Source organism: Gossypium arboreum, chromosome 11, assembly GCF_025698485.1.
Source record: "Gossypium arboreum isolate Shixiya-1 chromosome 11, ASM2569848v2, whole genome shotgun sequence".
In the NCBI taxonomy this organism is placed as follows: domain Eukaryota; kingdom Viridiplantae; phylum Streptophyta; class Magnoliopsida; order Malvales; family Malvaceae; genus Gossypium; species Gossypium arboreum.
The window spans coordinates 106,273,255-106,417,433 of record NC_069080.1 but is presented as its reverse complement, the minus strand read 5'-3'; the positions used below and the strand labels follow the sequence as shown (position 1 = coordinate 106,417,433).

The 144,179-nt window shown below is 32.6% G+C and overlaps 4 protein-coding genes and 3 long non-coding RNA genes across 13 annotated transcripts; 2 read left to right on the top strand and 5 right to left on the bottom strand.

Moving 5' to 3' along the window:
* Nucleotides 1-58,606: 58,606 nt before the first annotated feature.
* LOC108470450 (uncharacterized) lies at nt 58,607-63,480 on the top strand. Of its 2 annotated transcripts, XR_008273793.1 has the most exons (6): nt 58,607-59,062; nt 59,189-59,298; nt 60,225-60,373; nt 61,115-61,182; nt 62,762-62,829; nt 63,108-63,480. It is a non-coding gene; the product is annotated as an uncharacterized LOC108470450 (long non-coding RNA). The 2 variants fall into 2 exon arrangements; XR_008273794.1 differs by lacking the exon at nt 62,762-62,829 and having other exon boundaries at nt 58,608-59,062.
* Nucleotides 63,481-74,615: 11,135 nt separating this feature from the next.
* On the bottom strand, nt 74,616-77,520 carry LOC108472599 (uncharacterized). 3 transcript variants are annotated; one of them, XR_001869566.2, is made up of 8 exons: nt 77,096-77,520; nt 76,946-77,014; nt 76,683-76,856; nt 76,383-76,486; nt 76,254-76,298; nt 75,254-75,301; nt 75,062-75,156; nt 74,616-74,931 (listed from the first exon to the last, which is right to left on the bottom strand). It is a non-coding gene; the product is annotated as an uncharacterized LOC108472599 (long non-coding RNA). The 3 variants fall into 3 exon arrangements; XR_001869567.2 differs by having other exon boundaries at nt 76,683-76,820; XR_008274567.1 differs by lacking the exon at nt 76,683-76,856.
* An 11,228-nt stretch (nt 77,521-88,748) lies between these two features.
* Nucleotides 88,749-96,898, bottom strand: LOC108471364 (disease resistance protein RPS2-like). The gene is given in 6 exon segments (XM_053021160.1): nt 88,749-89,364; nt 90,495-90,992; nt 91,116-91,878; nt 92,730-93,221; nt 93,678-96,512; nt 96,672-96,898. Coding segments are annotated over 3 exon segments (3,522 nt in total). The 5' UTR covers nt 96,444-96,512; nt 96,672-96,898; the 3' UTR covers nt 88,749-89,364; nt 90,495-90,992; nt 91,116-91,614.
* On the bottom strand, nt 89,251-90,809 carry LOC128283928 (uncharacterized). The gene is made up of 2 exons (XM_053021340.1): nt 90,495-90,809; nt 89,251-89,364 (listed from the first exon to the last, which is right to left on the bottom strand). The coding sequence occupies exons 1-2, from the start codon at nt 90,807-90,809 to the stop codon at nt 89,251-89,253; spliced, it is 429 nt and encodes a 142-aa protein (XP_052877300.1).
* A 13,428-nt stretch (nt 96,899-110,326) lies between the features above and the next one.
* LOC128283772 (uncharacterized) lies at nt 110,327-111,868 on the top strand. The gene is made up of 3 exons (XR_008274184.1): nt 110,327-110,407; nt 110,891-110,974; nt 111,674-111,868. It is a non-coding gene; the product is annotated as an uncharacterized LOC128283772 (long non-coding RNA).
* Nucleotides 111,869-122,576: 10,708 nt separating this feature from the next.
* On the bottom strand, nt 122,577-128,770 carry LOC108471365 (uncharacterized). Of its 4 annotated transcripts, XR_008274183.1 has the most exons (6): nt 126,947-127,499; nt 126,278-126,790; nt 125,929-125,984; nt 125,659-125,851; nt 123,835-123,925; nt 122,577-122,837 (listed from the first exon to the last, which is right to left on the bottom strand). XR_008274183.1 is itself a non-coding variant. In XM_053021161.1 (5 exons), the coding sequence occupies exons 1-4, from the start codon at nt 127,040-127,042 to the stop codon at nt 125,771-125,773; spliced, it is 735 nt and encodes a 244-aa protein (XP_052877121.1). In that variant the 5' UTR covers nt 127,043-127,499; the 3' UTR covers nt 122,577-122,837; nt 125,659-125,770. The 4 variants fall into 4 exon arrangements, 3 of the variants coding, with proteins under 3 accessions (XP_052877121.1, XP_052877122.1, XP_017628485.1); XM_053021161.1 differs by lacking the exon at nt 123,835-123,925 and having other exon boundaries at nt 125,929-125,973; XM_053021162.1 differs by lacking the exons at nt 122,577-122,837; nt 123,835-123,925 and having other exon boundaries at nt 125,425-125,851; nt 125,929-125,973.
* Nucleotides 128,771-129,207: 437 nt separating this feature from the next.
* LOC108471366 (disease resistance protein At4g27190-like) lies at nt 129,208-135,027 on the bottom strand. Its single transcript, XM_017772997.2, has 2 exons — nt 134,836-135,027; nt 129,208-132,038 (listed from the first exon to the last, which is right to left on the bottom strand). Exon 2 carries the CDS (start codon nt 131,965-131,967, stop codon nt 129,622-129,624), a length of 2,346 nt encoding a protein of 781 aa, XP_017628486.1. The 5' UTR covers nt 131,968-132,038; nt 134,836-135,027; the 3' UTR covers nt 129,208-129,621.
* Between the last annotated feature and the right edge of the window lie 9,152 nt (nt 135,028-144,179).

Genomic DNA, 144,179 nt, shown 5'->3' with positions numbered 1-144,179 from the left:
TTCATGGTCCTCAATCTGCTCCTTGCAAACTCAAGACTGTCATGTTAATATCTTCGATCTGCTCTCCGTCAAACACAGAGCTCCGTCAAACACAGAGATGCCAAATCTACTTCTTTGATTTGTCTTCTGACAATACAGAGATGCCAAATCATCTTAGATCTGCTTCAGTGTAAACACATGAAAGCCAAATCTGCTATGTCTTCGATTTGCTCCTTATGAACACAAGGATGCCAAATCATCTTGGATCTGATTCAATAAAATCATCTAAAGGTTAGATCTGCTATTTATCTACTTTCCGTCGAAATGGAGATGCCAGATCTGTTATCTTGGATCTGCTTTGGTGTGAGAACATCCGAAAGTCAAATCTGCTATGTCTTCGATTTGTTCCTTGTAAACATAAGAATGCCAAATCATCTTGGATCTGCTTCAGTATAAACATATGAAGGTTAGATCTGCTATGTATCTGCTCTCCGTCGAAATGGAGATGCCAGATCTGTTATCTTGGATCTGCTTTGATGTGAAAACATCTAAAAGTCAGATCTGCTATGTCTTCGATTTGCTCCTTGTAAACACAAGAATGCCAAATCATCTTGGATCTGCTTCAGTATAAACATCTGAAGGTTAGATCTGCTATGTGTCTGCTCTCCGTCGAATATGGAGACGCCAGATCTGTAATTTTAGCCTGTTACCCTACTACTTAGGGGATTAAGGCAGGTCTTCGATCTGCTCCGCTACTGTTTAAGGAGATAAGATCTGCGAACCTGTTACCCTACTGCTTAGGGGATTAAGGCGCTGAATTTTGTAATTTTCAATCAATCTTGCTACATTGTCCACTGGGGAATCCACCTGTAGAATTGATTTCTTGGAATTTATGCTTATGCCAAATAATTAAGATGCCATGATCGAAATGAGTCAAATGCTCCTAATTAGACATATTATGATGCAAAATGTTTATGAAAATAACTTCTATTTCGGACGTCATCACTCATTCATTTATCGAGCTTTCCACCTCGTTCTTCTCGACATATCAATCATACTCTGCTCGTATGCCTCGAATATTCTCCATCAATTTGGTCTACCATACCATTCCCCAAATGTTACGACCCACTGAAGATGTTTATGAAATGATCCTTTCTTAAGATCAATATTGCTTCAAACGTCCAACCACCTTTTGGACTGAAGAAGAAAATCTCTCGAGTATCTCTAACCCATACATATGAGAATTCCTTAAACAATTGTCTTGTTTCAATTTCTTGTATTATCTAGAAATTTCCAGAGTAATATGCAAAACTTCGTTTGTGAAGATATTTTAGTTCATCTATCATTATTTCAATGCTTTATGAATAATGGGAGACAAATAAATTGATCCTGAGGATAATTAGATTTGGACAAATTATTGGAAGGAATGCAAAAATATTAACCTGAGAACATATCTTTGTGAAGAAAAAGAATCCAAAGATAGTAAATAGGACAGAAATCAGATGCCCCAGATATCACCGCTTGAGCATCTATACACTAGCTTCATGAAGACTTTCTTGAGTTCAACATGTGTTTAAAAGATCCAAAGTAATTTGTTGATGCCTCGATATGTAACATACTTCACTTCTCGTCGAATCCGGTATAGCAAGGTCACTGCATGACTTTCCAAATTTGAGCTGCCCTTTCGGGTTTTCAACTCAAAACCCCTTTGGTCTCAAGGCGCCCTTTGCGGGTTTTCACCTTGGCCTCTCCATTTTTCTTTTTTCTTTTTTCTCTTTTTTCTTTTTTTTCTTTTCTTTTTCTTTTTTTTTTGAAATAGAAGTCCCAAAGTGCCCTTTGCGGGTTTTCACCTTGGCTTCCCTTGTAACACCCCTTACCCGTACCCGAAGCCGGGATAAGGTACGAGGTATTACCGGACAAACATACAAATATTAAACTAAAATACGGGCCATAAAATTCCATTCATATTTAAAAACATTCATTTACTTACACATAGTCCTGAGTCTACGAAGCCGAAAACATACTTTAGAAAGGGTTCGGGACTAAACCGAGAGCTTACGAAAATCTTGAAAATTTCATGCTTTAAGACTCCACACGCCCGTGTCCCAAAGTCATGTTCCATACACGGCTGAGACACATGGTCGTGTCTCTGCCTGTGTGGAATATACCTAGGCTATTTTCCAAGCTTTGGTCAACCTTAATCTCTTACACACTTATACAAAATCAAAAGCATATAACATGGTATTCATTTAATGATTAAATATTCTCAATTAAACCACAAACATAGCATTTGTATATCATCATACATGTGTCTCTCATACTCATTTTACCTTGTTTATTATAGTACCACTTATACATTTATACCAAGATAATCATCTTACCAAATATCTTCAGCTTAACCATCAAGCATTCATATTTAAAACTAGATCATATCTTTATAAAATACCACGATTCAGATGTGCAAATAACATGTTTGCCTAAAACATTTTAATTCAACTCCATACCTTACAAGCATTACATTGAGACTAGTCATATATATATATATATATATATACATGTCATGATACATATCATTCTCTTTTCTTTTCTTATAAACACATATCATTTATTTCATTATATCAATATTTCATATACCATAGTTTCCATGTATTCCACATATATTTATTTTCCTCCTCCTCCTCTCCATTCCACATCCTTAATGTATATAGCGTTCTTGTAAGTACGATTTCACAATTTACTAATAAATGCTCACATCAAACTGTCCACACAAGTCATAGTCACTTACTTATTTATAATTCGAGCTACAAAGTTCCAAATTAAGATCCATAAATTTTTCCTGAAACTAGACTCACATATCTTTGCACCATAAAATTTTCATAATTTTTTGTTTATCCAATTAGTACAGTTTATTCATTAAAATTTCCCCTGTTTCACATTCTGACAGTTCTGACCTCTCTTCACTAAAAATTAATTATCTCACAATACAGAAATAGAATAATGTTCTTGTTGATTTATATTGAAAATAGACTCATTAGGGATTTTAAAAATATAAATTTAAGCCTCTAAATATTTTTATCCAAATTTTTGTGATTTTCCAAAGTCAGAACAGGGGATCACATAATCATTCTGAACCAGTCTCACAAAAACATAAATATATCAAAATACAGAACTCCTTTTCTTGCTATGTTTCTTTTATGTGAAAATAGACTCATTAACCTTTAATTTAATATCTCATTCAGTCTCTGATTCAATTTCTACTATTTTTTGTGATTTTTCAAAATCACATCACTGCTACTGTCCAAAACAGTTTTATTGCTAATTCACTCTTTCACACTTTCTTTGTATTAACCTCATTTTAACATACATATCACAAATCATTTTCACCACATTTCATACATCACAAGTATAGGCCCATGATCACGAGGTCACCATAAAATCATCCTCATGTATAACTTACTTGTTTATAACCTTACCACATCCTGGTCACTTAATGAACACATCATTCACATAACCAAGTTCATGCACTTATTCATCACAAAACTCACAAAGCAATACATAGAGAGTCTCCCGTTGAACACTTCGGATCAATCCTCGATACTTGGTGGTTTCAGCACATAGCTCCACCCATCATAGAGTTCGGCTCTCTTGTACACATGGTGAACACTCAGTACCACCCATGTGACCTAGCCAATTTATCTCGTAGCTCTTTTGTCTACATGGTGTCCTTCACCTGGAGCCACGCATGCGACCTAGCTACATATATCCCGTAGCTCTCTTGTCTACATGGTGTACACATAGTATCACCCATGTGACCTAGCTACATCATAATGTCTTGAAGCTCTCTTGTACACATGATGTTCACTCAAAGACCATACATGTGACCTAGCTACATACTATCTCAGATCATCCAATCTTTCCAAGGTTCAACCGGATTTTCTCTCTTTCCAACAATGTCACCAAACAAGTAATTATCCACAAACATATTTCCAATATTATTATAAAATATCATAATACAAGTAATATTGATGTATTACTTACATATAAACTTACATCTCATTTAATATCAAGGCAATAACATTAAATTACACATTGCCTTATTAAAAATCATATGAACTTACAATTTCCCATAATATCTATAATCATAGAAATCACATTTATGTATGATAATTCAATGCACTTGATGTACCATAGACATATTTTTAAATCAATTCATAAACTTGGCACAATAATCATTTAATTTAACATAATTCAATTAATTCACTAAATTTAACTTTCAAATATAAATTACGAAGATTATTGTTGTATTATTATCATACCAACTTACATACTTTCAACACCTCGAAAATTATAATAAATATATCAATTTTACATTGAAACATGCATAAATTAATGCTTATTATACATATGAGCTTACCTCGATACTAAAACGATCATTTTACCAACTTTCCCAATTTTTGATTTTTCTCTCATTCTAGGTTCAAATCTCATTTTTCGGGATCTAAAACATCATATTTTACTTATTTAATTAATATACTATTCAAAACAGTCCTTAACTCAAACTTTGGAAAAATTACAATTTTGCCCCTAAACTTTTGCATATTTACACTTTTGCCCCTTGGCTCGGGAATTAAACTTCATCCCTTATTCTTATGTTTTATGACATGGTGATCAATTTTCCCTTCTATGGCAACATCAAATTCTCACTCTAACATATACTTATGACTATTAGGTATTTTTACCGATTAAGCCCTTTTACTCGTTTTCACTCAAAACCGAGTAGCACAAGTTGTCTAACATAATTTAAAACCTCATATTCTATCATAAAACAGAAAAATAAACACATTTCACCTATGGGTATTTTTCCAAATATGAACCCTAGCTTAAATTATTGCTAGAATAAGCTTAATCAAATTAATGGATTCCAAAACGTAAAGAACTTGAAAAACGGGGTTAGAACGGACTTACTATTGAGCTTGGAAAGCTTGAAAACCCTAGCGATGGTTTCCCCCATGCTAATTTCGGCCTCCATGAAAAAGATGAGTAACTTTTGGCTTTATTTTCCCTTTTTATTTCTTTTAATTACCAAATGACCAAAACGCCCTTCCTTACTAAACTTTCAAAAATTCCATCCATGTCCAATTTTTTTCCATCACTTAGAAATTGGTCAAATTGCTATTTAAGACCTCCTAATTAATATTTCAAAGCAATTTCATACTAGAAACTTCTAGAATGCAAGTTTTGCAACTTATTCGATTTAGTCCCTAACTTCAAATTGAGCACTTTATGCATAAAATTTCTTCACAAAATTTTCACACAATCATGCAATCATATCATAGACCTCAAAATAATCATAAAATAATTATTTTTATCTCAGATTTTGTGGTCCCAAAACCTCTGTTCCAACTAGACCCAATTTTGGGCTATTACATCCCTTCTCCTTCAGACAAAGTACTCCTTGACGGAGTCCGAATTCACTGGATCAGATAAATTCTTCCTATCCATTTCTTATCAAAATCAGTGCACCTCTAGAGAAAGCTCTCTTCGCAACATATGACCCTTCCCAATTTGGCATCCTTTTGCATGGGAAGGATCTTTTTCAGCACAAGGTTTCCTTTATGAAATTCTTTTGGACGAATGACAAAGTCTGTGTCATCCATTCTTGGTACATTTGCTTAGGATGAATACTTTCAAGTTAATTTTACTAGAGGTATTCAATTCTTGACTCCATCAAATCTTGGAGGAAAAATCTTGATTCATAAACCCATGAGAAAGGGATTGCCCCAGTAGCAGTCCTGCCTGTTGTTTGTCAAACCCTACAAAAAGATGGTTCAATGATTCTCAGCAGACAAGAATGAAGTTGCTGACTTTATCCTTCAACCTGGAAAGCTGAGGTACAGAGATTACTACCGAAGCATACATCCCACCATGACTCGATGATGTTTCTGAAGCACCCCTAATCTTCATAAATTGCCCCCAACTGTAAAGCTGCCAAATGAGCGTAGCAAATAGGAGCCACAAAAAATATGGCTGTGGTGCTCCTTTGATACATGTAGGATAGAGAATGAACAAACTCTTATAGATCATCAGCCGAAAACCCAGCCAAGTCTAAGAGAATATGATAGTGGGTCTGCCTCGTGATTACAATCATTCTAGTATGGGTACCAAGGTAAAAATCATTGTTCTTTGGATGGCATACTTTGTTGTCAATGACAGTACCATGTAGCACATTGTCAGGAGATCCCTGCTGAAAAAACCTTGGTATGATGGTTTTTTTTACAATAATAACCACAATCTTTAGGGTTCCACTTCTCGTCAAGGAACTTGCAAGCCTCAATAACTTGATCAAAACTTGATTGAATTGAGACTCGATAACCCCATCCCTGAAAATAATGATTTGATCAGGTTTCCTCTTCCCTGAACTTGTATAGAAGTCTAAGAGAGCTTCCTTCATGATACCGTCATCCACTTTGTCAAAAACTGGTTTTGAAGAAAGAATCTATCATTTTAAGCTTCAGAGACTGTGTACGGCCTGATGCCCCATAGCTGGAAATCAATGGCCACCGCTTGGAGCTAACCATCGCAGCTATTGACGACATATCAGACTGCTCAGGAAAGCCAAACAATGCACCCATTCTAAGGATGATAGTTGGAACCTTTGAAACAACTGGAATTGAAGGTGTTTGCCCCAGCGTAAGCATAGAGAGTAGGCGGTAGTTTTATGCCAATTTTACCGTTTGGTCATCTTCGTAATTTGTTTTTCTTCTTTTTCTTTTCTTTTGGCAACCTTTGTTGTACTGTGGTATGGCGCATTATCTTTGAAAAGACTGCAAACTTTTGGCATTGTGCAGTTATATATAATATTTCTTTTTTTTGAAATGGATGACTTTTGACTTTGTAATATTGGTATATGAAGCTATCTCCCCCTCTTAATGGAGTAATTGACGTCCACAAAGATGAGTCATTGTCAGCTTGAAACTTTTGATGAGCTCGGGCCCATAACATACATGCCCCATAAGTCTTGACTCCTTTAAATTTGGCATTCATTGTACAACTGATGCGATCCCTTTCCATGGTAGACCAACAGTGCCCCAAAACCTCATGTTTATCCTGGCAATTACAAATCCTCCTGCATGCGTCTTTGGACCACATTTTTGAATTCCCATAATAGTCTCAACAAGGTCTTGTTTTGTATCCTCAGCTAATTCCAATTTCACAATCTTTCCTTCCTCTAAGGCTATATTTCTTACCACCACTTCATGGGGTAAAAACCATTTTCAACAAATTCAGAAACAAGTCACAATTTCTGTCACCTTGAAAGTACTGAGATTCCTCTAAACACATATCAAACTCAAAAGGAACTCTGAATCTGTAGTATCATTGCTCGTGTCATTGATATCTAGGGATCTATGATAGGCACACAAAAGAATATACAAGGAATAAATGAATTCAAGAATGACTATTTACATGAAATGAAAATTTATAAAGAATGTCAAAGGTCAAAAGAATCAGAATGAAAGAATATTTACTCGGATAAATAATAAAAGTATGTTTTATTGAAAATAAAAATGTCTGAACATGAGCCCACTTCTCAAAAGAAATCTCATTACTCCTAGGCTTTAGAGCAACAAGAGTGTTCTGAATATTACTCGGTAAAATTCCTAAAGGTTACAGGAAGTTCTTCTGCAGTCTAATTGTTTAAAGAACTTCTCTGTTCGTAAGGGCGAACGCCCTCAAGGTTTCTTTGTTCAGTCCCTTCCTCATGTATGAAATTGATGGGATGATTTTCATTTCCAAACACCCCCTTCTTCGTGTAAGCTATCCCTCCTGATACAAAAGTCTAGGATATGTAAGGGAGCATCTTCTTTTCGCTCAGCCGTGACCCTCTTCTCTCTTTCTCTCTTTCTTTCTCTTTTTAATCTTAATTAGGGTCTTTTTATGGATTTAAATGCATGTGATGTGATGCAATGCAAATGCATGAATGCAAAAGAAAAGGAGACGTTGATCTTGAATTCAATTCCATTAGAATAACTTTTCTAGAAAACAGATTTCTTTACATGAAAATAGATTACATATGTAGTCTTGCCCTTCATAGTCCAAGTAAACGCTGATCTCTTCTTCATGGTCGAATCCTGTAAATTCTCTAAAAGATGCCTTTTCTAGCTCCTTGCTACTTAATCTGAGCCTCGATCTCTTGCTCGCTTATCTCCATGATACTCATCAAAAAGTGTCGGCTCTTAGATAATCTTCGTTGGCAATTAAATCAAGTCATGTATTCCTTCGTGGACTTCTGGCTTTCTCTCGTCATGCTCTTGGATAACCTTTGTTGGCTTGAATCTCTGGCAATTACATCATGTATTCCTCCATGGACTATCAGCTTTCTCTCGTCATGTTTATTTGGACTATATTCAGACGACCGCACTATAATCCATTTTATCAAGAAATTCGTTTCCTTATGAGAAACTATTTTATTTAGGAATCGAATTTCGAATCAACACCTTCTTTTCTTCGATGTAATGTAATGCAAATGTATGAATGCAAAAAGGTATCGATCTCGATTCAGTTTTATTTTAGAAAATGTTATTTAAGGAACAAAAGTCCTTTCATAAAACGGATTACAAATACGCTTTCGCTCGTAAGCCCAGAGTCTTAACCCTATCTAATAACAAAGCTAACTCTTGACCTCTATCTGAACCGCCCCACTTTATATCACTTTAGGACGAGTAACGGTGCATAGCCAACGACTCCCCAAATCCCAAAAAGAGGTACCCAATCAAAACTACCGCAGCGATAAAGGACTTCATTAGAAGTCATCCAATGTGCTTTCCACAAAACTTCCTCCTCTCAAAGATTTTGAAGAATATCCATCCACCTTTCTTCTGTAATATCATCTCTCCTCAGTGTAGTTGCTGCTTCCTTTAAGAGGGAATAACCCTCAAAGAACACTCGGCAAGGAACCTTCTCAAGCTTCCAAAAGTGACTATGGAACCATACTAACTACAACTGTGCGCATCCAATGAATCTACTTCACCGGCTCTCTGGCATGTACTTCAAGGATCTAAACGTCTCAGCTAGGATTGCTAGCACCGGTGAGTTCTGTTTACCAATACGATCAAACAAATCTGCGACTGCCTCATCTATGTGCCCTATCACCTTCGGGAAAATCACGAAGCCGTAAATACTTAAGGCCAAAACATTGACCTTCTTCTTCACATCTGGGTTTGTCAATATCAGATCCCTCAAAATGGCCCACGGAATGCACTTACTATCGCCTTTTTGCTGCACTCGAGCTACAACCCATTTCTCACTCATCCCTGTGATCATCACTAATTTCCTCACGAAAATTGGGAGACTAGCAGGCCTAACATAAGCTTTGTTACCTTGAATTCTCGGACAACGAAGCAAGGTTGTATACTCCTCCAAAGTAGGCACTACATCTACCTCTCCAAATGTAAAGCAACTATAAGCAGGGTTCCAGAACTGTGCCATAGCTCGAAACAGATGCTTATCTACCTTAATGTCTAGCAAATAAAAAAGATCTCCATAAGTCTGAAAGAAAAGTTGTCTAGCCTCGTCATCCCATTGGGCCTAAATGTCCTTCATCTCCTGAAAATATTCTATGTTGAACTGATACGAGTGAAGTCCCAAAACTCTGACGTATACCCTTCGGTGACACTATCTCCTTTCTCTAACTGGGTTTTCTCTGACCAGGTACAAACAGAAGCATTGACTTCCACTTTATTAAGGTATTCGTTCCTCATTACAAAACTTTCTAATCTAGAAATCGAGCCGTGAATTGACACCTTTAAATGCCAAATGACATGCAATGACAGCAAAATAAAAAAAAAGTCAGTATCATATATAAAGAAAATGATAATCAAGAACTTACAAGGGTAGCTTACTAAAGGCTATCACTATCTTCACTAGGGTAAGCTCTTTAAAGTTCACTATCTGAGTTTGATTCTAAAGCAAGGGTACCTAAACCAGCAGATTCCTCGATCCTCACCCATTATAGGCTCATATGGACCAAGTTCGGTTTAGGAGGATACATTTCCCTATGACCATGCGGAGATGAAAATCTCACGAAGACATAGGTACAGATATATCCCGGAAGTAATCCACTAACTCATGCGGAGGTGAAAACCTCACGAAAGCTTAGCTTCTCACTCCCACTTAGGGGTGCGACCACAACGGTCATGCAAATGCAATGTGTGCGAAAAAAATAACAAACATATGCAGCAAACATAAAAAAAAATCATAGTTTCCAAATCGAGTTTTCAAATTTAGATAAAGGACAGAAATCAATCAATTTTACGGCTTGACTCTCTTATTGTTCCCTAGTGGAGTCGTCAAGCTGTCGAAACCATTTTTAAATTGACTTTTGTAAAATGGGAATTGACTTTAAGAAAAATGAAAACGGGAGTCGCCACCAACCTTTTTTAGGTGTGATTGGATCACCTTATAAAACATTTTGGTCTACAAAATTTAAGAAAATAGGTTCGGGAGCCAGTTACGTACGAGGAAGGATTAGCACCCTCGCAACGCCTAAAATTGGTACAAAATTAAATAGATTTCTGTCTTAATGTCAAAAATTTGAAAGGATTTAAAAATAAGATCCCTTTTTTAAAACCGGAATTATTTAAGTTGAAAAATCGAAATTCCTTAGCTCCGAAAGAATACAAACATCACATCCAACATGATAGGACACGATATTCTTAAACTCTGAATCAAATCATCTCGTGATTTACAAAATCTATTTAGAAGGATACTTTAGGCATTTAAACGAACGGAAATCGCAACCCAAACATGTTAGGGCACTATTTCTAATTCCTAAATACGAAAAACATTGCCTCATTTTAGAAAAACTTTTGGATAAAATATGACAATTAAATGAAATATATTTTTAAAATAATAATTTGAGTAAAATTTAAAAATAATTTATTAAGAGTAATACTAAAAAAACTATTAAAAATGAAATAGTTTGATATGATACTAAAATTATTAAAAAATAAAATATATAAAAAAAATCAGGAAACATGGATTAAATCAAAATAAAAAGGGTGAAAAACGAAGATGAACAAAGAATAGGATAAAACAAACCGTAGGAAATAAGAACATAAGAGGAGAGAAATTTGAGTGAATGCTCAAATTTGAGGATATCATAATAGAAAATATATATTTGAAAATAAACTATATAAAAGGTTAAATATTATAATATATAAAATACATAATCAAATGTATAAAGGATAGGAATAAATATTCATATTTGAGAAATGAAGAAATTAAAATAAAAAAAAGGTTGAAAAACTAAGATAGACGAAGAATAAAATAAGAACAAACCACAGAGACTAAGAACGTAAGGGGGAGAGAAATTTGAGTGAATGCTCTCAAGAATTCTTATTGCTTCCCAAAACTCCAGTGATTTACAATGAAGGGAGAGGCCCCTATTTATAGTTGAGCCTCCCCAAATCCAACAGCATGATCAATTACATCAACGGTTAAGATTAAAGGATATCTACAAATTAAATCTCCAAGATTACAAGATCATATCTTCAAGATTGCATATCATATCTAAGATTGCATATCATATCTAAGATTGCATATCCTTCAAGATTATATTTCCATATGAGTCAAGCTTATAGATGGACCTTAAATCTTTTCAAGTAATGGGCCATTCCGATTGGGCCAAATTATATGTTTGTAATTTTGTAATGGACTTGGACTTTGTTTTATTTTTATTTTTTGGGGTTTATTATTTTAAATATTGAAATAAATTTGGGCAAAATGGGCGATTACAATATGATATGTAATAAAATATATATAAATAAAATATAATGAAACATGAGTAATACAATAAATATTATAAGGATAATGTATACATACTATTATTTAATAATAATTTTAAAATATTTAAAATTTTAGACATTTAATGAATAATAAAATAATACCTAATTTATAATAAAAGAAAGGTAATGTTAGAAAATATGATAAAATTTATAAAATATAATAAATTTGTAAACCAAAATACATATATAATGATATAAAATATATAATAAATGAAATATAAAATAATAAGAATTATATATTAAGTAAATTTACATACAAAATATAATAAAATAATTAATATATATAATATAAAATATATAATAAAATATAAATGGAACAAATAACATATAATAAAAATAACATATACTAAAATTTATAAATAATATAAATAATATAAATAAAATAATATAAAGAATATATAATATTTAAAATATATTGAATTTATATAACAAAACTTAAATTTAATTTAATTTTAAAATCTTAGGTTAATTATAAATAAATTTAAAATTTTCGGCCAAACTAAAAGACTCACTAAACCAGAGGGACTCATTGGGCAATTTAGCCCTAATCTCAAAACGACACTGTTTCCATGAACTCGGTTTTAAAGCCACTGTGAGGACCAAATTGAATCAAAATTAAAATATTAGGGTTAAATTAAAAATAAAATTAAATTAAATTAAAAATATAAAAAAAAGGAAGGACCAATTGGGAAATTATCCCAATTTACAAAAACATGCGGATCCTCCCCGAGTAATCAGGTCAACACGCGGATCCTCTACCTAATACGGTGCCGTTTTAGTGCTTATTGAATTAAGCAAAACGACACCATTTTTTTAAGGTTATATAAGCCCCGGTTTCAGTTTTAAAATCATTTTTGCCCGGTTTTGAAAAAAAAGGAAATAAATCCTCTGAAAGAGGATCTGGGTCGGCTTGGTGCTCGTCGAGCCTCGTTCTCAGCGCCTACTGCGCCACGCCGCCATATCAACACCACCATGTACAATGCCGAATTGAAAAGTCTCGATGCCACGACGTGATTTCAACGGTAAAACTCTATCCTGACTTATTTTAATAATACTTGCATGTTATTTTAGAGAAAAAACATAAAAGTAAAGATATATCACCTCTATCTCTTTGATAAAACGCTGATCTTTTATTGTATATGTGTATTTTTTATCGAAAAATCGTCATTTACATTGTTTTGATTCAGGCTTTTATAGCCACTGTACATAGTATTTTACACGTTTTAAAGTTATTTCCTGCCATATTTGTTTCGTCTCTATCGCTTCTTTCCATTTTTTGCAGGTGATCGAGGAGATTTAGCAACAATAAACATCGGCATTGACTCAGGCGTAGACCACGGCATGATTCAAAGCCTGGAATCATGGCCTGGAATCACGGTACTGATGGTGGGTAGCTGGAGCGACGCGAGACGAACCGACGCATTGATTGCGGCGTTTAGCTTTTGGAACCTTCCGTTTGCGGCGCCTAGGGTTTCTGAAACCCTAGGCCTTTCTGTATTCATTTAACAATTTGGGCCTCTTGGGCCTTGTATGTTTTGGGTCTGGGTGCAACGGGTATTTGGGTTATAGTTCACGGGTAGAATTTTTGGGTTTGATTTTGGGTTTTAATTTTTGGGCAGTGGTTAGTGGGTTTGTATTTTGGGTTCTGTAAAAGGACTGTAATAAATAAAAATTTTTTTTTTTTTTTTGGTTTTAAGGCCCGGGCAGAAATGGGCTACTACAGTGAGTTCCTGAATCTTACTCAGGAAGATCATTCAGTGGCCGAGTATGAGGCTAAATTTCTAAGGCTGAGCCATTATGCTCAAGGCATGGTGGCGACAGAGTATGAGCGCTATGTCTGTTTTGAGGACAACCTTAAGGATAACTTGAGGATCCTGATAGCTCCGCAAAGGGAGCGTGAGTTTGATGTGTTGGTCGAGAATGCCAAGATTGTTGAGGAGGTTAAGAACGCTGAGTGCCAGAACCGTGACAAAGGGAAGGCTAAGAGGGATGCAGAGCCTTTGAATTCTAGGATGAGGCCTAGGAAAAAGGGCCAGATCTGATGGGCCCATGAGAGTTGGGCCTATTGTTGCACCTGCTGGGGTGGCGATTTGTCAGCTCTGTAATAGACACCATCCGGACGAGTATTGGAGGTCTACTGGAGCCTGTCTTAGATGTGAGTCTACTGAGCATAGTGTTAAGAACTGTCCATTAAGGACTAATCAGATGCAAGCTCCGACTAATGAGACTACACAGCCGCCGAGGGTAGGTCAGCAGCCACATAGGGGCCGAGGTCAGGCTAAAGGTGGTAACGACATGGGCTAAGGGCGGAAAGGACCGAGTAGAGGTGCTGGATCGACTGAGGTGAGGTAGCCCGCGTTGGTTTATACTGCATGTCGTCGTAAGGACCGAGATGCTCTAGACGTCATCATGGGTACGTTCCTAATTTTTAATGTACCTTACTTAGCATTGATAGAAATATGCTCTAAACATTCTTATGTAACTAGTACGATGTCTGAGACCTTGGGGTTATCGTGTGAGAGCACTTCTAGTGATGTAACAGTAGCGAGTCCATTGGGGCAGTCTGTTGGAGTTAATAAACTATTTAGAGACGTACTATTAGAGGTCCAAGGGACTGTATTTTTGGCTGATCTGATGGAGCTTCCATTTGGGAAGTTCGACCTGATTTTGGGTATGGACTAGTTAGTCAAACACCGAGTGAGTCTGGATTGCGCTGCAAAGAGGATTGTTCTGAGAACCGAGGAGGATATTGAGGTGGTCGTGATTGGGGAACGACGAGATTATTTGACTAATGTGGTATCTGCATTAGTGATGGAGAAGTTAGAAAGGAAGGGGTGTGAGGCATACTTGGCTTATGTCAGTGTTGCTGATTCTGGGGACTCTTCGGTTAACCGAATTAACCGAAAATTATATGTTTTTATTTTTGGTTAAAATAAGTATGAAATTAACCGAATTAATCGAATTAACTGAATTACAAATAGATGGTGGTGGAAACACTATTGTCACAGCATCTATCCTTGAAGTAAGGAATCTAGTTATTCTAAGGGTATGATACTTGGATTTCATCATAAATCTCTTAGTTTTAAAAAACCATGGACAAAGATAGAAGAATTTCACTATGAGAAAATTAGAAAATTACAACTTCTCTCAATTTAACAAGGAGAAAACAATGAAAAACTCTCTCTTAATAAAAATAAGAAACAACTATTTAAAAAACTCTCTAAAACTCTCTAGTAGTAGAATGGCTTGAGAGAAAATGATTCGGGATGGTTTGGAATTGAAATGGTTAAGCCTATTTATAGTTAAGGTTTAAGGACCAACTTGCAGATGGCTTAAAAATTAGGGACTAAAAATGAAATTTTCTTATTCACATTTCCAACTTACTTTCATTGCAACTTCCCACCTTTTTTTTTATTTGCTGTTTTACTTTTACTTTTACTTCCGGTGGGCCTATTTATATATTATAATTTTATTTATTAATTTTTCAGTTCAACCAAAAATATTTGGTTAACCGACCGGTTTCGAACCAATTTAGCCATTAACCAAAAACTCAAAAAATTTATTAATCGACCCCCGATCGAATTAATTCGATTAATAGACCAATTAACTGAATTCGGTCGGTTAATCAAATTTGTTCGATTTTACCCGAATTATGCACACCCCTACACATCCCTGCATTTGATTTTTTTAGTAACGTTTTCTTCATTTCACATTTTACTCGGTAAATTTATGATGGTACTTTAATTCTCTTGCTATTTTTTTCATTGAATTTCTTTTTATCACAAATAATTTGAAATGAAATTTTAGAAGACAGTTTCTTCATGAATATCTTCAAAGCCCAAACAAATTGAAATATGCTTTGGATTGGTGAGCTCAATTTGAGATATTATTATTTTTACTCAAACTTAATATTTTTGGTAGTCAACATAATTATGTTTTACTCTTGCCTAATATTTTGGTAGTCAATATTTTTTGTACTCAAACTAAATATTTAGTACTCAAATAGGTTTCAAAATGGTTTTTTGCATAGCGAAAAATTAAAATTTTGAAAATCGACTCAGTTTGTGATATTTATAGTAATAAACTTTAACTAAATTCATATTAGTGTTTTCGGCTTAGCAGATATTCATTGTTTTTGGCTTTCAACCAAACAATCTTCTTTGTTATTCTCTTACCATGAATTATAAACTTATTTAGTCATGAAGTCATTCCACTATAGTATCGTGACTGAGCTCTCCCTAACAACATACCATTTTGAAAGTAACTAACTACTCAGTGCTCAACCAATGATCTTGTCATGTAACATCCAGGAATTTGGGGTTAGAAGTTTTGAGGTATGAAGTAAGGGTTAGTAAGTAGGTTGAGCAATTGGGTTTGTTGTCGCGTTTTAATATCAGAATGAGCCTGCTAGTTTGATGGTTGGATGTGTTAGTTTGCCTCTGGATTCTAGGTTTGAATCCTCATGTGTGTTTTGAAGAATTATTTTTTTAATTTAGATTTGTTTTTAAGTTTTAAAATACTTATTTAATTTTTTTAATATTATTCTGTTTTTTCGAAATAGGCCAAAAACTTTCTCATGTTCTCCCACTCCCACATTCCTTTGTCTCAACATTCTCTTTTGCTTTATTTTAAGTTTTCTTTCTTTTATATTCTTTGATTTGTTTTTTTATTTCTTTGGGGTTTCAAAATTGTTGCCGCTAGTTACTTCTTCTCAAGTCGTTTCTTGATCCTTTGAGTGTTGTATTGGGTAAATGACATCCTTTGGGTTCGTTGACTAATTTATTTTGTTATTGCTTTCGAATTATTTAGTCAATTTCTTATAGATTAGCATGTTTATGGAATTGAGGTATCAATTTGGTGGGTGGTGACATTTTGATCGTTTTGGGTGGTTTAGATCACGAAATTAGGTGTGTTTCTGGAATTGATTAATCGAAGTATTGTGTTGCTAATGAACTATATGAAATACTACGTGTTTTGGTATATCCATGATTTGACAAAGGTTGAGGTCTATTTCGTTCCCAAAAATACGGTTTTCAGCCTGTTTTGGTGTGGTTTCGTGACCACACGGGCATGTGCCGCACATGAGGTGTTCACACAGCCGTGTGACTTTGGGAATTAGGGTTTTTGGATGATTTTGGTGCCTCACAACTGTGTGGCTATGATTTAAGGATTTTTTTTTTATTTTCACATAGGCGTGAGCCTGGGACACATAGCCGTGTCTGCTCTGCACCTTATTTTGGAAATTATGGATACTGAGTTACACGGGCTATTCACACGGCCATGTAACTCAGTCACACGGGCGTGTAAACCTTTACACGCCGTGTAGACCTGTTTCGCAGATTTTTGTTCTGTGTTGTATTTTGACCTGTCTTAGTTCCTATGTAGTCCAATGTTTGTTGGGGCCTCTGTAAATGTGTTGGGACTCTGTTTTCTGCTTAGATTCGAGTGTGTGTTTGCAATTACATGATTTAAACTAATTGGTTATTCATGTGTTTAGATGATGTGATAAATGAGTTGAGGTATTTATGCCGTCGTTACATATTAACCGTTAAACAAGTAAAACCGATTCTGAAATTGACAGACTGAATATGAGCTTCTATATCTTTGAGACTATTACTGTTTGGTGTGCATTCATACATTTGCATAAAATTGGGATTTTGGTTGCGAAGAGAAGGAAAACTGATTTGGGCAGTTTTAACTATAATGCTTTTGTATAGCGGTATACCATACTATACTGACTGTATACCAACTCAGTTGTATACTTTCACTCGAGTGGCTTAGTTCCACTATAAGTGGTGTGTAGGGTGGATGAACCTTTAATGGTTCTATGTGGTGTGCAAGGTGGACGGGCCTTCTGTAGCCTTTATGTGGTGTACAGGGTGGATGAAAAGGTGTTTGGTTGATCAAGTGAGTTTTTAACCTGTTACATATATCTTATATTCGGTATGTGTTTATCTGTCTGATGGTTGGGATAGTTGCGAATTAACGTGAATAGTCTAACGTGTGAAATATACCATTATGATATGTGTGTATGATTACTGGAAATTACTTGTAAGATTGAGTACTAATACTTTTTATTGTTCGTTCACTGTTTATGTGCAAATATCAATATTCGTCTGAATACTCTGTCTATTACTTTTGTTTTTAATTTCGGACTCACTCTGAGCTCGTGTAGCTCATCCTTTATTTTCCTCTCTTTCAGGTAAATTTTATGTTAAAAGCTGGACTCGGTAGCCAGAGGTCTTAGAAAGTTTGGTTTGATTCGGTTTAGTTAAAACTTTCATAAGTTTATACGGTTGGTTTTAAGATTATTTGTAAAGAGATTATATAAACTGTGGTATGGGTTAAGGTTTGAACTTTTCGTTAAACTACGTGATTTTGATTTTGAACAACATATTTTTCGCACAATTTCTAATTCAAAAATTTTGAATTACATTTGGCAAAATAGATGTATTTTGAAACTATACAAGAATTACTATTTTAAAGCGTAAATTGTTAAATGACTTAGTACGTTTTTAGCAAACTGTGTTCGAAGTGAGTTCTAAATAATTCTTTATGTAAATTGCTTTTAGATCACTTTGGTGGTCAGTGTAAACTCTGGGATCCGGCCTAAACTTTTAGGCTGGGTATCGGGTTGTTACATGTCATAAGTGTGTTACCCTCATAGGATACCCTTGATCTCTTTGGGAGAATATCCGTTCTCCCAATGTGGTCATATTTTATCTCATGGTAACCGGTTACATCTTTCTTCATGAAAAGTCAATCACTATCAAGTAGTGATCAAGTCATCCATCATAAAGACAAACGACTCGTGGTCACGTTTACTTTTCGTTAACCATTTTGTAACACCCCAAACCCGGCCTAAACGTTATGACCGAATCTGATGCGCCACATCAAAGTATTCAAAACATTCCGTATTACTTAGTTTGGAAAAAAACTTAGTTGGTGTTGTAAAAGACACTTTTAAAAGTAGGTTAAAGTGAACGGAAGTCTGTGCACCGGTAGGAAACCAGAAGGAGAGGAGGTGAGTCCGTTGACCGCTAAGTACCAAGCTCCTTCGGATCCAATCCTAGACATGCACACCGCCATTGCCACACTCTAACATCTCGTATGATTTGGAGAAACCATTTGGTTATGTCTCATTTTAAGAAAATGATTAAGGTTGAAAAACGCTTCTTTGGAAATATTTATTTTCTTGAAAAAACATTTACTTTATGGAAACTTTGCGCGTCATCGTGATCTTTTAAAACAAGTAGTTTTTATAAAACGAACCCTAGTGCTAACCAGTTTAATAATCCCCAAAATAAAATTAATAAAAAGAGCGGCCTTATTACAACTTCAAGCACAATAAAAATAATCCAAATTAAATGCTAAACTTATTTAAAATCGGCAATCAAGCTTCATGGCCACTCTGAATCCCTTGACTCCAAGTCCACCAACTAGGCTCACCGCAAGGATGGAAGAGGAAGGGGTGAGTTTGGGAAAACTCGGTGTATACGAAACCCATCCAAAGCCCAAATCAGCTCGAGCCCATTGGGCCTAAGCCCTATACTGAGATAAAGACACAGAGAACAAAGCCCTTTTCGAATACAAGAGCAAGGCCTTAGCCCTTTTAACATAACAAGATGGCCCATAGGCCCGTTCAAGAACATATGTAACAATATCAAGAATGAATGCAAGCCCAACTGGGAGACTACTCAACCCACCAACCGCTATATCGCCCGTACATCACCCTACACTCCATGTAGGAATATCTCAACCCACCCAAATTTCTACACTCCACAGATTAAAGAACGCCGCTCAATTATCAATCATTGAGGCAAAGCCTCCAAGACGTGGATGAACCACATTCAGACTTCCTCCATCAATACCCCAATCCCATGCAATGATATTAATAAATGCATATCATGTAAAATACAAGATTAATCAATCATGCGGTTTAACCAATTTAAACCCTAGGGGTATTTGGTAATTATGCTCTTTAGGGTAATTTCGTATTTACGCAACTACACACGTTATTCCAGTAATTCTTAACAATCATATGCAATTTGATTCTCCCATCTAACCGACAGCTACTTTGTCCACCTCTTGCCCATATTGGGCCGTAAGCCCATTGGGCCCAGTTTTTGGCCCATCGAGGCCTTATTTCCGAAGTACGTTGAAACGTCACACAAACTCACTTACCACTTTGCGGTGCTAGATCTAACAATTACTCTATGTCTTGAGAGCATTCAGATACTCACAAGCCTATGAAATGCCGGATTTTGGCATTTCGCTTTTTGCCGAATTAAACTAAGAAAAGGTGTTCTAGACACACCGATTCATGACGACCGCCAATCGAGATCTCTTCGATATCCTACAATTGATTAGCATAGTGCTTATTTACAAACTATAATCACTAAATTCCAAAACTTACTCACCCATGATCGAACCATGTCCCTAAAAGCCTTTGAAACCTTACCTTTTTATCAAAATCGATAGCTAGCTCGAATCCGATTGCTCCAATGATTCACGCTTTCAATCCAACACTTAAGAAGACTCTAATCACCGAGAGAAAACATTAGTTACAAACCCTTAAAGCCTTATGCTCAAATCGATGACCTCCCTAATTTTTAGGGATTTCGCTTTTCCTAACATCGCAAAACAAGAACAGATCCGAGATGATAAGTACTTACCCTTACTCCTACTTGATTTCCATGCAATCTAGTGCGATTTATCCTTAGAACAATGGTAAAACCCGAATCCGTGAGTTTGAAGAAGTTTCGCTATAAGCCCTAAACCGTGGTACTTTCGCTTTTGGGTGGTGAAGAAGATGATAATGTGGAACTATAACCTTGAAGTAGAATTGCTGTCGGTATCTAGGATTAAGAAAAGATAATCGAGATTAATAAAACAAAGAACATAGAAAAACCGGCTTTGAAGAAATCGGCACAAGCAAAGGATCACGGATTTCGGCTTTTATGGATTCGCAAAAGTATTGATGAATAGCAAGTATGATGAATAGTTTTGAAGTAGAAAATAGAAGAAGAAGAATAGGGAGGTGGTAGTTTCAGCTAGAGAGGAAAAGAGAGGAAAACAACCCTAAGGTGTTAAAAGAAGAAAACGGCACCACTCAATACCCTAAGTGCCAAATACCAACCTAATACCCCCGCCGATTTTCCCTCTTCAATTCCCATAATTCGCCAACTCCTAGCCTCATCCAAATCCCTTAAATCTCTCCCTTATCCCTCCTTAATCCAAGCATTTAAACTGATCCAACTCTCTTCTAGCGTAATCCACGAACTCCAACACTTACCCTCCCGCACTTAAAAATAAATGCATCTATTTGTCAACACAGGAATCGATCCCATGCCTTCCCCACGCTCCACACGCCACTTTTCTAGGAGCCTAGTGGCGTCACCCTTGCCACTTTACCAAGGCTCTTTTGTGATGCAATTTACCCACAACTCTACTTAAGGGCCACTTAGCCGTAACCCCTAACTCCTAAGTCTAAAATTCCAAAATTCAACTGGTTTTGGCCAACTCATGGGCCTTCCATAAGCCCATTTACTTACTCAAAATATTAATTTCACGTCCAAATACAATAATTTAAAGTCTTTATAAAATATTGAAAACCACGAATAAATCCGAAAAATCAGGATGTTACACATTTAATGTGAATAAGAGATTTACCCATGTTTTGGGCTATGAATTCCACTATTGTAAATGATGCTACATACTACAGAAGTCATGCACCCAACACACTGGCTTTCGATTCTTTATCTATTTGAACTTAGGCTTTTACTTACATCAAAGTGTATGAGTCGTGCATACATAGTTCGTCATCCACTCAAGATTTAAGTATGTCACACTGTAAACGTCACAAGTGAATAAATCCGTAAATGGATTCAGGATATATTCTGGTTGGGTCCTGTCTGATGTACTGTTTATTGGAAAAAATCCGATTTGAAAATGGTTTTCTTGCACAACGAAAAATAAAAATTTTGAAAACCAACTCGGTTTGTGATATTTATAGCAATAAACCTTAACTGAATTCATATCTATGTTTTTGGATAAGCGAATCCTTGATGTTTTCCAACTTTCAACCAAACGGTCTTCTCTATTATTTCGTACCACGAACTATTTTGAGTGTGGGCTCAAATCAATTAAACAAAAACACAAAACTAGAAAAAGTTTTCTTTTTGGGATGAAAACGAAAATTCTTTTTTCTTTAATAGAAACCGGTAAAATTGTTATTATGAAAAATATATTTAAAAGTTGAGAATAAATTCTCTCTATATTTTGGCAGAATAAGTTGTAACATCTGATTGAATAAGTTGTGGAGAAAGTGATTACATAGCATTAGTGTTAACTTTTGGGGATTGAGATTCACATATTATTTCTTCTAATGAGTCACAATTCCATATGCTCAATTTCTCAAGCTATTGAAGTCTTGTCAACATACTCAACGGAAAAACATTCAACAACTTAGGACAATCTTCCAAGGAAAATGAAGTTGGTTTAGAATACAAATGTTCATCAAGTAGGTTAGGCCATAGCCTTTCCATGTTTTCTATGCCACCACTACTACTTAAACACTTCTTTACCAATTTTTCCACCAATCATGTTCAGGAAATGCTTATTTTCCAATCTCAAACACCTCTTGTGCCCTTTTAAAACAAATACCCAATTTCTTTAGCACAGGAGATATCTCCTAAATTTACATGCACAATTCATTTGAATGTGTCAATAAGTAAAGTTAAGTTGATAGGAAATTTTTGCAATTTCTTACTACAACTATGTATGTCATGTTTTACAGTTTCTTTTTCACTTATCTCATAAATCTCATCATGTTTTCAAAAACATTTAATTTTTAACCTTAAAATGTTAGAATGCCCCTTTAAAATATTACAATATTTATGATGTAAAAGCTAAATGTAAAAGGACCAAACATTAAAATATAAATACTCAACGATGATAAATTTTAAAATTAACTATTTCATTTTTAATCATTAATCGCTTTTTATCAAATTAAAATATTAATTAATTAAACTTATTTCTATATTACCATTGATATCCATCATTATTAAATTATTTTTTCTTAATTAATATTATTATTCAATTAAATATCGAGTACTAACTTTTATGCACATGTTTCATTATTTATCAACTTTAATTCAAGTAAATTTTTTAATAAACAATTATCAACATGCATATATATAAATTTGATTAAATTAAGTATTCATGTTATCCTAACAAAAAGAAAAACAATATTTATTAGGTTCCTATTGATATTAGATAGATGGATAAAATAAATTTAACTCGAGAGAAGATTTTCTAATATATATTCTTTAACTTTCAATATTCAACTGATCATAAAAACAAAAATAAAATGTTATGATTAGAAAAGATACTAATTGAGATCAATCAAATAAAAAAAATTTATGTTATTTTGTATAGAATGCATTTGGAACTATAAGTTTCTCTTATATTCTAAATTTATTTTATAAGATAAGAGATATTTATATATACACAAAAGTAAAAAAAGAAAAAAGAAAGAAAAAGAAAACATTAACATTAAACATACCTTTGCACTGAAGAGATATTGTGGCTGAGGTACATTAGGATCAAGTGAAGTGTTTTCAATACTTGTGGTATCAAAATGGAATGTGCTCAAAACAGGACATTTGATTATTTCTAATTGTCTTAGAAAAGGGAAATTCTATTGGGTTAACTCCACGGCAAAATCTTTTGAGATTAGAAAGATTGATGAGTTTCAACGAGTCAAGCTGAGGGAACACCCTTATGCTGTTTGTAATAACACAAATTTACCCGGGCCCGTGAATTAGAGTAAAAATAATAAAATGTCTGTTTACAATAAACAGGCTTAAAAGCCTGATAACCCAAACAAAAGAGCCCGGTTACATTTGCAGCCCAACTGGTTTGAACCAGAATACCCAAATACTTAGAACCCAATTAACCTAAACTACCCACTAGCCCGGTTACACCTAAGCCCAAATACCCGAGCCAGACCCAAACTAGCGAGGCCCAGTGCCTAAACTAAATCTAGAAACCCTAGGGTTTCCAGAAGCTTCGCGCCGCAACAGAGAAGCCTCTTCGTCTTACCCCGTGACTCCGGCCTTGTATCACTCCGCAATCAACGGGCGAATCAACGTTAGCGAATTCATTGACGGATTTTCTCGTCGTCACAGACAAAAAATGGAAAGAACGACAGCAGAAAAAGAGAAGCAAAATATGGAAAGAAATCAGAAATTTCTTTCCCAAACTGTAATGACTTACAAAGGGCTATAAAAGCCTTTCTTTTTAATCTATAAGGAAAAAAATAAGGGAAATAAAAAAGGGCACAGAAGAATATTATCGATTTCTTTACTTTGTTAGAAAACAAAGGTGATCTTTTTTCTTTTCTTAGATATCAACGTTTCATACATACAAAATACTGTAAAAAAATAAATAAAAGAGATTACCTTTTTTCTGTGAAAAAGGCGAAACGATTCGTATTCTGACCACCGTACTCGGCGAAGTCAGCGGTGGCGCGTGAGCGCGTGGGAACCCAATGACGGAAGCTCAACAGAGCTCCGAGGGTTTGCTCTCGGCCCCCTTTCAGAGAATCCTTCTGTTTTTTTTAAATATGTTTAAAAATGTTTTTTTTTGGCTGAAACTAGGCTTTTATAGCCTCATATAAATGACGTCGTTTTGCTTAAAAAAATAAGCTTTAAAACGGTGTCGTTCCAAGGCTAGGATCCGCGCATTGACTTGAGACCTGGGGAGGATCCGCGTGTTTTTGGAAAATGGGCTAATTTCCCAATAGGTCCTTTCGCATTTTTAATCTTTATAATTTCATTTTATTTTTATTTTTAATTTGGCCCTAATCTTTTATATTTGTTTCAATTTAATCCTAACGGCCTTTAAAATCCATTCTGAAGAACGATGTCATTTTAGGATTGGGCTCGAATTACACAATGAGTCCTTCGGCTTTTAGCGAGTGTTTCAATTAGGCCCAAATTTTTTATTATTTTGCATTTAACCCCAGATTCTTTAATTAAATTCAATTTTAACCCTTTTATATATTTAATTTATTTTAAATACCTTATATATTATCTATTTTTATAAATACTAGTTATATAAAATAGTACATATTATTTTTATTTATATATTATCCATTATATTATTTATATCATTATTATACATTTTATTTATAAATTTTATTATATATTATATTTTACCATATATTATTCCTTACATTACTTTTATTTTATTATAAAATATACATTATTCTATTACTCCTTAACTACATATGTTTTTTTATTAAATAAATATGTGTAATATTACTATTTAGTACATTATTTTTTTAATATATATTAAGTTATTATATCCTATAACATGATATATATTAATTATTTTTAAAAAGGGTTCTCCTTTATCATTCTTATATTATTCTAGATGTTTTTAAATATCTTTATTTTTATTTTAGTTGATGTGTTTATAATTTGCTTACTTATTTTTTCTTTTATTTTGATATTGTTTTAGTAGGTTAAATTTTCATAGATTATTTGTTATTTTATGACATTGTTTTTACATATTCGCATGAAATTAATTATTTATGTAAATTTAAGTTACATTTGCATAAAATATTATCATATATGTATATTGCAATTTATAATTGTTGTATTCATTATGCACTACATTGTATTTTGCATGTAACAATAATGCATGAACATTTATGTTATTTATGATAATATATGCATAAAATGATAATGTATATTGTGTAATTTATGCCATTATTTATTATTTTCTATACTATATTTGCATAAAATGATAAAGCATGTATTATGTAGCTAGGTTTATTTAATATTAATTTCTTGTAAAATGTAAAATACATCATTATTTTCAAAACAAAAAATATCTCATTTGATTCAAAAGGAATTTTTAAAAGAGGCAATGTTTTTGGTATTCAGGAACTCGAGAAGCAGTGCCCTAGCATGCTGGGTTGCGATTTCCCATTTGTCTGAATGTCTAAAAATATCCTTTTAAACGAGTTTCATAAATCACAAGATGATTTCAGTTATGAAGTTTAAAGATATCGTGTCCAGTCATGCTGGATGTGATGTTTGTACTCTTTTGAAACGAACGAATCTTGATTCTTTTTAACTCAAAACATTACGGTTTTAAAGGAAATCTCATTTCTAAATTCTTTCAAACTTCTGACATTAAGACAAAATTTTCAATTTGGTACCAATTTTGGGCATTACGAGGGTCCTAATCCTTCCTTGTACGTAACCGACTCCCGAACCTGTTTTCTCGTAATTTCGTAGACCAAAATGTTTTATAAAGTGATCCAATCACACTTTAAAAGGTTGGTGGCGACTCTGTTTTTAAAATACCTTCCCCAATTTAAAAAGAGGTTTCGACAGCTTGGCGACTCCACTGGGGACTTAAGAGAGTCGAGCCAAGAAATTGATTATTTTCTGTCTTAATGTCGGAAGTTTGGAAAATTTAAAATTTGATCATTTTTACATGTGTTTGCTGCATATGTTTGTTATCTTATTGTCGTACATTGTATTTGCATGACCTTTGTGGTCACACCCTTAAGTGGGAGTGAGAAGCTACGCTTTCGTGAGGTTTTCACCTTCGTATGAGCTAGTGGATTGCTTCTAGGATACTGTACCTATGTCTTCGTGAGATTTTCATCTCCGTATGGCCATAGGGAAATGTGTCCCCCTGAACTGAACTTGGTCTATATGAGCCTATAATGGGTAAAGACCGGGGAATCTGCTGGTTCAGGTACCCTTGCTTTAGAGCTTAGACACATATAGTGAACTTTAAGTGTTTACCCTAGGGAAATAGAGATAGCCTTTAGTAAGCTACCCTTGTAAGTATTTGTTTATCATTTTTTTTTATGACACTGACCTATTTTTATTTTGCTGTCATTGCATGTCATTCAGCATTTAAAGGTGTCGATTCACGGTTCGATTTCTAGATTAGAAAGTTTTGTAATCAAGGACGAATACCTTAATAAAGTGGAGGACAACGCCTCTGTCTGTACCTGGTCAGAGAAAACCCAGTTAGAGAAAAGAGATAGTGTCACTGAGGGGCATACATCAGAGTTATGGGACTTCACATATATTAATTCGACGCAGAATGAGTTTCAGGAGTTGAGAGACATTTGGGTCCAATGGGATGACGAGGCTAAGCAGCTTTGCTATCAGAATTATGGAAACCTTCCCTATTTGCTAGACTTCAAAGTAGATAAGCACTTGTTTCGAGGTATGGTACAGTTCTGGAACCCTGTTTATAGTTGCTTTACATTTGGTGATGTTGATCTTGTACCTACTTTAGAGGAGTATACAACTTTACTGTGTTGCCCGAGGATTCAGGGTCACAAGGCTTATGTTAGGCCTGCTAGCCTTCCAACTTTTACGAAGAAGTTGGTAATGATTACTGGGATAAGTGTGTAGTGGGCTGTAGCTCGTGTGCAGCAAAAGAGTGATAGTAAGTGTGTTCCATGGGCCATTTTGAGGGATTTGATATTGACACATCTAGATGTAAAGAAAAGGGTTAATGTCCTGGCTTTAAGTATTTATGGTTTAGTGATCTTCCCAAAGGCTTTGGGACACATAGATGAGGCAGCTGCAGATTTATTCGATCGACTTGGTAAACAGAACACACCTGTGCCTGCAACCCTAGCTGAGATGTTTAGATCCTTGAGCGCATGTCGAAGAGCTGGTGAAGGAAGGTTCATTGGATGTGCACAGTTGTTGTTGGTTTGGTTTCACAGTCATTTTTGGAAGGTTGATAAGGTTTCTTGCCGAGTGTTCTTCAAGGACTACTCTCCACTAAAGGAAGCAGTAGACATGCCTAGAAGAGGTGGATAGACATTCTTCAGAATCTTCGAGAGAAGGATATCATGTGGAAGGCTCCTTGGTTGGTTCCTAGCGAAGTCCTTTACCGCTGTGGCAGTTTTAATTGGGTCCCTCTGCCAGGAATTTGGGGAGTTGTTGGATATGCACCATTGCTTTTTCCAATGCAATATCGAGCGAGGCAATTCATACCGGCTACACAGGGTTTAGCTCAAAGTGATTTCTCTTATAAAGGAGATCACTATAAGAAGAGGGTGCAAGAGATTTCTGAGGCTTGGAAGAAGCCAATCTGTATGAAGATCTTGACCGAAGGCTCGACATCAACCCTTGAGTATAAAGGGTGGTTTAGTAGGAGAGTCAACGATAATGTCCCTAGGCCAATTTTAAGGGTGGCTCGATCATTAGAGGAGAACTTACGAGTGATTCCATCAGAGTTGGAGGTCATGAAGCAAGAGTTTGAGAGAAATAATTCGGAGCTTGAAAAGAGGATTGAGAAGCTCGAAGAGGAAAAAATGTGCTTGAGTCTCGATGTTGATGTTCAAAAGATGAAAGTCGAGAAGGTGAAAAAGGAAAAGAGAAAGATTGAGGAAGATCAAGATGATTTAAAGACGCACTACAAGAAGGCCCAGGTAACGTTGAAAAGGGTCAGATTAGGGAGATCTTCAGAGCAGTGGCAACAAGAGATTCAAGAGGAAAGAGCCAAAGCCGAGTATTGGGAGAAGAAGTTCCAAGAGAGGCAGTCGCGTAATCAAACCCCAGAGAAGGAAGATCAAGAATTAAAAACCAAGGTGGCTGAACTTGGACGGTCTCTTCTTCTTCAATAAATTCGTAGCTCTGCGGTCGAGATAAAAGAATTAGAGAACAAGCTTGAAAGTTTGGAGTCAGCCTTGCATAATAGTAGGCTCCGAATCAAGCAGCTCAAGGCACGAGAGGGACATTGGAAAGGAGAATTCCATCAATCTCAAGGACGAGTTAGAGATAGAGATCATGTCATGGAAGAGGCCTTAGTTCAGATTCGAGAGGTTGCTAAACACTTGCAGGATTTGGCAATACAAGCTAGAACGCTGGGCATAATGTATGAGTCATCGTCAGACAGAGGACGACAGTTAGCATTGTTATTGGATAGGGTTAAGACTCTAGGCCTACGGGTTAAAGCGTATTTGTAATCCTTTTTATGAAAAGATTTTTGTTCCTTAAATAACATTTTCTAAAATGAAACTGAATCAGAATAGACATCTTTTTGCATTCATGCATTTGCATCTCATCACATCATATGCATTCGAGTTTATAGAAAGACCCTAATTAGTTAAAATTATTAGGGAAAAAGAGAGTAAGAGAAAAAAATCTAGAAGCAGCACATCCTTACGGTACACGCGCTAAGTCAAAGAATATGGACCAAAGATTTGAACAGCTACAGAAGGACATGCAGGACCAATTGCAAGAGCAATTGGCAAAAATGCAAAACGACATGAGGGAGCAAATGTTGAAGGCTCAAAGGAACATGATGGCTAAGATGGTTCAACTACTGAGGGCCACAGATAAAGGAAAAGCCCCTATGACTATCATTGAAAAGGATAATGAGGTTCATCCTCCTGGTTTCACTCCACCTCACGTACAAACCCAACCTGAGGCATATCCCCGAGGGCCGTCTGTCACAATAAGGCCGCAACAGGGTCAAGTCGATGCTGGAATACCCATGAACTTTCAAGCTGGTTTGGGATTCAATCCTGGAGACAATCCTGCCAATCCGGTTATCCCCTATCTAGATGTAGCTGAGAGGAAAGAAATGAGACTTGAATCATCAAGGCAATTAGAGGAACGTTACAGGTGGCTAGAGGAGAAATTTAGGGCACTAGAAAATGCTGATAATCGTCAGGGAATGGATGCTAAGGATTTAAGTTTAGTCCCAGATTTGGTGCTTCCCCATAAGTTCAAAATACCAGAATTCGAGAAGTACAATAGGACTACTTGCCCGGAAGCACATATTACCATGCTCTGCAGACGGATGACTGGTTATATAAACAATGATCAATTATTGATCCATTGTTTTTAGGATAGTTTGGTTGGGGTAGCAGCCAAGTGGTATAATCAACTGAGCCGGGCCAAAATAAGTTCATGGAGGGATCTTGCACAAGCCTTCATGCAAAGAAGACAATCATGTGGTGACATGACTGGATAGGATCACGCTGCAAAACATGGAGAAAAAGCCTAATGAAAATTTTAGGCAATATGCACAGAGATGGAGAGAGGTGGCAATGCAAGTCCAACCACCGCTATTGGAGAAGGAGACTACCATGTTGTTCATCAACACTCTAAAGGCTCTATTCATCACTTACATGATTAGGAGCACCACTAAAAGCTTTACGGATATAGTCATGGCAGGAGAGATGATTGAGAATGCCATAAGGGGTGGCAAAATCGAGGGGGAGCGACCAAAAGATCGGCCCCAAAGAGAAACGATAGTGAAGTGAATAACATAAGCACCTTCAACACGAGGGCAATCACAGTTGGTCAACTTAAAACAGCTGCGGTTGAGCAACAGAGTTCTCAAAGGCAGGAGTCGGGTACAAGGCAGAATTTTGAAAGGATGCAGTTCACATCCATCCCCATGACATATCGTGAGCTTTATCAAAGCTTATACGATGCACATGCTATTTCTCCTTTTCACTTGAAACCACTGCAGCCCCCATATCCTAAATGGTATGACGCAAACGCCAGATGCGAATACCATGCTAGAATACCAGGGCATTCGGTCGAAAATTGTACCAGTTTTAAGAAGGCCGTAGAGAGGCTTATTAAGATGGGGGTAGTGAAGTTCGACAATACCCTAGATACTGAAAACCCATTACCAAATCATAGCGATCAAGGAGTAAATGCCATTGGTGAAACCAGTGAAAGGAGAATGAAGGAAGATATGGCTGAGGTGAGAACGCCGATGAAAGTGATTTGGGAAGAAATGGTGAAAAGAGAGATGATAATCTCTAAAAAGAGGAATAAAGGAGCAAAGGACTACTTTGAGTTCCATGCTGAAGAGGGGCACAAGATCCAGGAATGTGACGAGTTTAAGGCCTTGATACAAAGCCTTATGGACGACAAAGAGCTAGGATTTTATGAAGCTGGGCCAAATAAGGGACATATATGCACATTAGAAGGTGCACCGAAGAATCAAAACCGGCCAAGGATCATTATTTCCTTACCAGGAAATAATGAAGTTGAAACACCAATGGTACCGAAAGTCATCATTCATAAACCTGTTTCCTTTCCTTATAAGGATAACAAGAGCGTACCCTGGAATTATAACTGCCATGTGTCAAGGCCGGAGAATGAGAGCATAGCCAGTGTGTCTAAGGATGTACAAGTCGAGGGTTCTCATACACGGAGTGAGAAGTGGTATGATACGGTCAGCGTCAGAGAGGAGCGCACAAAAATAAAGAATGCTAGTGCAGAGAAAGAGAAAGAGGCTGAAGTGCCTGTTAAGGAGCCAGTAAAGGAGGAGGAGGCTAAGGAATTTCTAAAGTTCCTTAAGCATAGCGAGTATAGTGTGGTCGAGCAGTTGTGTAGGCAGCCGACTCGCATATCAGTATTGGCTCTACTTGTGGGTTCTAAGATGCATCGGGATGCATTGATGAAGGTTCTCAATGAAACATATGTCACCCATGACATATCCGTTAACAAGCTGGACCGGTTGGTGAATAACATAAGTGCGGATAATTTCATCTATTTTAATGATGATAAAATCCCACCAAGGGGCAGGGGGACAACTAAGGCCTTGCACATCACCACTCGATACAAGGGGTATACACTCCCAAGCGTGCTCGTCGATAATGGATTGGCCTTGAATGTTCTACCATTGTCTATATTGAACAGATTACCCATTGACGATTCTCACATGAAGACATGTCAAAATATGGTAAGAGCCTTCGACGATACAGAAAGGAAGGTGATGGGAAGGATTGACATCCCCTTGGAAATTGGGCCGAGTATATACAAAGTAGACTTCTTGGTGATGGATATCAAGCCCTCTTACAATTGCTTATTAAGGAGGCCATGGATCCACTCAGCGGGAGCGGTGCCCTCATCGTTACATCAAAAATTAAAGTTAGTGATGGATGGATGGTTAGTAACCATCAATGCGGAGGAGGACATTATAGCCGTAGTCACTAGCAAGGCCCCTTATGTTGAGACGAACAAAGAGTCTATGAGTGTTCCTTTCGCTCTTTAGAATTTGTAAAAGCAACCTTCATCTTAGAAGGGAGTGAGCTACCGGTGCCAGAGATAGCAAGAGCTATGAGGATGGCTCTACAAATGATGGCGGGAAAGGAAGCCTTACCAAGAAGAGGGTTAGGGAAATACCTGCAAAGAGAGATTCAGATCCCAGAACTGAAAGAGAAGAAAGATCGCTTTGGTTTGGGTTTCAAGCAAGACTATAAACAAAGGAAGAAGGAAGTTGAAAAGCGCCAAGAGGGAAGAAGGGCGCGCCTTAATAGAAGAGAAGTGGAGTGGGAGCCGATGACATTCCCTCAAATTATCCCAAACTTTCATATCGAGAGGGTTACTTATAGAAGAAAGTCATCAGATTAATGCTATACACGACGAAGGATCGGAGCAAAGAAACCTTGAGGGCATTCGCCCTTACGAACCGGGAAGCTTTCTGAACAACTGGACTACGGAGGAACTTCCTGTAGTCTTTAGGAATTTTTCAGAGTAATTTTTGAAACATTCTTGTTACTCTAGGGCCTAGGAATAATAGGATTACATTTGTGAAATGGGCTTACGATCATCTATTATTTTTAATAAAACATAACTTTTATACGAGTATTGTTTCATTTTTATCAACCAATATTCCGTTAAATTTTGGCAATTCTTATTATTTCATTCATAGCACATAAATAATCATTCTTAAATTCATTCATTCTTTGTATATTCTTTATATTTCACAGGTCCCTAGATATCAATGACATGAGCACTGATATTACAAATCCTGATTTTTCTTGCGAGTAAGACGTGTGTTTAGAGGAATCTCAGGATTTTAGAGATGTCTAGGATTGTGATGTGTCTTTGGATATGTTGAGGATGGTAAAATAGGAAGAGAAACAAATCATGCCCCATGAGAAAGAGGCAATAGAGAATGTAGCCCTAGAAAAAGGGAAAGAGGTGAAAATTGGCACGCATATTACCGAGAACACAAGGCAAGGACTAATTGAGTTGCTATATGAGTTCAAGCATATCTTCGCATGGTCCTATCAAGATATGCCAGGGTTAAATACCGATATTGTGGTGCATCGTCTTCCAATAAGACAGGATTGTAAGCCAGTCCAACAGAAGTTGTGAAGAATGAGGCCAGATATCGTATTGAAAATAAAGGATAAAGTCAAGAAGCAGTTCGATGCAGGGTTCTTACAAGAGGTAAAGTACTCTGAATGGGCAGCTAACATTGTACCAGTCCCTAAGAAGGATGGGAAGGTACAAATGTGTGTTGATTACAGAGATTTGAACAAAGCTAGCCCAAAAGATAATTTCCCTCTACCATACATAGACACTTTGGTAGACAACACAGCGGGATATTTGTTGTTCTCCTTTATAGATGGTTTCTCAGGGTACAATTAGATAAAGATGCATCTTGGGGACATGGATAAAACCACCTTTATAACATTGTGGGGCACATTTTGTCACAAGGTAATGCCCTTCGGGCTAAAGAATGCAGGGGCAACATACCAAAGGCCTATGGTAAATTTATTCCACGACATGATGCACAAAGAAATTGAGGTGTATGTCGATGACATGATTACTAAATCCCGAACAGAGAAGGAACATATTAAAGTTTTGAGGAAGTTGTTCCTGAGATTAAGGAAATTTCAGTTAAAGCTTAATCCAAAAAAGTGCATCTTCGGAGCTAGGTCGGGGAAGTTATTAGGTTTTGTGGTCAGCGAAAAGGGAATAGAAGTTGACTCAGACAAAGTTAGAGCCATACGAGAATTGCCTCCACCACGTACTCAGAAGGAAGTTCGAGGTTTTCTTGGAAGGTTGAATTATATTGCTCGGTTTATTTCACAATTAACTGAGAAACGTGACCCTATATTTTGCCTCCTTAGAAAACACAACCAAGGTACTTGGGATGAAGAATGCCAGAATGCCTTTGATAAAGTCAAGCAATACTTGTTAAATGCTCCAGTACTATCTCCACCTAGTCCAGATAAACCATTAATTCTGTACTTGTCAGTGTTTAGTAATTCCATGGGATATGTGCTGGGTCAACATGACGAGTTAGGAAGAAAGAAGAAAGCGATATATTACCTCAGTAAGAAATTTACTGAGTGTGAAATGAGATATTCGCCAATTGAAAAATTGTGTTGTGCTTTGATTTGGATAACTCGAAGGTTGAGGCAATATATGTTATATCATACGACTTGGCTAATTGCAAAACTTGATCCATTAAAGTACATGATGGAGTCAACAGCCCTAAATGGAAGGATGGTAAGGTGGCAGATACTGCTTTCAGAATTTGATATAGTCTATGTGAGTCAAAAGGCTATAAAAAGGAAGCGCGATAGCAGAATTTCTAGCTAGCAGAGCTCTAAAAGATTACGAGCCGTTAAGCTTTGATTTCCCTAATGAGGAATTGATGTATGTGGCAGTTATTGAAGAATATCCTTGGAAGTTGAACTTCGATGGCGCGTCAAACGCGATAGGAAAAGGGATTGGGGCAGTCTTGGTATCCCCAAATGGCGATTATTATCCATTCACGTGCAAGTTGGATTTTAATTGCACAAACAATATGGCTGAGTATGAAGCATGCATCATGGGACTCCGAGCGGCTATAGAGCGAGGAATAAGAATCTTGGAAGTATATAGAGACTCTGCGTTGGTAATTTACCAACTTAAAAGTGAATGGGAGACAAGGGATCCTAAATTGATCAATTATCGAAAGGTAGTTTTGGGGTTACTTGAGGAGTTCGATGATATCACTTTCAATTATATCCCACGAGACGAAAACCAGATGGCAGATGCTCTAGCAACCTTGGCTTCAATGATTAGAGCGAATAAAGAGGAGGAGATGAGACCCATTCAGATGAGTATCTTTGAGGCTCCAGCTTGTTGTTTTAACATTGAGGAAGAAGAAAAGGATGATAATCCTTGGTATCAAGATATATTGCGATATGTGAGAGATCGTAAATACCCAGAACAGGCAACTGAAAATCATAAGCAAACTTTAAGGAGATTAGCTTGCGATTACGTTTTGGATGGGGATATCTTGTACAAAAGAAGAAAGGACCAAGTACTGTTGAGATGTGTTGACGTCGTGGAGGCTAAGTTAATCTTGGAAGAAGTTCACGAGGGTGTTTGTGGGATGCACGCTAATAGTTTCACAATGGCTAGACAAATTATGAGGTTTGGATATTATCGGTCTATGATAGAAGGGGATTGTATCAACTACGCCAAGAAATGCCATAAATGTCAGATTTATGGAGACAAGATTCATGTACCACCTTCACCTCTACATGTTATGACTTCTCTATGGTCTTTTTCCATGTGGGGCATGAATGTCATTGGGCCAATATCACCAAAAGCTTCAAATGGGCATCGCTTTATTTTTGTGGTCATTGATTACTTCACAAAGTGGGTAGAAGCTGCTTCTTGTGAAAATGTTACTAAGTCGGCTGTAAGTCGATTCTTGAAGAAAGAGATCATTTGTCGGTATGGATGCCTGAAAGGATCATATCAGACAATGCATTGAACTTGAACAACAGAACAATATCAGAAGTTTGCAGTCAGTTCAAGATTAAGCATCATAACTCTTCTCTGTATCGTCCAAAGATGAATGGGGCAGTAGAAGCTGCTAACAAAAATATCAAGAAGATAGTGGGGAAAATGACTGAAACCTACAGAGATTGGCATGAGAAGTTACCATTTGCACTCCTAGCCTATAGAACGTCTGTCAGAACCTCTACTGGGCAACTCCTTTGTCGCTGGTTTATGGGATGGAGGCAGTATTACCCATTGAAGTTGAAATACCTTCTTTTCGAATTTTGTCAAAGATAAAGCTGGATGAAGCAGAATGGATTCAATCGCAGTATGACCAGTTGAACTTGATTGAGGAAAAGAGGCTAAGGGTCATTCGTCATGGTCAGATGTATCAAAAGCGAATGATGCGAGCTTACGACAAGAAAGCACGACCAAGAGAATTCCACGAGGAGGATCTTGTGCTGAAAAAGATCCTTCCCATTTAAAAGGACTTTAGAGGAAAATAGATGCCGAATTGGGAAGGGTCGTATGTCGTGAAAAGGGCCTTCTTTGGAGGTGCATTGATATTAACAGAAATGGATGGGAAGAGTTTACCCAATCCAGTGAATTCAGACTCAGTCAAAAAATACTTTGTCTAAAGGAGAGGAGAATCCAGAGTGAAAACCCGCAAAGGACGCCTTGAGTTTTTTTCGAAAAAAATGGAGAGGCCAAGGTGAAAACCCGCAAAGGGCGCCTTGTGACCAAAGGGGTTATTGAGCTGAAAACTCGAAAGGGCAGCTCAAATTTTGAAGAACACACGGTAATCTTGCTATATTTGATTCAACAAAGAGCGAAGCTCGTTGCATTTCGGGGCATCAACAAATTACTTTGGATCTTTTAAACACATGTTGAACTCAAGAAAGTCTTCATGGAGCTGGTGTATAGATGCTCAAGCAGCGATATCTAGGGCATCTAACTTTTGTCCTGTTTGCTATCTTTCGATTCTCTTTCTTCTCAAAGATAGGCTGTCAGATTAATTTCTTTTGTATTTTTGAAAAATCCATTCAAATCTAATTATTCTCAAGATTAAATCCATCTTCCATTATCCTTAAAGTATGTTGCATTAAAATAATGATAGATGAACTAAATAATTTTCACAAATGAGGTTTTACTCATTACTCTAGAAATTTCTAGATAATATAAGAAACTAAAACAGAACAATTGTTCGAGGAATTCACGTAAGTAAGGTTTGTAAGAACTCGAGGAAATTCTTTCTTTAGTCCAAAATGATGATTGGACAAATCAAACGATTCGATCCTAAGAGAGGATCATCTTATAGATGTTTTTGGTGGGTCATAACATTTGAAGAACGGTACAAACCCACAGGCTGAGTACGAATGATAATTCGAGAGAAATAGGGATAAACTTCGATGAAGGAATGAGTGGTGACGTCTGGAACAGGGGTCATTTTCATAAACATTTTGCATTATAACAGGTTTAATTAGGAGCATTTGACTCACTTCGATCATAGAATCCTAATCATTAGGCATGAACTCATACGCATTATACAGGTTATGTCCTTCAAGGGACAATGAAGATTGATACGCCTTAACCCTTTAAACAGTAGGGTAACAGGATAAAGCATAGCAGATCTAACCTTCAGATGTTTTTGCATCGAAGCAGATCCAAGATGTTTTGTATCCTTGAGTTTACAAGGAGCAGATCGAAGACATAGCAGATTTGGCTTTCACGTGTTTACGCTGAAGCAGATCTAAGATGATTTGGCATCTCTGTATTGTCAGAGAACAAATCAAAGAAATAGATTTGGCATCTCCATATTCGACAGAGAGCAGATCGAAGACATAGCAGATCTAACCTTCAGATGTTTTTTGCATCGAAGCAGATCCAAGATGATTTGGCATCCTTGCGTTTACAAGGAGCAGATCGAAGACATAAGCAGGTTTGGCTTTCACGTGTTTACGCTGAAGCAGATCTAAGATGATTTGGCATCTCTGTATTGTCAGAGAACAAATCGAAGAGACAGATTTGGCATCTCCATATTCGACGGAGAGCAGATCGAAGACATAGCAAATCTAACCTTCGGATGTTTTTTGCATCGAAACAGATCCAAGTTGATTTGGCATCCTTGCGTTTAGAAGGAGCAGATCGAAGACATAAGCAGATTTGGCTTTCACGTGTTTACTCTGAAGCGAATCTAAGATGATTTGGCATCTTTGTATTGTCAGAGAGCAGATCGAAGTTAGCAGATTTGGTGTCTCTCCATTGTCAGAGAACAGATCGAAGATAGCAGATTTGGCATCTCTGTATTGTCAGAAAGCAGATCGAAGACAGTAGATTTGGCATCTCTGTATTGTCAAAGAGCAGGTCAAAGATAGTAGATTTGGCGTCTCCATATTGTCAAAGAGCAGGTCAAAGATAGTAGATTTGGCATCTCCATATTGTCAGAGAGCAGATCAAAGATAACAGATTTGGCATTCTTAAGTTTGCAAGAAGTAGATTGAAGATAGCCAATTTGACATTCTTGAAGCTATCAGAATACCTTTGAGGAAGATGAGGATCAAGATTTTGAGGCTTGGCCAGGCCGGGCAAATTTGGTCCTTCTATAATCTTTTCTTTATTCCTGTTACACAGTAATAAGCAAAGAGGGGTAGCTGTAATAACACAAATTTACCCGGGCCAGTGAATTAGAGTAAAAATAATAAAATGTCTGTTTACAATAAACAAGCTTAAAAGCCTGATAACCCAAACAAAAGAGCCTGGTTACATTTGCAGCCCAACTGGTTTAAACCAAAATACCCAAATACTTAGAACCCAATTAACCTAAACCACCCACTAGCCCGGTTACACCCAAGCCCAAATACCCGAGCCAGACCCAAACTAGCGAGGCCCAGTGCCTAAACTAAATCTAGAAACCCTAGGGTTTCCAGAAGCTTCGCGCCGCAACAGACACGCCTCTTCGTCTTACCCCGTGACTCCAGCCTCGTATCACGCCGCAATCAACGGGCGAATCAACGTTAGCGAATTCACTGACAGATTTTCTCGTCGTCACCTGTAAAAAATGGAAAGAACGACAGCAGAAAAAAAGAAGCAAAATATGGAAAGAAATCAGAGATTTCTTTCCCAAACTGTAATGACTTACAAAGGGCTATAAAAGCCTTTCTTTTTAATCTGTAAGGACAAAAATAAGGGAAATAAAAAAGAGCACAGAAGAATATTACCGATTTCTTGACTTTGTCAGAAAACAAAGGTGATCTTTTTTCTTTTCTTAGATATCAACGCTTCATACATGCAAAATACTGTAAAAAAAATAAAAGAGATTACCTTTTTGCTGTGAAAAAGGCGAAACGATTCGTATTTTGACCGCCGTACTCGGAGAAGTCAATGGTGGCGCGTAAGCGCGTGGGAACCCAATGACGGAGGCTCAACAGAGCTCCGAGGGTTTGCTCTCGGCCCCCTTTCAGAGAATCCTTCTGTTTTTTTTTTAAATCTGTTTTAAAATGTTTTTTTTTGCTGAAACTAGGCTTTTATAGCCTCATATAAACGACGTCGTTTTGCTTAAAAAATAAGATTTAAAACGGCGTCGTTCCAAGGCTAGGATCCGCACATTGACCCGAGACCCAGGGAGGATCCGCGTGTTTTTAGAAAATGGGCTAATTTCCCAATAGGTCCTTTCGCATTTTTAATCTTTATAATTTCATTTTATTTTTATTTTAATTTGGCCCTAATCTTTTATATTTGTTTCAATTTAATCCTAACTGCCTTTAAAATCCATTCTGAAGAACGACGTCGTTTTGGGATTGGGATCGAATTACCCAATGAGTCCTTCGGCTTTTAGCGAGTGTTTCAATTAGGCCCAGATTTTTTATTATTTTACATTTAACCCTTGATTCTTTAATTAAATTCAATTTTAATCTTTTTATATATTTAATTTATTTTAAATACCTTATATATTATCTATTTTTATAAATACTAGTTATATAAAATAGTACATATTATTTTTATTTATATATTATCCATTATATTATTTATATCATTATTATACATTTTATTTATAAATTTTATTATATATTATATTTTACCATATATTATTCCTTACATTACTTTTATTTTATTATAAAATATACATTATTCTATTACTCCTTAACTACATATGTTTTTTATTAAATAAATATGTGTAATATTACTATTTAGTACATTATTTTTTTAATATATATTAAGTTATTATATCCTATAACATGATTTATATATTAATTATTTTTAAAAGGGTTCTCCTTTATCATTCTTATATTATTCTAGATGTTTTTAAATATCTTTATTTTTATTTTAGTTGATGTGTTTATAATTTGCTTACATCTTTATTTTTATTTTAGTTGATGTGTTTATAATTTGCTTACTTATTTTTTTCTTTTATTTTGATATTGTTTTAGTAGGTTAAATTTTCATAGATTATTTGTTATTTTATGACATTGTTTTTACATATTCGCATGAAATTAATTATTTATGTAAATTTAATTTACATTTGCATAAAATATTATCATATATGTGTATTGCAATTTATATCTGTTGTATTCATTATGCACTACATTGTATTTTGCATGTAACAATAATGCATGAACATTTATGTTATTTATGATAATATATGCATAAAATGATAATGTATATTGTGTAATTTATGCCATTATTTATTATTTTCTATACTATATTTGTATAAAATGATAAAGCATGTATTATGTAGCTCGGTTTATTTAATATTAATTTCTTGTAAAATGTAAAATACATCATTATTTTCAAAACAAAAAATATCTCATTTGATTCAAAAGGAATTTTTAAAAGAGGTAATGTTTTTGGTATTTAGGAACTCAGGAAGCAGTGCCCTAACATGCTGGTTTGCGATTTCCCGTTTGTCTGAATGTCTAAAAATATCCTTTTAAACGAGTTTCATAAATCACAAGATGATTTCAGTTACGAAAGTTTAAAGATATCGTGTCCAATCATGCTGGATGTGATGTTTGTACTCTTTTGAAACGAACGAATCTTGATTCTTTTTAACTCAAAACATTACGGTTTTAAAGGAAATCTCATTTCTAAATTCTTTCAAACTTCTGACATTAAGATAAAATTATTCAATTTGGTACCAATTTTGAGCGTTACAAGGGTGCTAATCCTTCCTTGTACGTAACCGACTCCCGAACCTTTTTTCTTGTAATTTTGTAGACCAAAACATTTTATAAAGTGATCCAATCACACTTTAAAAGGTTGGTGGCGACTCCCGTTTTTAAAATACCTTCCCCAATTTAAAAAGAGGTTTCGACACTGTTGCCAATCCTTTCTTCTCCACCTAGTATTCCTTTTATTATGTCTTCCATTTCATCACAATAAAAAACAATAAGTGTTTTCAAATGTACAAAGCTTTTAACTATAGATGACATAAATACACACTTCAGCTTATGGTAATCGAACACATCCAAATGTGTTAAAACTTAAAACATCAAGAGACACCGTAAGAAGTCGATCATCATGCCATATTTTTTCAATTTTATTGACTGAATGCAAATACAACTCCTTCAATGCCGGAAACAAAACCTACAAATAAAATCATATTTGGCATCATCATTAACAATACTTTATTAATTATCATTAAGAATATGTAAGAATGATTTTCATACCAACAACTCTACCTTAATTTTCATTAAGGTAAGAAATACAACCCCATCAACTCTTTTTTTTATATGGAAAAATTCCATCTACTTGAATTTTTTTTAATATCACTTTTACTACTATTTATAAGTTCCTCTAAACCCTTAAATTGAGAAATAATACATATTTACAACTTTAAAATTCATATATAATTTATTTATCCAAAATAACACTATTAAATTTTCCAGTAATTTTAATAAAAATTTAATTTTTTAATAAAAATATGATATTGGATAATTCAGAATATATATTGGATGCACATTATATTTTCAAGAGAAGATCCAAATTTAAACTTTTTTTGAAAGACAAAACTGCCATAAACTTTAAAAATTTATAAAGCAATTATTGTTGTTGTTTTACTCCCACTTACCAATTAATTACTAATTTAAAAGGAAACAAATGAAAAAAAGAAAAAGATTAGCTTAAATACTTTTTATCAAAAAGCCACGTAGCAAAGGAATTCCACATGCTATTGAATGTGGGAAGACATTCCAAGGTTAAGGAGCGTAGTTGAGTAAATTCCAAAATATCATCCTCTCCAATCTCTTCTTTTTCCACTAGTATTAACTCTCTCATGTTCTCGCAAGTCTACCGATATTTTTTCAAATTGGCGAAGCCCTTTGGCCATGGAGAAGAAGAACAAATTTTTCAACATATCGCAATTGTGGACTGTTACAGATCCGAGTCGGCCAAATGATTCAGCTTTGAGTTGACCATCACATATTGCCTCTAAATTCATCAAATTCGCTAGAGACGACGACTCCAAGGAAGAAACCAACATCTTAGGGTTAATAACAAATTTGATGTCTGAGACCTTAAATACCTCAAGATGCTTTAGATGTGGAATGTTGTTTCAATAGGGTCGGAAGCGTGTAAATTATTGTACTAAAAAATCACACAAAGTTCAATTCCCAGGGAAGAGAGGTGGATCACAAGGATCTCTTAAATACCAAGTCTTTCCTTAGTCGAATATCCCTTTATAGTAATTTAATAGCACAATTAAATACTACTATTATACCCTCAAATATTGAAAGAAAAATAGGACAAGAAAGAACACAAGAGTTTTAACGAGGTTCGTAAATTATACCTACGCCCTCGGGCACTAACACCGGATGATAACTTTACTATCTCCAAAATATTACAAACAAATAGAATTCCTTAAGAATTCTCAAATGGGAGAAGAGAGAAAACTAAGAGAGAAAGATTGGTTGGGATGGTTGAAATGAAAATGAAAAGGCCTATTTATAGTTGAAGTTCGGGGACTAACTTGCAAATGGCCTAAAAATTAGGGACCAAAATTGCAATTATCCCATTCAACTTTCAACATTCGGTGCAACTTGCTTCACCTTTTTAACAAGTTGCTTCCTACCTTTGTTGACTTTTCAACAATCTCCACCTTGAAGATTTGATTAGGATAATCGCATCTTCACACACTTCCTTCAACTCCCCAAATTCGATAAAGTTATCTTTTGTAGTGCCTCCAAATGCGCTCTCGAGCGCCATACACCTGAAGGTGCTCAAATTCTCAAGATATTAATCAAGTTCAAACAATGATTAAACTTGATTGTTGTTACCACTTTGGTCATCATATCTGCAGGATTATCTGCTGTCGGAATCTTCTGAAGTAGAATTTTTCCTTTTTCAAAGACTTCCCGCACAAAGTGATATCTTACGTCGATATGCTTGGTTCTTGAATGATAGACTTGATTTTTCGCTAAATGAATAGCGCTCTGACTGTCACAATATAGACTAATGTGACTTTGAACAACTCCCAAGTCTTTCAACAATCCATTAAGCCAAATAGCCTCCTTAACAGCTTCTGTAACTGCCATATATTCTGCCTCTGTAGTAGACACAGCTACTGTAGACTGCAAGGTAGACTTCCAACTCACTGGGGCTTTAGCAAGAGTAAACAGATACCCCGTAGTTGAACGACGTTTATCTAAATCACCAGCAAAGTCGGAATCAACATATCCAACTACAAACTGACCAAGTGTTTCATCCTGCTCAAAAACTAAACCAACATCTACGGTTTTTCAAGATACCAGAATCCATTTCACACTTGCCAATGTCCCTTTCCAGATCATGCATATACCGCCACAACTCCAACAGACTTGTGAAATGTCGGGCCAGCGTACACACCATCGCATACATCAAACTCCCAACTGCATTAGCATATGGGACTTTTGCCATATATTCTCTTTCTTCTTCGCCGGAGATAATTGAGCACTAAGTTTCAAATGAGAAGCAAGTGGGTACTTACATGTTTTGTGTTTTCATTTACACCAAAACATTGTAATACCTTTTCAGATATTGCTTCGATTCAAACAAAGCTTGCTCTCTCTGTCTATCTCTACTTATCTCCATGCCGAGAATCTTCTTGACCTCACCTAGATCTTTCATCTCGAACTCTTGATTCAACTGAGCCTTCACTTATCTATCTCTTTTGGCTCTTGAGCGATTAACATATCATCAACATACAAGAGTAGATAAATGAAAGATCCATCATGTAGCTTTTGCAAATACACACAATTGTCATATTTGCTTCTTGTGTACTTCGCTTTTCATAAAGCTATCAAATCGCTTGTACCATCGCCTCGGGATTGCTTCAATCCATATAGCGATTTGTTCACTTACAAACCCAATTTCTACCACCAGCATCTTTGTATCCTTCGGTGAGTCATATAGATCTCTCTTCTAACTCACCATGCAAGAAAGCCGTTTTAACATCAAGTTGAGCTAGCTCCAAATTCAACTGTGCTACCAAGGCCAACAAAATTCTAATGGAGGAATGCTTCACAACAGGGAAAAAACATCATTGTAGTCAATTCCTCCTTCGAGCGTAGCCTTTAGCTACCAACCTTGCCTTGTAGCGAACATCTTTCTTGCTAGGAGATCCATCTTTCTTTGCGAATACCCACTTGCATCCGATTGTCCTTTTACCTTTCGGTAATTGCGCCAACTCCCAAGTATTGTTCTTCGGAGAGATTGCATTTCTTCATCCATGGCGCTTTTCCATTTATCACTTTCTAAGTTTTGCATTGCTTCTTGATAAGTGATAGGAATATCATCATCAACAACGGAAGGGCGAGGCCACCATATCAAGAATCGAGCGGGTTTACGAATTTCTCTCCTTGGCCTTGCAATCTGAATCGGTTCGTGTACTTAATGGTTCTTGGGTCGAACCTCTTCAACCTCTAATTCCTCCATTGTGGCTGGAGAATTAGACTTATTAACGGGCAAATCCCCATCCGCTCAAACTCCACTGTTTTGGAGTACACTCCACTGCTTGTGGAGTATCGCTTGTCTGAATATCTTCATCGCTACCTTTTTCAATGTGGCGATTCATCAAAGGTAACATCTCTGCTACAGATCATTTTCTTTGTGCTTAAGCACCAAAGACGAAATCCCTTCACTCTGAAGTGATTCCCATAAAGAGAGCTTTCTTTGCCCTCGGATCTAACTTTGACTCCTTCACATGGTAATATGCGGTGGATCCAAACACATGTAAGGAATCATAATCAGAGCGGTTTTCCGCACCATACCTCCATAGGAGTTTTTCTTTCTAATGCAGATGATGGCAAACGATTAACAAGATGGCGGCAGATGTCACACCTCATTTCAAAATTGCTTGCCCAACCCAAAGATTGGACAACATACATCGAACTTTCTCCAAGAATGTTCGATTCATACGCTCGCCACTCCATTCTCATTGGTGTATCCCTAAGCGTGAAGTGTCGAACAATACCATACTCTTGGCACACATCAAGAACGGATCACTTCTATATTCCCTCCATTGTCCGTCCTAAGCCGCTTGATTTTCTTGCCGGTCTGGTTTTCGATCATAGTTTTCCATTTAAGAAAAACTCCAAGCACTTCATCTTTAGTTTTCATGGTATACACCCAAACTCTTCCGAAAAGTCATCAACAAAAGTAACAAAGTAGTGTTTTCCTCCCAACGAAAGTGTTTTGGAAGGCCCCACACATCTGAGTGAACATATTCCAAAATACCTTTTGTATTATGGATAGCAAATCTTAATTTCACTCTCTTTTGCTTTCCCGAACACAATGCTCGCAAAATTTTAATTTACAAGCCTTTGCACCTTTCAACAATCCTTGCTTTGCGAATTTGCAAGGATTTTTCATTGCATGTCCCAACTTCATATGCCACAACCGCATTGAGTCCAATTCTTTGTTCTGGGAAGTCGCAATGATCGCTCCAATAACTGTACTACCTTGGTAGTAATACAAGTTATTTTTCCCGATGCCCTTCAATATCACAAGTGCGCCAGATGTCACTTTCAAAACCCCATCTCTCATAGTAACAATGAACCATTGGATTCCAAGGCTCCCAATGAGATGAGATTTTCTTCAAACCGGGCACGCATCAACATCGTTAGAACTCGGTTGATCCATCTTGATTCTTTAATTGGATTGAACCTATCCCAACAGCTTTTCTGTGCATTGTCATTGCCCATATAAACAACTCCTCCATTTAGTTCTACTAAATCGAGAACCACTCCGGTTAGGGGACATATGATAGGTACAACCCGAATCCAATATCCACTCATCCGAATGGAACGACGATGATGATGCAACCAATGATAATTTGAGTCACCGGTATCATGCTTTGCAACACAAGCATCTACAGACTTTTCCCTTATTCTTGACTTTGGACAATTTTTCTTCTAGTGGCCTTTCTCATGACAAAAGGCACATTCATCTTTCTCGAGTCCGGATTTTGACTTTGATCTCCCTTCGAGTTTTCTTCCGAGTGTATGAACGACCTCGGACTACTAAAGCTTCAGATCTCGATTGAGTTTTTCTGTTTGTCCTTCTTTCTCTGCTCATAATCAGTATAAGGCCGCATGCACTTCGCTCGAGATATATCACTCTCGCCATGAAGTAGAGTAGTTTCTAGGAACTCAAACTCCTCGAAGTGACCCCAACAAGATCAAAGCCAAATCTTCATCTTTGAATGTCTCATCCATATTCAAGAAATCGCTGACTAACTGATTAAATTTGGTGATGTGATCATTCATTGTGGTACTTGGGACGTAAGTGAAGCGAAAGCAGTCTTTTCTTCAAGTGGAGCTTATTTTGACTGCTTTTCTTCAAAATTTTTCTTCAAGTGCCACCCACAACTTATTTGCGAAGTCTCCTTTGAAAAAGCATACCTCTGCTCTCGAGAAAGGCATGATCGAATTGTGCCACATGCCAACCGATTGATCGCCTTCCAATCTTTCTCCGTACATCATCTGGTTTCTCTTCATCAATGGCAATGTCTAGACCTGCTGAAAAAGGGCATCTAGAACCTCACTTTGCCATATACCAAAATGGCCCGTGCCATCAAAGATCTCCACGGCCAATCTTGCATTTGCAATTGTCGGTCTTGTCTACATGGACGATGTTGAAGCTCCTACACCGACCGCTTTCTCCATAATCTTTCAATATACCTAAGGAAATCTTTTCGATGTGGAAGATCGGTTTAAAGCGCAACCACAGAGCATACTACGATTAACCTTCGCTCGATACCACTTGTTGTTTCAATAGGGTCGGAAGCGTGTAAATTATTGTACTAAAAATCACACAAAGTTCAATTCCTGTGGAAGAGAGGTGGATCACAAGGATCTCTTAAATACCAAGTCTTTCCTTAGTCGAATATCCCTTTATAGTAATTTAATAGCACAATTAAATACTACTATTATACCCTCAAATATTGAAAGAAAAATAGGACAAGAAAGAACACAAGAGTTTTAACGAGGTTCGATAAATTATACCTACGCCCTCGGGCACTAACACCGGATGATAACTTTACTATCTCCAAAATATTACAAACAAATAGAATTCCTTAAGAATTCTCAAATGGGAGAAGAGAGAAAACTAAGAGAGAAAGATTGGTTGGGATGGTTGAAATGAAAATGAAAAGGCCTATTTATAGTTGAAGTTCAGGGACTAACTTGCAAATGGCCTAAAAAATTAGGGACCAAAATTGCAATTATCCCATTCAACTTTTCAACATTCGGTGCAACTTGCTTCACCTTTTTAACAAGTTGCTTCCTACCTTTGTTGACTTTTCAACATGGAAAACCTTCAGTAATCGGGTCATAAAGCATTTCCATGGTATGTTCTACTTCTACTAGATATAAACTTTGGGTTTTACTCAATAACGTTTTAATTTCATGGGCCAAATGAGGACTTGTGAGCTTCAGCAATCTTGATGTTTCCATCCATCTCTCAGACCAATGCTACTTAACATCTCCAATGGAAATCTTGTATCTTTCCATGTTTCCAGAAAACAACTTCTGTTTGGGTATAGCTCGCACATCAGGAACGTAACATGTACTTCCAAAGTGGTCAGACGAGACAAATTCTGCAACTCAACAAGACTAACATTGCTCCTTGGATTATTCTCATTTCCCTCAACCTCCCAATCCCATCTATTAAAGCTATCATATAAGTAGAGTTCTTCTAATCTGGATAAACTTGACAATACGTTTGGTGATATTGCTTCAAGACTGGAACAACCACTCAAGTCTAGCAATTTTAGCCTCCTCAACTCTCCTATTTCCTTTGGGAGCACTCTAATAGTAAAATTACGGAGGTCATGGATTTCTAAATTTTGTAACTCGCTATCGAAACCTCAATTTTAAAAGCGAGATTTTTGAAAACGGGAGTCGGCACCAACCTTTTTAGGTGTGATTGGATCACCTTATAAAACATTTTGGTCTACGAAAACATGAGAAGATAGGTTCGGGAGTCGATTACGTGCGAGGAAGGATTAGCACCCTCACAACGCCCAAAATTGGTACCAAATTAGTTTTTTGTCTTGATGTCAAAAGTTTGAAGGAGTTTGGAAATAAGATCCCTTTTTAAAACTATAATAATTTGCTGAAAATCGAGGTTCTTTCACTCCAAAAGAGTACAAACATCACATCCAGCATGATTGGACACAATATTCTTAAACTTTCGTAATTGAAATCATCTTGTGATTTACGAAATCTATTTAGAAGGATACTTTAAACATTTAGACAAACTGGAAATCGCAACCCAGCATGTTAGGGCACTACTTCCCGAATTCCTAAATACCAAAAACATTGCCTCTCTTTTTAAAATTCTTTTGGATTAAATGAGATATAATTTTTAAAAGCAATGATGTATTTAACATATTACAAAAGATCAATATTAAGTAAACTAAGCTACCTGATACATACTTTAACATTTCATGCAAATATAGTATGGAAAATGATAAATAATGACGTAAATCACACAATATACATTAACATTTCATGCATATATAATCGTAAATAACGTAAATATACATACATTATCATTCCATGCAAGATGCAACATAGAGAATAATGAATAGAACAATACAAATTACATAATATATACAATAATATTTCATGCGTATATAACTTAAAAATAACAACATAAATTTCACATAAATATATAAAATAGTAAATAACAAGTAATTCATAAGATACAATTAACATATTAAAATAGTACTAAATAAATGCAAACCGATACAAAAATAAATAAATTAGGAATATATAACAAAAGTCGAAGAAAAGAAAAGATAATATTAAATACAAATAAAAAATTTAAAACAATAAATAAAGAATAAAGGATAATTCTTTAAAAATTATACTATATAATGTAATAGTTTAATATATATTTATAAAAATAATAATATGTTAAATAGGAACAAAATTTTGCAATAAATTTTAGAATGTTAAATACTAAATATTTAAAATGATATATATATTATTTAATAATAGTTAAAAAATTTTAAAAAATTGTACGTAATAATAAATAAATAATATAATATAATATATAATAAAAAATAATATAATGAATAAAATATATATTAAAATAATATAATATATAATAAAGCATATAAATAAATGTCTAATAAAATATGAATAATACATAGATAAAAATATATAAATAATGTTTGTAGTAAAATAAATAATATATAAAATATTTAAAATAAATAAATTATATAAAATTTTAAAAGGACTAAAATGAAATAAAAATAAAATTCTAGGGTTAATTTTAAAATAATAAAAAGAATTTTAGACCTAATTGAAACACGTGCTAAAGCCGAGGGACTCACTGGGCAATTTGTCTCTAATCCCAAAACGACGTCGTTCCCAAAATAGGCCTTATTATAGCAGCTAGGACTAAATTAAAACAAGAATAAAAGGTCAGGGCCAAATTATAATAAAATAAAATAAAATTATAAATATTGAAAATGCGGAAGGACCAATTGGGCAATTTGCCCATTTACCAAAAACACGCGGATCCTCCCCGAGTCACGGGTCAACGCACGGGTCCTTTATTTAAACGGTGCCGTTTTAATGCTTATTGAACTAAGCAAAAACGACACCGTTTTTATAATGCTATATAAGTCAGATTTCGGTCCAAAATTCATTTCTTAAAGCTAGTTTAAAAAAAAAAACTTAAAATTCTCTGCAGGAGAGGAAGTGAAGAACCCTCCAAGCTCCGGCCTCCGGCCTTCATCGCCCACGCGCCATACACGCCACCGCACACGGCGGTTGGAAGGTGAAAAGCCTCCAATTTTCAGGCGAAACACAGGTAACCTCTTTTCTCTTCTAAATACCAACAGTTTTTCGTAAAAAAAACAAATCATATGCACTGAACAAATGAAAATAAACTATGATGAACGCGATGTATGTTTAAATCACCTTTCTCAAAAAAACCACTTCTATTTCTTTTTTGTATCTATATATGCGTGTATCTATTTTTGTATGTATTAAAAAAAATTCCCCCCTCCTGTTTACAGTAAAGATATTCGGCTTTTATGGCCTCTGTTTACAAGTTTGGTGCATTCCCCTGTTCGATTCCTTGCCATATTTGTTGTGTGTTTCTTTCTCTTTTTGCAGATGACGACAAGAGAATAGGCAACAATTGTACGTTGATGATGCGAATCTGCCGGTGGTGGGATTGGCACACCGATTGCAGCGTGAATTTAGGATCCTTTGTCTGACGCTTGTGGTGCCTAGGGTTTCTGAAACCCTAGGCCTTCTGTCTTCTGTTAATGATTTGGGCCCCCTTGGGCCGTGTTTAGGTGTTAGGTTGGGTGTAACCGGGTATTTGGGTTTTAAACTAATTGGGCTATGTACATGGGCTACTGTAAAAGGACTTTTATTATTTTGTTTTGTTTTCTTTGTTTATTATTTTTCGGGCCGGGCAAATTTAGGTTATTACACTCTCCTAACATCACAACCTACCAAACTAAATGTACAAAGAGTTTCCAAGCAACCAATGGAGGAAGGTAAAATTTTATAATTTGAGTCCTTTCATCCCCACAAAAATATTTTTTGGAATTTTTAAAGACGAATACACTCTACCCAAGAAAAAGGAAAGTTTTGAAAATTTTGACTCACCTAGTAGCTCCCTAACCTTCGTATTTTGTAACCTAACAAGACTGCAGGTTCTCATTCTATCTTTATTTGACCACTCTTCAAATACATCCTCTTTTCCCGAAGCAAGCCAACCACGGTCCCTAGAAGCAATTGCAATGGCTACTTCGCAAACAACATCATGCATGTCAAATCGTTCAAGGCTAGAACCAGCAAGTAACAGAGAAGAGTCTTTGAGCTCATTAACCAATGACAATACTCTCCTCCGTACTTTTTCAATTGTGTCAAGCTCACAGAATAAACCCAAGCCTCTGCAGTATTTCAGCAAGCCTGCAGTGGCAGTATTATGACCCATTATACTGCAGAGCAAGAAAGTTTCTTTAAGTTCCTCCATTTCCAAGTAGTTTTAGCTTATCTTTATGGCTGAATACACATCACCTGATAGCTCCCTTTCCAAAGCGTCCTCCCATTCATACAAATTCTCCTTATGTTTCAAAGCCTTTGCAACTGTTGCAATAACGATCGACAATCTTGCACATTTTTGGGTGACTTTTTCTATTGTAGGTTGCAAGTCAGATCTTTCAGCTATAGGACCAGCTAGGTTCTTAAACAGCTTCCATGCTTCATCTTCTTCCAGTAGTTCGATTGGAAGGACTTTCTGAGAACGCATCGACTTTAATATTGTTAGAATTAAGTGACCCGGATTCTTATTTAAATAAAATACGATGGAAAATAAAATAAAAGTAAAATCCATATAGAACTAGACTTCTTTTATTTTATTTTAGAATAAGGTTTTTTAAACCTTATTAAACTCCATCTATTTTATATTTATTAGGATAAGGTGTTTCAATCCTACTAGAATATGGCTTTATAAGCCTATAAATAGATATAGTCTATTCCTCTTGTATAGATTCAAATTTTCGACATAGTGAATTTTCTTCTCCTCTGCCTGTGGTTTTTTCCCGAAAGGGTTTCCACGTAAAATTTGTGTTTTCTTTTTTTTTTCACAAATTGGTATCCGAGATTTCCGATTTTTCATCTCAATCACAGTAATGGCGTCTTTGAAGTATGAAATTTCGCTGTTGGATCGCAACACCAGATTTGCACTGTGGCAGATTAAGATGCAAGCAGTTCTTGCGCAGATGGATCTGGAGGATGCCTTGCTAGGGATAGATAAGATGCCTTTGACATTAATAGATGAAGAGAAGAAGCGTAAGGATCGAAAGGTGTTAGCACAATTACATCTGCATTTGTCCAACGAAATTTTACAGGATGTGATGAAAGAGAAGACTGTCGTTGCATTATGGAAGAGGCTAGAACAAATATATATGTCGAAAACTCTAACAAGCAAGTTGCATATGAAGCAACGTCTTTATGCTCAGCGTTTGGAGGAAGGTGCGTCTGTACACGAACACTTAACAATGTTTAAAGAAATTCTCTCAAACTTGGAGGCCATGGAGGTTCAGTATGATAAGGAAGATCTAGGGTTGATTCTACTTTGTTCGTTGCCCCCGTCTTATTCAACCTTTAAAGACACGATTTTATATAGCCACAAGTCTCTTACAGTTGATGATGTTTATGATTATTTAACCTCGTATGATAAGATGAAACATCTTGTGGTTAAACCCGACTCTCAGTGAGAGGGTCTCTTTGTTCGTGGGAGACAAGATCGGAATGCTGATGATGATCGTAGTAGGACACAGGAATGGAATCCTCGTGGTAAATCTAAGGGTAGATCGAAGTCTTCAAATAGAGGTAAAACTTGTAACTTCGCAAGAAGAAAGGGCACATTAAATCTGAAAGTGCTATAAGCTACAAAAGAAGATTAAAAGGAGGTGCGAATCAAAGGGAAAACAACCGAAAATTCGGTGAAGGCGATGTTGTAGAAGACTACAGCAATGGTGAACTTCTAGTCGCTTCTGTCAATGATTCTAAAGTAAGTGAGGTGTGGATACTTGATTCAGGTTGCACCTTCCACATGAGTCCCAATCAGGATTGGTTTATAACTTACAAGACAATGTCTGAAGGTGTTGTTTTGATGGGAAATAATGCTTCGTGTAAAATCGCAGGTGTTGGAACAATTAAAGTTAAGATGTTTGATGGAGTTTTCAGAACACTTAGTGACGTACAGCATGTTCCAGAATTGAAAAGAAATTTAATTTCGTTGAGTACTCTTGATTCAAAAGGGTACAGATACACAGCTAAAAGTGGGGTTTTAAAGATTTCTAAAGGGTCCCTTTTTGTGATGAAAGGGTAGAGAAAAATTGCCAAGTTATATGTTTTGCAGGGTTCTACTGTTACTGGTGATGCAGCTGTCACTTCCTCTTCCTTGTCAAATGATGATATTACTAAACTTTGGCATATGCGCCTAGGGCATATGAGTGAGAATGGCATGGCAGAATTGAGCAAAAGAGGACTTCTTGATGGTCAAGGAATTTGCAAACTGAATTTCTGTGAGCACTGTGTTTTTGGGAAGCAAAAGAGAGTTTGATTCACTAGAGGAATCCATAACAAGAAGGAAACGTTGGAGTATATTCATTCTGATCTGTGGGGGCCATCTAGAGTGCCTTCGAGAGGTGGAGCTAATTATATGCTAACCTTTATTGATGCTTTTTCCAGAAAAGTTTGGGCGTTCTTCCTGAAGCAGAAAAGCGATGTGTTTTTCGTATTTAAGTCTTGGAAAATTATGGTTGAAAAACAGACGAGAAAACAGATAAAATACCTTCGTGCATGCACAATGGCTTAAAGTTCATTCGATGAGTTTTATAGATTGTGCAAGTCGGAAGGATCATGAGACACTTGACGATTCGTCATACTCCACAACAAAAGCGGCGTTGCGTAAGCGAATGAACGAACGATCATGGAGAAGGTTCAATGTATGTTGTCAAATGCCAACTTACCAAGTCATTTTGGGCGTAGCGACCTCTCTCGCATGTTTTTGATCAACCGATCTCCATCCGTTGCCATTGAGAAAAGACTCTACAAGAGGTATGGTCCGTAATCCGCTAATTATTTTGATTTAAAGATTTTGGGTGTCCCGCTTATGCTCATGTTGATAATGGAAAATTGGAACCGAGATCCATTAAATATGTTTTTCTTGGTTATAAAGTTGGTGTAAAAGGGTATCGGTTATGGTGTCCTAAAAATAGAAAAGTTGTGATTAGCAAAGATGTTGTTTTTGATGAAACTGCTATGCTACCTAACTTATCTCTTAAAGACTCTTCCAATAAAGAAAACCAAAAGCAGGTGGAGCATCAGATTAATACAGAGTCAACTCCTCAAGCCATAACAAAAATTGAGAATAGAGTTGCTTCTTTACCGCAATACTCTATCGCCAAAAACAGAACTAGAAGAGAAATTAAACCTCTAAACAAGTATGCCGAAGCCGATTTAGTTGCTTATGCTTTAAATGTGGCTGAAGATATAGATGCGAATCAAGAGCCATCTAATTATTCTGAGGCGGTTAGCTGTAAAGACTCAGAAAAGTGGATGTTTGCTATGCAAGAAGAAATGGAATCACTCCACAAAAATAGAACATGGGACCTTGTGAAACTTCCTAAAGGTAAAAAGGTTGTTCGTTGTAAATGAGTGTTTAAAAAGAAAGAAGGGACTCCAAGAGTTAAAGAACCCAGATATAAAGCAAGGCTTGTTGCAAAGGGTTATAGTCAAATTCCAGGAGTGGACTTCACAGATGTGTTCTCTCCAGTTGTTAAGCATAGTTCGATTCGAGCTTTGCTTGGTATTGTGGCCATGCATGATTTGGAGCTTGAGCAGTTAGATGTAAAAACTGCATTTCTGTATGGAGAACTTGAGGAGGATATTTACATACAACAACCAGAGGATTTTATAGTCTTAGAAAAAGAGGACTATGTTTGCTTGCTGAGAAAGTCCCTTTACGGTTTGAAATAGTCACCAAGACAGTGGTACAAGAGGTTTGATTCCTTTATGACTTCTCATGATTTCAAAAGAAGTAGTTTAGACAGTTGTGTTTACTTTAAGAAAAATAGTGATGGTTCTTTTGTGTATCTACTTCTTTATGTTGATGACATATTGATAGCAGCAAAAGATAAAGGAGAGATAAGAAAGGTCAAAGCCCAACTAAGTGAAGAATTTGAGATAAAAGATTTAGGACCAGCAAAGAAGATACTTGGTATGGAGATTCTCAGAGATAGAAAAACAAGTAAATTGTACCTAAGTCAGAAGGGGTACATTGAGAAAGTTCTTTGTATGTTCAATATGCAGAGTGCTAAGCCTGTTAGTACTCTTTTAGCAGCCCATTTCAGACTTTCATCGGCTTTATCTCCACAATCAGATGATGAGATTGAGTACATGTCACATGTTCCATACTCTAGTGCAGTGGGATCTCTCATGTATGCTATGGTTTGCTCATGTCTAGATTTATCATATGCAGTCAATGTAGTTAGCAGATACATGGCAAATCCCGGTAAAGAACATTGGAAAGCAGTTCAGTGGATTTTAAGATACTTACGAGGCACTACTGATGTTTGGTTACAGTTTGGAAGAACTAAAGATGGAGTCATAGGGTATGTTGATACTGATTTTGCTGGAGACCTTGATAGAAAAAGATTCTCACAAAGTTACGTCTTTACAATCGGAGGTTGTGCAATTAGTTGGAAAGCCACTTTGCAAACTACGATCACTTTGTCTACCAAGGTGAGTACATGGTGATTCTTGAGGCTTGTAAAGAAGCTATTTGGTTGAAGGGACTATTTAGTGAACTCAATGAAGACCTTCAAATCAATCAAGATTTTGTGACAATCAGTGCCATCTTCCTTACAAAAGATCAAATGTTTCATGAGAGAACAAAACATATTGATGTTCGGTATCATTTTGTTCGTGATATTAATGCTTGTGATGATATTGTTGTGAGCAAAATTAGTATTCATCAAAATCCTGCAGATATGATGACTAAGTCACTTCCTATAACCAAGTTTAAACATTGCTTAGACTTGGTTGGTGTTCATTGTTGAAGTTAAACCCTTAAGGGGTTTTATGGAAGAGGTGGAGAACTTGTTCGCGATGAAGAACTTGTTCATTGAGAATTTGTGTCAAGGTGGAGATTGTTAGAATTAAGTGACCCGAATTCTTATTTAAATAAAATAAGATAGAAAATAAAATAAAAGTAAAATCCATATAGAACTAGACTTCTTTTATTTTATTTTAGAATAAGGTTTTTTAAACCTTATTAAACTCCATCTATTTTATATTTATTAGGATAAGGTGTTTCAATCCTACTAGAATATGGCTTTACAAGCCTATAAATAGAAATAGTCTATTCCTCTTGTATTGATTCAAATTTTCGACATAGTGAATTTTCTTCTCCTCTGCCCGTGGTTTTTTCCCGAAAGGGTTTCCACGTAAAATTTGTGTGTTCTTTTTTTTTTTTTTTTTTACAAATACTTCTTGCATCCTAGAAGTCATCAAGATCTTGCATCCCATATGGTCGTCTATGGAAGGAATTCCAAGTGCCACCAAATCCAGGGTCACCTAGATATCATCCAAGATGATAAGAACATTGATGATTTTCTTTAGTCGATCATGTAGCCGGGCAGCACGTACATCAACGCTCCTCTCCTCAATTTTCAGGCCTAACTTCTCAGCAATCTTGTTTTGAATGTCACCATGTTTTGTGTCTGTTTTACAGCTACGAAGACCACTTCATCAAACAACTTTTTCTCCTTAACATGTTTGGCAGCCTCGCTGATGAGTGTGGTTTTGCCCACACCTCCCATCCCGTACACTCCTATTACGTTGACATTATCATCTTCCAATGCCGCCATGGCCCCATTGAAAGCATCGCTTCTTGATCCAAAGGCCTCGTACTCTTTCACAGGTCTAATGCTTATTCCTTCAAGAGCAGGACGGTAGGAAACTCTATCAAATCGATCATTTTCATTCAAGAGCTATGTTATGGCCTCCGCCTCCTCATCAGCTTTCTTGCCGAGCTGGTAACTATTCTTGGTATCAAGAAGAAAGCCAGCGAAATAATTCTCCATTGCTTTCTTTTCATCCTCCTGCGATTGTGTTGTAGCCTAGTCAGAGATCTTCTCATTCACCACTGTCAACCACCTTTCAACATCATTAAAAATCTTCTTTCCATTCCTTTTAGCCTCATCAACAGATTGCTGCACCCTTTGTCTTGCACACTTCAGGTCTTCAACTTTACCCCAAAGATTTTCACACTTGCTGCCATGCTTGAACACGCAACTAAGTTGTGATGCAGTGGTGGCAACCATGTACTTAGCAGCTTTGCTAGCAAGAGCCTCCATTTTTTTCTTTGAGAAATATTTGATATTATACAGAACAAACTACACAACAACTGGGAAGGTAATCCTTAGAGCACTCACTGGCAAAAAAACAATTATATATTCAATAACTAAATAAACATTATTATTATAGATATCTAGCTACTTCTTACTCTTAGATATTAAAGTGGAAAAGAAATAACAGAGTAAGTATCATAATCAAATATGGAAATACTAGAAGCAGTGAAAGCATAATACCACCTCCTACTAAAGCAAAAGGATTGATGAGCTTTAGACACTACAGGAAAATAGGGCTTTTGCGGCGTTTTTAGTGGCGTTTTATCAAAAAACGCCGCAAAAATTGTAAAACACAGAGCAATAGCGGCGTTTTAACAAAAACGCCGTTAAAAACTGAGCAATAGAGGCGTTTTTTGTTAAAACGCCGCTAAAAATAGAGAAATAGCGGCGTTTTTCTAAAAACGCCGCTAAAAAATTAGAGCATTAGCGGCGCTTCTGGTAAAACGCCGCTAAAAACCAAAGCATTAGCGGCGCTTCTGGTGAAACGCCGCTAAAAACCAGAGCATTAGCGGCGCTTTTGGTAAAACACCGCTAAAAACCAGAACATTAGCGGCGCTTTTGGCAAAATGCCGCTAAAAACTAGAGCATTAGTGGCGCTTTTTGTAAAACGACGCTAACAACCAGAGCATTATTTATATTAAATAAAATATAATTTATGTTTAATTGAATATTTATTTTTTGGGTATATGACTAATTATTTTTTAATTTATATATTAAATAATTTCTTATATAATCGTAAAATAGATAATATTAATTTTAAAATATTGAATTAATTATCATTATAGTTTAGGGTTTATGATTTAAGGTATATGGCTTAAGGTTTAAGGTTTAAGAGTTACTATTTTAAGGTTTATGGATTATGCGTTTAGGGATTATGGTTTATGGTTTATGGTTCAAGGGTTGGGGTTTATGGTTCAAAGGGTTAGGGGTTTAGGCCTAAATCCCCCAAATCATTCATCTTCTATTTATTAAAAAATAATAAATTTTATACTGATATAAGTGATTAATCTCGAAGTTTTTAATATAAACTGTATTGTGATGTAAGTTTAACTTTAAGGTTTCGGTGTTAGCTTCTATAGTTATGACAAAGTTTAGGGTTTAAGGATTTATGTCATACAGTTTAGGGTTTAAAGTTTACTTGAGATTTGTTAAATGATAAAATTTTATACAATCAATTAATATTTTTATATTTAAAATATTAATCTAAATCATTTGATATATTTAAATATTTAAATATTAGATTTAAAAAACATTGATAAAAAAATTAACATATTGATATGGATAGGTAACTATCTATTTTGGATAAGACCAAATTATAACAAATAAAAATGAAATACCAAAATTAAAATTGTTCCACGTCGAACATCCGCAAAACAGTTAATTATATTTTAGTTAGGAAGAAATATCTCTAATGAGACAGAGATTAGATCAAAAAGAATAATATAAAATCATGATTAATGTCTCAGTCTTTAATAAAATTTGATATGTAAGAGATTGATTGCTTATATTAGATAATTCTAACTTAATAATTAATTACAGTCATTTAATAAAATTTTAGTCTTTTTTATAAAAATCCAATTTATAAAAATAGTAATAATAAATATTTTATAAAATCATTTGACTAATAATTTTACTGTACAAAATAAGGGATTTTAAGCAAAATAATAAAACACTGTAAAAATAAACAATAGTGGCTTTTTTTATAAAAACACCACAAAAATTATTTTACTTTAAACAAAACTACGCCATTTTACTTTACTAAAAACCTATTTTGTTTCACCTAAACCATAACTCCGAAATTCCTTATTAATTTTATCCCCAAATTTTACCCATTAGAACCTCTAAAATTTCCCCCTAAAATCTGTATCCCAAAAATATATCTAATTTTTTCCCCAAATCAAATCCCCAAATCAAAATCCTTCCACCATTTTTTTGTCGCCATACTGTTCCGTAATCGCCATACTGATCCGTAATCCTCAGCATCTCTCTCACTGCATTTCTTGCTTCTCTAAATCTCCTTCTCTAAATCTCCATCCCTTTTATTTTCGCCGAAATCTAATACGTCTAAGTTCAAATCTGTTTTAGAAACTTCTATTTTTTGTATCTGTTTTAAAAATGCATTTCTTGCATTTCTATTAACGAGACACTTAGGCTTGGTAATGTCGCCAGATTTCTCCACAGAAAAGCTCTCAAAGATGTTAGATATAAAGGTGAGTTTCAAACATGCTAATACTTTAATTTCATTAATTGCTTAATCAAGCAGCTTTTAATTAAAAAATGAAGCTTGAAAACCTTTTCTTTTTCTTTTTTATTTTTTTCTGGGGGTGGTGGAAAAGGTTATGATATTCCATGTGGGTGGAAAGTCGTGCTTCCAGTGATTGCAGCAGTGCACTTGGATCCCTGTCTTTTTGACCACCCTCAACTCTTCAATCCATGGCGATGGCAGGTCAGTCAGTCACCCTATGCTCGCTTTTTTTTTTCTTTTTGTAATTTTTAGGTTTTCTCCTTCTTCTTTTAAAAAAAAAAAGAATTTTAACCCTTTTTTCTAAACGAAAATAACATTAATTAAATTTGGTCAATTTTTATCACTATATTTTGTAACGAACTTGGATTATGTTGTCTTCGAAGAAGACAGAAGTGAAGTCTATGTTACAAAAATATGAAAGATGCGTCTAAGGTTTAAACTCCTCTTACTTGACTTTAAATAGATCAAATGTGATGAAATATGGAGTGAGTTGGTAAGCATTCCGGATTTTATTGATTTATTGTAGTATTTAATTTTATCGTTATTATTATATTTATATTAATAATAATAGGTAGCGAAATCCGTGATTTAATGTTATTACTATTAACAATAAATATGTAATTAGCTCAAACAAAAATTCCTTTGAAGATATTTGTGGTATGGCAGCAGAGGATAGGTGGTGTACTCACAATTAATTATCTAATAAATAAATTCTTTTGGACATTAATACCTATGGTTTCTGTTGTGTTCTTTTAGGTGTTCTTCCTGTGATTTATTGTATCTGTTTTAGATGCATTTCTTCCCATTTTCCTTGATAGCTTGGTTACTGCTTGGGGTGCTATCCTAATATCAGTGACCTTGATTCTTCTATTTGGTGAGGTTAGACCACCTTACATGGTTTGAATTGAAAGTGCCCTTGAATTTGGCGCAAGTAACAATCCTTGTTGAAACGCTAAACATGATATTCTGTGATATGTTTAACTTTTGTGTGTGATACTCATTTGCCACTTAGTTTTCCAACCATTCTGGCTTAAGAGTTGCTCTTGGAAAATGGAAGTACATGTAACTGCGGTAAAAAGGAAGCAAGCTCTATGCATGCTCTAATTGCTATTTAATTGTATGTGCAGATAATACCACAATCTGTTTGTTCTAGATATGGTTTGGCAATTGGTGCGACAGTGGCTCCATTTGTTCAAGTTCTTACAGTTGAACCAGAGGGACGCCTGAGTTTCCTGGGAGAACTGTCACATTGGAGCCTGCTCCTGGGGAAATCTGTGTAAGTTACTTTTTATTTCCCAATTATCCATCATTGTGCTTGTTTAGTGTACAATGAATTGTCAACTATTATATGTATAAATGGTCACTCAATTATGAGAATAATAAATTATGGTCTTTACTAATGGAAAACATTTTTTAAATTTTTTTAAGCTTGTTAATAATGCATTTATTCAGGGAAATTCATTTCCATTTGATGAGAGTGGTGTGAGATGTTTGCCTCTAGAATTTCATTTGCCAAATACACTTGTTAATGCACTGCAAAGTTGTTTAGTAATGCAGTGTTAACTAAAATGCATCATCAAAGTAGTTGTTTATTAAGAGAAACTCATTTCTATTTGATAAGAGTGCTGTATGATATGTGGGATGCTCATCTCTAGAATTTCATTTATCAAACACACCTTTGAATGCACTGCAAGTTTGTTTACTCAAAATTATAATTACTAATTTGAAACTTTTTCTGTAGAGAAAATGAACATATTACACCTGGCAATCTATTTAATCACAACTTTAAACTTTTAATCCATTAATATAAAAACTGTACTAATTATAGTTAAAATACCAGTAAGGCATTTGTCATGTAATTTCATTATTTGGTTTCGAGGGATAAAAGATATTCTGGATTCCTATTTTACCTTTTCGGCCTTTGTGCTAAATTTGTACCACCAGCTTTAATGGTCTCTCCCTTTCTTTATCATTTCTATTCTTGCTACTTAATTATCAAAAATGGGTGCACCAACAGACTCAGCCCTCGATCTCGATGAACAGATCTCGCAGCTGATGCAATGTAAGCCACTTTCAGAGCAGCAGGTACTTAATTAGTTTCTATCGCCGTGTGAATTTTTGCTGGTTATTTATTTCAAAAAGGCTGAGAGGCGCTTTTGTGTAACAGATGAAATTTAAGCAGGTTGTTCAACTCTTTTGGTGCTTTCTGAAGTTAAAATAATTGAAATTGTTCTCTATGTAACTTATAATTTAGTATTTTTTCATAGTAGATAAACCAGTATTAGACTATTGTGTTGGTTGTCCGCAATATTAAGCATTCTGACCATCAATATATTTAGATATTTTAAGGTTTAAAGTTGAACTCAGGGAAGAAATAAAGATAAAAACAACTAACATAGTGGATCAGGAAAATGCTTTGCCATGAGTTGCTTTCTGCTTGACTTGTTTACTTACCTAAATAATAGATTGTTTGAGGATAGGCCATGGATTTGGTGATATTTTTTATTTAAACTATGTAGGTTTTAGATGCAACGCCTGTACATGCAAAGGCACATGATTAGTAACATGATCAATGACTTTATATAATGTATTTTAAGTTGTTCGAATGTGTTAAAGAGTTGATTTAATATAATGCTTAATGGTTGTTTATTGTTGTTCAAAGCATGATGAAATAAACATGTTAGGCGTGGTTTAATACATGCCTTGCTGACCTCTAAGGTTGTTCAAAACAAGACAAAGTTTAGTTGTCTTTAAGATGTTCGAATGTGGTTGTTCAAATGGTTCTTCAAATTTTCCAAATGTGTCTTTAAGATGCTCGAAAATGTCATATTAATGTTGTCCATATATGATTTTGAATGCTGGAAATTTGCAGCATTTAATTTCCTGCTTGAAGTTGATTTTGCATTTATATGCTGTTCACATGCTAAATTAACCATTAGTGAGCTTAAAATTGATCTATTCGAATGTGTTAAATTCATTGTTCAATGTGATGTTATTTATGCTAATGTATTGAGTATATTAAGTTGTGCAATTTGATGTTATATGTGGCGTTAATATTGACTTGTTAATTGCATATTTTATTATTAATTTGATGTTATATGTGTCATTCATTAACTTTTTTTTCTTTTTTCTCAGGTTTGAGTTTTTGTTGGATGCATGGTCTAGAATTAGTTGAATTCATGCATAGTGACGACTTGTTTAAGCTAATTGCCTATCTTAAAGTGTACATTGGCATTTATGTCCTTTAATGTCGAACTTCTACATTTATGTCTTTCATTTTGAATTTTTAGATGATAGTAGTGTCAATCAATTCTTTGTCCCTTGTTATGCTTTTAGTTCCTTTGTTTTGCATTTTCTTTTTTTCTTTTTTTGCCAAAGCCACTTGTCCCAGGTGTCATGTTTTTTTATACATTTCCTTGGCTATGGGGTTTAGCTTGGTAGTTATGCAGCTATTTATTGAAAGTTGAAACTCATGCCTGTTTTATGAATGCTTACATGCATGGCAAGCTGTTGTTGGCCTTTCTTTCTATTATGTTTGTTGCTTTGTATTAGCATTCTCTATGCTACTTGCCCTGCAAAGTTCCAAGTTTCCATTTTTATTAAAGATGGCAATCAGGTATTTGGAAATGTTAATTATCTGATCTTTGACAATTTTGCCCTGCAGAATTAAGCTAATTTTATGGTTCTAGCTATCTTTAATTAATGCATGACTATGCAATGCTTCCTTTACAGGTCAGTTTCATGTTTCTTTATCATGGATGGATGTATTTATTGGAAAATGGGACAAAGTAACATAATACAAAGAAATTTTACATTTGATTTTTTATGCCTTTTAGATCACCTCTAATTTTAAGATTGATTGCAAATGCCTTTTTTCATTTTTTACAACTTTTTTTGACCAACAATTTATTTGTTACATATATGTTTTATTTTATTTTAATCATTAATTGTATGTCACTACTGCTTAATTGTTATAATTTTTTACATAAATTTTTTTTTTTTTACTCGAGGCTAAGAAGTTAGCATCACAATATCAAAAGGAAGCGGACAAATGCAATTTGGGTATGGAGACGTGCAAAGAAGTAAGGGAGAAAGCTGAAGAAGCACTGTCAGCTCAAATGAAATTAACAGCAATGTGGGAAATAAGAGCTCGTCAGAAAGGGTGGAGAGAAAAGGTCGCCAAATCTAATGCATTTCCTTATTTCATTTAAGTAACTTCATTATAATGTCTTATTTTATTGATAGTTTTATATTTAATCTAGTTTTTATTATTTATTTTAGTTTTGATTCTAAATTTTTATTTTTATTTTAATATTTAAGATAACTTGAGTTCTAACTTTTGGATTTTAATTGTGTTATTAATTTATTATTTTAAATTTTAAATTTAAATTCATTAATTTTTGTATTTAGTTTTAAAGTTAAAATTTTAATAGAAATTTTTATATTTATATCATTCAATATTTTGATAATGAATTTTAAATTTTTATATTTTTCATGACTTTTATAATATTTTATATTTTTTTTTGAATTTCATGACATTTAGCGGCGTTTGTGGGGAAAGCGCCGCTAAAGGTTATGACCTTTAGCGGTGTTTTTTTCAAATAAACGCCGTAAACTCTAGCGGCGACGAAAACATAGGCGTTTTAAGCGGCGCTTGGAAAAACATCGTAAATAGTTTTAGTGGCACTTAAAAGCGCCGTTAAAAGCCTAAAAAATGCTGCTAAAAGTCAATTTTTCTGTAGTGAGAGTTTTAGTTTCTTCTAATTTACCCAACTTTTGAAAACCAAAAACAAAAGAAAGTGAGATTGCAAATGAAAGGAGCAGAGAATCAAAAGGAGACTGGAAAACCCTTGAAGCACAAAGCGACGACTTAGGATAAAAAATGTATAAATCAAGGTTTAAAAGATATTTATGTTCTTTTTCATAAGAAGAAATCATTTATTTAAATGTTGGTTTAAATAATTCATGTAGAAAAAAAACCTTTGGTCTTCGAACATTAGTAGTTAGGAACGGGACAAATTAGAAAATGACACGTATTTTCTAATAAACTTATTAGAAAGATAAAAGATTGAGGAGTAAAATAATAATAATTTTTACATTTTGGATTCATCAACAACCTTGCAATTTAAAGTATACTTTTGGATTAATCAATCCAATGACAAAAAATATATATGTGGTCCTTGACACATGTATAGTTCCCGTTTTTTTTCTTCTTTTGACATTTTATACTGTATTGGTCAAATATCACTTTTGGTCTCTTTACTTGACACGTGTTCAACCATTTTTTTCATTTTACAGAAAATTAGTCAAATATCACTTTTGGTCCCTCCACTAGGCCTTAAATTAAGATTTAATCTTTATACTTAAATTTCTACAGTAATTTGGTCCTATTTTTTATAATGTATAATCCAAATAGTTAATATTATTGATTACTATGATAAAAATTTTACGTGAATTTTTAAATATAATACTATTCTAACAAAAAATTATTTTGGCATGATAAGTTGAAATAATCCTCTCTTTTTAAATCCATGTCAACTACCAAAATTATTAACAATGCTAATTATTTGGACTAACTAATAACATTATGAATATCTTATTAAGTGGATGTCTATCATGATCAAGATAAAATTTTGATATACTTTAAATTCTAATAGTTATTACAATTAGATCTCTACTTCTTTTATACTTATTATGCCTATAAATAGATACTCTGATGAAGCATTGTAATCATCCCTTTGATCAATAAAGTACATTCTTTATTGCTTTCATATTTTCTTTGTTCTTTATTCTCTCCGTCTCTCTTTATTTTATAACACATTATCAGAACGATGATTCTCTATTTTTTCAAAATATTTCGAAGTCGTCCCACAAATCAATCTTCAGGATGTTGAAAGATTCAATCTCAGAATGGATGCTCGTGATAATAGTCAAGGTGATGATGATGATGTTAAAGATCTTCAGGTATATTTTACTATATTTTATTTATTATATCATATTTATTATAATTGGAGAATAATCATGACAACATGAATGGATAGATTCTGATTTAAAATCCACGTATGTTTACGATGGTGATTATGAAATAAAAAATCAATAGTGGCGTTTAGAAGTCTACCCTACCAGATTTGTTGCATTCCTTGAAGTGAATGTAAACATAAAGAAAATAAAAGATATACTTATAGACCACTAAAAGTAGGAACATAGTAATAAATAAGAGAACAATAAGAGTTCTCAAGATAACTCTTCAAAGAGTAAAGATAACTTATGTTATCAATGTGATATGAAAGATTATTGGCCACATATGTGGCGTATGCCCAAATATGTTGTTTCTGTTAATATTCTTTGAGGAAGGATATGAGAATGTAGTAATGAATTCTATCATTATAAATAGAAAATATTTATCTTATTTGGTACTGAAATAAACAAATATTATTCTAATATTTGATAGTACAAAATTAGTTGGAAGCTCCAGAAGAACTAGTATATTAATATTTAAAAAGCACCAAATTTGTTATTCCCTGAAGCGAATATTGCATATAATTATTTGGAAATTATATTTATTGACTTAGTGGCATTATAGACTTCACATTGATTTGGACATTTCTAGTAGTAAATGTCACAATAGTACTTATATGTGGATACAAATTAAAAGAAATGATAATAAAATTTCAATTTGTTACAATTTAGTACAATTGAAACACATGTTAAAGTAAACTAGAAGTTTACTAATACAAATGTGTTTACTACCTGGTGTGAATAGTTAGACTATCCTGGATCGTATATGATGCGAAAATTAATTGAGAATTCATATGGACATCTATTAAAGAACCAGAAGATTCTTTAATTTAAAGAATTCTCATTTGTTGCTTGTTTTCAATAAAAATTGGTTCTTAGAAACTCACTAGCTAAAGTTGATATTTAATGTCTTGCATTTCTGAAATGAATATGGGCTCATTCATCTACCATGTGGATGGTTTTGATATTATATGCTTTTAGTAGATACATCTACAAAATAATCACATGCGTTATCAACTTACAACTTGTCATTTGCGAGATTGCTTGTTTAAATGATTAATTTCAGATTATGCAATTAAAACAATTCATCTTGCTAATATTGTTGAGTTTACATCCCAAGTTTTCAATGATTATTGTATGTCAATTGAGATAAAAGTTGAACATCCTATAGCTCATGTTCACATACACAATGATTTAGCTGAATTATTTATCAAATGCCTCCAACTAATAGCTAAATCATTACTTATGAGAACAAACTTTCTATTTTAGCATGAGATTATGTTGATTTACATGTTGTATGCATCAAACCAATAAATTATAAATACTCCCCATTACAATTGATTTTTGGTCAAGAGCCAAATATTTCCTATCTTACAATTTTTGGATGTGCCGCATATGTTCCAACTGCTCCACCACAACGCACAAAGATGGGTCATAATAAGATATTGAGAATGTATATTTATATGAGTCTCCCTATAATATTTTTGAGCTATTAATTTGATATTTAGTTATGATATGAGTTATCAATTTTCTCAACATTAGGGGGAGAGAATAAAAAGTTGGATTAATAAAGTACTTGAAATGAATTATCAATGTCTAAGATCCTGTACAAAGCAATGTAAACCAGAAGTTCAACAGATAATGCATTTTACAAATAAACTGCCAAATTCATTAAATCTCACATACTAGTTGAAAATGCTCCAATACGAATTGATGTCCTAATAGCGCAAATTGTTAATGCAAAAGAAAGTAATCCTTGCATGAAGTGTGAAAGACCGGTCAGTTCCAAAGATAAAAATCCTCATAAAAGTAAAGGAGCAAACATTCAAAATGATCATATAGTGGAGGCGGGGGTTCCTGAAGAGACCTATGACATAACTAATTGTAAAACTCAAGAAGAGATTCAGGTACCTAAAAGTGAAAATGGAAATGATGAAAATAATGAGTGTCGAAACTATTTGTTGAAAACGGGAATCGACTTTGGTTTTGAAAATGAAAACGAACATGGGAGTCGCCACTAATCTTTTTTTATTTAGGTATGATCGGATCACCTAGAAATTTAGTTATTTTAATAAAATACTTCGATTTACTAAAACAACGATTTTGGCCTACGAAATTTGAGAAAACGGGTTTGGGAGTTGGTTACGTACGAGGAAGGATTAGCACCCTCGTAACGCCCAAAATTGGTACCTAATTGATTAATTAATGTCTTAATGTCAAAATTTAAAAACTCTAAAAGAATTAAAAATACGATCTTCTCTTTTTAATATTGATTTTTTTTTACGAAGAATTTGCTTGCGTAAATCGAAACAGATGTTAAAGACCTCCTTATCCCTAAGTAATAAAATGCCACATCCAGTAAGTTAGGACACAACATTTTAAAACCTCAAGAATAAGCTTGTCTTTTGATTTTTAAAAGTTATGCGTTTTAATTAAAAAAGGTATTCGATTATTTGGGTCAAACGAGAAAAATCGAGACCCAGTACGTTAGGGCACGATCCCTCGAATTTTCAAACACGAAATATTGCCTTATTTTGAAATTTTTATTTTTACGTATTTGGGTAAGAATCGATGTAATCTCTAAAATGGTAAACGAATAAAATTTTATGCTAATAAGTGGCAATAATGTAAGTATACTAATAAGCAATCCATAATACATATCACTTTAATTCCAATATTAACAATCAAAGGAAAATAGAATAATTAATAAATAATAACAATGATAACGGCAATAACACTAATGATAAAACATGCACATGAAATGACAATACCGATTTTTGAAATATAATAAAGATAAAGAAATAACTAAAATAAGGACAAAAATAAATACAAGAAAAATAGTTTATAAAAATATTGAAAGTAAAGAATCAAGTCAAAAGATAAATGAAATTAAAAGTATAATTTGTAATGAAACATAGGTAAATAACTAAATATAGATAGTAATAATAATAATAATAACAATAGGTAGAATAAATAATTCAGTTTCCTTTAAAATATATGTATATATACATATATAAGAAGATAATAAATGGATAAAGGAATAAACAACAATAAAGCAATAATGATAGATGATGAAGTGGCAACAATAACAAAATTATAAATAAAATAATTAAATGAAAACAAAACAAAAATTTAAAGAGGAACGAAAGGACAATAAAAAATGGACACAAGGATTATAATAAAATACGAATGTAATATATATATATATATATATATATATATATATATATATATAAACAGGTAAACGAACGAGCAAATAAATAAGATAAAAGAATAATGAACATATAAACAAGTAAATTAATTAATTAATTAATTAAAATAAAAGGGTTAAATCGAAACTTAAGCGAAACTAAAAAGATAGACTGAAATTAAAATGAAATTTAAAATCTTAAATAATAATAAATGAGACCATAAAAGGGATTAAATTGAAGGTTAAACAAAATTAGAATATAAATCATAATAAATTAAATAAAAAAATGAAATAGGGACTAAAATTAAATGCGTGCGATAAAATGAGGACTGCATGGGAAAACATCCCTAGTCTTTAAGGCGCACCGTTTCCTAAAGGACCGAAATAAAAAGAAAGCAAAATTATGGGCCGAATTAAAAAGAAAGAAAGCAAAAAGGATACAATTGAAACAAGTAAAAAGCGGAAGGGCTAAGCACATAAATACCCCATTTTTACCCAAAACGCGCGGATCCTAGTGGATCATGGGTCGAGTCAGTTTGATCCATGCCAAAACGATGTTGTTTTAGGGCTTCAGAAGACTGCCCTAAACGACGTCGTATTAGGGTGTATATAAATACAAAAATTAAGCCCAAAAATCTCATTTTAGCCACTTCCTTTTTAAAAAAAATTCAAAACTCTCTCTCAACTCTTTTCTCTTTTCCCTTCAGCCCCACGTCCGGCCAAACTACGTCACAGGACCACCGTGGCAGCCGTCGGCCGCCGGCGATAGCGCCGTCGTCCATGGTGGCCGGAGAGCCCAAAATTTCTCCCTTTTTCCTTCTGTTGTATTTTAAAAAAAATATTCATTTTAGAAATTAAAAAAATAAATGAAAGGGGGGGCTCAACGCCTTTCGAACCCTTGCCCGAACCCTCATGGGTCTAAGGTGTTCAAACGCCGATGATGTTCGTCGAAGAAGAAGCCGATCGATTAAGGTGAGCCCTTTTTATTCTTATTTATTACAAGTATTATTGAGATAAGACGAAAATGAAAAGAAAAAGGAATCACCTTTCGATTTTTGAATACGATCTGTTTCAAAATCTTTATTTTTTTTTTATATTTTTCCCTCTTACAATATGATTTCTTTTCGGCTTTACAGCCGATTACAATATTAGGAAAATATTATTTTTTCTTTGCCTCTGCTACTGTTTGCGTTTTGTTTTGGTTCTCTTCTCCTTTTTGTCCTCTTTTTTGCTTGTTTGCAGGTGTGGCAAAGGAGTTGGTGAGCTATTATGGTGCAAGAAGGCCACCTCGAGCAGTGGACGTGCTGACAAGTCAAGTGGGAGGAGCGGCGGCTGAAGAAGATTAGGGAGGCTAGGGTTTGTTGTTTTGTTTATGTGTTTGGGCTAACTTGGGCTTTAGGGTTTTTTATTGTTTGGGTCATTTGGGTTTGGGTTTCAATGTGGAAATTGGGCCTACTGTTTGTTTTGTAAAATAGACTCTTAATGTATTTTTTTTGTTTTTGGTTTTATATTTGGGTCTTGGACCTAGGCCAAAATTGAGCCTCAACAATGAGATCTCGATAAGTTATGTCAATACGAGAAAAAGATGGAACTGAAAAAAAAAAGTAGTTGTCGACAACAATTTTGCTTATAATATTGTTATTAAAATAATGAAAGAACATGAGGATCTTGAGCCTAAATCTACTAATGAATGTAAACATAGAAAAGATTGGTCAAAATGGAAAGATCCAATTCAAGAATAACTGAGTTCACTTTTTAAACGTGAAGTTTTTGGACCTGTAGTCCAAACACCTAAAGGTGTAAAAGCCGGTAGGATATAAATGGGTATTTATGTGAAAACAAAATGAAATTGATGAAGTCGTAAGATATAAAGCCCGCATTGTAGCACAAGGATTTTGCCCGACATTGATTATGAAGAGGCATATTTTCCTGTGGTGGATGCAATCACATTTAGATATCTTATTAGTCTGGCAGTACATGAAAAACTTGACATGCATCTAATGGATGTTATTACATCCTATTAATATGGTACACTTTATAGTGAAATTTATATGAAAATCCCTGAAGAATTTAAAATCCCCAAAAGATATAGAGTTTCTTGAGAAAATTACTCAATCAGATTAAAGAAAAGTTTATACGAAATAAAACAATCTGACGTATGTGGTACAATCTTCTTAATGAATACTTGTTAAAAGAAGGTTACAAAAATGATCCAATTTATCCATGTGTCTTTATAAAAAGGTTTGGATCAGATTTTGTGATAATTGTTGTTTATGTTAATGGTCTAAATATTATTGGAACTCCTGAAGAGCTTCAAAATACAATAAATTGTTTAAATAAAGAATTTGAGCTAAAAAATCTTGGAAAAACAAAGTTTTATGGATTACAAATCGAGCATTTAAAAGATGAAATTCACGTTCATTAATCAACTTATATGGAAAAGATATTAAAGAAATTTTATATGGATAAAGCTCACCCATTAAGTACTCCAATGGTTTTACAATTGTTAGATGTGAATAAAGATCAATTTCGTCCTTGCGAGAATGATGAAGAGTTTCTTAGTCCTGAAGTGTAATATCTAAATGCCATAGGGGCATTGATGTATCTTGCAAACAACACAAGACTTGATATAGCTTTCATTGTAAACTTGTTAGTAAGATTTAGTTCTTCTCCAACATTTAGACATTGGAATAGAATTAAACATGTATTTAGATATTTTAGAGGGACCATTGATATGGAGTTATTTTATTCAAATGATTTAAAATCCCTAGTAGTTGGCTATGCTGATGTTGGATACTTATTAGATCCACATAAAGGTTGATCTCAAATAGGATATTTATTTACATGTGAGGGTACTACCATATTATGGTGTCAACAAAGCAAACATTACTTGCCACTTCTTCAATCATGCAGAAATAATTGCAATGCATGAGGCAAGTCAAGAGTGTGTTTGGCTAAGGTTATTGACCTAATGTGTTTGGCTAAGGTTATTGACCTAATATATCCAGAAAATATGTAATTTGCCTTTATAGGAAAAGATGTCAACTATCTTATATGAAGATAATGCAGCATGTATAGCTCAATTGAAGGGTGGTTACATCAAAAGTGATAGAATGAAACATATTTCACCAAAATTATTATTCACCTATGATCTTAAGAAAAGAGGTGATACAAATGTTCAAAAAATTCGTTCTAGTGATAATTTAGCATATCTTTTTATAAGGCATTGCCAACTTTAACATTTGAAAGACTACTACACAAGATTGGAATGCGTCGACTCAAAGATGTAATGTAATGTTATCATCAGGGGGAGTCTGAAAACAAGTTGTACTGTTTTCCTTTAACCAAGGTTTTGTCCCATTGGGTTTTCATGGTAAAGGTTTTTAATAAGGCAACTTGTAATAGAAGATTGTGTACTCTTTTTCCTTCATTAGGTTTTTATCCCACAGGATTTTTCCTAATAAGGTTTTAAAGAGGCACATTATCTACCAATGGACATCCAAGGGGGAGTGTTATGAATATCTTATTAAGTGGATGTCCATCATGTTGAAGATAAAATTTTGATGTACTTTAAATTCTAATAGTTATTAGAATTAGATCTTTACTTCTTTTATACTTCTTATGCCTATAAATAGAGACTCTAATGAAGCATTGTAATCATCCATTTGATCAATAAAGTACATTTTTTATTGCCTTCATATTTTCTTTACTCTTTATTCTCTCCGTCTCTCTTTATTTTATAACAATAACATGATTTTTTCCCTTTTTTAGTCATTTTAAGAGAATGGTAAATTTGCAGTTTCGGTTTTTCCACTATGCTCACATTTGATATTTAATCTTTATATTTTAATTTTACATAATTTGGTCCTTTACTTTTACAATGGCATTAATTTGTTCAAATAATTTATATACTTATATGTGATAGTTATTTATTATTTTACTATCATATCCTTTGCACACTAACAAGTGTCCAAGCATAAAAAAAAATGTGATTTTTTTGGCAAAAAAAAAACATCTCACAATTCATATTCAACATTAAAACATGAATCGAACCCAATATTCATAGCCACAAAACTTGACTATTCCCCATTCCAATTCATATACGAAGCTAAGAACATCTCACAACCCCAAAAACCCAACAAAAGTGAAACTCCAAAGTTAACATGAAACTTGAAAATTGACTTGTTTCACAATGATTTCACATTTATCTCAAAATCAGCTATGATAAATTGACATGATCAATGGTGTCACTTGTCAGCCTCTTTTTCCATTTTCTTGCTGAACTGATAACAAGACTTGAAATTAGGACAAAACCTAGCGAGACACCTCTTCTTTACATTCTCTTCATCCTCCAACAATTATGTTGCAGCATGGTTGGTGTCATTCACCACTGCTAACCAACTTTCAACATCACGAAATATCTCCTCTCCACTACAACAAAACATGCCTACTGCAACACTTTTTTTTACTTAAGACGACGCAAAAAAGGTTGGTATAGGTGTCGCGACACTTCTCCCAACGCTTCTGAAAAGGTCCTTTTTACTATAGTTGGCATAGGTGTCACAACACTTTTGAAAAACCTTGGTATAAGTCAACACAAGCTGACCTTTATTGAAGGGTTGGCAAAAACCTAGTCAAGGCCAACCTTTAAAAAAGGTTGGGATAAACCTATCTAATGCAACCTCAAAAAGGTTGGGATAGACCTTGTCTAAGGCAAAGGTTGGGATAGAGCCATCTAAGGCAATCTTAAAAAGGTTGGGATAGACCCTGTTTGAAAAAATCGAGTTTGGAAAACACAACAGAAAATAAATTTAGGGAAAGTAGAGTTTTAAAAAAAAATTTAAATTTAGTTCTTGGTTCTGATATCTAAAGTAATAAACATCTAATCAAAATTGTATCTTTTCAATTCATCTAGGATTAGCGCTTCGACCGAGTAGTCTTCTCCGTTATCTTCAAGCTCACGTTTGTCGAGTGTGAGCTCGCTTCGAATCAGAAAAAATTTCACAAAAATTACCAGTGGAGTAATTTTACAATTTCTCAAAACTTTTGGGTCAAGTTGTAAATCAGAAAAATATCTCTAGAAATTTTCTAAAATAATATTTTTAGAGAATTTTCTCTCTATAACTTTTTCTTGAATTCAAGTGTGCGTGAAATAATAACCCAAGGCTCTCTTTATATAGAAAAAGCTTAGAGAGTTCAACTATAATTAAACTTAATCACTTTAATATTAAATTAATATAATATTTATCTTGATAAATATTATATTAATTTAATATTAAATCTTATTAAAATAATAGAATATTTATCTACAAGATAAACATTAAATTAAATTTAATATTAAACTATTAAAACAATATTATTTTTGGAATAGTTAATCAAATCAAATTCTCTGGTAGAATCCTAGTAGGCGTGTAACTCTTCCACTACTCAACCATCGAATGCCAACCAATTGTCGCCAACCACCGAGACGCCGCCGTTGCATCCTCCGACACTACCATGTCTAGTGATACAGGTGTGACACCCTTACGGCACCCCGAACCAGTTTGACTATTGCCCGTTCGGTCCAGGTTAGTGACGACCCGACCGATTCGGTCTAGTCACCGGTTGGACCGTCGGCCAGGTTTTACATACCGGGCCTGGTTCAACCAACTTTTGGGTCTTGGTCTCGATTTTGGGTTCCCAATCCTAATTTAAAATTTCAGGTCCAATTTTCAAGTTTTATTACCCATCCAATTGCCTGACTTGAAAATTAATTTCAAAAAATATCATATTATCTTTAATTAATTTGATTAATTTAATTTTACTTGATAAAAAATGATACCACTTATCTTCAGTTTGAACTTAGACAATTAATGAGCGAATATTTGCTTGTCACAATTTCACTATGCATGCAAAATATAAAAGATAGAAATACAAAAGACATAATAGTGAAATGTGAAATTAACTTTATTTATTTATCATTCAAATACATTTTTACTATAATATGAGCACATTTTTCAACAGACCCATTTAAGGCAACCTTAAAAAGATTGAGATAGATTTTATCTAAGGTAACCTTTAAAAAAGGTTGAGATAAGCCCGTCTAAGACAACCTTAAAAATATCAGAGTAGACTTATCTAAGGCAACCTTAAAAAGGTTGGGATAAACTTTGTTTAAGGCAACCTTTTAAAAAAGGTTAAGATAAACCATCTAAGACAATCTTAAAAAAGTTGAGATAGACACATCTAAGACATTATTTTCTATTTTTTATTATTTCAATATTAATATATTTTCATAAACATTTACAGTGAATAATGATAGAAATTGCGCTTTAAATGTAACTAAAAAATATAAAATTAAAATAAAGGTTGAATATTCACTACAAAAATCGATCCAACAATCAAAATACACTACACATGACTTAGCTAAAGAAGTCACAGACAATGTAAAAAGAATTTACAAAAAAAAAAAGGAAAATAAAATAATTGCTCTAACAACAAACAAGCCAAAACAAATTCATTGAGGTCCAGAATTAAATTTGATGAACCATCTGCACAACCACACCCCCATCAAAACCTCCTTCCTCCTCCATGATAATAATTTTTTTTTCAAATGCACCTTCGAAAACTACAATCTTTTGAATCTCCTGAAATCATAAGACTTTCTTAGTTAGAAAGGCAATCAAACATATTTAAAGAAGGTTCACGTGCAAAAGGAAAAGAATGAAATTTAAAGGGCAAAAGAGAGAAGAGGTATAAACAAACACAAAGGCTCACCTCAGCTTCACGCCTTAGTAATAGCACGACCGTCACCCAGTCAACCAGCCCACGTGCCAAACTGATGTCCTCCATAGCATTGAGCATATGGCACCCTGTCAAATTAGTCAAATATCAATGAAGACCAAATGGAGAGTGACTAAGGAAGTAGTAGAAATTAATTTGTAAAAAGAACAGAAGACAAATACTTACGCTCCTGCCAAGGGAGAAGCCCCATAAAATTTAAGGGGAAAATCTGGTCTGCAACACCGATAAAGAGCTGTACCGTTAATCCCTTGGACAACATGATGCAATGCGGGAATACATAAAAAGGCAGTAAATAACAATCAAAACCAAGGCATGAAAGATAAATTTCTCAAGATTATGGGCAATGAATTAATCCTACAGAGAATTTTCTTGATAAGATAATATATTAGGTATTACAATGCAAAGTTGATGAGTAAATGATCATAGCTTATCTTATTTCCGTGCATACATGACAAGATGCCCTAAACTTATTCAAGATAACCCTATTCATAAGGCGTTTCCAATCTAATCCTTCTATAGGATTATTTATCCTATATATGCCAATTAATCCATCTCACTTTTAAATTCTTCTATCAGAAAACTAGAGATGATGAAACATATAGCACAAAATAAGAAGCCATTTCAAACACAAAACAAGCCTTAAAAACAAAACATGACCTTCAATGTTTGTACAGAAAAAATATTAAAATACCAAACACATAGAGAAATAGCATGACATCTCCATAAATCATTGGTATATGTTCACTGTTAGCTTTGCAAATTTATCCCCGGTCTCCCCCTCCCTTCCCCTTTGTTCAATTATTTCATACAAATGTTGAAATTTAAACATTCCAAGGCAATTTTTTCAAATACTAGATCTCAGTTTCAATGATAAACAGATATGAAATACAACCCAAGTTCCCACATGCAAATATAAAATAACTCATTATTGCATGGCAAAACCTTAATTTGGTATAAAGTGGCAACATTTAGGCTATAGGAATATATATAACGAAAAACAAAATGTTTATCTAGTTTTAAATGCTTCAACTTTTTGCTACTAAACAAGTAAATGTAGGTTGAAGCGGAGCCAGAGAGTGGACACAATTACTACATCGTTTTCAGTTGTTATTGTCATTTTTGCGTTCAAAGTACAATCACTTTTGTATCAAAACAAGCCACTAACCTGAATAGCATAGTGTTTCCCATCTACACTGTTTCGATATAGAACCTGCCACACAAGCAAACAAAATGGGTCATAATTAATTATGTTCTACAACTTATGTAACACAGTGTCTTTCAATGATATCCTTACCACTTTTCCATAGCTGCCAGAACAAATCCTATATTCACGCACATATTCATTAACTATCCTCTTCTTCTATTTCTTCATCAAACACAAAGTCCTGGGAATTTGGCCTGCAATGGGAGCAAAGGCAGTGCCAGACAGAGTTATCGCTTCAAAAGCCAAAAGCCGATGCCCATTTGATGAGGCTAGAAGTAATTTAGACTCTGGAGCTTGTTTTTAGGGTTTAATGAGTAGAAACGCATGCTCGAGAAAATATCTCTTCGTTTCAGCTTCATTTTTCTTTAATTTAAAACCAGTTGAACTTACTTTTAGGGTCTAAATACGGAATACAGATTTCCCTGATGCCCATCACCATTCATCATTCATTCGCTACTATGTTTTGAAATCCAATGTAAAGCAATCCTTAGTCTTTAGGATCCAAATCAAGCAAATCAACCACTGAATCTGACCAGGCAACAAGCTTAGGATTCTCTACATCAGCTGATGGCAAAACTTTTGTATAACTAAAGATTAAGATTGATTCATACAAAGAAAAAGAAAAAGAAATTGAAGGGAAAAAACAGACGAACCTCCTTGCATCGCTCATCCAATTCGTATGGTCGCCAGCAAGGCCTTAGAGGATATTGCAAAACATATAACTGCAATTTTATTCCAAAAGGGGGAAAACAATAAGCAAAACTGAAAATTAAACAATAAAGGAAATAGAAAAATGCAATCACCTGAGCGTCGGCATCAATTGAAGGAGAGAAGAAGACGTCGATTTCGCGAACAACCATATCTTCTTCTTCTCCTTGACCTTTTTCTCTGTTGGCTTCGGTCAAGATCTCATCTTCTTTAGTTTCCTCATCAATCTCCATCTTCACCGCGCCATTTGATATCGATTGTTCAGCTTTCGGTTCAGCTTTCGGTTCAGCAACCATCGGTGGCTTAACATCTTCTTTATGATCAGATCCACCGCCCCTCCCGTTAAATTAACCTCCATCTACACTAAATAGTTGCTGTTTAGATTGAGAGAAAATTTGAACTGAAGAATTATTATTGAAAGAGACAGAGCATAGTCTCTTATTTTTGTTTCGGAATTTTTGGTTCCAATTCATGAGATTTGAATTATTAAAATACCTAACCTATCCCTTTGGTTTTTCTGTTTCGTAATTATTAAAAATAGGTTAGTTGTTATATTTTGGTAAATTTTGAAATTTAGTATTTATATTTAAAAAGTCGTACTTTTTATTTAAAATTTCAATTTAATCATTACATGGGTATTATTTTTCATCAAAATTTATCAATCTGTCATATTAATTAGGCTAGTCTTATATGACATCATATGATTAATGAAAAATAAACATGTTAAAGTAATAAATTTTCACGATAACTACCAACAATGATAATGATTAAACTAGAAATTTTAAATTGAAAAGTAAATGATTAGATTTTTAACTTTTATAGTACAAGAATTAAATCTCAAATTTTATAGAAATACAAGGACTAACAATAGATTTTAACCTTAAAATTGCTATATTGTCTTGGGTAAATTAGAAGAAAATGTATATTTTAAAAATATTTAGGATTTAGACCCTTTTCTCTATATTTAAAGAAATAAGCTAATTTTGAAGAGAAATAAAAATGTTTTCCTCCTTCAAAATTGACTTATTTCCTAAATATGATAAAATGACCTAAATTCCTAAATATTTTTAATAAATCTTATCTTTTAATTTACTCTTTGTTATCTTTAATTATAAATAAGTAAACATATAAACTTATTAAATATTTTTATGAAATAAAAGTTTGATATTAAAAATGCTCTCCTTTATAATTTTTATTTTAGTCGTTTTAATTTTTAAAACTGAAACAAAAAATTATACTATTATTTAAATCACTTATTGAATTGGTGTCACAAGTTAACTGGACACTAACTCTATTAGAGGAATTACAATAATATCCTTCTATATTTAACATAAATTATATTATTCAAGACTCTTTTTTTTCGTTTTCCTAGAAAATTAATAAAAGTTTACGTGTGGTGTGATTTGAACCTATAACATTTGCATTAATATAAACTTAACTTTAAGCTTTAACCAAAGCTTTATTTTAATATGTTTTGATTTTATTATGCATATTGTATTACATCCATCAATTGTGTGTATATATATATATATATATATATATAAATTGATAAGATTATTGATGGAGTTAGTGTCACAATTTAACTTGACACCAACTAAAAATTAATAACAATACCATAAATAATTGTAGTACATTTAAACTCACCGCATTTATCTCTTCATTCAGATTTCAAGGATTTCACATTTTCTTTTGAATCCCCTGAAATTGAGCTCTGAAAGGTATTGGCGGGGTTAGGGTTGAGGATGATAAGTGGGCGAGATTATATTTAATTTGTTAGTATTAAAAAAATGTAAGATAATGTTTTTAGTATTAAACAAATAGGTAGTGTAAATTTAATAAAATTTTGGGTATTAAACAAATAGATAGTGTTAGGTAATATTTTAATTATTTTGTTGGGTTAGGCTAAAGACAACACAAAAAAGGTTGGATTAGGTCAAACATTTGCCGACGAAAAACAAAAAGGTTGGGTTAAATCATGAGCAGACAAAAATAATACAAAAAAAGGTTGGTTTAGATAAAATATTTGCCAACAAAAAATAAAAGTTGAGATGTTTTAATATTTTCCCAACTCTTCCTAGAAAGTCAGCGTTAGAGCTGATCATGGGCCGGGCGGCCCAGCTCGGCCCGAAGGCCCGACCAAAAAATAAGAGGGTTTGGATAAAAATATAGGCCCGAAATATGGGCTTGGGCAAAAAAAATGAGGCCCGTTTAGAAAACGGGCCGGGCCTCGGGTAAGAGTTTTTTGGCCTAGGCCTGCCCATTCAAACCCGAATTATATATTAATATATATATATTTTTTTATTTTTTAAAATTATTTTAAATTTTTAATATAACTATTTTTTATTATATTGTTAATTTGTGTATTGTTTTAAGAATTGTTTTAGTATTATTTTTATTTGTTTTAATATTTGTTTTATGTTTTTAAATATATTTGATTTATTAAATTTTTAAATTTTTATTTAATAAAATAAAAAAAAAATTTAATATGTCTTGGCCGGGCCGGGCTCTGGCTTAGTAATTTTATTTCGGGTCGGGCTTGGACAAAATTTTAGGCCCATATTTCGGGCCGGGCCCGGGCCTAGTAGACGGGCCTAAAATTTTATCTTGATCACCTCTAGTTAGCGTATGTCGACAAGTTTATCCCAACACTTCCCAAAAGTGTCGGCATAGTTTTGGACACAACAAACTCTTATTTAAGCGTTGCATTAGTCATGCATATCCCAATCCTTAAACAAAGAATTGGCCAAAACGTATGTCGGCAAGTCTATCTCAACACTTAGAAAAGTGTCGACCCAAAAGTGTCATCTTAGGATTGTTTTGTTGTAGTGCCATTTTCCTTTTAGCCTCACGAACAGATTGTTGTTCCCTTTCTTCAGTATGCTTAGAGTTCTTCAACTTTATCAAAGAGGTTGAGGAACTTGCTGTTATGCTTGAACAAGTAACTAAGTTGTCGTCCAATGGGATCAACTTTGTACTCAGTAGCTTTGCCAGCAACAAATCCAACAATGGAAACAAGAACGTCCATTTTTTTGTTTTTTTCCTTGAGGAACTGATATGAAGGAGAATAAACTATAGGACAACTGGGAAGCAAATCCTTAGAAAAAGAAGACTAGCTACAGAAAGAAAAACAATAACTTATCAATAAGAAAAAAAATCATAATCATATATTAAAATATTGGAAGTGGGTCTGTATGTGCAAACTTAGACTGCCTACCGTTTTACTCAGATATATCAAGTAATCATAAACAAAAGATGAAAATAATTGAAGCTGTGGGTTAAACAATGCATATCCCCTCCTCCTCCTTTAGATTGATGAGCTTTGGAGTCTAATCTCTTCCAATCCCAAGGGAACAAACGTGTAAAGAATCCAAAGGAAAAGTTCCGAAATATATGTGGAAAAAGCCTAGAAACAGAAAGCAACCAAGTTGGAAAATAATACTCATAATGTTTGGACCAAGCCAAAAAGGTTCAACTTTAAGGATAAATTATTTCCACTTATTTTTTTAAGTTTGATGTCGGTAGTGCATGGATAGCAGATACCTTTTATTTTCTCTTTTTCACAAAAGTGTCTTTCTTCATATATTTTTTAAATTATTCATAAATTTTCAACTTCTAATTAATTAGACTAAAAATATTATGGGCTTCTAACTTCATCTCTTCCTGAAAAACGGGTTTCATTCTATCTCATTATTTTTTATCCATTAATATTCAATTTACGTTTAATCATCATTAATAAATTAATTTTTATATTTAATTGACGGGTTTTAGATGAATCTTACACATTTAAATGATGATAATCATTATACTGGATATTAATGAATTGAAAAATAATAAAGCGAAACTTAAACAAAATAAACTACAATAAAAACGTAACAATAAATTAATATTTAATCACCATTTTAAGCCAATGAGAATCTCATATTTTATTATGAAAATATTTGAAAGATTTACAAGAAACTTATTTATTATTGTTAAAATATACTGGATATTTTATTTTTAAGCCAATGAGAATCACATTTGAAAGATTTACAAGAAACTTTTAAAACATTATAAAAATTAAATTTATTATTGTTATTTACTCATATTTTATGTACCATAAACTTATTTATTAAGTTAATTAAATTAATGTTATGAGTTAATCGTATTTTAATGTGATGTTTGATAAACTGAAAAATTAAGTGTTGAAAAAGTAAGTATTAAATTTTAGTTATAAAATTTGTTTGATATATTTCTTAAAATTAAATACGAATATGATTAGACTCTTTTGTAAATATAATTTTAAAATTTTAAAGGTAAAGTAAGTAAAGGATAATATTAAAAGAAGTAAAATAAAGTGAAAAATTTTATCATTTTCACACTTTTCATTGAAAAGTTCTATAATTTATTTTTATTTTGGATTGCCAAACATGCTTAAAAATTAAATAACCGAAAATATTAATTTCTGATTAATTTAATTTTTTATGAATTATTAGACATGACACTCAATTAAAAATTATTAAAAATATTTTTATTTAAAAGTAAAATATATTATTATGACGTGTTTTTATCTTTAATATTTTCATACAATATTTATAAAGACAATTTAAAACCACAATAAATTTAGAAAAGTAACCACATAAGATTTGAATATATCATTCATTTTGAATATGCCATAATCCAATATTATTAACATGATTTTTATTTATAAGAGGTACAAAAATAAATTTAAAATATTTTCTTACTAAGCTTTTTCTAATTTGATTAGGTATGAATTCTAAATTCATTTATGAGTCAAGTGAATATTATTTAAAAATAATATAAAATAATATTATTAATAATATAATTTTTTTAAGCAAACATGAGTAAGGATATCAAGCTGACATGTGACATGTAAATATAATTCTACTTTTTGAGGAGAACAATTCTCAACCAATATCTAATCTAACACATGAAATCATTCTTTAAATATATCATTTAAAATAAATATAATTTAAGATTTTAAAAATAATTTTATTGTTTATATTTTTGAGCGAATTGATCACATATTTTAATATTCAACCAGATAATATAGAAATTATTTTAAATAATTTTAGATAAACTATATTAGTAGTCATCCAATTATTAGTATTTTTTTTGGTTAATTATGAAAAGTTACAAAATAGTCATCCAATTATTAGTAAATTTCTTTTTGGTCTTCCTGTAATGAAAAGCTAAAAATGGTTACTCAACTATTCAATTTTATTTTATTTTATTTAGTTACTAGCTAGATGATTTTGGCAACTTTTAAAATTGGTATAAAATAAACTTTAACCCTTAAGATTTATGCATTGTGTCAATTTAGTATTATTCTAAGTGTCATCAATTTTTTAAATTCTTTAATATTAAATTTAAAATAAATCGTATGTTAATTAATACATACAATCAACTCGTGCTTAGCATGGGAAAGAAACTAGTTTTATATATATATATATATATATATATATATATATAAATAAATTTTTTCATTTTTACTGAATTAATAAATTTTAATATTTTTATAATTTTCTATAATTTTTTAAAATTTTAATGATTTTTAACAATTTTAAACAAAATATTTTTTCACCACGTAGCAAAAATAATCCAAAAATAAAAATAACAACCATTAGACTTTAATAATTTATCATTAAATTTAATGTTAAAATAATTTAATCAATGAAAATTTTAATATTGAAGTTTTTGGAATGAAGTTTTGAAAACAATTCATCAACTCATCTCAACCCTTAAATAAAAGGATAAATACTTTTCAAGACATTTGAACCTATATCATTCTACACTGACAACAATGCTAATACTAATTGATTTAAGACTTAATCGACTGAAAAAGATTTAATTGCATTTGTTTTTCGAAAATGTTTAATTTATTTTTTAAAAGAAAGTTGAGGATTTTAAGCTAAATAAAAGGCATCAATAATAAAACATTGAACAGGGTAAGACAAAAAATTAATTTTTATATTTAATTGACGGGTTTTAGATGAATCTTACACATTTAAATGATGATAATCATTATACTGGATATTAATGAATTGAAAAATAATAAAGCGAAACTTAAACAAAATAAACTACAATAAAAACGTAACAATAAATTAATATTTAATCACCATTTTTAAGCCAATGAGAATCTCATATTTTATTATGAAAATATTTGAAAGATTTACAAGAAACTTATTTATTATTGTTAAAATATACTGGATATTTTATTTTTAAGCCAATGAGAATCACATTTGAAAGATTTACAAGAAACTTTTAAAACATTATAAAAATTAAATTTATTATTGTTATTTACTCATATTTTATGTACCATAAACTTATTTATTAAGTTAATTAAATTAATGTTATGAGTTAATCGTATTTTAATGTGATGTTTGATAAACTGAAAAATTAAGTGTTGAAAAGTAAGTATTAAATTTTTAGTTATAAAATTTGTTTGATATATTTCTTAAAATTAAATACAGAATATGATTAGACTCTTTTGTAAATATAATTTTAAAATTTTAAAGGTAAAGTAAGTAAAGGATAATATTAAAAGAAGTAAAATAAAGTGAAAAATTTTATCATTTTCACACTTTTTCATTGAAAAGTTCTATAATTTATTTTTATTTTGGATTGCCAAACATGCTTAAAAATTAAATAACCGAAAATATTAATTTCTGATTAATTTAATTTTTTATGAATTATTAGACATGACACTCAATTAAAAATTATTAAAAATATTTTTATTTAAAAGTAAAATATATTATTATGACGTGTTTTTATCTTTAATATTTTCATACAATATTTATAAAGACAATTTAAAACCACAATAAATTTAGAAAAGTAACCACATAAGATTTGAATATATCATTCATTTTGAATATGCCATAATCCAATATTATTAACATGATTTTTATTTATAAGAGGTACAAAAATAAATTTAAAATATTTTCTTACTAAGCTTTTTCTAATTTGATTAGGTATGAATTCTAAATTCATTTATGAGTCAAGTGAATATTATTTAAAAATAATATAAAATAATATTATTAATAATATAATTTTTTAAGCAAACATGAGTAAGGATATCAAGCTGACATGTGACATGTAAATATAATTCTACTTTTTGAGGAGAACGAATTCTCAACCAATATCTAATCTAACACATGAAATCATTCTTTAAATATATCATTTAAAATAAATATAATTTAAGATTTTAAAATAATTTTATTGTTTATATTTTTGAGCTTAATTGATCACATATTTTAATATTCAACCAGATAATATAGAAATTATTTTAAATAATTTTAGATAAACTATATTAGTAGTCATCCAATTATTAGTATTTTTTTTGGTTAATTATGAAAAGTTACAAAATAGTCATCCAATTATTAGTAAATTTCTTTTTTGGTCTTCCTGTAATGAAAAGCTAAAAATGGTTACTCAACTATTCAATTTTATTTTATTTTATTTAGTTACTAGCTAGATGATTTTGGCAACTTTTAAAATTGGTATAAAATAAACTTTAACCCTTAAGATTTATGCATTGTGTCAATTTAGTATTATTCTAAGTGTCATCAATTTTTTAAATTCTTTAATATTAAATTTAAAATAAATCGTATGTTAATTAATACATACAATCAACTCGTGCTTCGCATGGGAAAGAAACTAGTTTTATATATATATATATATATATATATATATATATAAATAAATTTTTTTCATTTTTACTGAATTAATAAATTTTAATATTTTTATAATTTTCTATAATTTTTTAAAAATTTTAATGATTTTTAACAATTTTAAACAAAATATTTTTTCACCACGTAGCAAAAATAATCCAAAAATAAAAATAACAACCATTAGACTTTAATAATTTATCATTAAATTTAATGTTAAAATAATTTAATCAATGAAAATTTTAATATTGAAGTTTTTGGAATGAAGTTTTGAAAACAATTCATCAACTCATCTCAACCCTTAAATAAAAGGATAAATACTTTTCAAAGACATTTGAACCTATATCATTCTACACCGACAACAATGCTAATACTAATTGATTTAAGACTTAATCGACTGAAAAGATTTAATTGCATTTGTTTTTCGAAAATGTTTAATTTATTTTTTTAAAAGAAAGTTGAGGATTTTAAGCTAAATAAAAAGGCATCAATAATAAAACATTGAACAGGGTAAGACAAAAATCCAATGAGATTTTTCTCTTAACAACATGCATAAATGGTTTAGCCCCTGAATTAAAATACTTTTGTTCTATTTAACTTATTTTGAGTGAGACAAAAGCGTAGGTCATTAGACCGAATAATTTTTTTCTACTTAACTTTCACTGACAAATTTCATCAATTCATTTCAAAGGACTTACAATTTAAATATCGCCAGCCCGACTTCTTATATCATGGGTTGCCCAGTGAGTCACAATCATGACACATTTGAATGGTCCATCTTGTTCATGATGGGTCACATGGTCTAACAAGACTGATATGTTGTTTAGAGAGATTGATGACTGATGATCGTTTTATGAATCACTAAACAGAGAGTGAAGAAAATAATTGAATAAACCAATAATAAAGACAATACCCAAGGAAGAATCCACCTAGACTTCACTTATTATTCTGATTCTGAATCAAACGATTTATTCACTTGTCTTGATCCGTAGAAATCCCTAAATTATGTTAATATCTCTTTCGAGACTGAGAACAACTGACTCTAGGTTGATTAATTAAAATCTCTTTCTAATTAAAATTCCTATTGTCGCATTAACTCGATCTATGGATTCCCTTATTAGATTTGACTCTAATCCGGTAAATTTATGTAGCCCTATTTCTAGGGTTGCATGCTATTCCGCTTAATTATGGTAGATCTACTCTTAAACAGGGACTTTTGCTCCACTGAATAAGCATATCAACTTGAATTAATATCCTGAAAATATTAAAACAAGAATTAAGAACACATAATTAAGAATAAGAACAAGTATTTATCATTAAATTCAGAACATTAAATAATAAGATCCATCGTAGGTTTCATCCTCCCTAGGTATTTAGGGAGTTTAGTTCATAATGTAAAAGGAAAACATCTCAAATTTAGAAGAACAACAGGACATAAAAAAACCCAAATAAACTTCGAGAGAAATTTGAATGGAGATCTTCAATCTTGAAGTGGATCTGTTTCTGAGACGATTCTAACGGCTTCCTTCGAGTAATTCCTATGTTCTACTTTGCGTGTCCTTTTAGGTCTACTTCTAGTGTGTTTATATAGACTTTAGAATGCTCAGAAACCCTAAAAATTGGGTTTTTCCTCGTATTTGGGAAACCTGGAGCGATATCAACACGGGCTGCCACATGGGCATGTGTCCAGCCCATGTAGCTCACACAGGCGTGTGCTCCACCAGTGTGGAATTCGTCTTGGCCGTGTAGATCTTTCCATCAGCCTGTTTTGTCCGCTTTTGGCCCGTTTTTTGTTCCTTTTGTTCCCCTATGCTCTCCTAAGTATAAAACATGAAATTAAAGGACTAGGAGCATCTAATTCACTAAATTATAAATATGGGATTAAAATGTGTTACTTTTATGGTTTATCAATGACCCATCTATAAAACATGACAAATATAGAACATAATCTTCGAAGATGTGCAATCTTATAGGATTTGTAGTATTAGGAGATTTAATTTTGTAGATAACTTTTAATTTTGGTCATTGATGTACTTTAATTTGTACCGTTGAATTTGGGGAGACTCAATTATAATAGAGGCCTCTCCCCCTCATTGTAAACCATTTTATTGATCAATAAAATTCTTGATAGCATTCACTTAAACACTATCTATTGTGCTTTTGCTTTTTTGTGGCTTTTCTCTTCTTTCAAGTTCTTTAATATTTTGAATTGCTTTAGCTTTGCGTTGATAGCTTAGAGGAATTCTGCAAGAATCCCCAATTGTTGGGAGTTAACCTGACTTAGGTGTATTTGAAGCGAAGAAATCGCCTAATGTTGCACGGATTGCAAGACTAAAGTTCTAGTCCTGTAATAGTTGGTACGAAAGTAAAGAAGCTTAAAGATTATTTTTGGCAAACTTTACGCTTTGGACTCATTTTAAGATTTCAACTTGACGCTACATTAGTATTTTGATCATACTTTGAGCTACCAAATTTCGATTTAGTCCCATAATGTAGTGTTTCGAAGGAAATTGAAAGATATAATCGAAACTATTTCATGACTCGAGGCCAAAACATGTCAGGAAGACGGCTGATAAGTTTGCAATGAAAATCTACCAAAAACCTGAAAAATTTGCTTTATTTCATTAAGGTATTTTCTCCATTATACGAATTTTCTTATAAATGTAAATTATTAGAATCAATATTAGACATAGCCACATTTAGTATTATTTTATTTTTGTGGTTTCTTCTCAACATGAGTTGCTAAACTCTATTTCTAATCAAAGGGATTTTGAAGTTTTGATTCTTTTAAGTTTGTGAGATCTAATTTGTTTTGATTCTTTCCTTATTCCTTGGTACTTTCATATCTTTTATTTTAATTACAAATATTTAGGTTTGTTAAATATAAGTATTGCTTTTCATAGCTTAGGATATTTCCCTTATCAATTAGATTTTTGAATTTGTAATTGTTTAATTATTCTAATACCTATGAAAATAGCATGGATGTATATCTCAAGTATGTGATTCATTGTTGTGAGGATATATAATCTAAATCTAAATAAACCTTTCTTGTGTGTGTTTGATGACTAGAATCAAGTTTCTATTTTTTTTTCATGCTATTAATAATTTAAATTCTAAACATTTCGTTATAAAGTTATTTGTTAATAAGAGAAATAATTTCAATGAGCTTCTTTTTTATTATTATCAAAAGTAGGAGAGATTGGTTTGGAATGTCGTTCACAACTATAACTAATTTGCTGAAGAATATAGAAATTTATCTTTAAAATGATAATCAAACCCATAAATAAAACTGAGATTTCATCTTTTGACTATATTTTTATTATATTCATCTTTCTTAAATTTACATTTGTGATTGTTGTTTTAATAGTTTTAGTTTTAATTTATATGGTCATCAAATGCAACATAATTAAACTTTTACTGATAGAATAGCTTGGCAGGACTTACTTTTCGTAATAAAAGCAATTAACATATGCAATGTTTAGGACCGGATGATGAGATGATAAAAGGATTACCATTATTTTATATCAAACAACCTGTACTGCTATACTGAGGAAAGCTTATTGCAATGATGGGAAACTCAAAATGCATATACTGTAAATACATCATTCTGCATATATATATATATATATATATATATATATATACACGAAGAATAAAAGGGAATAGAAAAATGGAAAGAAAATAAATTTTGAATGTGCTTGGTAAATAATAAAATGAGGAAAGAAAATATAAGAGAGAAACTTTTTTCCATCATAATGCATTAAATAAATCATTCCAAAATGAAATGATAAGAGAGAAAATGAGGAGAGTTGGCATGTTAAGTTAAAATTATGCATTTTTTAAAAATGTTTTTTTTTTCCTTTTATTTTTCAACTCTATCAAGTAATAGATTAAAAGAAAATAAACTTCTTCTTCATTTAATTTTTCCATCTCTCCTACAAAACATACCTATGGAAAGAAGAATTATATTTTTTATCCTCTTTCAATTACCCATCTTCCTATATTTTTCCACTCCACCAAACAAAGCTTAAGTCAGATAATTGGGAAAGAACTAGAAAAATCCTTTTCACTTCTAGACATGAGATGAAGGAAGAACGTTTATTATTGAAAGTAAGAAAAACCTTCAATTTTTTTTGCTCTACTAAAAGCTACAAATTTATGCATGTATGTATGTACGTACGTTCTTATGGGCTTTGTTTAGGTATTGTGTGTAAAGTCACATACATAAAAACACTAGTATACCTCCCTTCCCACAAGACTATACTTGCACACACAACCAATAGTAAAACCATGAAATAGAATAAACATTATTTAAATATCACACTCAAAACCAAAAGCAACCCTGAATCGACCCCAATATTTATATTCACATAATCTCTATACCCATCTCCAATTCATATGAACATCTCCTAATTCCAAAGACCCAACAAAAAATGAAACTACAAGATTAATACAAAGACATTTAATTTGTAGCCAAAACAAATACCTTCCAGTCACCTCCGATAAGCTAATTAGGTTGTTTTCTGACTCGAGATCTCCACGATTTTCCCCCAAAATTTTCTTGTCATTATCCATTGACACGACACCTAGTTCCCTTCCCATGTTCCATGTCTCCTTTGTTTCTTACAAAGATCGCTTAGATCTTCCTCAGAATTTTCAGATTCTTCCCAAGAATTTTCAGATTCTTCTACCATACTACTCTGTTTTCATCACGAGTAATAATATTAATCATGGGAGGAAAACAAAGAATAATACATTAGAATAAGATTAGGCTTACATTTTATTTTCCATTTGTCAATAAAATATCGAGAAAGGGAAGAAAATGTCCAAGTTTGAATCTATATCATCTAAGTGCTCGTCGAAAGTTTTAATCACTGCTCTCACAATTCTTGGTGACTTTAGGCTTACTTATGCATTAGAAATTGAAGGATGGCCTAGATATTCTTTAAATTTCTTAGATTTTTCTACCATGTTAATAAAATATGATCAAAAAAACAAAGACAAGAATTTAATATAATTTATTACGTTATGATTTAGAGTCTTATCCAACAACCTCAATCTCGTGTCAATAGTGACCCATTTGTAAATTCTAAATAATATATAATCAAGCCTCTCTATAATAGTTTTATTTGACTGCCAAAATTTTGGATGTTATAGAGAGATGAATGTTGTACAACTATAATAACATTTGAGATCTAGATCATATTTGAATTTTAAAAATAATTTAAACAACTATAATATATTAATATTAATCTTGATTAGTGAGATTTAAATCGTATCTTTATAAAATTTACAAATGTAAGCCTATTTATTAAAAATTATTTTCCATTTAATAGAATATGACTAATATATTTTTATATAAAATTTAAACATTTTATTGAAATAATATTTTAACTAGAATTTATTATTTTTATTTCACTTACTAATATAACTAATTTTACTAAAATTAGAGACAAAAGGTTGCTATAGGAAACTAATTAAGTAAAGAGTATACTTCATACTTAATAGTTATTGTAATAGATGAAAAGCTAATATAGTGAGTAAAAATACATAAAAATTTGATTTTGCAACAAATTTGACTATTATATTAAAATGTTGTTATTGTTATAGAGAGAGCTAAACGTATAACATTATCCTTTAAGAATATACGGTTCTCCCTTGACTATGTTCTTGCTCTTCTATATCCACTAACTTAAAAAAAGTGTTCTTCTCATTCCAATTCTTTGATATTGATCAGAGAAAAGAATCGAGAGTGAAATGTAAAACCAATTATTGAAAATTTTTAAAATACTAAATAACAAGGAAATTTCGAAATATATTTTATATGTACCTCTTCTCTGAAAATTTGTTGTATGGCGCTATTAAGGTTGCCTTCCCAACGCATATTCCATTGTAATCTTATGCCGTGCAAGAATGGCGTGTTTAATTCTCCATGAGAGAACGTCTTCATATTTGGACAATCGTCCACATATACCCATTTTAAGGATAGGAAGTCAAAGGTATAATGCCGTGATGAACAAAAGCTTTCTAGCTTTGGCAGAGATTGAAGTTTCAAAATCTTGAGTTGGGGAAAACTGATTTTATCATCATCATCATCTCCACCACCCACTATTTCTTCTATCTCTTGGCAATTCTCTATCGTCATTTTTTCAAGATGTACGAGACTTTTGGCTGTAGAATGGGTAATAATTTTTATGATTCCATGGCATCCTTCTACTTCCAAAGCCACTAAATTCTGGAAAGATGTCGAGGATGGAACCAAAAGCCATATCTCTTTCACTCCAACATTCCATCTCAAAGTAAGTTGATGTAGATTTGGAAACGTAAACTGCATAATTCCCAATTCTTTGTTAACATCATATACAGATAGAAGATGCATTGCTAAAAATTAAGACAGTCTAACATTAAAAAAGTAATTGTTAGGGTAAAGAATTTAAAAACTTAAACATACCTTTGCACTGAAAGATATTGTGGCTGAGGTATATTAGGATCAAGTGAGATGTTGTTTCCAATACTTGCGGTATCAAAATGGAATGCACTCAAAACACGACATTTTCGTATTTCTAATTTCCCTAAAAAGGGAAATTCAACTGGGTTAATTCCACAACAAAATCTTTTGAGATTAGGAAGATCGGTGAGTACCAACACGGTAAGAGTAGGGAACACCTTAATGCTGTTGTTAATCCTTTCTTCCCCACCTAGTATTCCTTCTATTATGTCTTCCATTTCATTACAATGTCTAACCTTTAAGTGTTTTCAGGTTCACAAAGCTTTTAACCATAGAGGAAGTAAATACACACTTCAGCTTATGACAATTGGACACTTCCAAATGTGTTAAATTTTGAACACCACAAGACACTGTAAGAAGTTGATCATCATGCCATCTTTTGAGATTTAGAAGATTGTAGAGTGCCACCGAGTCAAGCTTAGGGAACACGCTTAAGCTGTTGTTAATCCTTTCTTCCCCACCTAGTATTCCTTCTATTATGTCTTCCTTTCCATAACAATTTCTGACCTCTAAGTGTTTTCAGGTTCACAAAGCTTTTAACCATAGAGGAAGTAAATACACACTTCAACTTACGGCATCCCCACACTAGCAAATGTGTTAAATTTTGAACACCACAAGACACAGTAAGAAGTTGATCATCATGCCATATTTTTTCAATCTCATTGACTGAATGCAAAAGCAGCTCCTCCAATGCAGGAAACAAAACCTACAAATAAAATCATGTTTCACATCATTATTAACAATATTTTATTAAATATCATTCAAAATATGAAAGAAGAAATGGCATAGCAACAACTTTATCTTAATTTTCATTAAGGTAAGAAATACAACTCCATCAACTCTGTTTTATATTGAGCAATTCCATCTATTTGAATTTTTTAATACAATGTTTACTAGTGCTTATAACTTCCTCTAAACCTTTAAATTAAAAATAATACACACTTATAACCTTAAAATTTCCAATAATTTTAATAAAAATATTTGATATTTTATTTATAAAAATAGCCTTTTAAAGGGTTGAGCTCACCACCTAGCAAGTTGATGTCTTAAATTTGAGAGATGAAATACATTACTGAGCAAAGAAAACCTGACATAGATGGATGCCAAATTCCCCAAAACAAACTTTTAAAATTGATGTATAATACAGCATATATTCTAAAATTTGAATTTAAAAAAGACACGTCTACCATCAACTTTAAAAATATATAAAACAATTATATTCTTAATTTATATATCTTATGCCCATAAAGTCTCAAACTAATATTTCATCATATTAATATTTATTAATACATTCAACAACTACAAGTTTTTCACATCAAATATTAATCACAAAAAGAAACTATAAAAATAATACAAAATTATTTCGGTCCATATCTTATATTTAAAATGCTCATCTATCAAATTTAAAAGAAAATAGAAGAAATTCACCAAGAAAAGGAAAAGAAAAATTATTTCGGTGCATACCTTATATTCTAAATTTATTTTATAAGATAAGAGATATTTATATATACAAGAAAGAAAGAAAAAATAAAAAGAAGCAAAACCTATTAAACATACCTTTGCAGTGAAGAGATATTGTGACTGAGGTACATTAGGATCAAGTGAGATGTTTCCAATACTTGCAGTATCGAAATGGAATGTGCTCAGAACAGGACAATTCTTTATTTGTAATTCCCTTAAGAAGGGAAATTCAATTAGGTTAATTCCACAACAAAATGTTTCGAGATTAGGAAGATAGTTGAGTTTCAACGAGTCAAGCTTAGGGAGCACGCTTATGCTGTTGTTAATCCTTTCTTCCCCACCTAGTATTCCTTCTATTATGTCTTCCATTCGATCACAATCACCAACATCAAGTGTTTTCAGGTGCACAAGGTTTTCAACCATAGATGAAGTAAATACATACTTCAACTTATGACATCTCCACACTTGCAAACGTGTTAAATTTTGAACACCACAAGACAGTGTAAGAAGTTGACCATCACGCCATATTTTTTCAATCCCATTGACGGATTCCAAATACAACTTCTCCAATGCCGCAGGAAACAAAACCTACAAATAAAACCATGTTACGCATCATCATTAACAATACTTTATTAATTATCATTCAAAATATAATGATAATATACATTCATCCAAATTTAAAACTTTAAAAAAATTAAAAAACAATAATTATTGTTGTTTTGCTCGCACATACCAATTAATTTCTAAGCAGCCCTCAAAATGTGGTATTGGGAACAATTAGTGTTATCCCTTAAAGGTCTTATAACCATTAAATGCCCATCAAACCATTTCAATTTATGTTTTTATTTATATATTAATCAACTACAAGTTCTTCACATCAAAATGTATTTAATATTTACCTCAATAATACATTCAATAAAATGATCTCATCCTTAAAATAATTAAAACTATAAATTTATTTCAGTGCATTTCTTATATTTAAAATGCTCATCTATCTAATTTCAAATAAAATTAAATAAAAAAGAAAAAGATTAACCTAAATACCTTTTTATCAAAAAGCCACATGCCATTGAATTTAGGAAGTCCTTTCAATTCTAAGAAGCGCAGTTGAGTGAATTCCAAAATGTCATCCTCACCCATCTCTTCCTTTTCCACTTTTATTAACTCTCTCATGTTCTCGCAACTGGATACCCGTATTTCTTCAAGTTGGCGAAGCCCTTTGGCCACGGAGAAGGAGAACAAATTCTTCAACATCTTGCAGTGGTGGACTATTACGCATCTGAGTCGCCCAAATGATTCAGTTTTGAGTTGCCCATCACATATTGCCTCCAAATTCATCAAACCCTCTAGAAACAACGACTCCAAAAAAGAAACCAACATGCTGGGGTTAATAACACATTTGATATCTGAGACATCACATACCTTAAGATGCTTTAGATGTGGAAAACCTTCAGTAATCGGGTCATAAAGCATTTCCATGGCATCTTCTACTCCTCTTAGGTATAAATTTTGAGTTCTTCTCAATAACGTTTTAATTTCATGGGCCAATTGAAGACTTCTATTGTTGGTTGTGAGCTTCAACATTCTTGATGTTTCCATCCCTCCATCATAACATCTCCAAACTTCTCCAATGGAAATCTTGTATCTTTCCATGTTTCTAGAAAACAACTTCTGTTTTGGTATAGCTCGCACATCAGGAACATGTACTTCCAAAGTGGTCAGACGAGACAAATCCTGCAACTCAACAAGACTAGCATTGCTCCTTTGATTATTCTCACTTCCCTCAACCTCCCGATCCCATCCCTTAAAGCTATCATATAAGTAGAGTTCTTCTAATCTGGATAAACTTGACAATACGTTTGGTGATATTACTTCAAGATTTCTACAACCACTCAAGTCCAGCAATTTTAGCCTCCTCAACTCTCCTATTTCCTTTGGGAGCACTCCAATAGTAGAATTACGGAGGTCAAGGATTTCTAAATTTACTAACTCTCCTAAGATGTCTATATCTTTTAAAGCACAACCTACCAAACGCAATGTACTAAGAGTTTTCAAGCAACCAATGGAGCAAGGCAAGGATGTCAAATTCATTCCGGTAAAATTTAATACTTTGAGTCCTTTCATCCCCTCAAAAAGATTCTTTGGAATTTTTAAAGACGAATCCGCTCCACCCATAGAAAAAAAGAATGGCATTTTCGAAGAAGAATTCTCACTACCCATAGAGAAAAAGGTAAGTTTTGGACATTCGGACTCATCTAGTAGCTCAATTACCTCAGTATTTTGTAAGCTAACAAGACTGCAGGTTCTCATTCTATCCTTATCTGACCACTCTTCAGATACATCCTCTTTTCCGGAAGCAAGCCAACCACGGTCCCTAGAAGCAATTGCAATGGCCACTTCGCAAACAACATCATGCATGTCAAACCGTTCAGGGCTAGAACCAGCAAGTAACAGAGAAGAGTCTTTGAGCTCACTAACCAATGTCAATACTCTCCTCCGTACTTTTTCAATTGTGTCAAGGCCACGGAATAAACCCAAGCCTCTGCAATATTTCAGCAAGTCTTCAGTGGCAGCATTATGACCCATTATACTGCAGAGCAAGAAAGTTTCTTTAAGTTCCTCCCTTTCCAAGTAGTTGTAGCTCATCTCTATAGCTGAATGCACATTACCTGATAGCTCCCTTTCCAAAGCATCCTCCCATTCATACAAATTCTCCTTATGTTTCAAAGCCTTTGCAACTGTTGCAATAGCGATCGGCAATCTTGCACATTTTTGGGCGACTTTTTCTGCTGTAGATTGCAAGTCAGATCTTTCAGTTATAGGACCAGCCAGGTTCTTAAACAGCTTCCATGCTTCATCTTCTTTCAGTAGTTCAATTGGAAGTATTTTCATTTTCTGAGAACCCATCGACTTCAATACTTTTCGCCTCCTAGAAGTCATCAAGATCTTGCATCACTTGTGTTCGTCTGCAGAAGGAATTCCAAGTGCCTCCAAATCCAAGAAGACCCATATATCATCCAAAATAATAAGAATTTTCTCCTCTTTCTTTATTCTTTCACGAAGTTTAGCTGCTCTCATATCCATGTCTGTCCCTTCAAGTTCAAGGCCCAACCTCTCGGCAATCTTGTTCTGAGTATTTACCATGTTCGGTGTTTGTGTTATAGCAACCAAGACCACTTCATCAAACAGCTTTTTCTCCTTGGCAATGACTTGGCTGGCAGCCTCTTTGACAAGTGTGGTTTTGCCCACACCTCCCATCCCGTACACTCCTATTATGTTGACATTATCATCTTCCAATGCTGCCATGACCTCATAGAAAACACCACTTCTTGACTCAAAGGTCTCATACTCTTTAAGAGTTCTAATAATGTGTATCCCTTCAACAGCAGGACGGTAGGAAACTCTATCAAATCGATCCTTTTCATTCAAGAGTTGTGTTATGGCCTCCGCCTCCTCATCAGCTTTCTTGCTGAGCTGGTAACGATTCTTGATATCAAGAAGAAAGCCAGCGAAATAATTCTCCATCGCTTTATTTTCATCCTCTTGCGATTGTGTTGTAGCCTGGTCGGAGATCTTCTTATTCACCACTGTCAACCACCTTTCAACATCATCAAAAATATTCTCTCCGTTCCTTTTAGCCTCATCAACAGATTGCTGCACCCTTTGTCTTGCACACTTCAGCTCTTCAACTTTACCCCAGAGGTTCTGAAACTTGTTGTCATGCTTGAACACGTAACTAAGTTGTGCTGCAGTGGTGTCAACCATGTACTCAGCAGCTTTGCTAAAAAGAGGTTCAAGAAAAGAAGCCATTTTTTTTTCTAATATTTGATAGGAGACAGAACAAACTATACAATAACTGGGAAGCTAATCCGGCAGTCACTGGCAAATAAAAAATTATATATAATCAGTAACGAAATAAAAATAATTATCATTGATACTTAGCTACATCTACCTCTTAGATATTAAAGTGGAAGAAGAAAAACAGAGTAAGTATCATAATCAAAGATGAAAATAATAGAAGCAGTGAAAGCATAATACCTCCTCCTACTTAAGCAAAAGGATTGATGAGCTTTAGAGTTTTAATCTCTTCTAGTTTACCCAACTTTTGAGAAAGTGAGATTGCAAATGAAAGGAGCAGAGAATGAAAAGGAAAACTGGAAAACCCTTGAAACACAAAGCGACAACTTTGGTCTTCGAACTTTAGTAGTTTGGAACCCTTGAAGCACAAACCCATTGAAAGATAACTATTTTCCTTTTCACAAGAAGAAATCATTTATTTAAATGTTGGTTTAAATAATTAATGTAGAAAGAAAAAGATTGAGGAGTAAAAATATATATATTTTTCTAATAAATGTGCTTAGTAGGTGGAATGAAAAAATTTGGACGAAAAATTTATTTCTATTTATTGAAATGAAAGAAAATTAATTTTTTAAAATATTTTAGAAATAAAAATATATTAAAATATAAAAAATCAACCCATCCATCAATTTGATTGATTTATTAGCTTGGTTCACGAGTCGACCAATTCAATTTTTTTTTTTTTAGTTAATATACTGATTTATATTTTATCCGACCAATTGATACAATTTGACTTTAATTACCTTACTGTAACGCCTTGAAATTCTAATATTTAACTATTAAATTTGATTATAATTAAGTTTTTGTATCTATAGTTATGTGCACTATTTATGTAATTGAGATCGGTGTTTGAGTTACATCTTTAAAAGTTTTGTTATTTTATTTTAAAATAATTCATTTGTTTCTGCAGTATAATTTATTCAGTAAGGAAATAAACATATTATTATCATAGATACCTAGCTATTTCTACCTCTTAGACATTAAAGTGGAGAGAAAATAAGAGAGTAAGTATCATAATCAAATATTGAAATAATAGAAGCAGTGAAAGCATAATACATCCTCCTACTTAAGCAAAAGGATTGATGAGTTTTAGAGTTTTAATTTCTTCTAATTTATCCAACTTTTGAGAACCTAAAACAAAAGAATGTGAGATTGCAAATGAAAGCAGCAAGGAATCGAAAGGAAAGCCAGTGTAGTGTGTTAATCAATTTCTTGCCCGTCCATCAAAGAGAAAAAGAAAGAAGCCGAAAATGAAAAGAAAGGGCATGCTGATTTCTTTTTTTTTTCTAACTTTACCTCCTTTTTTTAACTCTACTGCTTTTTTTTTGGCTGATTTTTCCTTTTTTTTTAACTTTACAGCTTTTTTTCTTCTTTTTTTTTTTTTAACAAGTAAGTGTTTCAACAATTTCTGTTTTTGGCTGATTTCATTTTTTTCTCTGACTTTACCTATTTTCTTTTAACTTTACCTATTTTCATAACATATTTTTGTTACAGTATATAAAGGGGGTTGGTCCCCTTACCCACGGTGAGATACTAGGAAAAAAATGCTCGGTTATTTGAGTGTTGAGGTTTTTTTTTAGTGAGAAGAGAGTAAAAAAAAAAGATAAATTATCAAAATAGTTAATTTTATTTGTCTTAAGTTATGTTTTAGTCACTTATGTTTGAAATATTATGTTTTATTCACTTACATTATCGTTTTATTACAAAATAGTCACTATGCCGTTAAGATTTGCTACCTCCCAAATGGCAACCCAATGTGACAGTTAAAATGAGGTTTAAATGCCAACGTGAATATCTAGCTAAGTAAACTAACTGATTTTTTAAATAAATAAATTCCATTAATTGAATTTTCTAAATTAAGTAAATGAAAATGTTAATTTAGTTTCATAAAATAATCAAAACCAATGCATCATATTAATCATTGAACTGGAAAAAAGAAGAACATTTGGTCTCCTTTTTCCTTTAGTTTTTGTTTCTATTTTGACTAAAACAATCATCTATTTGCATAGTCATCTTTGTTGAATCGAAACAGTAGAACTCAAGTTGAGTGTTTCATCAATTGGTTAGATTTTTTATTCAAAATGGATTAACAAATGATCGATTCAATAGCAGGTCGATGCATGGATTACAGTAAGTAATGGATTTTTTGTTCATTACCTAGATTTTGGGTTCAAATATTATGGTCTTTTTTTGCAAAAAGGTGGTCCCATCTTGTTTTTCTATATATGTGACAGATAAAAAGGACATATTTTATCTTTATTTATTTGTGTATTGTGGGCAATCATCATAATAAGCAAGTATAGAGGTTGGTGTGTCCATTTTTTCTTTTTCTCTATTGTTCTGCTCTTCTCTTCTCTTCTCTGATAGTTACAAAAGAAAACGTAACTGTTATTTCTTTTTAAATCGGAGAAAATTGGGTTTTATGGCAAAATTTTATATTCAATTTTCATAAAAAAATTTAACTTTTCTCTTCCTAACTGGACATCCATGTTGGCATATAAAACCTATTTTAACTATTACATCAAACTGTCATTTGGGAGATAACAAATCTTAACGGCAAAATAACTATTTTGTAACAAAACGATAACGTAAATGATTAAAACGTAACATTTCAAACATAAGTGACTAAAATATAACCTGAGACAAACAAAAATGACTATTTTGATAGTTTACCCCAAAAAAAGTGTGTTGAAGAGAGTAGAAAAAAGTTTTGTTAGTAGTAAGGTATGATTTTTTTTAAATGTGTAAAAAGCTCTCAAACTTGATTTTTTTTAAATATGTAAAAAGTTCTCAAACTTAAAAAATAAAAAATAAAAAATTAAGCTTTCCTTTTTCTTTTAGCTTTCGTTTCTATTTTGACTAAAACAACCATCCATTTTCATAGTCATTTTTGTTCAATCGGAACAGTAGAAATCAAATTGAGTGCTCCATCAATCGGTTGGATTTTTTATTCAAAATGAAAAAACAAAGGATCGGTTCAATAGAGGGTCCAAAAATGGATTACAATAAGTAATGGGTTTTTTCGTTATTTACCTGAATTTTGGGTTCAAATATTATTGCCTTTTTTTCTTTTTTTTGTAATTCTATCTTGTTTTTCTGTATATATGACAGACAAAAAAGACATGTTCTATCTTTATTTATTTGTGTATTATGAGCAATCACAATAACAAGCATGTATAGAGGTTGGTGCATCCATTTTTTCTTTTTCTCTATTGTTCTGCTCCTCTCCTCTCTTCTCTTCCCTTCTCTTCTCTGATGGTAACAAAAAAAACGTAACTGTTGTTTCTTTTTAAACTAGAGATTGGGTTTTATGGCAAAAAATTTTGTATTCAATTTTCATAAAAAAATTTAACTTTTCTTATCCTAATTGGACATCTATGTTGGCATTTAAAACTTATTTTAACTGTCACGTTAGACCACCATTTGGGAGGTAAAAAATCTTAACGGCAAAGTAGCTATTTTGTAACAAAACGATAACGTAAATGACTAAAACGTAACATTTCAAACATAAGGAACTAAAATGTAACCTGGGGCAAACAAAGATGATTAATATGTTAACTAATAATCATTTCAACTTATGTGATTTTAGATTTTGAAATTTCTATTTAAAATTATTGGTAAAAGAGATATATATCTTTATCCTTATAATACATGATTGAAAATTATAATAAAAATTAATCTGCAAATCTTATGTTTTTTTTAACTTTTGACACCAAATTAATTAATACAATTCTATTATAATATATTTTAATATCCACATTTCAAATAATTCATGTGTAAATGTATATAGAAAATTTTAAAATAAAGAGAGATTATATATTTTTAAATTAATCTTATGATTTAAATTTTTAGTTATATTTATTCATTTGTATATTTTATATTTATTTAATATAATGATTATTAAAATTTTGTTTTCATATAAATTAATAAAATAATTATATAATTTTTGCAAGTTAACTCACAAGTATAAATCATTAAATTACATTTTTTACATTGTGAACCTTTTAGAATAAAATTAATAATTCACGGAATAAGAGAAAAAAGGAAAATTAAATAGCAAATTTTATAATATAGAAATCAATAATTGTAAAATGGTAATTATAATGAATAATATTAGTAGTAAACCATTAATAACATTGTAGTATATGATTGATAAAAAATGTAAAATTAACACATGATCACTCAATTATTCGATATACTTGATTTAATTATATAATCAATATCAATTTAGTGATATTGAACATTTTGATCGTTCATTCATTAGTCAATAATGATATGACAATCTGACAATATAAAACTATCAATAAAATGTTGTATAGTATTGTCACTCATTCATTGGCAATATTCACACAATATTATAAATTTATAATAAAAATCATTTTAAAATATAAATTATATCTTTGGTCATTCTTTTTTGAAAACTTTTACTTAATTCACGCAAATTTTCAAAAGATTACAACTTAATCAATAATGTTGTATTATAATTAATATTTTACTTTACTTTATGAATTTTTCGTAATTCAATTAGAATTTATTAATTGTCTATTGTAATTTGTGATAAATAATGAATTTTAATAGTTTAGTAATTGGATTTATTCAACAAAAGTTTTAATTTTAATATAAATTACAATAAAGTAAACGTTAAAATATATTTTAATTTCCACAAAATTATTTTACAAAATTCAAATGTTTATCTAAATATTATTTCAATATATTAAAATTGTTTATCAATTGTTTTTATTTGTTCACTTTAATTTTTCTTCGTATGATTATGTTTAAAATTTTTAAAGAAAAATATTTTCAAAAAGATTACATAAAAATAAAAAACACCAAAGTCATTTTTAATTTAACTCAAACAAATATATTTAATTCAAATTCCATCTCAGTCAACTCGATTCAAGAAAATTTCAAATCGAGTTAGGATAATAAAATAAGATTTGTCCACTAGATAAACTTGAAATTTGTTAATTTGATTCGATTCAACCGAACGCTCACCCCTAAGTAAAACTGTAATTTATTTTCTTTTAGTTTAAAAATTATAAAGGTGTGTGAACAATGCTACATAGTATTTGGATGACAAGACAATATCACATTTTTTTTCTAGCAGGTGTTTAAAAGAAAATTTTAATAGTGTTAACAATTAGAGTTAAATTTTTAAATTCAGAAAATAAAAGATTAAATTCCTAAAAATAAAAAATATAAAAACTAAATTCTAAATGCAAGAATAATACATAGACTTAAAATATATTTGAACTTTCAAAATTTATTCTATAATTTAGTTAAGAAACAAATAAGCCAAGCTTCTCCATACTAGCTTTTTTTTTTTAAGTTGTGACACGTGCATGAATTTTTAATACCATATTTATATGGAACATATTTTTACTTTATTTAATACTTATTTAATATCAAAAGTGGTATTTTTCTTAGTTTATGTATTTTATTTTTCTGCTGATGTAACTTGTGATGTAATGTCCAAGGCTGTAAGATAGTAATAAAATTTTACAAAATTCGTTAAATTCTTGAATACTGATGAGGGAAGTCCGGTAGAGACTTATGATCAAATTGCAAATGATATCATAAACTTCTATACTAAACTCGTAGGTATCGATGATGTGAACTTGTTTTTCAGTGCCTTTTCTTAAAGAACTTTTACAAGTCATTTTAGATGTTGTTGCTTAGGATGAATTAGTTAGAGATGTGACTACTGAAGAAGTTAAGGTGGGAATGTTTGAGCAAGGAAATGATAAGGTCCCTAGGCCTAATGGCTATACTGCTTTGTTCTTCAAAACCACTTAAAGCATTGTAGGTGATGATGTTGTTGAGGTTGTCAGCAGCTCTTTAATTTATCCAAGATTTTGCCGGCGTTAAATTCTACAACAATTGTGCTTGTGCTTGAGTGTTCAAATCCTAGCAATGTAAGAGATTTCATACCCATTTCCTATTGCAATATTGTGCACAAAATGTATCTCCAAGATCCTGGTTAAAAAAATTACTAAATTTTTGCTCGGTTTTATTTCTCCTAGCCAAAGTGCATTTATTCATGGTAGGAGTATAATTGGCAATACTCTGATGGCTTAAGAATTTGTGAGCGGGTATAGTTAGAGAGATTTGTCACCTAAATGTTGTCTTAAGATTGACTTGCAAAAGGCCTTTGATTCTATGAATTGAGATTTCTTCATTAAGGTGCTTATTGCAATGGGATTTCCTAGAAGAATGGTGGATTGGATTAAAACTTGTATCTCTACACCTAGGTACTCCATCTCTTTAAATGGAGGATTAGTGAGTTTCTTTAAAGGAAGAAAATGAATAAGACAGGGTGGCTACCTTTTTGTCATTGCTATGAACATTCTCTTTAGGGTCTTTAGATGTAGTTGTGAAACATGTAGTTTTTAGCTTTCATCCCAAATGTCATATGGTTAGTCTTACCATCTTCGTTTGCAGATGACTTGTAAATTTCTTAGAAAGATACTGTTGATTCTGTAATTGGAATTTGGTTTACATTAAAGGAATTCTATAACATCTCTGGTCTACAATTTAATGATGCTAAAAGTGAAATCTATTGCACAGGCATAGCAAAGGAGGATCTTGAGATGAATTCACAAGATTAGTAGATTCAACTTGGAGAGCTACTTGTCAGATATTTGGGGGTGCCTTTGGTTACTAGGAGGCTGTCGGCAAAGGATTGTGAACCCCTAATTTAGAATATCTCACCATAATTAGTTCTTGGTCAGCTAGACAACTCAATTTTGCTGGACGTTTTCAATTTATTCAGTCAGACATTTCATTATCCAAAACTAGTGGTGTAGGCAATTTATTTTGCCTAAATATATTCTTAAAAAGATTGATCAATTGTGTGCCAAGTATTTTTATTGATCTATCTTTATGGCTGGGGAGTTATAGATTTCTTGGATAAAAGAATATGTTCCGGAAGAGAGTACTTTTTGGCAAGTCTCAAGCAATAAGAATAATAGTTGGAGTTGGAGAAAGCTATTGAAACTTAGAGAGTATGCTGCTAGTGTAACACCCCTAACCCGTATTGGTCGCCGGAGCAGGGTTATAGAGTATTACTAATAAATACAGAACATTTACAGATTAATTATATTATTTATTATTCATTTTTTGTAAACATACATAACATCCTTTAATTAGGCCCTTGAGGCCCATTAAGAACATTGAATCGAGTTGGGACTAAATCAGGAATTTAAAGCATTTTTCGTAAAATTTTAATATTTACTTATGAACAGTACCCCACACACCCGTGTGGTCAGGCCGTGTGATCACACACGCCCGTGTGGCTTGGGATACGCCCGTGTCCGCAACCCATGTAACTCTCTGACTTGTAAATATTAAGGTGTAGTTTTCACACGGCCAAGCCACACGCCCGTGTGCTTAGGCTGTGTGGTTGATTAATTTTCGAAAATTAGGTGCAGACTTCACACGGCCGTTACACTCGCCCGTGTTCCAAGGCCGTGTCATCCACATGGCCAAGACACACGCCCGTGTCTCTGCCATTTGCTCAAATTTGAGCATTTTTTTGAAATCTCAAAATACAGGGGATAGACGACCGGATTACATGCCCATGTACCTAGACCGTGTGTCACGCACGGCCTAGACACACGCCCGTGTGGACAAAATAAGGCCATTTCTAGCCTTTTTTCTCGCCCAAAATTTGCCATTTCACCTGCACCAATACTTACAAGCATAATCCAACCAAACCAAACCCAATTCAAGCCAATTTCGATGTACCAAATTGACATATTATTCATATATTTCACTTACCAACTTACTTTTACATTTCTTTGTATAATATGTTTCATTAAGTATCACATTTAACATGTTAAACTTGTAATACTTATCATATTAAAAGCTTTACCATATCAAAACATTTATTACTAGCCATTCGAATGGCTAGATTACACACCAACATTACAAATTATCATTTTATCATATTAGCCTATACATGCCATTATATCCAAAATCAAGTTTGTCATTTATACCAAAATCAAAGGGTGGATAGTGTGATGATTTCCTCCGACCAATCTCCAACCTTCGCGAGCCTCAGAGCACTATAAAACATGAAAGAATATAATGGAGTAAACATTATCTGCTTAGTAAGTTCGTATAACCAAACTATACTTACCAATCACATTTAACCAATAAACATACACACAAAGCATATTATCCATCAAATTGACAAACTTAACAATTTTTGCCTAATCACAATCATTCAATCAAATGAGTTAGTCACCAAGACATCAATATGCATAGATGAGCTCATCATGCCATGTTTTCTCATATTACTTGTTTTACTATTTTCGTTGAATCATTGAAATTCCGATAGATATTTCCTTTTCAAGTATCACCCTTACGGGCTACCTCTTTTTCAAGTATCACCCTTACGGTCTACTTTATTTTCAAGTATCACCCTTTCGGGCTACTTCATTTTCATGTATCACCCTTTCAGGCCACTTCCTTTTTATGATGAGATCAATAGATTACCCTTCCGAGCTAAACTTTACTACAACACATGCAGGATCTCATTTCACATTGGTAATCATCTATCCAATCGGAATTCAATATTCAAACGGATTTCTTGTCTTTTCATTAATTACAAACTTCATGTTTCAACATATTCATGCTTCATGTCACATATAATTCACAAATCACAAATTCACATACCTCAACAATCAAATCCACATTTTCATGCTTGTTTAAGTTATACGAACTTACCTCGATATTTGTTCGTATCTCTATTTCGAAACTTTTTCTTTTCCTCTATCTTTTTCTTTGTTCGGTACTTCCGGATCTATATAAATAAATTTAATCATCAATTCCATACATTTCACATTCAACTGAGCCCATTTCATATTCTGTGCAAAAGTACCATTTTGCCCCTAACTTTTTAATTAATTTCAATTTCGTCCCTAAGCTCGGAAATTGAAATTCATGCAATTTACTCCTTATTCCAAACTTATTCAAAATTCTAATACAATTTTTACAGCACATGCATTTCATAAATTTTAGAATTTTCCAAGAATTTTATCACTTTTCAATTTAGTCCCTACACATGTTTTCATTAAAAATCACTTTGTAAAAGTTGTTTAACTATCAATAACATTTCATTTTCTATCATAAACTTTCAATTTCCAGCATATTCATCCATGGAAAATTTTCTATACTTTGATTTATTTTCAAATTAAACCCCCAAAAAGAGAAATTAAGCTTTCCCGATTCCAAAAATATGAAAATTACTAAAAACGGGACATAGAAACTTACCAATTTATGCCTTGAAAGCTTATTTTCTCGCTCCTAGGGTTTTTATGTATTTTTATGAAGAAGATGATATGAAATGAGTTTTTATTTCTATTTTAATCTTTATCATCTTTTAATTATTTCTATTTCCAATTTAGTCCTTGTTCTTTTTCAATTTTTCCATGGATGAATCACTAAAAATATCTACATAGTTTTCATCAATGGTCTAATTGCCATATAAGGACCTCAAATTTTGAATTCCATAGCTATTTGGTCCTTATAGCTACTAGAATTCAACTTTGATAGTTTATTCAATTTCGTCCTTGATGCAATTAGACACATAATTGATAAAATTTTTCTATAAAAATTTTCATGCAACATTCTTATCATATTACCAATCATTTTATGAACTTTAAATAATTTTATTTTTTGGACTCAGATTTGTGGTTTCAAAACCACTGTTTTGATTTCACTGAAATTGGGCTGCTACAGCTAGTATTGCACATCTATTGACTCTATGTGGTAATAATTGTGCCATATCAAAATTTTGGTAGGAGATCAAAAGAAAAAAAAAAGAGAAAGTAGGATCTCACAAGTTATTATAGTCAGCCGAGTATTGATAAGTTTATTTTTTGGTCACCTAACTATTTGATTTATTTTTCTTTTGGTCGTCAATCGTTAAATGGTTAATGAAAAGATGATCCAACAGTTTTTAAAATTGATATAATAACAACTTTAACTCGCGACATTTATATATTATGTCAAGTTAGTATTGGTTCTAAAAAAATTAGCTCTCAATATTTACAAATTGTGTAATTTAGTCTTTTTTTCAATTTTACTTTTCTTTGTGATCCTTTCACCTAAAAAGCCAAAAAACAAATCTATCAACTCAATTTGATTGGAAATATACTAAAGATGGAAAAACCAAAATCTAAGATAACAATTTTCATTTTTTCTCATTCTTTTATAAAAGATGGAAAAGTAAAATTGCAAAAAAAAAAATATATATATATATATATATAATGTATAAATGTTGAGGGTTAATTTTTTTGAAATCAAGATTAAATTGACATAATATATAAATGTCGAGGAAAAAATTACCATTATGTCAATTTTAAAAGTTGTCAAGTTATCTTTTGTTGACAATTTAATAGTTGATGATCGAAATGAAAAACTTAAATAGTTGAATGGCCAAAAAGAAAAAAATTAAATAATTGAATACTATTTTATAACTTTTAGGTTTAAAACTAGATAAAAAAAACTATCAATATAATTTACCCTTTATGTTGACACTCTTTTCCTTTTATTGTTTGAGATAATAAGCTTTGGTAATTAGACCAAAAAGGTCTTGGCCATCGGCATAAGACATTTGAAATTATTGAAAATTTTTATTTTTTATTATAAGATAAAGTTGAAGGATATTATTGTACTTTAGCATTTAGAAACTCTTCTGAAAAGCACTCCATTATTGCTATGCCATGTTTCTTTGGCCAATAATGATGTCCCCTCAGTTGTAGGTAGCTAAGAACCATAAATTCACTTTATAAAACCATTATTATGCAGTAAAATTTATTTGTAGGTACGTAAACTAGCTTTTTAAACTTAAAAATTGAAACAAGTGTTAAGGAGAGATTGGTGTGATGAATGTCGATTGCCACCCAATTGCCGGGGAACAAAATATCTACACTCATATTTAATTGTAGAGTAACTTTTTATGGTTTCCTTTTTATTTTTATTGTCATTATCTTCATCAAATTTCTCATATTCAAATATTAAATAATAATAATAATAATAATAAATATATTAGTAAGCTTTACGTTCAAATGTCCTTCACAAATAAAATTATTTAATCCATGAACAACATTTTACTGGAAGCCATGATTTAGTTCATAAAAACAGAACGATTGTTGTTTTTATCTAATTCTATAAAAATAATATTCAATTATTAAAATAGAATAGTCAAAATTAAATACAAAAATAGGCAAAGATTACAATAACAGTTGGTGCCGTCGCTTCATCAATCAACGACATCACCTACTTTTTCCCCAATCATATCGTAATAATTATCTTTTAAATGAAATAAAGAATTTTTTCAGTGTAATCACTGTAACACGATATCGGTATGTATTTTAGGTAAAATATTCGTATTTTTTGGATATATCTAAGTAAAAAAAAAGTTTAATAATGCCGCCGTCATGTTAAGCGACACCAACAATATTTTTTAAACTGTTGATAAAAAATTTAAAAATTAGGAAAAGCCTGAAAAACAAATGAAAAAGAGAATCTAACAATATGTTTGGTTCACTGAAATAGAATAGGATTGTAATCGAATAGAGTTGTAATCAGTAATTCAATTGCTTGGTTGAATGTCATAGAATAGAACTGTAATAGTATTATTTTGTTTGGTTGAATGGAATAGATTTATAATAGTATAAGGAAAAAGATAAAATGACTGGAATACCCTTAGCAATTTTTTTATGTAAATGATTATTATTATTAAATTTTAATAAGATTATTATTAAATATAATTTAATAAAAATAATATATAATTTAATAACATTCTTAATATAATTATTTTTATATTAAAATATTTAAAATATCTTATTTACTACATTTTAAAATAATACACTATTATTTAAATCTCTCGCTTCTCAAGTTATCTCAATTATAGTTTACACATAACAAAGACATGGTTAGAGTAGTGCAGTTGCATGATTTATTATGATATTTAAATTCAAATCACAACCACTTGCACTATACCTGCTAGAATAGAAGGTCAAGTTTGTGACATAAAATATTGTTTCATTAAAAAAAATCAAATTTAACATTATATAAATTGTAGTTTATCAACAAGCGATATGAACAACCTTGAATTTTACTTTTCTTCCTCATTATTGTCTGAATCAAAGAGATAACAAGAAACGCAAAAAACAAATTCACTTATTCTAATTCGTGTGAAGAAGTCACTTGGTTACAAGGAAATGTGAGTGAACGAAAATGTTTAAAAGAAATCTATAAGGAAAATTTGTTATGTACATCATCGAGTTTCACTATTTATGTGCGATATGAATCATTGTGTTTAGCTTTCATTCGACTATTCAACTACACCATGCGGAAAATACCTCCAATTCAATGCCCTCTTCCCACCAAGTAGAAGTCTGCAATAATTCATGATTTTGTTTGTTGGTTAGCTGATTAGATTTTCACGATGCTTAATCTCTACCATGTAATATATATATATATATATATATATATATATAAACCAAATTTCCCACCTTGTTTCCTTAAGTTCCATGGAATCAAATTCATCAAAAAAAAAGGAGGCAAAGTGCAAAAGCAGTTGCTTTAGAGAAAATATCTCGAACCTGAGTTGCCCTCTTACCTTTTAGCATGGAAATTTTCAATTTTATTTAGTTAAGCGAGTGACTAACATGAGAAGCTGCAAATATAAGGGAATTTAGTATGCCAAGGACAAATACCTATGCGGAGGCAGATCACTTTGAATCCAGAAACTGACTGTAGATTCCATACAGTCTCTATTTTTCGACTTCTGAAACTGACGGTCTTGCCTTGGAAGCAATAGATTTTATAACAGTATCAGTTATGACCAACATTTTGCTAGGCTCATTGCTATTTGCGCTGCTCAAATGTTCATGAACCGTAGCAAGCTGTGCATCTGAGGGAAGAGCTTGGAGATCAACTCCACTAAACCCTTCTGTCATATATGCTATGGCATCCAAATCGACATCACTAGCCAATGGAAACTACATTATATGTGCAAAAAAAAAGTATTACAAAGGAAAGTAACACTAAAACATTCGATCAAGGTAGTTTCTTGTTCGATATATATGGCAAATCACATTACGCTATACTATGCTGCTTGGACTGTTCATTTATGTTCTACACATATTTGGACACAAATATACAAGTTGTTCCTCCAAATATATGAAATTTTTTAAAATTTTAAGTAAATCAGTGAGAGATGTACATCAAAATCCAACACTGACCACTTAATCCTGGTAACAAAGCAGATACATGTGGTTAAAATCATGTAAGTCTAGGAAGCAATTTAACAACCTAAAATTTCAATGGTGGCGGAAACAGTGATTCGAGATCACTAAATCCGATGAGTGAGTTGAAAATTTAATAAATTAATACCTATGAGTCAAGTGTGATTATAGAATTATTTTTTTTAATTAGTGAATTTTGTGATTTAAAAGAATTAATTAGGTAAATCGGGTTGAAAACGAGGTATTGAGACCTCGGATTTATAAACCGAGCCATAAATATTTTTATAAATATTTATGGAGTGTTATTGAGTTATTAGTAAAGTTTCGTTAAAAAATTTTAACGTTTGATTAGTCAATTAATTAAAAAGGACTAAATTAAAAATAGTGTAAAATTTGGTAAAGTGATTAAATAGCTTAAGTGACTAATAAGGAGGGATTTAAAAGGCAATTAGACCCAAGTTATATGGGCTGGACGGTCTGGGCAAGAAAATCAGCAAAAAGACAAGGAGAAACAAGGGCAAAATTGAAAATTTTGCAAATTAAACATATAAAATAAAGACAAAATTGAAAAATCTAGAGATACCATCATTTTTCTTCAGCTAAAAACGCCATAGGAGGCCTGGAACAAGCTGGGTTTTCATGTTTTTGCATCATGTGAGTTTAATTCTTGTTTTTTCTTTGTAATTTTTGTGTTTTTAAGACTTTTACAACTAGGTCCTACTATTAAATTCATTTGGTTTTGATTCTATGAATGAAATCGAAAGTTTCAATGAATAAGTTCTGTAATTTTATGATGATTTAGCATGGAATTGAAGTTTTAATCTCATTATATGATGATTTTATTAAGCAATTTTAGTGGAAATTGATTTTTAGGACCTAATTATGAAAAAGTTTGGAATTAAGGTCTAATGCTGAAATTTTGATTTACAAAGGTTATGAATTAGTTTAAAGTAATAGAATAAAGTGTTAATTGAGAAAAATTGGTTCAATTGGAGGGTTAATTGAGTAGGGACTAATTGTAAAAATTGTAAACTTTGGGGTAAAAGTGTAATTTCAAAAATTAAAGTGCATAAGCTGTAAATTAGAGTAGAATTTGAATAAATACTAATGAATAAATGGAAAAATTTTATATTATAGATCAAGAAATTGAGGATAAACGAGGAAAAGAGAAAATTCCGGAATAGTTCCAAAAATCTCTACAACTACTGCAAATTGTTCCGGGTAAGTTTGTACGGTTAAATTATTAAATTTTAATATCATTTTATGAATGGTGATTAATATTTGTGTATGTTAATTTTTGAAAATAAGTAAATTATGTACAAAAGTTACGAAATTGAACTGAGTATTTCGGAGGAACGGAACGCAGGAAATGAATACAATCGTTCAGTGAAAAAGATGAATTGACGGTAAATTACCCAAGTAAACTGAGATTCAGCATTTGTTGCGAATTCTCGTGTTTGCTTTCCGTTTAGCTCTTACGAGCTTCCGTTAACTCATATGAGTTTCATTAACCCTTTGGGGTTTCAATTCACTCGATGAGCTTCATTAGCTTTAAGCTTGTTTAGCACTTGTGTGCTTCAGTTAGCCTTCGGGCTTCCGTTTAGCACTTATGTGCTTCAGCTAGACTTTGGGCTTCAAATCACAATGTACTCAAATCCGTAAGCCTTGAATGGACAAATTGGTAAGTCATAAATGTAACGTGTGAGAAAAGAAATGTAAGTAATGTTATTATTATTATTGAGTTCAGTTAAGTAATTTTTTTTAAAATGAGATTATGATTTACAGGATGAAAGTAACTTACTTGAAATGTCCATATGATTTAGATTTTGGAAAACTAATATTTGGTAAGATTTATAGTTAAAGCCGACGAACTTACTAAGCTATAGTCAGCTTACTTGTAATGTTTATTGCTCTTTGTAGATTAACAAGAGGGTCAGAGGATCGGACCATCACGCTCAAGTCACACTATCTCGATTTTTTCGATAGATTTTGTTATAAATACTTTAAATGGTTTATATAGCATGTATAGGAGCTTATATGACTATGTTTTGTATTAACTCGTGAATATATTAGTTAAGTTAATATAAATTGATATATGACACGAATGGAAATTAACTAAGATGTTTAAATAATACTTGAAAGTATGAATGGATATAATGTTAGATAAAATAAGGACTAGTGATATTGTTATGAAACGAATGTGATTTGGATGAAAATTGTATTTATTGAGTTGTTGTTTGTGTTGAATTGGTTGCAAATTTGAAATTGCAGGGAAGGTTAGATGTTTCTAAAGGGGTTATATTGGTTTTTTTTAAATAAAAATAAAAATTTTGGAGTACTTGAATAAGTCCCTATTAATTTATAATACGTGATTTAGGCCTCAAGGGTTCATAAAAGAGACTTAATGATTTAATTTTAATATGTTTGTTGCTTACTCACGAATTGTTTGAAAATTTACCAATATGTTCGGTAATGCCTCGTAACCCTATTTCGGCGACGGTTTGGGGTTAGAGGGTGTTACATTAGACTTGAAGAAGAGTTTTATAACTTCGGTTTCTATGATGAAACAAAAAAAAAGAGCATAAAAAACCGAGGCATAAAAACAATATCACTAATCTTTCTTAAAAGAAAGGTCAGAATATCCAACCTTTCCCGCGGAGATGGAAAATCACACAAAAGGAGGCAATCAAGCCTACCTAGTCTCAAAGAATGCAAAGATCAAGCAGATCTGGTCTACTGCTTATGAGAAGAATTCAAGTCAATTTTTATTAAAGCCATGCAACTCATAAGGAAAACCATGAAATAAGAAATTCATATATTTATAGAAAACCTTGAAATCAAGAAACGTATTATCTTTTAAAATTTTTGTGCTCCTTGAAAAGCTGTCTTATTTGGGTATGCATCTCATGTCAAAATCGATCACGTGAAGATAATAACGAACCAAACTCAACGTTGTAGGGATTAATCGAAGATTAAGGATAGATACTATCAAAATAATACAATAGGATTCCATGAGAACTAACCTTGTTGCAACAAACACAAATACACCAGTCAAAACTTCAAAACCATCTAATTCAGTTAGGAATTTTTTGAAAGAAAAATAACAATGAGAATGACATCAAAAGTTAAGGCAAAATAATAAAATGCAGCAAACAATAGGATACTAACGTGGTTGACAACTCGATCAGTTACTCCAGTGTTGTCATGTCATCTTTTAGGGGTAATGGAATCAAATTCATAAAAAAAAGATGAGGCAAGGTGTAGCAGCAGCTGCTTTAGAGAAAATATCTCGAACCTGAATCGATATTGAGCATGAAACGTGAGTTATATTTCTACAGTAGAAACACATTAATAAATTTCCACAGCATATGATGAACTGAACTTAATAGTCAATAAGATATGCATGCCTCAGCATCCTAGTCCTTTGGACGCCAGAATAAGTTAATAAATCTACAAATTTGCAAAGTTTTCATTGACAGTAATATATTACGATAGTCCTATACCCTTCAATACAATACTTAAAATGCATGTAACACAAACTTTCTACTAAATTTCATTTTAGGCAAGGTAATTACTAATAATATATACACATTATGCATTTACACGGTTCACTAGAAATTATTGTTTATATCTATTATTTTCTACATACTGGGTTTGAATTATGATAAACATTATTGGCATATCAAGAAGCAAAAACCAATGAGGAACGCATCCATAAAAGAAAAAGAGAAAATGCTTGATTAGACTCTCCTACAGCTTGCTCAGAAGCGTCAATGTATTTGTTCAGTAGTTTAAGCCCTTTCACTGATATTTCCTGAAATAATAAAATTAATTAGTATCAACTTTTATCCAAAATTTTAGGATAAGCAATGGGAAGTGTATGCAATCTCATTCCCTAAATAACACAGAATGTAACTTATAATATCCAATTTAAACTACATGCAGATTAAAAATGTCGTGAAAATTAGTGACAAGAAGGATAAATATGTCGGTAATATATAGAAGTAACAAATTTATCCAGAGGGAAAAATTAACATTAATACCTTTTTAAAAAGAGATACAAGACAGAAGTACATACACACACAAGAAACAAAAATACCAGTTCTATCATTTGGATTTAACCAGTTGGTTAATGAAAAAGGTCCCAATACCAAAAACTACAATTTCTAGCCCTATCCCCAGACTGCAATCTTTGCAACTAAAACAATTCCATTTTTCTTCAAAATTGAAGAAAATTATGGAAAAATAATTACTGAACTATATTTCTCAATATTTTTCTAGGTAATTCTTATAACAATGATAATTGAAAAAAAATTCAAAAAGAAAGAGGAAAAATTGCTTTAACATAATGCAACAAAAATGGTTTAAAAACATTTCAAGAATACTGTAATATAGTTTTGAAAAATAAAATAAAATAAAATAAAATAAAGAACACACAAATTTTACGTGAAAACCCTTTCGGGGAAAAAACCACGGGCAGAGGAGAAGAAAATTCACTATGTCGAAAATTTAAATCAATACAAGAGGAATAGACTATGTCTATTTATAGGCTTGTAAAGCCATATTCTAGTAGGATTGAAACACCTTATCCTAATCAATATAAAATAGATGGAGTTTAATAAGGTTTAAAAAACCTTATTCTAAAATAAAATAAAAGAAGTCTAGTTCTATATGGATTTTACTTTTATTTTATTTTCCATCGTATTTTATTTAAATAAGAATTTGGGTCACTTAATTCTAACAATCTCCACCTTGACACAAATTCTCAATGACCAAGTTCTTCATCGCGAACAAGTTCTCCACCTCTTCCATAAAACCCCTTAAGGGTTTAAATTCAACAATGAACACCAACCAAGTCTAAGCAATGCTCAAACTTGGTTATAGGAAGTGACTTAGTCATCATATCTGTAGGATTTTCATGAGTACTAATTTTGCTCACAACAATATCACCACGAGCAATAATATCACGAACAAAATGATACCGAACATCAATATGTTTTGTTTTCTCATGAAACATTTGATCTTTTGTAAGGAAGATGGCACTCTGACTGTCACAAAATACTGTACTGATTTGAAGGTCTTCATTGAGTTCACTAAATAGTCCCTTCAACTAAATAGCTTCTTTACAAGCCTCAGTAATCGCCATGTACTCAGCTTCAGTAGTAAACAAAGCGACTGTAGTTTGCAAAGTGGCTTTCCAACTGATTGCACAACCTCCGATTGTAAAGACATAACCTGTGAGAGATCTTCTTTTATCAAGGTCTCCAACAAAATCAGTATCAACATACCCAATAACTCCATCTCTAGTTCTTCCAAACTGTAAGCAAACATCAGCAGTACCTCGTAAGTATCTTAGAATCTACTGAACTGCTTTCCAATGTTCTTTACTGGGATTTACCATGTATTTGCTAACTACACTGACTGCATATGATAAATCTGGATGTGAGTAAACCATAGCATACATGAGAGATCTCACTGCACTAGAGTATGGAACATGTGACATGTACTCAATCTCATCATCTGATTGTGGAGACAAAGCCGATGAAAGTCTGAAATGGGCTACTAAAGGAGTACTAACAGGCTTAGCACTCTGCATATTGAACCTACAAAGAACTTTCTCAATGTACCCCTTCTGACTTAGGTACAATTTACTTGCTTTTCTATCTCTGAGAATCTCCATACCAAGTATCTTCTTTGCAGCTCCTAAATCTTTCATCTCAAATTCTTCACTTAGTTGGGCTTTGACCTTTCTTATCTCTTCTTTATCTTTTGCTACTATCAACATGTCATCAACATAAAGAAGTAAATACACAAAAGAACCATCACTGTTTTTCTTAAAGTAAACACAACTGTCTAAACTACTTCTTTTGAAATCAAGAGAAGTCATAAACCATAAAGGGACTTTCTCTGCAGGCAAACATAGTCCTCTTTTTCTGAGACTATAAAACCCTCTGGTTGTTGCATGTAAATATCCTCCTCAAGTTCTCCATGCAGAAATACAATTTTTACATCTAACTACTCAAGCTCCAAATCATGTATGGCCACAATACCAATCAAAGCTTGAATCGAACTATGCTTAACAACTGGAGAGAACACATCTGTAAAGTCCACTCCTGGAATTTGACTATAACCCTTTGCATCAAGACTTGCTTTATATCTGGGTTCTTCAACTCATGGAGTCCCTTCTTTCTTTTTAAACACCTATTTACAACGAAAAGCCTTTTTACCTTTAGGAAGTTTCACAAGATCCCATGTTCTGTTTTTGTGGGGTGATTCCATCTCTTCTTACATAGCAAACATCCACTTTTCTGAGTCTTCACAGCTAACCGCCTCAGAATAATTAGATGGCTCTTGATTTGCATTTATATCTTCAGCCACATTTAAAACATAAGTAACTAAATCAGCTTCGACATATTTCTTTGGAGGTTTAATTTCTCTTCTAGTTCTATTTTTGGCGATAGAGTATTGTGGTGAAGAAGTAACTCTATTCTCAATTTTTGTTATGGCTTGAGGAGTTGACTTTGTATTAATCTGATGCTCCACCTGCTTTTGGTTTTCTTTATTGGAAGAGTCTTTAAGAGATAAGTTAGGTAGCATAGCGTTTCATCAAAACAACATCTCTCGCTAATTACAACTTTTCAATTTTCAGACACCATAACTTATACCCTTTTACATCGCCTTTATAACCAAGAAAACGCATTTAATGAATCTCGGCCCAATTTTCCATTATCAACATGAGCATACGCAGGACACCCAAAAATCTTTAAATCAGAATAATTAGCAGGATTACCAGACCATACCTCTTGTGGAGTCTTTTTCTCAATGGCAACGGATGGAGATCGGTTGATCAAAAAACATGCAGTAGAGGCTGCTTCTGCCCAAAATGACTTCGGTAAGTTGGCATTTGACAACATACATCGAACCTTCTCCATGATAATTCTGTTCATTCGTTCTACAATGCTGTTTTGCTGTGGAGTATGACGAACTGTTAAGTGCGTCATGATCCCTTCTGACTTGCACAATCTATTAAACTCATCAGAACAGAACTCTAAGTCATTGTCTGTACGGAGGTATTTTATCTGTTTTCCCGTCTATTTTTCAATCATAATTTTCCAAGACTTAAATGCGGAAAACACATTGCTTTTCTGCTTCAGGAAGAACGCCCAAACTTTTCTGGAAAAATCATCAATAAAGGTTAGCATATAATTAGCTCCACCTTTCGAAGGTACTCTGGATGGCCCCCACAGATCAGAATGAATATACTCCAATGTTCCCTTCGTGTTATGGATTCCTCTAGTGAATCGAACTCTCTTTTGCTTCCCAAAAACACAGTGCTTATAGAAATTCAGTTTGCAAATTCCTTGCCTATTAAGAAGTCCTCTTTTGCTCAATTCTGCCATGCCATTCTCACTTATATGCCCTAGGCGCATATGCCAAAGTTTAGTAATATCATCATCTGACAAGGAAGAGGAAGCGACAGCTGCATCACCAGTAACAGTAGAACCTTGCAAAACATATAACTTGGCAATTTTTCTCTGCCCTTTCATCACAATAAGGGACCCTTTGGAAATATTTAAAACCCCACTTTCAGCTGTGTATCTGTACCCTTTTGAATCAAGAGTACTCAACGAAATTAAATTTCTTTTCAATTCTGGAGCATGTCGTATGTCACTAAGTGTTCTGAAAACTCCATCAAACGTCTTAACTTTAATTGTTCCAACACCTACGATTTTACACGAAGCATTATTTCCCATCAAAACAACACCTTCAGACACTGTTTCGTAAGTTGTAAACCAATCCCAATTGGGACTCATGTGGAAGGTGCGACTTGAATCAAGTATCCACTCCTCACTTACTTTAGAATCATTGACAGAAGCGATTAGAAGTTCACCATCGCTGTAGTCTTCTACAACATCAACTTTACCGGAATTTTCTGGTTGTTTTCCCTTTTAATTCGCAGCCTCCCTTTTAATCTTATTTTGTAGCTTATAGCACTCAGATTTAATGTGTCCTTTCTTCTTGCAGAAGTTACAAGTTTTACCTCTATTTGAAGACTTCGATCTACCCTTAGATTTACCTCGAGGATTCTGTTCCTGTGTCCTACCACGATCATCATCAGCATTCCGATCTTGTCTCCCACGAACAATGAGACCCTCTCCTTGAGAGTCAGGTTTAACCACAAGATGTTTCATCTTATCATACGAGGTTAAAGAATCATAAACCTCATCAACTGTGAGAGATTCGTGGCTATATAAAATCGTGTCTCTAAAGGTTGAATAAGAAGGGGGCAACGAACAAAGTAGAATCAACCCTAGATCTTCTTTATCATACTGAACCTCCATGGCCTCTAAGTTTGAGAGAATTTCTTTAAACACTGTTAAGTGTTCGTATACAGACACACCTTCCTCCAAACGATAAACATAAATGCGCTGCTTCATATGCAACTTGCTTGTTAGAGTTTTCGACATACATATTTGTTCTAGCCTCTTCCATAATGCAACGGTAGTCTTCTCTTTCATCACATTTTGTAAAATTTCGTTGGACAAATGCAGATGTAATTGTGTTAACGCTTTTCGATCCTTACGCTTCTTCTCTTAATCTGTTAATGTCTAAGGCATCTTATCTATCCCTAGCAGGGCATCCTCCAGATCCATCTGAGCAAGAACTGCTTGCATCTTAATCTGCCACAATGCAAATCTGGTGTTGCGATCTAACAACGAAATTTTATATTTCAAAGACGCCATTATTGTGATTGAGATGAACAACCTGAAAGCTCTGATACCAATTTGTGAAAAATAAAAAAATAAAATAAAGAACACACAAATTTTACGTGAAAACTCTTTCGGGAAAAAAACCACGGGCAGAGGAGAAGAAAATTCACGAAAATCTGAATCAATACAAGAGAAATAGACTATATCTATTTATAGGCTTGTAAAACCATATTCTAGTAGGATTGAAACACCTTATCCTAATCAATATAAAATAGATGGAGTTTAATAAGGTTTAAAAAACCTTATTCTAAAATAAAATAAAAGAATTCTAGTTCTATATGGATTTTACTTTTATTTTATTTTCTATCGTATTTTATTTAAATAAGAATTCAAGTCACTTAATTCTAACAATAGTTGTGATGATAGTTGGTCAACACGTTAGAACAGAATTCTTAATACCAAGAATTCCAATTTCACTTGTAGAAAATGAATGATATCCTTTCCTATTTAAGCTAAAGCAATTTTCAATACGTCTTTGTTTTGTTGTAACTATTAATAAAGCCCAAGGGCAAATATCTTATTTTTTCTATAATTATTATTTTCCACAACATGTTTTCTCCCATGAATGATTATATGTTGCATTATCTAAACGATTTTCAATACTTTCATCAAAAGTATTAGTCAAATTAGACTAGAAGAGCACAAAGAAAGAGACAAACAAAAAATTTGGTATATAAAGAGGTGTTATTGCAAGAAAGGTACATAAAAAAATTTATTTTATAAATGAAATTTAACATTTATTATATAACCAATATATTTATATAGATTTTTGCATAGATCAAATAATGAATATTGAAGAGTAGAAAGTATGCTCCTACAATATGATATTTTAACATTGTAAAAATAATTCTTTTAATATTATTGTAACATCCAAAACTCGACCCGATCTTTGGGTTCGAGTTACAAGATGCCACTTTCATTGTCTGAGTAACTACAATTGATTACAACATAATTTCTATCGATTCAATACTTTATATCCACTAACATGATCATTACATCATTATATTAGAATATATAATCTTATATGGGGTTTATACAAGCTGACGGAAGCTCTTTTGATAACTCGAGACTATTTGATGACTAAAATGTAAAGTTTCCAAACTTTGGAAACTTTACTGAGTAAGCATGGTGACATCATCGGTGCAATTTCGTGACATTGAAAATAGTGATTTAACATCACGGCCTCAAACAGGGAACATTGTGACGTCGAAAGTTGGTGTTGTGACAACCATGGGTGGTGTCACAACTTTGTAGGTAGAATCTTTATGGGTAGAATCTTACAATCTCAAACTCTTTCGTTTCAACCTGCGGTAGCGACTTAAAAATTTTAGTTTCGCTTGGTCGCTAATTGTGGCGATTTATTAAACATTTGAAAACCAACTTTCGATTTTATTAACAAAGCGAGTCGCCACCGATCCTTTTTATAGGTGTGATCGGACACCTAATAAATTTATTTTTAAAACAAAAAGAAGGCCAAGTTTAGGTCTACGTGAAAGTCTAGAGAAAAATTAGGGTTCGGGAGTCGGTTACGCGCGAGGAAGGTATTAGCCCCTCACGACGCCCAAAATTGGTATCTTATAAACAAGTGTTGTCTTAATTTTCAAAATTGCAAGTCCAAAGTAACATTGAATCGTGATCCAATCAAAACGCGAGAAATTTCAAGTTTCGTTTTCTTTTGAGAAGGATATATTGTTTTAACACGAGTTGATTGATATTCACCCAACATAGCGATGAAATCGATGACATAGTGCTTAAATCGGTACGTTGCCTTGCTTATTGAAATAAATAAAAACACGAATAAATATTTTAAGATAATGAACAACGGGGTAATATATAAAAATGGGCGAGAAACGAAAGATAATAGTTGGAAATACATCAAGGCACATAATACATACAACAATATTATTTAAAACAATGACAATGCACACGATATTAAATGTAACAATAGTATCAAATATGAGAACACAATAAGAACACGATGAATATACATATAAAGATAATTAAGAGTATATATGTAAAATATATATATATATATATAAATAGTAATAGTGTTAGAAATATACTATATATAGTGTTTGAAGTATATACATAAGATAGTAAAAAGGTATATGTAACTTGTACTATTAAAATATGTACATAGGGTAATATATACAAAAATTTAACTAATAATATTAAAATACATGTTCATAATATATAAAACATACATATAATATAATATTAAAACATTTACATAATATGTACTCACATAATTACGATGTTAAAGGTGTATTAATGTTAATAATAATAATAATAATATTACATGAAGATATACTTATATAAATATATATTAAAGATATATACATATATAATAAAATACATGAATAATACGATATTTAATATATACGTAATATGCATAATAAAAATAATAATATACATAATATGTACAAAATACACATAATATATATGTATATAACAAAACATATACTATATTAACAATGATAATAGTGATGGTATTAAAATACAAAAAGAACAATATAACATAACAAAAATACTATACATATAAATCTACGACGTAAAAATATACTATTATAATAATAAATATAATAATATTATTAAAATACCAAAAACAAATATAATAAAGATATTGAAATAAAATAATAAAAATAAGCCGATACGTAAAAATATATACATATACATATATACTAAAACATGTATATATAATAATAATGTAAAAATAACAAGAATATTTAATAAAGAAATGAAAATAAACGAAGAAAGGATTAAAATTAAACTAAAAACAAAGTTGTGGGGCCGATTTAAAAAGAAAATGAAGAGAAAGGGCCTATTTGAACACGCTAGAAAACAGTGGGGACCAAAAACGCAATATTCCCTGTTGTCCAAAACGCAGCGTAGCACGGAGGGACGAAATTGAAAACCATGAAGAATTCTGGGGGCCAAATTAAAATATAAAAACTTAATTGTAAATGCATGAAAAAGCGGAGGGGCCGATTGAGCAAATAGCCGCTCCCTTAAAAAAACACGCGGATCCTAGTCGGAGCGGGTCGGGTCGACCCGACCCAGGGCAAAACGACGTCGTTTTATGCCCTAAGTTTTAAGGCCAAAACGGTGTCATTTTTAGAGGCTATAAATAGCCTAAAAATCAGAAAAAAATTCATTTGGGAGCTGGGAAAGGAAAAAAAAAGAGAGGGGAGAGGGCTGAGCGATTTCCGGTGGGGAGAGAGGGCACCGGTCCGTCACCGGACCTTTGCCGGCATCGGCACGCGCGGTGGCCGGAATTCGAGAAGGTATATTTTTTCTCTCTTCTTTCGTATTTATTTTTTTTACATTCGTATATATAAACAGTAAAAGAAAATAGATGGATCTTTCTATGTGTAAATTCTTGCGAAAAGTAAAAAATAAAGTGAAAATGGATCGAATATGACACCTTATTCCGAATCTAACTCCACTGTTTTAGTATTTCTTGCTATGGCTGAATGCTTCTATTGGTTGTTTGAGTCTCTTTTACTCTATTTTTTTTTGTACCCAAATTTGTTCCCCCCCCTTTTACAGTTTTTTGATTCGGGTTTTTATAACCCTTTTTTATCTAATTTCCTATTATTTCTGTTTTGTCTCTTTGCATGGGATGGGCACGATGGAGGTGACAGAGGCATTAGGTGCAAACGGTATGTAAAGTGCTGTGTTTGAGCGAGGAGGAAGTGGTTTGGCAGCTCGCGTGAAATGAGTAGTCACAAGACATAGAACATGGCCTGTAAACCCTAGGGTTTCTAGCTTTCCAAATTTTTTTAGAGTCTTGGGCCTATCGGGCTTCACTGTTTTGGGCTGGTGTTGGGTTTTAAGTGTTTAGGTAATGGGTCTGGTTGTAACTGGGTTTTGGGTATTTGTATTTGGGCCCGGGCAATTTAAATGGGTCATTTGGTTTTGATTGTAAACAGGCCAAAATTGGCCTACAACACCTGCCATTTAACATTGTTTAGAAAACTTTGTAACTTATAATGACAAACATCACAATATAAAGGTTCACCCCAATTCCTCATGTTACCATATCATGCAAGTTTATGCAAATAAGGCTTAGGAAAATTTTGCAATTAAAGTGTTCAAATGGCATTAAATTCATAACATGAACTAAGCACAAACTTGACCATTCCTACCTTATCTTACATTACCAACATTGACAATCATCACATAAGTGGTTACCAAACAAGGACACATTCTATATACATGCCACAATGATAATTACCAAAACCAGCATACTCTTTTCGCCTCGGTATGAGATCCACACTGATCTGGCTTTTAGATTTCCAACGATTAAGGATCTACATATAAAAAAAACAACCATAGGTAAACATTTAATGCTTATTAAGTTCAAATGAAATTTACAACACTTACCTTGATCATAGGTAAGCATGTTACTACCAAAAGATTAGGCATACATCTAACTAGAACATGGCACATAATGTCACAATAAAGTGAGCATAATGAACATAGGTATCCATATGAATTAGGCATTATTACATGTCCAAAGCATTACCAAATTATACCAATTCATATAATATCATCAATATTTCATATACTATCATCAAACTACTAGTTCATACTATTACAATTTTAACCACATATCTTAATAGCTTATCAAATTCGGTTCATTTTCATTTTTCGATTTTAATATTCACTTTTAATGTTTCACCCAATGGAACCTTAGTGAATAGGATTCAAACATGTGGGTCAACTAAACCACACTAAGATAGCTCGTATGAGCATAAACTACACCACACCAAAGCTTTGAAGTGTAAAACCTGTAGGCATCAAATGTATATACATATTCAAATACATCCTTCCACCATACCAAGGTCTCCGTAGAGATAGTGAATGCTCGATGATCTGCAACAAATGTTGGATCCCAAAATAACATATCATAATCTCCACATCGTCAACTAACCCATACAAAAGCGTGCATATGACCCTATTGGCATGCCACTGTATCCTAGCCTTTTACTAAGTTCACATGGGCATCAATCATCCATATTTGCATACTCATAACCTGTAAATATCTTATATCAATTTTTGAATTCTATCAATTGAATCTGAACATGAATCACACATACATTTGAAGATACATTTTAATAATTTTTTTCATTCTTATAGTTACAACCAATAGACATAACATCAATCACTTATCTTAATTCAATTACATTTTCTAGTCAAGTATATTAATTTCCACCAAAATCTTAACTTAACTTCAAGCATAAATAAAATGAAAATAAGCACAGGAACACCTATTCAACAAGGGTAATAAGTTCCATAAGAACTTACCTTTCAAGACACAAAACGAGTTGGTTTCTCAGGGACTATTCCACAATTTTTATATTTCCTCTACAAGCTTCACTTTTATCCAATTTTTGTTCTATACAAATATATATACATACCAAATCAATATCATATTTAACAAACCATAGTCATTCAATGGCTCACAAAAAAATGTCATGAGATGCATGATTCAAATTAACTCATTTTTTTTTAAAACACTCGTATTTTTCATTTTTTTCAATTTAGCCCTTGAACTCGAGATAAGCATATTTTTCAATTCCTAGCTTCGAACCAAAATCTGATTTCACATTCTTTCATTAAGGACCTATACTTTCTATTTCTAGCATAATTTCATGATAGGTTTTACATTTATTCAATTTGGTCCCTAATGTTAAAAAGCTAACAAACAAGTTTATTAAACTTTACAATATAGTCCTTTTCACAATCTAAGCTCAATGTCTATCAATTCCAAGCTTATTTAATCAATTATCAACAATGGAAATTTGCTAAAAATTCAACAATTGAACAAATTGATACATGGGCTACTTAAATCAAAATCTCATGGTCATAAATTTATTTAAAAAAATACATGAATTTAGCTTAAATTACCTTTCAATTGATAAGGTCGAATGCTAGGAGAACTTTGAAGCTTTCATTTAATTTTTATCTATATGGACGGGAATGAATGAAATTTCCCACTAACTTATCTCTTTATATTTAGATTAGAAATTATTTAATCTTAATTAATTAACTTAATTATAGTTTAATTATAATAATAGAATTATTAGTCAAACTTAATTAGAATGTCATCATCATCCACTAACTATAAGAAAATAATGGTTTAATTATCATTTTGATCTTCTAGATAATTGCTATCTAGGTCCTCAAACCTTTTCTTAATTAAAATTTAGTAGCGATTTAATTAACTATTTTATCAGCTAAATTACTTTATCATTATTTGTTATATTCTCATATTAACTTTTTAAATATTCCTATTTTATATTTATAAACTCGGTTCACGAAATGGGGTTTCAAACGCATTTTCTGGTACACTAAAAATTGAGCCGTTATAATTATATCATTATTTAAATTATTATTCAAATCTCTTTTATTTATAAAATATTATTTATCTTAAATATTATTTATATTAAATATGGTATATATTATTTATTATTCAATTTTTATTTATAAAAATAAATGTGTATATTCTCGTATATGAGGAAAATACTAATATAATATAAATACCTAAAGATACAATAAGCGAGATACTAGGGATATAAGAATTAGAATCCTCTCCACTTTTAAACCCAAGTTGAAGAAAGAACATATGTTATTGAAGGTAAGAAAAACCTTCTCTTTTTCTCTCCATAAAAACCTTCAAAATTGTTTATATATATATATGTATGTATGTGTGGGCCTATTTAATTTAGGTCGTTGGGTGTAAAAGAACATACATAATGCAAAACCACCAAATATACCTCCCTTTCCACAAGACTATACTCACATACACAACCAATAGCAAAACCACGAAATAGAATATATATCATTAAAATATCACATTCAACACTAAAACATGAATCAAACCCAATATTCATATTCACAAAACTTGACTATTCTCCCCTCCAATTTATATACTAAGCTAAGAACAACTCATAATTCCAAAAACACAACAAAAACGGAACTCCAATGTTAAAATGAAACCTGAAAATTGACTTGTTTCACAATTATTTCACATTCATCTCTAAATGAGATGCAATAAATGGACATGATCCAATATTAGACATACAGAAACAATCGATTAATAGCCAAAACAAATGAATGAGTCATTACCTTTCAGTTGCCTCCGATTAGCCAATTAGCTCGTTTTCTTACTTTGGATCTCCATGATTTTCCCCCAAAACCGACTTGTCATTACTCATTGACATGAAACCTTGTTCCTTACCTATGTTCCATGTCTCTTTTGTTTCTTACAAGGATTGCTTTGATCTTCCTCAGAATTCTCATATTCTTTTATCAGGTCATTCTATTTTCATCACCAGTAATAATATTAGTCTTGGAAGGGAAACAAAGAATAATAAATAAGAATGAGTTTAGGCTTACTTGGGAATTAGAAGTTGAAAGATGGCTTAGATATTCTTCAGAATTCTTGAATTTTTCTACCATGTCAATTTGTTGTGGTCAACAAGAGAGTCGAAAAATTAATGAGTCGAAAAATTAATGAGTCGCTTGTGTAAATTCTAAACAATTTATAATAACATCCTCTTTTAATAATAAATATCATTTTTTCTTCACCATGCTCTTTCTCTATTATGTCTATTAACCTTAACAAAGCTTTTTCTCATTCCATTTCTTTGGTATTGATTAGAGAATATTATCGATAATGAAACCTAAAACCAATTACTAATTTTTCTAAATACTAAATAATAAGGAAATTTGGAAATACGCATACATGTTCTCTGAAAAATTGTCGTATGGTGCTATTAAGGTCGCTTTCCCAACGCTCTTCATAACATCTACTCCAATGGAATTCTACTTCGTTCAACATTGGAGTGTTTGAGTGTCCTTGAGAGAATATCTTCATCTTTGGACAATCTTCCACAATTACAGTTTGTAAGGATGGGAATCCAAAGGTATAATTCCATGATGAGCAGAAGCTTTCTAACTTTGGTAGAGATTCAAGTTCCAAACTGTTGAGTTGTGGAAAAATGATTTCATCTTGATCATTTTTGTCCCCACCTTCTATTATTTCTTCTATCATTTTGCAATTTAGTATACTCATTTCTTTGAGATGCACTAGACTTTTGGCTGTGGAATGTGTAATTAGTTTTATGATTCCATCACATTCTCTTACCTCCAAAATTATCAGATTTTGGAAAGATATTGATGATGGAATTAAACGCCATATCTCTTTCACTCCAACATTCCATCCCAAAGTAAGTTGATGTAGATTTGGAAACATATACTGCATAATTCCCAATTATTTGTTAAACAACACAGACAGATAGAATATGCATTTTTGAAAATTAAAACAGCTAACATTAAAAAAAGTAATATTATGGTAAAGAATTTAAAATCAAAATAAGAATAATAAATAAGAAAATGGTTTTGAAAATAATACCTTATTTACCCAAAAGAGGGGTTGTTCATTAATGTTTCCACTTATTTCTTGAGAAGCAAACAATATCTCCACTTTGTTACATCCATACACTTCCATCTTCTTCAATAAATGCCAACTTATGGCCTGCGTCTTATGGCATATACTTTTTAGATTTGGCAAGCCAATGAGAGTACTAACGTTAATTTCTTAGGATTGGGATTCACATATTATTTCTTCTAATGATTCACAATTCCATATGCTCAAATTCTCAAGCTTTTGAAGTCTCATCAACATACTCAATGGAAAAACATTCAACAACTTAGGACAACCTTCCAAGAAAAAAGAAGTTAGTTTAGAATAGGAATGTTCATCAAGTTGGTTAGGCCATAACCTTTCCACGTTTTCCATGCCACCACTACTACTCAAACACTTCTTTACCAATTCTTTCACGCTATCATCATCACGACATGCTTCTAGCTCACATTCCATAGTTGTTCTAATATCCAAATCAACATCTTGTACCTCATATTCAATGCCACAACAAATACCCAATTTCTCTAGCACAGGAAATATCACCTATATTTACATGCATAATTCATTTGAATGTGTCAATAACTATTTACCAATAAGTAAAGATAATAGAAAATTGTTGCAGCTTCTTACTACAACTATGTATGTCATGTTTTACATTTTCTTTTTCACTTAGCTCAAGAATGTCATCATGTTTCAAAACAAAACTAAACAAAAATTAATCTTTTAACCTTAAAATGTTAGAATGCCCTTTAAAACAATACAATATTTGTGATGTAAAAAACTAAATATAAAAGGATCAAACACTAAATACTCAACATATGATAAATGTTAAGAATTAACTATGTCATTTTTAATCATCAATGACCTTTTATCAAATTAAATTATTAATTAATTAAAGTTATTTCTATTTTACCATTAAAACCCATCATTATTAAATTAATTTTCCTTAATTAATATTTTATTTAATAAAATATCAAATACTAACTTTTATGCACATGTTTCATTATTTATCAACTTTTATTCAACATGCATATATATATATATACACATATGATTAAATTAAATATTCATGTTATCCTAACAAAAGGAAAACAATATTTATATTAAATTCCTATTGGTATAAGATAAATGGATAAAATAAATTCAACTAAGAGAGAAGATTTTTTTATATATTATATATTCTTTAACTTTCAATATTCTACTAAAATGTTATAATTAGAAAAGATATTAATTGACATCAATCAAATTAAAAAGAAAATATTATGTTATCTTATCTAGAATGCATTTGGATATTCTATATTCTAAATTTATTTTATAAGATAAGAGATATTTATATATATACACGAAATTAAAGAAAGAACAAAAAAACATTAACATACCTTCTCACTGAAGAGATATTGTGCCTGAGGTACACTAGGATCGAATGAGATATTGTTTCCAATACTTGCAGTCTCAAAATGGAATGCACTCAAAACAGGACATTTCTTTATTTCTAATTTCCTTAAAAATGGAAATTCAATTGAATTGATTCCACAACAAAATCTTTTGAGATTAGAAAGATTGTTGAGTTTCAACGAGTTAAGCTTAGGGAACACCCTTATGCTGTTGTTAATCCTTTCTTCTCCACCTAGTATTCCTTCAATTACGTTTTCCATTTCATCACAATGAGAAACAATAAGTGTTTCTAGTTGCACAAAGCTTTTAACCATACATGAAGTAAATGCACACTTCAACTTATGGCATTCCCACACTTCCAAACGTGTTAAGCTTTGAACAACAAGAGGCATCGTAAGAAGTTGATCATCATGTCATATTTTTTTGATCCCATTGACTGAATCCAAATACAACTCCTCCAATGCCACAGGAAACAAAACCTACAAATAAAACTATGTTTCGCATCATGTCTTAATTATCATTCAAAATATATAATAAGGATAGTCATATAAACAATTCTACCTAAGAATTACAACTCCATCTGCTCGGATTCTTTTTTATATTAATTGGTTTCAAACAAGCTCCGTACTAGGGGAAGTACCCTATATTCTTCTAAGTTCTGCTAACTAGTGCATTTTCTACCCGTTTTAAGGGTACTTAATATATCATTTAATATCCTCAAAATATTATAATAATAATAATAATAAGACTCTTCTACGTAATTTAAAAGAACAGAAAAAGGAAAGGCATATCAAAATAAAAATTCGTTGGAAGCCATAAATAAGAGAAGGAAAGATAAAGATAGAAATAAATACCATTTTACCGAAAAGCCACGTGACAGATTGAAGGGTTTTCTGTGAATACCAGGCGCCATTGAATGTGGGCAAATATCGTAACGATAAAGAACGTAATTGAGGGAATTCTAAGTTATCATTCTCGCCAATCTCTTCTTCCTTTTCAACAATTATGAACTCTCTCATGTTGTTGCAATGTGATACCTCAATTTCTTCAAGTTGGCGAAGCCTTTTGGCTATGGAGAAGGAGAACAAATTCTTCAACATCTTGCACTCGCTGACTTCTAAGAACCTTAGTCGCCCAAATGATTCAGCTTTGAGTTGAGCTTCACATATTGACTCCAAATTCATCAAACTATGAAGATCCAATGACTCCAAACAAGAAACAAACATCCTGGAGCCTATCACAAATTTCATATCTGAGACATTCGAGAGCTAGAGATGCTTTAAATGTGGTAAGCCTTGGTTAACTGGGTCGTCAAGCATTTCCCTAACATCTTCCGCTTCATCTACGTACAGACTTTCAGTTTTTCTCAACAATAGTTTAATCCCACTAAACAAATTACTACTTCTTTTCATCTTCAGCTTCAACATTCTTGACGCTTCCGTCCTCGTCTCAGTCCAATACCACTTACCATCTCCAATGCAAATCTTGTATCTTTCCAGCTTTCCAAGAAAAATGTTATCTTCTGGCATGGCTTGTTCATTAGGAACACGTACTTTCAAAGTGGTCAGACGTGACAAATGCTGCAACTCAACCAGACTAGCATTGCTTCTTATAAGATTATCAGTTCCCTCAACCTCCCATCTATCAAAGCTATGAAAAAAGTATAGTTCTTCTAATCTTGATAAACTTGACAACACGTTTGGTGATACTACTTTAAGACTGTAACAATAGCTCAAGTCTAGCAATTTTAACCTCTCCTTTGGGAGCAGTCTAATACCAGAATTACGGAGGTCAAGGATTTCTAAATTTACTAACTCTCCTAACATCACTATATCTTCTACTCCACAATCTATCAAACGCAACGTACAAAGACTTCTTAGGGAACCAATGGAAGAAGGCACGGACGATAAATTCACTTTCTCGAGACTCAAGACTTTGAGTCTTTTCATACCCTTAAAAAAGTTATTTGGAATTTTTAAACAAGAATCCCTATTAACCATAGCGAAAAAGGTAAGGTTCGGACATTCCAACTCATCAGGAAGCTCACTAACCTTAGTATGTTGTAGGCTAACAAGATTGTAGTTTCTCATTGTTTCGACATCTGACCACCCTTCAAATACATCTTCCTTTCCTAAAGCAAGCCAGCCACGGTCCCTAGAAGCAATTGAAATGGCAACATCGCAAACAACATCATGCATGTCAAAGCATTCAGGGGTAGAACCAGCAAGTAGCAGAGAAGAGTCTTCGAGCTCACTAACCAACGTTAATACTCTGTTCCGTACTTTTTGTACTGTGTCAAGACCATGAAATAAGCCCAAGCCTGTGCAATATTTCAGCAAGTCTTCAATGGCAGCATTATGACCCATTATACTGCAGAGCAAGAAAGTTGATTTAAGGTCCTCTGTTTTCAAATATTTGTAGCTCATTTCTATAGCTGAATACACAGCACCTGGTACCCCCCTGAAGTTTATTTCAGAGGGCTTTAGCTGCTCCAGAGCATCCTCCCATTCATGCAAATTCTCCTTATGTTTCAAAGCCTTTGCAACTGTTGCAATAGCGATCGGCAATCCTGCACATTTTTGGGCGACTTCATTTGCTTTAGACTGCAAGTCAGATCTTTCAGCAATAGGACCAGCCACGATCTTAAACAGGTTCCATGCTTCATCTTCTTTCAGGATATCAATTGGAAGGCTTTTCTGAGAACCCATCGACTTCAATACTTCGAGCCTCCTAGACGTCATCAAGATCTTCAATCCCTTGTGTTTATCTACAGAAGGAATTCCAAGTGCGTCCAAGTCATGTTCCTCCCAAATATCATCCAAGATGATAACCTTGTTGATTTTCTTTAGCCGATCATGTAGCCGGGCAGCTCGTACATCAACGCTCCTCTCCTCAATTTTCAGGCCTAACTTCTCCGTAATCTCATTCTGAATATTTGAATTGTTTGATGCTTGTGTTATGGCAACCAAGATCACTTCATCAAACAGCTTTTTCTCCTTGGCAATGATTTGTCTGGCAGCCTCTTTGACAAGTGTGGTTTTGCCCACACCTCCCATCCCGTACACTCCTATTATGTTGACATTATCATCATTCAATGCCGCCATCAACCCATTGAAAGCATCGCTTCTTGATCCAAAGGCCTCGTACTCTTTGACAGGTCTAATGCTCATCCCTTCAACAACAGAACGGTAGGAAACTCTATCAAATTGATCCTTTCCATTCAAGAGTTGGGTTATGGCCTCCATCTCCTTTTCAGCTTTCTTACTGAGATGGTAACGAGACTTGATACCAAGAAGAAAGCCAGCGAAATAACTCTCCATCGCTTTCTTTTCATCCTCCTGCAATTGTGTTGTAGCCTGGTCAGAGATATTGTCATTCACCATTGTCAACCACCTTTCAACATCATCGAAAATCTTTTCCCCATTCCTATTAGCCTCATCAACAGATTGCTGCACCCTTTGTCTTGCATCCTTCAGCTCTTGAACTTTACTCCAAAGGTTCTGAAACTTGCTCTCATGATTGAACAAGTAACCAAGTTGTTCTGGAGTGGAGTCAACCATGTACTCAGCAGCTTTGCTAGCAAGAGATTCAAGAATGGAAGCAAGAGCCCCCATTGTTTTTCTTTTGACAAATATTTCAAACTATACAGCAACCGGAAAGCAAATCCTTGGAACAATGGCACTCACTGGAAACAAAATAAAAAGTTATTGATTAAAATATCTTTTTATTAAACTAAAATATTTAATTTTATTAAAATTAGACTCTTTTATTATATTCAACTCTTTGAAATAATTGTAACAACCACAACTTACTAATGATATAAAGGCGAGATCATTGAGTGAATTAAGAGTTTAGTTAATGGGGCAGATTTGAGTGGGGTTAGGTGGCTGTCCTGTCTTTCCATTTGTTTTATAGGTGGATTCATGTTTTTGCTCCTAGTGGTATTTGATGATTTCATTTTGATAATGTGTGGAGTTTTATGTTGCAATCGGAAAACCAAAACGTCATTAGAACAAAGTTTCAGTATGCGTTATCAACAAAGATTCAAACATTTGAGAGTTATATATGATTTGAATGAAGTGTTTCTAGGGTTACTTCCTCCATGGAAACATCACAAATGGCCAACAAATATTAAAGTTTATGGGTTTTTGGTCTTATTCCACAATTGGGATTTGGGTGCTAAGAAACTTTGTACTTTATTCTTACAGTTTATTATAATGGCTTGTAAAATTTCTTCTTTACTAATGCCACTTTTACTTTGATATTTGTTGGCCATATTTCTTCACTTTTGATGTTTCCAAGGGGAAGTAGCCATAAAAACACTTCATTCAAATCATTTATAACTTCCAAGTGTTTGAATCTTTGTTGATAATCCACACTGGATCTTAGTTCTAATGACAGTTCTGCTCCAATGGTTGCCTGAGATGAGTGATAGACTTGTGTTTTTTTCTTGGTTTTGATAAATGTTAATTACCAAAATTATTCCACAGGTGTTGTGTTGCACAAAGAGGACACAAACCAGGGGTAGATGTTTAGATCACAAGAGATATAATAGGTTGTCAATGTCAAATTTATTAATAAAATTTTATATCTACTTGTCATATAAAGTTATAGATACTCAAATTTTTTAGAAAAAATTAATTAAATCTTTATAATCTTTATAATTAAATCTTTATACTCAAATTAATTTGATCCCATTGTAGCCGGAAGCACTAAATCTAGTACAATGAAGCAAAAACTAAAGGGCTTTGACCAACTATTCAAATTGAAGATCAACTTTTAGTTTTCAGTTTAATTGATTCATGTAAAAATAATTGATCCTGTTTGACCAGAAAATATTTTAAATTAAAATATTAATTTGATTAAAATATGTTAATATTTTGATAAATATGAATTTATCTATTCAAATTGTTAATTATTAAACTCCTTTATATTATTAAACTTTGAAAAAACTCATTTTATTTATATATATCATTATAATAGATTACACAGTATTCATAAATATATTTTTAAAATGTTAAAATTTGCATTAGATATTAATAAAGATTTTATATGCCATCATTCTTATAACATTAATTTAGATTTAAATTATATTAATTTTGAAGTTAACTTATAAATTTTTTTATACAAGTTAATTTACAATTATTAGATAATTAAATTGTATGATTTTAGTAATGCAAAATATTTTAAAATAAAATTATTAGTTCATTTTTAATAGTAGAAATTAATAGAAAATATTGATAATAAACTTTGTAATTATAAATATTATTAATTGTGAAATGATAATGCATGATTAATAATATTAATAGTAAACCGTTAATAAATAACAAAAAATAATCACTCAATTATTTATGAAATAATTTAGCATCAAATTATTAGAGTAATCAATTTATACACCAAAGTTAAAAATACTTTTTTTTTTTTTTTTGCTATTCAGTGGTTTTGATCAACTTTTCTTTGAAATGTTTTCCTGACTTTGAAAATTTAACAAATTAGTTGCTAGCATTTGTAAAACGATTGATATTATGAAATTATATATTGGTTAGAATATTTTAATTGATTATTTCACGATTTGGATATCAAATACTTCAAGTCATCAATTTTATCAATTTTGATAATTGGATTTATTCATAAAAATTGTAAACTCTTTCTATATATCAAAACCCTTTAGTTTATTAATGTCAGGTTAATACAAACTAGAGGTGTTCATGGGTTAGATCGAGCCCAACCAAAATTTTAAACTTGTTTGTTGGGTCCGGCCTGGATAAAAATGCTACAATTCGAGTTCGGCCGTATTAATCTTTTTATATGATTTATTTTATATAATTTTTAAAAAAATATAATACATTAAAAATATTAAAACATTAAAGTAAATGTTCCCAATAAATTGAAAATAAATTTTTTAAAAATGTATATTTAAATAACACTAAGATAAGTGCAACTTAACAAGCAAATGTCTCTAAAATAGTAAAAAATTAATAATAAAACAAGAGTTATACAACATCTAAATAATAGCAAAAAAATGATAGCAACATAATTAGTGAAATAGTAACAAAATAATGAAAAAATAATAGGAAAATAGCAACAAAACAATAAATTAAAAAAAGAAGCAAGAAAATAGGAAAATAAATAAAAACTTTTTTTTGCATATTTGGGCTTGGCTGAGCTTGGGTCAAAAAAATCTTACTCAAGGCCCAGCCCATTTTTAAACGGGCCTTTTTTTGCCCCAAATTCATTTTTTGAGTCTATATTTTTATCCAAATCCTCTCACTTTTTGGGTATGCCCAAGTGACATAAATTAAATTAAATGATCATCTTATAATTTGATAATCTCACCTGCGCAGCATATATTCAATAACAAAAAAAGAAAAGAAAAAGAAAGAATAACATTATTATCATAGATACTCCTCCTAGATATCAATGTGGGAAAAAAATAAGAGTAAATATCATAATTAAAAAATGAAAAAAACAAAGCACCGTACCTCCTCCTCCTCCTCCTCCGCCTGAGGTTTAGAGTTTTAATTTCTTCTAATTATCCGACCTTTTGAAAAGCAAGTGAGACTGAGAATGAAGGAGCAGAGAATCAAAGGTAAATACCCAAAGGTACAAAGTTGGATAAATACTACTACTACTACTATAAGTATATAAATAAAGCTTTACAATATATTTCTTTCTTTTTCAATTACTTAAATGTTGCTTTAAATAATTTGTTTTGAAACCAAAAGTCATGGTCTTCCAACTTTAGTCACGGGTTTACACATTAATTTCCATATAGAAAATGACAATTCATTCATTTTCTTTGGATCCACCAATCTGAAATTGAAAGCGGTTATTATTATTATTATTTGGATTCATTTATTTACATATTGCACTGTTAAGTTGAATATAGGATAGGTTGCTGTTAGAGGGGTGGCGAATAAGCAAGATGGACAATAAATTGTTGGATATAATTGGTATTTGGGATTTTGTTCAATTTTTATGTTAAATTGTGGCGAATTTTAGATGGCCTAACTGTTTTTCAAAGAGAGGAATGTAAGAAGGTTTCCATTCACATAAACAATTTGAAGGTGATCAAAACTCTTCAAGATATTCACATGACTGAATTAACTTCGGCCTTAGTTAGAAGAATCCATATGATCTTACAAACCATGAAACAATGGGAAATCAAACACATCCCCAGAGAGAGAAATTAAGTTGTAGACAGTCTTACAAAAAATGACTTCAAAGAGAAATTCAACATTGCAAGTATTTGCAAAAATTCCAGAAGAGATAGTAGCGATTGTTGAGATTGTTAGAGTTTCAAATTTTCTGATTATGATTGTTTAATATGATATTTTTTTATCTTTTTCACCAAAAAAAGTAAGTGATTTTGGTATGATATAATTCATAAATTCAAGTTATCATCTAAGTAGTAAAAATGGAGACTAAATGCAATGGCTAAATTAGTAAAAATAATTTTATATATTTTAGTTTTTTCGTCCATTTTTTATTTTAAAGTTGTGAGATATAGATCACCTTTTAATATTTTAGTTATATAGCTAAAATTGTACATTTGTATTGAATATATATTTTATTATACTTGCGTGAAAATTGATTAAATTTTAATAAAATAGAGGACATAATTCAAATGCATTTAAACATATCCTTCAATTTAAGAATCGGAAATAATATGATTAATTTAGATATGGCATCAATATATATGTATGTAGTGAAAATAATCAAACCAAGAGAGTATTTAAAATAGTTATGCTTCATTTTGATGAATTTGTATTTAGAAATTTAAATTTTAAAATCCTTTTTAAAATCTTGTAATTCTAGTTCAAAACCTTAGCTATGTAATTAGTAAAGAGATTTGAAGAAAAAAATTACTTTCAACTTTCATGAATTTATTTGTTTGAGTAAAAATAATGGAAATTTCAAATTTTATAATGACTTTCAAGAGAAGATTTAGCTGTTTAAATTTGTTTTTCAAATTCCACTTAAAAGGGTGGATTTCAAAATTATTCATAATCTCAATTCGTTTAATACATATGGTTTCACTATAAAATAAAATGTAAATTGCACCCAATGTCATTGAACTATTAATAAATTCACACTTGGGTCTCTCTAATTCAAAAAGTTACAAAATAGTCACTGAACTATTTAAAAGATTGCATTTAAGTCATTAGAATGTTAAGTCTTTAACAGATGACTAATGAAGTCATTAAATCATTGTTTATCATATAAAATATATATTAGCCATGTATTTCCATATGCCTAAAAAAATGTTTTTTTTTTTGGAACGGGTTGTAAATTAACTTAATCTAAATTACTTTGTTTTAGGTTTTTTTTTAAGGAGTTCTTGGCCAACAATTGAATTTTGAGCCTCTCTTTATTGTTGTCATATGGGCTGTAACAGCCCATATTTCAGTAGTACCGAAAACGGCGATTCTGGAACCATTTATTCTAATGGTCGAGTCATTAAATATTATCTATTAATATTTACAAACCTATTAAAGTGTATAGTGGTTTTTGGTCCGATAATTTTGTTGATCGATTAATAATTAAAGTACAATGACTAAATCGTAAAAACCATAAAAATTGATTTAAATTGGTTTTATTTAGTAATTGAGTTAAATAATATTTAGTTAAGGCCTAAAATGGCAATTATGCCATCTTCTATTGTAATGAACCGAAAGTTACGGTATTGGAAATTGAGTATTGAGTACTGTTTCCGTGAAATTTATTCATGAATATTTATTAGAAATATTTATGAATTATAGTTGAATGGTTATTTAGTGTTTAATTAAGTGAAGTAGCTTGAATTTAGTTTAAAGGATTAAATTGCATAAGGAATAAAAGTTTAATTATAGATTAAAGAAGTAAAAGGGACTAATGTAGCAATTAGACCCTAAGTGCCATGTGTGTGAGTGTATGATATAACATGTGTAATAGTTGGTATATATGTGTAATAGCTATAAGATATTTTATGTTATAGCTATTACACATGTTAATTTTATATTTATTATATGTTAATAATAATATAATATAGTATAATAAATAAAGAATAATGAGTAAAGAAACATAGAAAGAGTTACAGAGAGCAAACGTGAGAAAGAAAGAAAGAAAGAAAGAAAGAAATAGAAATGGGAAATTTGAGGATTAAGGCCCTAAAGCTTGATTGGTAAGTTGTTTTAGCTCATTTTCTTATGATTTTTATGTTTATGGTGCCTAATTCAAAGTTCTACATGTATGAGGTTAAAATGAAGAAAAATAGAAAATTTTTAGATATTGATTTAGTTGAATAAATTGAGGTTTTATGGGTTAAATTGATAGGAATTGAAGTTAAAAGTGAAAATTGAGTGATTTATTAAAAGAATTCTGAGTTAGGTTTAAATAGGGATTAAGTTGAACAGAGCTCAAAATTTATGTTTTATAATGAATTTTATGAGTTAGAAATTGTTAATGAGTTGATTAAAAGAGAATATGAAGCTTAAGTTAAAGAAAAAAGATTAGTAATGGAAAAAGGACGAAATTGGAATTTTTGTAAAAGTTTGATAGAAAGTGAAAAATGTGTTTTATGAATTAGTATATTGATGATTTTAATTGTATGATTGTTAGTAGCAAACGTAGCACGGATACGTCATCAAAGAAGGAAAAGAGAAAGTGAACGAAGATATCGATTAAATTCGATAAATAGTGGTTTGTATTTCTATAAACCGAACTTAATCGTTATTGCTATATTTGATATTTATATTGTATGAAAATGTGAATGAGGTAAGTATTTTTACCATATTGAAATGAATGTGATTTTGAATACCCTATTAATGTTGTCGGGCTAGTCGGATATAGTTGACATGTCATAGGAATTGGAAGTATTGGGATATTCCGACATTGAGTCGATGAGACACTATGTGTCGACTCTCATTAAAGTTCGGATTTGTTCCGATGAAGTACTTTGTGTACTATAATGTTAAAGTTTCAATTTATTCGATGAAGCACTATGTGCTTATCCCGAGTGTGGGTTGGATCCGTATCCGCTGTCCGAAAGTTATGTTAATAAGGGTAAATAAAGTAAAGGTTATTAAAGTACTGATTGATATTGAATAATAGCAATAATGTGTTTGAATTACCATGTTTTAAAGTTGATTAAGCTATTGTTTATAGAAATACCATGAGAGTATTCTCAGCAGACGGTTTGTTTCGCATGCAGCTAGGTAATGAAAGTATAAGGACTCAAAGATACAAGCCGATCCCCAAACTCAAATTGGTGAAGTTTCTATCTTTTAGAAAATGGCATTGTACCTAGGATGTCTTTTGGTTATTTTGAAAGTATCTAAGTTGTTAAGTGATATTTTGGTATGTTTTGTAAATGTTACCAAAACCTTAAGTTTGGTATGTTTTGATATGTTAGTGAAGAGTAATAAGAGGAATTGTTGGTAAATGTTGTAGAGAGAAGAAATGAAGATGTTATAAACTTAGTTATCAACATTTTATACTAAAACAGATTTGGACAGTAACAGTAGTCCAACTTTGAAAATATACCAAAAATAGTATAAAGTGAATTAGATGATGAATAAAATATGTAATTGAAGCTTAATGAATCTATTTTATATGGAAGAAACAAAATAGGTAAAAGAGTTGTATTTTATGAGATATTTACGTTTTGGTGAAACAGGGTTAGAACAATTTCTGGATTCCCTGTTCTGACTTTAGAAATTCACCATAAATTGTGTATTAAGAATTAGGACTCAAACTTTATTTGTATGGATTCCTTATTGAGTCTATTTTTTAATTGAAACAAATGGCATAGTCATTGGATTTCTGTACAGGAAGAAATTTGATTCGTAGTGCACAAGGGTCAGAGTAGCCGAACCCTAAAACAGGGGAGACTTTTTCTAATAAACTGTACTAATTGGCTTGACCAAAAATTCTAGAAAAAAATTAGTAAGTAGATATATGAGTCTAGTTTCAGGAAAAATTTACAGAATTGGATTTCGAGTTTCGTAACTCGAGATATGATTTTTTTAGCGACCGTGATGCAGATGGATAATTTACTACGAAAACTGTTTAAGTGCTAAGATAAATTTTGTAATGTCTCCTACTTGACTCCGGCAACGGTCTAGGTAGGGGGACGTTACAATATTGATTGGTATCAGAGCTAATTAGGTTTAGTCGGTTCTAGGACTAAATCGAATGTCAATGTGAACCTAGAGGTACATGCCATTACTGAGTCAAATTTGAGTTGGGATTGGATGCTGATATGTTTGTTGAATATTTTTGTTTTATAGCATTAAGAATGTCTGATAAAAGCATTGAGGATACTGATCAAGAGATGTATAGTGAAGATAATGAACCATATAATGTGAATGAATTGGAGTCTGCAACTCCAAGTGTGAATCCAGTAGGAAATCAATCGAATGTTGGAAGTGATAATACTGAAGTCTTTAGAATAATCGCCGATGCCCTTCAAAAAGTGGTAGGAACTATGCTTGCTACGTCCTCTATCCCTACTATCCGAAGAGCTCCAATTAAAAAATTGAGAAAATATGGAGCTACAGAATTTTTGGGTGCAAAGGGAATTGATTCGACTACTGCTGAAAATTGGTTAAAGACTACAAAGAGAGTTCTGAAGCAACTTGAATGTACACCACAAGAAAGCTTAGTGTGTGTTGTCTCATTACTGCAAGAGGAAGCTTTAGTATGGTAGGAATCGGTGATTCGAATGTACTTGAGGAACAGATAAGTTGGGACTTCTTTCAAAAGAGTTTCAAAATAAGTATTTGGGAGAAATGTACATAGAGGACAAAAGACAAGAGTTCTTAACACTGAAACAAGGTGAGATGCTCATAGTGGATTATGAACGAGAATTTCTGAGATTGAGCAGATATGCCACTGAGTTTGTACCGACTGAAGTTGACCGATGTAAAAGATTTTTAAGAGGATTATGTGATGAATTTAGACTACAGTTGATGCCTCTTAGAATCACTGAGTTTGTGGATTTAATGGAAAGAGCTAAGATGATTGAACAAATTCTCAGAAGGGATAAAAAGTCTGAAGTTGCTCGTTCGACTGAAAAACGTCCCGGAATGGTTAGTTCAAGTCCACAGCTTAAGCGGTCAAAGGAATCATGAGGTAATTGGAGATTTAGTTCTCGATAGGAAAGGAGTGATCAAGGTCGGAAAAGATGGATCATCGTGTTCTCTGGCAAGATCCAAGTCCGATTCGAATCTGAAATTCCAATATGTGAGCATTGTGGAAACCGACACAAAGAGGAGTGTAAAAAGTTGACTGGAGGTTGTTTCCGTTGTGGAGCTACTGATCATTTTATTAAAGATTGCCCAAAGATATCTGGAACAACACCGATGAGTGCAAAGATCTGAATTTGCTTCCAGAGGTCGGGATCGGGCCAAGTAGTTCGTTTACTAGAGGTGGTACTAGAAGAACTAGTGAGAGTGCTACACAACAATCTGAAGCTAGAGCTCCAGCTCGAGCGTATGTTGTGAGGACTCGAGAAGAGAAAGATGCTCACGATATAGTGACAGGTATATTCTTATTGAATTCAGCACCCGTTTATGCTTTAATAGACCCTGGGTCATCACATTCATATGTTAATACGAAAGTAGTTGAGACAAAAAAATTAGAGTTTGAATTGTCTAAAGTTATGATAGAAGTGTCTAGTCCACTGGGACAAACTACTTTAGTGAACCATATATGTCGAAGATGTTCGTTAATGATTCAAGATAGAATATTCCCTGTTGATCTGTTGATTATGCCATTTGGCGACTTTGATGTTATTTTGGGATTGGCTGGTTATCAGAACATGGAGTGATTTTAGACTGTTATAAGAAGAAGTTTATTGTTCAGAATGAAAGTTAAGATAGAATTGAAGTAAATGGTATTCGGACCAGTGGATCAATTCGTATTGTTTCGGCCATTAAAGCTAGCAAGCTTCTTCATCAAGGTTGTAATGCTTTCTTAGCATATGTGATTAATTCGGATTCAGTTGAAAGTTAGTGTAGTAAAATTCGGACTGTATGTGAATTTTCTGATGTATTCCCTGAGGAATTACCTGGATTACCCCCTGATCGAGAGGTAGAATTTGTGATTGAAGTCTACCTGTGCATGATCCAGATCGATACCTCCGCATCAGTATGGCACCTCTTGAGCTAAAGGAATTAAAAGTACAGTTGCAAGACTTATTGGACAGAGGTTTTATACGACCTAGTAGATCACCATGGGGAGCTCCAATGTTATTTGTTAAGAAGAAAGATAGGTCGATGCGGTTGTACATTGATTATCGACAACTCAACAAATTGACTGTTAAGAACAAGTATCCACTTCCCCGAATAGATGATTTGTTTGATCAACTGAAAGGAGCTTCCGTATTTTGAAAGATTGATCTAAGGTCGGGATACTATCAGTTGAAAGTAAAAGAGTGCGACATATTGAAAACGGCATTCCGTACGAGGTATGGGCATTATGAATTTTTAGTGATGCCATTTGGACTGACAAATGCCCCTGCTGCTTTTATGGATCTTATGAATCAGATTTTTCAGCCATACTTGGATTAGTTCGTAGTAGTTTTTATCGATGATATTTTGGTGTATTCCAAGTCAGAAAAAGATCATGAGCAACATCTCCAGATTGTTTTACAAATACTACGAGAAAAGCAATTGTACGGAAAATTGAGCAAGTGTGAATTCGTTATCGAAGTTGTGTTTCTTGGTCATGTCGTATCGTGGATGGAATTAGAGTGGATCCAAAGAAGATTGAAGCAGTTATTCAGTGGAAAGTTCCTAAGAATGTATCAGAGGTACGAAGTTTTCTTGGATTGGCTGGTTACTATCGAAGATTCGTCAATGGATTTTCAAAGATAGCCTTACCAATGACCAAGCTACTACGAAGAATATTCCATTTGTTTGGAATGAGCAATGTCGTAAAAGTTTTGAAGCATTGAAACGAATGTTAACAGAGGCACCGTATTGACTTTACCGAATCGAAAGAGATTTTGTAGTGTACAGTGATGCTTCATTGAGTGGACTGGGATGTGTACTGATGCAGAACGGGAAAGTCATTGCTTATGCTTCACGGCAACTGAAACCGCATGAACGCAACTATCCAACTCATGATTTAGAATTAGCAATTGTAATTTTGCCTTAAAGATTTGGAGGCACTATCTTTATGGTGAAAAGTGCTATGTTTATCTGGATCATAAAAGTTTGAAGTATCTCGCTTTCACAAAAAGAATTGAATCGAGACAAAGGCGTTGGATAGAGCTTCTAAAAGACTATGATTGTGTCATAAACTATCATCCAGGGAAGGCTAATGTAGTAGCTGACGACCGAGTAGAAAAGCTGCGATTGAATTACGAGCAATGTTTGCACAACTTAGTATCATCGAAGATGGAAGCCTTTTGGTGAATTAAGAATAAAGCCGAATGTTTGATCGAATCGATCAGCCACAGTTAGAAGATGATAAGTTGTTAAAGAAAAGAGATGATTCGGAATGGTACAATGAAAATTTTAGCATTGATGGAAATGGCTGTCTAAGATTTCAAAATCGACTTTGCATTCGAATAATTTCGAGTTGAAAGAGTTAATTCTTGAGAAGCTCATAATAGTCCATTTGCATTTCATCCTGGAGGTATGAAAATGTATCGTGATTTGCGTGAATTGTATTGGTGGTCGGGAATGAAAAATGATATAATTGAATATGTGGCAAAGTGTTTGACTTGTCAACGAGTGAAGGCAGAACATCAAGTTCCATCGGGATTACTTCAACCCATCAATATTCCTGAATGGAAATGGGACCGAATAACGATGGACTTTGTGACGGATTACCGATGTCTACAAGTAAAAAGAATGCTATTTGGGTAATAGTTGATCGACTTACGAAGTCACTCATTTCTTAGTTGTGAGAACCAATTGGTCGTTAAAGAAACTTGTTGAGGTTTATGTTCGGAAATCATTAGATTACATGGTATTCCAAAATCAATAATTTCGAGAGATCCAAGGTTTACGTCAAGGTTTTGGAAGCAATTACATGAATCTTTCGATTTTCGACTTCATTTTAGTACGACTTTTCATCCACGCATCGATGGTCAATCTGAACGGGTAATACAAATTTTAGAAGATATGCTTCGAGCTGTATGATTGATTTTGAGTCTAACTGGAATATTATTTGTCATTAGCGAATTTGTGTATAATAATAGTTTCGATCAAGTATACAGATGGCACCGTATGAGGCTTTGTATGGGCGAAGATGCCGATCACCGTATGTTGGATGAATCGAATGAGAAGAAGATGATTGGACTGAATTGGTTCAAGAAATGAAAGTACGATTAAGAAAATTCGGGAAAGATTGAAAACCGCTTTTATAGACGTAAATTGTATGCGATTTGAAACGACGGGATATTGAATACTCAGTCGGGGATAAAGTATTTTTAAAGGTTTCACCTTGGAAGAAAATTCTAAGATTTGGTCAAAAAGGAAAATTAAGTCCTCGTTTTATTGGGCCTTATGAAGTTATTGAGAGAATTGGACCAGTAGCGTATCGATTGGCCTTACCTCCTGAACTACAGAAAATGCACGATGTCTTCCATGTTTCTATGCTAAGAAGATATCGATCAGATCCTTCATATGTTATTACTACCGAGAATGTAGAGATTCGACCTGACTTATCGTATGAAGAAGAACCAGTTGAGATTCTAGCACGAGAGGTAAAAGAATTACGTAATAAACGTATTCCTTTAGTAAAAGTGCTATGGCGAAGTCACAGTGTTGAAGAAGCTACATGGGAACCAGAAGAAACAATGAGATCTCAATACCCCCATCTCTTTTCAGGT

Excerpts from the sequence above, each read along its gene's own strand:
- LOC128283928 (XM_053021340.1), bottom strand. The coding sequence starts at position 90,809 with ATGACGATAGAGAATTGCCAAGAGATAGAAGAAATAGTGGGTGGTGGA. Across the intron at positions 89,365-90,494 it reads AACAAATTTTCAGAGAAGAG|AGTAGTATGGTAGAAGAATC; the intron begins GTACATATAAAA and ends TGATGAAAACAG.
- LOC108471365 (XM_017772996.2), bottom strand. The coding sequence starts at position 128,745 with ATGCCTCTTGTTGTTCAAAGCTTAACACGTTTGGAAGTGTGGGAATGC. Across the intron at positions 127,502-128,337 it reads AATATCTCTTCAGTGAGAAG|GTGATATTTCCTGTGCTAGA; the intron begins GTATGTTAATGT and ends ATGTAAATATAG.
- LOC108471366 (XM_017772997.2), bottom strand. The coding sequence starts at position 131,967 with ATGGGGGCTCTTGCTTCCATTCTTGAATCTCTTGCTAGCAAAGCTGCT.